Source organism: Lepisosteus platostomus, chromosome 2, assembly GCF_059453375.1.
Source record: "Lepisosteus platostomus isolate fLepPlt1 chromosome 2, fLepPlt1.hap1, whole genome shotgun sequence".
In the NCBI taxonomy this organism is placed as follows: domain Eukaryota; kingdom Metazoa; phylum Chordata; class Actinopteri; order Semionotiformes; family Lepisosteidae; genus Lepisosteus; species Lepisosteus platostomus.
The window spans coordinates 79,401,034-79,504,755 of NC_142612.1; the positions used below are offsets into that span (position 1 = coordinate 79,401,034).

The following is a 103,722-nucleotide window of genomic DNA, read 5'->3' on the forward strand; positions in this document are numbered from 1 at the left end:
CTTTCCGCCTGGCACTCTGGCAGCTGTCCAGGAGCCGGAGGAAAAATATCCTGTGTCTGGAACACGGACCTGAGCATCTGAGAAAAAGACACTGCGGGTTCTGTCTTTAGCCCTTCGATTTATTCAATATGATTAATAGCAATTGTTACTAGAACTGCAAGGTGTGTAAAATGAAAATAAATTCCATAAATGTCAGCAACATCCGAAACAATGTGAAAGTGCTACCCCCTCTTAATAAATTAATTGGCCTCATTATGGGGTTTAATTGGTCACAAGCACAGTTCAGTTCCTGCGCGTCTGAGCGATGCAGGGTGGCAGCCCTGCAGGAACAGGCTGGCTTGGCCACTGGGACTCGGCTGTCGGCTCTCAAGAGCTGGGCCAGTGCTGCATCTCTGACCCGCTGACTTTGCACAGAGCTGCGGAGGTCTACATAAACGCTTGATGGAAGAGGGATCTGCTAACATCGCACATGCTTATAGGGTTAAATCTGCTTTTAACTTCATTTATGACTCTTCTTCATAAACCGCAGTGTTGAGCTTTTGGTTCGAGTAACCTTACACTCTCAGACACGGCTTCCTATGCAACAGAACACGATACACCTGCGGATTGTGCTCACACAGCGGCTTGTTGTGGTCCAGCGGTATGGCCTCACACACTATAGGATACAGGACGAGGCTGAGATGCAGAGAAGGATGCAGGACGGGAGACCACAGCACGTCTGCCACCGCAGGACACAAATAACAAAACCCAAACCACAGCAACAGGAACTACAGCTGGCCGGCCTTCCTCAGAGGTCCTTCCCTGCGTCCGAGCAGCAGGAGGCGGCTCTCCAGCTCAAGACATGACGCCCCTCACTGCAAACGATGTGTTTCATCCCAGGGCCGGCTCTCACTCTTTCTTTCCTGCCTCAGGGGCGACGCGGCTCAGAGGCTGCTGGGGCTGCAAGCCCTGCGGAGACTTACACAGACATGGCGACACTCATCTGGGCTTTTCGAAATGTGGCCGCAGGTGTTTCTGCTCGAAAACGGCAAGTGCTGTACGCTGGGAGTGCAGAGCCGGTGTCTGGTGTGTTGGCCTCGCTGCGCCATTGTGCTTCGTGTTAACGACTTGCTGTCGGTACAGAAACGTTGATTCTGCTTTTGTGGTTGTGTAAACCGAGCTACATAGATCTATTCATTTGATCATTTCTTTTAAGATTTCTCTTCGAAATTCCCATGCTTTTTCACCAACAGACCAACAGAAAGTGATTGAATGTATTGATTTCCACTGTCTTTGTATGGACTCGTTACAATGCCTTTCAATGCCCCTTCAGGTTATTGAGAAAGCTATTTACCAGGGTGTGCAAAAACATTTCTCCTGGTTCCAGTCCCTTTTTATTTGACAAATGTTTGGTCAGACCAGCTGCTAGCCTGCAGCAGGTAAACATGTCAACAGAGATAAAATTGGATGTGGCGTCAACAACGCTGAGAAGTCTCCACATCCGCAAGCTATACACCACGATAGTTAGCTCACGTTTTCTGGGAATCACTGTAGGTTTCTGTGAAGATGCCAGTGTAGTTACAGAATTCCCAGTAAGAGAGAAAGGAAATGCGTTCCAGTTAAGGGTGAACAGAAAAGCAGTGAACTGCAAGGTGTCAGGGAATACACATGTAGCTTCTTTACCCCGCATTCTGCTCGAAAAGAAAGCTTTGCAGAAGCAAAGCTATTTATTGTGCAGCCTGTGGAGTCAGCTGGTTTCGGAGGCAGTGGATGCATCACATCCGTTTGAAAACAAGAATCCCTTTGACTTGTTCCTCCTGCTCTCCTGGAAGCCTGATTCTCATGTCAAGAGCTGAGGGAAAGTCGGGCAGTGGAGCTGCTGAAGGGGTCCTGTTGATACATCTGAAAACTCCTGGAGTCCTGTGCTCGGAGAAAGAAGGGAGCCAACTTGGCTTCATGTGGATGTCCTCCACACTGGCATAACAACATAGTGCCAGCAGCCATATCACCCTGGACGGGAGACTCCTATGAAAGCGCCCCCAACTGGCCTCACTAATACCTCTTCCAGCAGCAACCTTAGCTTTCCCAGGTGGTCTCCCATCCAGGTACTGACCAGGCTCACACTGCTGAGCTGCAGTGGGCTGCCAGTTTTGAACAGCAGAGTGATAGAGCTGATCTGATACCTTTCCTCTACTGTCCCATAAATGTGCTAATTGGCAATCAAAACAAGTCATTGCTGAGAGCTGCAAAGTTTATTCAGCAAATTTGACTAACACTGAGTTAAAACAAGGGAATTAACACAATGAGTGTGTGATAAGGAATTCAATAATTCAGAAAGAGCTACTCTCTGTAGCCTCTATTTCAGTTTCGTCTTTGGGCTCGTAAAGGGCATGGAAGACAAACGCATTGTCTGGGAAGAGCTGGATTAACAATGTGATGTGAAGGACAGAGATGGCCTCACAGCTAGGACCCACACCACACAACAGAGAAAGCCAATCGCTCCACAGATTCAGACAGCACTTTTTTCTCTTTCTCAGGAAAAAGCTTGAGCTGAGTGTTCGGAGGACATTTCTAAAGAGCACAGAAGCAGCAGATGTTCTCCCGCGGCCCGGTCCCTGACTCTACGTCCCGCTGGGAAACTGGGAGCGGTTTCCTGTGTGTGTTGGAGCGGGACTGGGAAAGGCTCAGGGCAGCAGAGCACCCCTTGAGCAGGGAGGCGCTGGCTCCAGCTCCAGCTTACTGACCTTCCCGTTGGTTAACAGGGAATTTACCGGGATGCCTCCGACAGTGGCGGATTCCCCGGGGGCCAAGTTCCTTGAGATGTGACCGGCTACGCTCGGCCTCGACCGGCACGGGAATCCAAACGCCCCGCGGATCTGTGAGAACAGGCGCGAGCGCCGGTGTCTCCTACCAGGATGAGCGACAGCAGCACAGCTTCACTGAGCTGCAAACGCAGCAGTCACGGCATCCCCTCTCTGTGCATCGAATAGCAGGCAAGGCTGGGGGAAGGTGCTCATCACCCCGGGGTTGTCTGTTGAGGGTTCGGAGTGAGCCAGTGTCTGTGCCGGGGTTCTCACTAGAAACTCCTGTGCTGCAAGATGATGGGAGATGTTGTTTCCAGGCAGTAAGCTGGTCAAATGCAGGCCCTGTCCGACAGGCACAGTATGGAATTTAAAAGCCAGTATCCCGGCCAGTGCCAGCCAGCTTCACCTCTATAGATTGGTCTGGTACCAGGTAGCTCGCTGTGATTACATGAGCTCAGTCACGGCTCTCGGCCGCCGGCCAACATTTTTTGTAAGTCTTTTTAAATCATCCACGGCTTAGGATTTAAGACTGTGTGTCATTAAGATAATATGTTGTTGAAAACTAAAGTATTGCCTTATTCCAACTGTCCAAACATGAATAAACACAGGCACTTATTACAAGGCAGGCAGCGAGCTTCGTGAAGCAATGGAACACTGTAATTATATGGAATTTCCTTTCTCTCTTTTGGCCTCCCGAACTGAGCTGTGGTATTTTACAAAATGTCACATATGTTGGCTCAGCTTATATCCTTTCTAAACGATCTGGGGTTAGTTTTATGGTCTCAGCTTACTGGCACGAGGAGTGTTGGGCAAAGCTTTGACATTACAGCTGATGGTTCAGATTTCGATTAGCGAGCTGTGATAGGAGAGACCTCTGCATCACTGCCTCGATGTCATGGTTATCAAGTGAAGGTGCATTTAGTGTGAATGTACATGACATAATGAGCCCTCTCTGGCCTTCTACAGCCACACAGACTTAACAGTGTAGATCTCTCGGTGTTCTAGACTGCAGAAAGCAGAAAGCTGCTCCACTCCAGGGTTTCTGTGGCAGGAGGCTGTAATTTTCCTTGAACACCCCATTGCTTCTGTCATTTTGATTAGTTCTGCAGATGAAGTCAGACCGTTTTAAATTAAAATAACAGAAAACTGTCAAAACAGACAAATTATCAAGTGTTTAATTTCATTGATGGCTTTAATGTGCCACACATGCTGTTCGTTAAATAAAAAAGAAAGAGGGAGAGAGCACAAGCCTAGACAGTCAACTTTCTCTAGGCTGGGTGCTGTTCATCTTCACACAATAAGTGCAAGAGCAGAATGTAAGAAGTCTTGCAATATCTGAGTTCATCACGCTGTTCCCCCTGAGAGGAAGCTGAGCTGGCAGAATCTCATATTCTGCAATGAAATGAACACTGAACAATTTCTCAGAAATACACACTGTGCTTTTTGCTTCGATTGATTTAATTGAAGGCACGTTTGCACAAATAATAGGCTGTTATAATCATTTGTTTGGTGCATGTCGAGCTCCACGTGTGCCCCACGTATACCTTTCTCCATCTCAATACTTCTGAATAATAGATCCTCTGAGATAAAGATGCAGTATACAATCCTAAGTCAACTTCATTCAACTTCTAAGCCATCTTGTGCCAAAGGAAAAAGAACTGGTGTGTTTTGTTGGCGGAGGTTTCAATTCAAAGGAATACACAGTCAACTGAGCAAGCAATCTCTTTCCTTCCACAAGCACATGGCTGAGCTCCGGTCTGCCAGAATCCGGGACAGCCGTGCAGCTCTGACACACTGAAGAGCCCCACTGCTGCCGAAACACCTCTCATCTGGAAACAGGTACGGAAAGAAGGGTGAACTTTCCAGGAAAAAAGGCAGCCGGTGCTTTTGAATTAATGGTAAACTAATGCTGGATTTGCCTTCTCCTCAAATAATCATAAAGGCTGAGGCTGTAGGTGGCTAAAGGTATGCAGAAGCACAACAAGGGCAGTGTGGACAAGGGAGTATAGAATTATGCAGTATGATATGAATACTATATATAATACAAGCTGTGCTATTTCAGGCACTTTGTCCCACATAATAAAGTAACTATTTGGACAAAGGAGCTCAAAGTTTCACACACTTGTGTAATAAACTTTTCAACATTAAATGTGGTCTCTTAGGGTTAAAAAATGGTGCCTCTTTCTGCAGAATATTATTTCATCATCTGCCTAGACTTAAAACAACACGAGCTATGGACTCTATACTGTATATGACACTGGAGCATGAAAACAACTCACCTGTCGTCACGACATGGCAAAAATGTCAAAAATGAAGGTGCACAACAAGACATTCTTTTCACTGTGCCAGGATCCTCCTGACCTCAGGAATTTGTCTTCACTTTCAACAGAACCTGAGAGGGATCTTTAAATATGAAGCTTTGCAAAGCTATCATTTTCTCCTGGCACTGTGGGTACATCTGTAATGACATTCGACAGCGGAGTACGTCTGCCAATAAAGGCTCTAAATGCAGCCAATCACTCCACAGCAATCATGTGTAATTAAAAGCAAATATTTGCTGGGGAACAGCTTACTCTATTAGACAACTAATTACAGAATGGAGGCAAACATACCAGTATGGGGTACAGAGCAGTTTGCATTTGGAAAATTGGAAAGCCCAGAAATAATTGTAGTCTTATCATTCCTTTTATTCCTCTTGTGTCTTTAATTCAGTCCAAGTTATCTGTTTTGAGGTGGATCATGACAAAGCAGAAATCCTTGCCTGTGTTTTTGAGCTGCAGAGTGGACATCTTCTGCTGTCCCTGGCATGTGTGCGTCTCTCCTGACTCTGCTAGCTTTGCTGTGGTTTACCAAGGGAACGAGCTGACAGTGGACAAGCAGACAGCTGTGGGCTAGAGCATGGTGTCCGCTGTGGGATATGCCTGCTACAAACACAGTAAAACCGTGAGAGAGCTGCAAAGACACCATTTGCTTTTACTATTGTAATACTGTATGTCCACAAGGGCTAGCCCTGTCACTCCGTCACTGACCTTAACAAGCCTCTTGTTCCTCTTGAGTGGAAACAGTGCCGGTCTGACATCTTCTGGACTCTTTGCTGATTTTATCCTTATATATATATTATTGTTGTTGTTTAAACACATGTATCATTGGTATTTTGGCTTTTCTCCACGTATGGATGAAACCCACTCAGCACTGCTCCAGCCCATTAGGAAACAGAGCTGCCCAATCCATGTCTAACATTTTGAATGCAACGGTGGCAGTCCTCCGCAGGTGCTTATGTATGGCAATACACAGAGATGCCCTTCCACAGCCCTGCACAGAACCCCACCACCACAGAAGGGCTTTGCTGCAGAAACGCAGAAGCACACATGGATCTTTTCTTCCAGCTTCACTCGGGGCAGAGCACACGTGAATCTCGCTGAGTTTGTCTTCTAGTGCTGCCAGAGCAGTTGCACTGACCTCTGTGCCCTTTACTTTAGTTATTTAAGATCTGATTTATTGACGCTGAGAGGCTTAGTTGAAGCTACTCCGCAACGTTGTGAAACAGGGCCTGCAGCTTTCCAGTCAAAGGCGGACATAAAACACCATGAGAAGACAGCATGTCATGAGCTCTTTGTCCACACCTCCCTCCCCATGTAATTTCATCAATACACACCCGAATATGGCTGCATTAGAATGATATATAAGGGCTGGGCACCGGCAGTGAGCTGTCAGTTTGAATGGGAGCTGCTCACTTACAGAACATCCTGCTCCCCTCCGTCTCCAGCAGCCAGAGGCAGTAACTGGTTCAGTCTCCCCGCTGTAGCTGCTCTGCTCCTGTCCCCTGGATGCTACATCCTGGCTCTGACAGTCCTTTCCAGCATATCCGATTCATTCCAGTGGGGTATACTTTGCATTTACAACTGTGGGAATATCTGTTTTTTTTTTACAGAAATGCTGGTTGTTCTGTCCAACAGAAAAGACAACAATGACCAGTAACTAATTATAATGGACCCAGCGCAGATCTGAGCTTTGCCACTGTGAAGAATACAATATTCCTGACCCTTTGCAAGCACTGAACCCATAACATGATGTCCAAGTCCTCCTTTTGAATCCTGAGCAGATTGGACCCTGCAGAGAAAATGCTCAGGCACATGAACACCTTTCTTTCTCTTTATCCTCCTGTTTGCTGCCGTGAGTTTTGATTTGGTCACAGGCCTAATAAAGAGAATGAAACTGAGCAGCAGGAGTCTGCTCGGGCTCTGTGAGCACACTTCGCCCTGGATCCAGAGACACTCCTCTAATATAAACATGAAGCAAAGAAAAGGTCTTGTTTTCCTTATTTAATCACCATCATCGGGCCACAGGAAGCTTGGCAGGCCTGTGTCAGTTACACCCATTCTTTTTGCTGGATTAAAATATCTCGCGGTCGTTACAAACCCACATTCTTCATCCGCCACGGAAGGGAAACCACACTCTGCATTGCAGGCACCCTCATTTTCACACTGCGAAAAACTGCCTTTTTCTTCCCTTTACGTGAGCAGCAGCACTGCTGGGGCTGACCTCAGAAGTGCCTTTTCTAAAATACATGAACAGCGCAGGGGATCCTCCACACAGCACTCACCCCACCATCCCTCGGGGCTGGCGGTCACTCCTGTGGCGTCAGTGGGCCGCGGTCACTCCTGTGGCGTCAGTGGGCCGCGGTCACTCCTGTGGCGTCAGTGGGCCGAGTTCACGGCTGGAACCCTCCACCTGCGGCACAAGCGCCACTGCGGTCCTGGGGCCGAGTACAGGAACACACGCCTGTAGTTACCGTCGCCGGGGCAGGACTTCCTGTCTTGCTTGACGGCTGCGGTCCGCAGCGGGACAAGGGCGATTTTCGAGATGGGTGATTCAATTTTGGTGGCGCTGTGTTCTTGGGGTTCTGTGACCCCCCCCACGGGGGCAGTGGGGATCAGCGCTGAATTCCACATCCTGGTTCAGAACTTGGGGTCACCGGCCCACGTCCACGCCGCAGTCCCCCCTTCCTCGTGCAGTACTGACCCCACGGCTGGGCAGGCCCTGTCTGCGCCTGGCCAGGGGACGACGCATCTCTTTCACTCCCGGAGGTAATAGCAGTATATCTCCATGTGCCTCGGCGGTCTGTGGACATACTGTATACACAGAAGGAACCAAGTGGCTAACCTTGTTATGCTCTAGGTTGGAGATATAGGTGTTCGATGAGATCACAATTTCAAGGCAGGTGCGGCTTTGGGTCACCCAGTAACACCGGCGAAAATGGGGAACTTGACCGCACTGTCGACACAAGGGACACCCCACCTTTGCAGTGCGCCCCGTCACGTTCGTACAGCCGGCTCCGGAGCCATCAGACTGATCCTGCCAATTTCCAGCTCAATAATGTAGGGGCCTGCTGGAGAAAATATCTGTGTTGGAGCAGATTAGATAGGGCGGATGTCTGGGCAGTCCTGCTTGATTGTTTTTTTGTTTTGCGTAATGTTAGTTGAATAATCAATACTTACACACACTTAATTTAAAAGGTGCGCACTTGTATTTAATTTTCTTTTTCCCTGCTGTTTTCCACAGAAGAAGAAAGCAATAAACAAAGATAATTTTTTTACGTAAGAATTTCATAACCAGTGTGCCTAATCCCCAGATGCCTCTCTGTCCTTTTACACAGAATCACTCTGGCTGCTGCTCTTGAAGAGAAGCCTGCCCACTCTCATCAGGGGATTGCGTATCTTCAGAAGGTCTGTGCTTCAATTACTGTATCCCACTGGTACAGTACCATCTGAGGCTTCAATAAAAATCTACAGAAAAGAGATAGCTGCACAGGTCCACACGGAGTCTTTTCATGTGGTTTCACTGATCACACAATAAGAAAACCCTTAGAAGAAATGACCCATTCCTAAAACAAAACACCTATATGAAGCTGAAGATAAATTGTGCAACCCCAAAAAAGGATACAGTGTGTATTTTTATATTGTCTATATGTGGTTCTTGAAGGAAACATCTGTCAAGACCAATTCATATCTTCATTTCTGCTTTCCAAAAAGAAATGAAACAGAGAGAATTATTAGTACAGCTACATTGTGAAACGCAGTGAAGTGTGGGACTTTACCCTAAAGTAATATTTTCTTCTGGTGTATTTTACTAGCAACAACAACAAAAAAAAACAAATTGAGACCATATTGTCTTCTGGTTTCCATTAAGGGCAAAAAAAAATGGTTGAAGTTCTTAAGATTCTTCAGTTTTCCCCTCCACTTGATCACAAAGGGCAGAAACACACACATGTGCCCAAACCAACAAACATGCCCACATGCATATAAAAGAAAAACAGCATAATGTTCAATATTTCATGTGGTTGCTCAGTATAATTAGCTGCAAAGGGAGTGGACTCAACACACACCAGAGGAAAAATCTGCTTGCAGGGCTTAAAGTGTGTTAATGTCAGGTCTACTGAGATCAGAGAGGATCTCCAGATACGCAGCGGCTCTCAAGCTCAACTCTGGAACAAAAACCTTTCTTGCCCACTGAAATACAAAGACGGGGATAACACGCCAGCAGCAAGAATTTGCTAAAAAGGATGTTTTAATTTGTGTTAAGCATTTTTTAAATTTGATCTGCTAGACGTTTTAAGTCACAAATTCCTATCGGGCAAATTATTTATTCAATCAAGCTCTCAATTAAGCGGCCGAGAGCAAAAAGCAGAAGACACTGGGACCCAGAGGACCCGGAGGGCCCAGGGGTGCAATTTTAAAGGGCTGGGGTTCCATTTGGAAACAAGAAATGGCTTATTGATTGGCACGAACCCGGACACAGCCGTTATTGATCTTTGCCTGTGGGCTCCGAGAGGCGTCACGTGAGCCTGCAGGAGCCTCTGTGAGCAGCAGTGATTGGTTCAACCACATCCATGTGTTGGGGCTGCTGTCTGTGACCCACAGGTGTTCTGGCTTTGGCGCAACACAAGAATGTTATTATTCCCCATGTATCCCCCGCCTTACTCCCGACAAATTGAAAACGAAATCGGAACAGGGTGCCCTGGGCCGGGAGACAAGCTGCGGTGGAAACGCTTGAGGAAGACTGGCGTGCCTCCCGTCCCCACCGGTCAGGTCTGCCTCTTTCAGACTCCCAGGGACGTTTTTAAAGGCTGAAGCACACAGGGCAGCTTGCACCCCTCCTGCTGCGGTTGCCTCTTCTGCTCTGTGGCTTGCTTGCTGCTCTTTTGCCGCCAGCCAGCCAGTGCCCTTTAAAAGCGCTCTGTTGCTGTGATCAGCGGAGGCAGTGCCGTGCGCACGAGTCCCTAATTACTCTGCTGCTTTGTGTGCAGACAAACACAACACTCACACAGCCCTGCTGCTTCGACTGGGGAGCCTCAGTCAGTACCCAACAAGCAGCACAACGTCTGAACCTGTCTCCGACCTCCCTGGCGCCGCTGGACCCCTGGCGCGAGCCGGGGTGTGTCTGTCGTGTGCGGCTGAGGCCGAGCCCGAGCTGAAGCCCGTCACTCCTCTCCGCCAGCTGCGGCCCGCTGGCAGGATGAGCGATCTCCGCGCAGGTTCGCCCCCAGGCTGTGGCCCTGCAGGTCCTCGCTGGGCTTTCCCAGCAACAGCGGTCGCCAAGAAGCCGCAGCGATGTGGTGCTCCGGTGCAGCTGGAACGGCCTGGCTGAGCCACCTCTGAGCACGTGGAGTTCCTGGTGCCCCTGTGATGTACCTGCAGAATTTCCTGCTGTGCACAAGTGTACAATTAGACTTCGTAGCACAACACCTCGGGCATTGAAGCATGTCCATTTTCGAGTCCATGGTTCAGGTAATGGACAGCCTGTTTTTGGCCACTTTTATTTTAAGCAGCCGAACTAAGAAACAAAGAACTACAAGGAAAACCAGAGAGAAGATTTAAAATTCAGCCTGGCTGATAAACAGTATCTTTGCGTTCTTCACGGCCAGCACCATTCTGTTCAGCTGTGTACTTCCTTTTATCAGCTCTTTCCAATAAAAAATAGCTTGATCCTTCGAAAATCATACAAGCAGAAGATAAACAATTTTAAAATCAGATCAAGATCATTAATGAGTGGGATGGGGATATGATATCAATTTAATTTGCAAACATTGGAGCACATTGAGTTTGCATCAAAGTCTTGTCTAATTTTAGATCAAATATAGACATTGTTCTCATTCAGCGCATTTTAAACAAAAAGAAAGCTACTTCACTTTTTCTCTTTAATAAAGGATTTTGCATCAGGGTTTGTAATTGTAAGGCCACATGGGAGTTTAAATGCTTTCAGCTCATGCTAAAGTAGGTCAATGCAGTACTGCCATCTGGATAAACTTAGTAAGTAGATATACACAATCACAGATGTGTTTTTTTCATTTTGAAGAGCTAAATACAAAAAATATGGACTTATTTCACCTTGAGCCCTTTAGATGGCAGATTATTTTAATCAACATTGCAGACACAGTAAAGTGACAGTCACCCACACCTGCATAGGCTGCAATATGCAGCATCTAAAAGATTTCTTAATAATTAAGAATAATTGCAATTATACTTTTATAACACACAAATTATCCAAGCACATACTATAAGTACTGCACATGAAGATTGATAGAAATGGGGATTTGTCCTTGAACAGTGCATACAGATTCCTTAGTGAGAAACCCGTGTTAGTTTGCTTTCCTGTGTTTTTTTTTACTGCACCTTCAAACAGCTTGTCTGTTTTTCTGTCGGGTGCTTAGCTTACTGTGGAGCTACACATTGCAATATAGCAGCTTGTCTGAATCAGTCAGGCTTGACATGGCTTTGATCCCAGTTCTGGATTCCGGACTGCGAGAAAGACGATCACGTGGGCATGGTGGGCCACATGGCCTCCTGTCATCTGAGGCCTTTCTGATGCTCGAATTTGTAAAACAAACAGCTGTGGAAACTACTGGAACTGCATTACCTGCCAGCAATGAGCAATGACAGAGCTGCATAACACTGTCTTGACAATAGATCATAAGAAAGCACAGAACATTTGACACTATAGTTTGACAATAAATATTTGCTGTAGTGTTGCTTAAGTGCTACAGTACACATATTTAATACAGCAGACATGTGTTTTAGGATTAATACCTCAGTGGTTATATTACAATTACATTAGGTTTTAAAAGCACTTTCTTTCTGGGGCGACGTCATTATATTTAAAAGGAATTTGTAAATTGCAAAGTGACCGGAGCAGAATTACTCATCCAAACAGTGGAGGTGGCAGGTGGAGGGACTCTGGGTGTTGATATTATTTAGAGGCCACTGGCGGGTTTCGCAGTGCCTTTTTAAGAACACATGTCTCTGAAACAAAGGTTCTCTTTTTCAGCTGTATTCTGCATTGTGCCAAATTACTCTAGAAGGATATAGTTGTGTTTTCTGGCTACCTAATTTTGCCCTGGTTAACCTCAGGCACATAATGACTTCCTTATCCCTCAGGATGTGACTCAAAAACGATTATATCCCTGAATAAAATCAGCGAGAGCCACACCCAGGTGCTTATCAGTGTTTAAGGAACCCCTAACCCACCCCAAGCTCCCTGGACACGGTCACAAAGGACAGGTCATGCCAAAGCTTCCTGTGCATGAAGAGCAGTTCAGGAAGAAGAATATTAATTTACACACAGCACACACATTCGCTCAGATACAGCCTGTAGTCAGACATGAACGGATCTTCTGTTCTGTGTAAAATAAGCAAAGTAAGGAACGTACAGAGCACTAAAAGCCAAATTCACATTCTACGATGATATTAAAAGACGCAATAAACTGAACAACAAAAATAATTTAGTTGCATTTCCATGTGTTCCCTTACTCCAGATTAATTCATGGCATGTGGCACGAACAGTGTGCTCCTCTCTGTCCGTCCCTGTAGGTGGGGGAAACGGTCACAGCGTGACATACAGACACAGAGTGAATGACATATTGCGTGATGCCTGGTTTGAGTAGCTCTCATTGCTGGTGAGCTGGTAAAGCCCCAGCCTCTCTCTCCATGACGGCGGTGTCTGGCCAGAGGGTCAGGAGTTCTGTTCCTGCAGGGCAGTCTGGGACGGCAGCTGTCCCTCTCTGCCTGTGCCTTCCTGCCCTTATGGACCACTGTCCAGGTCGCCAGTGGGGGGCCGGCCAGGCTGCCAGCCAGCTCAGAGGAGCGCTGACCTCCTGACCCCTGTGTGCGGAGGCTTTACAAAACCAACTGGTCCCGCTAACACCACTTCCACCAGCAGCCTTAGCTTTCCCAGGAGTCTCCCGTCCAGGTACTGCCCAGGCTCACCCTGCTGAGCTCCAGTGGGCTGCCAGCTGTGAATTACAGGGTGCTGTAGCTGCTGGCTCACACTGGGGTCAGAAAGGGCTCTTAAACATGCAGGGAGGAGACTGTATTCGTTCCTCTTACAGCAGAAGTTCTTAAACCCCTTCTTAGTTCTTAAATCACAATACTTTGGATCAAACTGCTGGCAAGGTACACCCAATCCTCGATTTCAGAAAACACCTGGTTAACAGATTTTCACTCTAACAAAGTTTCTGTTTTCATACCTGTTTTTCGCATTTAGGAAGAGATTTTCGCCAGGATGAAGACAAGTCGTTCAGCCAAAAAAGAATGCCCCCTCCTCATAGCATGACCTCCCAGTACACAGCCTCCCACAACACAGGCCCCCAGCTGTCTGCGCTCCAAGACCTTTTACGTTTTATTTATCTTGTCTATTTATCATTTCAACTACTTTACTATGATAAATATTCACTATCATAAACAAGCAATAGTATCCTTACTTTGGCAGTCAGATGTTCTGTTAGGGCGAAAATAAGTACTGCTGGGTGATTTTCCACACTTTGGGTAAGGAGCGGGGGTATTTACACTAAGTCATGGCAATTTGCTTTCCGATTTACAGTTTTCAAGGAATGAATTACATCTGTAAATCGAGGGATGGGTGTATTACCTGAGAAGGGCTGTAAACGAGAGGCCCACTGTGGCCCATGAAGTTAGTAATGAATCGATCAGAGGATCTTACCCAGCCCCTTCTTGGAAGAAGCCCAGATGGGACCTCTATGGCTGGGCTGCTTGTTCCAGACTCCCGCCACCCTTCATGTAAGGAAGTGCCTCCGGTTCTGTTTTAAACACACCTTCCTGTAGTTTTTTCTATACTTCGATTTGGCCTTTGCTGTGGATTCTGTAGATGTCCACAGGGCTGACTTAATCAATAAACCTTAGGGACATAAGTAATTGGATTAGCTGCCTTTGCAGTCTCCACTGTTTAAGGCTAAAAAGGTTTGTCCTTTAACCCGTGAGTCTAAAATAATGTTTCTGGCAGTTCTACCACGGACTGAGTAGCAATACATTTTTGTAATGTGGTAACCAAAATTGTTTATGATATTCTCAAAAAGATCTAAGGATTTTTTTTAATGTAATATCCTATGAAAACTGTATGCTTTTAACGATGCAATATATTGTACATTGTTTTTGCCTTTTCATTGCTTAGCATTACTTATCCAAATAATAATATCTAAAATATTACGTACATTTATAATATGTGTTTTCACAACCAACACATGATATAAGTTGTCTACATTAAATGTCTTCAGTCAAATGTTTGGCCACATGATCTTGAATGTTTCTTTTGAATTTGTCTAATTCATTCTGTAAAGCGCTTTGAGAAGCCACCTTTAAAGGCGCTATATAAAATAAAGTTTATTATTATTATTGTCTAATTATTGTCTTTCTGATTTTCCTCCAAAGATTTAGACAAAACCAAAAAAAAATGCACTACTGTCACTGTAAAGTCGATTGTTTTGAAGCATACTTTATTCTTGCAAAAAAAGGCAGTACTGTGACTTACTTTTCCATGCTTGTAGAAAATCATATATAATGTAAGCAACATAAACAACGCTGTCAAAAAAACGAATTAGATTGTAAAAAAAACATTGATTAGATTGTTTTTTGATAAGGTGTTTCGTTTTCCTGAAACTGAATGTGCAAAATCGAACCAGTTGCACAGCCAGCTTACTGTAGCAGATTACAGGTTGCCGTTAGCTCGTTTTTACATCTTTTACTGCACTTTCATAAAAAATAGCTCTACGCTTGTGAAGAAAGCGCTCTGATACCCGGGCAACGTAAGAAGAGGCAAGACTGTATTATTTACACTTCCTGTAAGAGTGTAAACCACAGGCCTGGAGCTTTAAAATAACTTCACTTGCTTACAAAAACAAACAATATCCTGGATTTGAGCGATTTTTCTTCCTCTTAGTGCCCTGCGCTTGCAGATTCACATCTGTGGTTAGTGTCTGAAACAAAAGGTGTTATTTGTGAGGAGGTTTTCACAGGCGCCTGCTACCGAAGGCCCAGGATCGAGTGACTGGCCCCTGTGGGACTGCACTCCCGAGAGTGTGAAGACTCACAGGGTGGCGTTGCCATGGCGCAAACAGTCAACCTCTTGTTTTCAAACAGCGGCTGCGTTCAGATTCAGAAAGCCCCCGATTTTCCTTTCCACACAAAAGACACACACGCGCGCACGCCCTCACTCACACACACACACAGACACTCACACAATCACACACAGACACACTCACACAAACACAGACACACACACTCAGACACAGACACTCACACACACAGACACACACTCACACAGACACAGACACACACACAGACACACTCACACACTCTCACACAGATACACACACAGACACACTCACACACACTCAGACACAGACACTCACTCACACAGACACAGACACACACACAGACACACTCACACACACTCTCACACAGATACACACACAGACACACTCACACACACTCTCACACAGACACACACACACTCAGACACACTCACACACACTCTCACACACTCACACACACTCACACTCACACACCCACACGCACACACGCCCACACACTCACACACACACACTCACACACCCACAGACACAGACACTCACACCCACACACACGCACGCACACGCTCTCACACACAGAGACACACACACACACTCACACACACCCACACACACGGGTGCAGAGCACATGTCGGAGGTGGCGAACAGCTGGGCGTCGCTATGGCTGGGGAGCCAGCGCGGTCCGGACTGCTCCCTAGGGCGTCTGACTCGGCGCGGCCCGAGAGGCCCGGGTGGCGCAGGAAGCCTCTGGCCGGCTCGGCGCGGTGCAGGAGGCCGCAGCCCTGCTCCTCCAGGCCACGGAGAGGACCCTCCTGCTGGGCCTGCGGGGATCTGCGTCCCTGCTCCGATTCCTGAGACGGAGGGCGCGAGTGGTACACGGGGGGTGGGGGCTGACATTACCCAGCAGCCTTGGGGTTTTCAGGGAGACCCACAGCCAACAGGACGAAAAGGTACCTGGCGGAAAAAAACTTGCATAGCAAATTAATAATAATAACACGGTTTTATTTATAAATCACCTTTATGAACTCAAGGCCACTGTGCATAGTAATTAAGAAAAGAGGAAAACACAGCCCATCAAAGCAAAGCACTCTGTCCGGTCCCGCGTGTGGTGATGACCACGATGACCAGAGAATGACCCCGGAGCGGCCCAGAGAGAGACCCCTGTGTGGCGTCCGCGGAGCACGGGGTCCCGTGAAGGTCTGCACGGGCGCGCTGAAGAATGAGATGGCTACGAAGGCTCCCTTTTCCCCACTGCTGTCCCAGTGCCCTCTATGCCAGCACGCACCCCCAGTCCAGCCACACCGGGACCACGCTGCAGATTTGGGGGGGGCAGGGCTGTCAATCAGATGAGCTCTTAAGCTTTTGTTCTGAAAACATATTGTTGATTGTTTGATCAGCTTCAGGGGTGTAAATAATCTCTGCTCTGATTTCAGCACACCTGTACAGAGGGGTGTGGGGTCTCTGATGTCACCGATGTGGCGACTGCGGCTCGATCCCGGGCTCCCAGCACACACAGTGCCCCCCGGCCAGGGCACAGCCTCTGCTCAGCAGGCTCTCACGCCGTCTGGATTTCAGAGGGGGCGACGCCAGCCCTGTAGCTGTAGCTGGCGCAGTGCACTGAGCCCTGATCCTCACAGTCCGGCCCCAAGCGCAGAGCCGCCTGGTACAGCCCAGGGCCCGGGGGTCACCGCCACCTCCTGCTCGGTTAGATATCGCCACCTCCCCCAGGAACTAAAACTCTCGCGAAGCTTCGCCTCACCCAGTCCGGAGATCAATTACACGGCCCTCTGTGGATATAGAAAGCAGTCTGGACATTTAAGAACAAAGAAGTAATAAGAAAGATGAGAATGAATTAATAATTGAATGAATAAAAATAATTGCTTACACGTATATAGCACTTTTCTGGACACTCTACTCAATGCTCTTTACAGGTCATGGAGATCCCCTCCACCACCACCAGTGTGCAGCCCCACCTGGATGATGCACCAGTCTGCTCCCCACACACCAGCTCTCAGTGGGGAGGAGAGCAGAGTGATGAAGCCAGTTCAGAGAGGGGGATTATTAGGAGAATGAAAACCTTGCAAAAGTATTCACCCCCTTCTGCTTTTGTTGTGTGACGTGTACGCATTATTTCCAGGCGAACATTTCAATCGAAAACCAACGTGTTTAAAAAAAAACACCCGAAGAAGGCTCCACAGCCGAAACGTTGTTTCCTTTCTTCTCTTTTCAGCAGGGAATAAACCTTTTAACTCGTTTTAACAGGGCGACCACACAATGGCACAGCACTGGGATGGGTGTCAACACTTTCGCCCGGCACCGTATGAGCCTTTGCTTCGCAATTTCAATAAACCACATTCTCGGTGCAGTGCAATTCGGGAAGAGAGAGCAGTTCTTTCCCATAGTCACTGGTGCCCTCGCAATACCTAAAGTCACGGCTGGGGCTGTTCAAAGGCTTGCCCTGCCGTGTTTTTTTTACTGTGCGCGTTGAGACCTCCCTGCCCCCCGATTCTCAAAGGACGGTGCTCCTCTCTTAGGAGACCGTGGGTAGCCTGGAAGGAGCAGTGTAATACACAAACCCCTGATGATGTCAGCTTGTTATTGACTTTCCGAGTCTGAATGACTGAGCAAAGGATTGGGGGTGGAATCTATCTGTCAGGAGCCGGTGCCCAGCCAGGCGAAAAAAAACTCCGCCGGCCGGCCGTGGGGGAAGGGCGATGCGCAGACACCATCCCCTTTCAGAGCTGCGCAGCTTCACGGTATTTTACAGCCTCCTGGGCGCACGATCGGCGAGAGCCGGGTTCGACTTGCAGTGTAACCATTTTTCAAGAGAGGAAATAATGGCGGAACAGATAGGGGTGACGCATACCCCTCCCCCCCCCCACCTCCACCTCCACATACACCATCAGCGCCATCATGCAAACTGTTCAGCCACCCCTCGGTATGAACCAGAAAACGCGTCTCAAGATCACCGATTACATAACGCGTCCACCAGGAAAGGCTTCTCTCTCTCGCCTTGTGCCAAAGCCCCATCCCCCCGACGCGCAGTGGAGGGAAGAGAGATGGTATCCGAAGTTTCTTCACAGGCTGCACAGACAAGTACAAAACCCCCCAACCCCAGAGATAACTCCCCGTTTCCAGTAACTTTCCTCCGCCCTGTCATCCTCATCTTCAGTGGTAGCGTGAACCCCCTGGAGATACGCCTGACTAAGCCCGTCTTTGGCAGCTACAGTGGATTTAAGGAGCCCGATACCCCCTTCGTCACTGTGCTCCGGACACCCTGAGGGTTAGGCGGTGGTTTCAGCCCACAAGGCATCATACTGTATGTCCAGATCTAATGAAACGACGCCACGGTGAAGGCAAACCTAGAAACTTGTGGCAAACTCTTTTGCAATACCGCTTCACCTGATGAGCAGTCAGAATAAAGGGCTCGTATACGTTAATGTTGAGCAGTAATGTATGTAAATTGTTTGTCTCAGTACTGTACACGTCTGGCTTCCAGGTCAGAAGCAGATACGCTCCTAAACTGGAAAAGCTGGAGAGTCACTCAGGGCCTCTGTCTTCTTGCTCACACCAGGAGCAGGAGGGGCAGGATTGCTACCTGCTGTGGGAATCGTTTGTCAGATGTCAGGATTTTGCTCAGGAATTTGTGGATGTGCATATGGGATGACTGCGTGTGCCGAGATGTGATTTTCTAAACATTTTCTTGAGATAAACCTGTTAAAACGTGTACACCGATTTTTAACAACACTAACTGCATCCTAGTCCTAAGCAAGCTGCCCTGCTGTTCCACGAGACTTCTCTCAGGAAGGAAGTTAATTGTTAAAACTAAGAGCTCCCATTATAATGTAAACGAATATGAGGCTCAGTTGATTGAAAAATGAATCTGTGACAATTCTGCATAGATTGTCTGAAACAAGTCACCCACGGGCTCAGAAAACGGGCACAGCTCAGTGCTGAATAATTCAGACGACCTTCTCTGGCAGTGTCCTTAATCTGAATGATCTAGGTTACATTTCTACAGGACCCAAGGCATCTTATCGGTGCGGTCTTCGCAGCCCTGTGAGAGTTCACTGCCCTGCCCATTAAACAGCCAGTAATAAGATTAAGAGTGGTGCTGGTCCAGCCCCTGGTGTAGACACGGCGGCTCAGGACAGCAAATATTTTGGTTGCATTCCCGACAGCTATTCCTACTCCCACAGATTTAGGACTGGAGTATTTTAAAGGCAGGGTTTCCGAAATGTGAACCACAATTTTCAAGGGTCACAAAGAGAAGGAAATGACCGCAGTGAGTGAAAACCCATTGAGCTGCGAGTCCGCCGTGAGGGCCCGGTGTGGTGCAGCTGCCCGCTGGACTCTGTCACTCGCCCTGCTCCTGGGTTCTGGGAGCGTGCTGCTCTCCCGCACTCTTACTGATCAGGGTTTGTACGACAGCGTTACAACAACAGCAACACTAATAATGCCATCAGCTGCTGGCTGGCAGGCAGGACACCAGTGTGCAGGCCTGAGGGACGTGAATGTCCCCCGTGATGCTACAGAAGTCTCTCGGATGTTGCAGGAGGCTGCCTGTGGACGGGGGGGGCTGTCAGGGCATCTTTCCGGCTCTTTCCTCCTGTCTCCGAGGACACGGCGGGGGATGGGCGTGACGGGGGAGAGTCTCCCTGCCCCCACAGACACGCGAGCAGTGGGACATGGCAGCCACCCCAGCTCCAAGCGGAGATTGTTTCTTAAAGGGGGAACCGAGATTACAAAGGCTGCTGATCACCATTAACAGTTGCGGTTTCGTAGTCTGTCCCCCAGTGCTGGTGTATTTTTGAGTTGTTGTTTTTCTAATTACGCACTTGACATAAAAAAAAACCTTCTACCTTTCTAATCTGTTGGGTTTTTAACGAAAGACCCAGATTTTTTGGGGAGGAATTGGCAACAGCTAGTCTAACCCACTCAGTGGCATGCGACAGTGTCAGGCAGCTCTGCTCCCAGACGAGAGCCCTGCTCGGCGTCTCCCAGTTCTGCCCGTCCTAGGTGCAGCGGTGGACATCCAGCAGTGCACGTCTCTGTCTCAGGTGTCCAGGTACCAGATGTGTTCCCTGAGGGACCCGTGGCCTGGATTGTGCAGAGAAACGACATCGTGTGTTACTTAAACCCGTCTCCAGCGGGGAGGACATGAAAGGCTCTCGATGCAATGAAAAAAATAAGCACGCAAGAGTTTTTTTTTCTCTCTAGAAAGGGTTTCCCGCTTCTAAGCTCGAGAGTAGATAAGTGTGTGAGTTTTAGCAAAACACGCCTCTTCAGCATTCAACCCCCATAGTTTATAATACCATAGACCGTGTTAGACACACAAGTGCAGCACGGGTGTTACGCTCTCTGCTCGAGGTGAGTTCTGTGTGTGTTCTTGCATAATCGAACGTGTGGTCTCGGAGCAGGCCAGGATAAAATTGTCAGCTGGGTTGTCAATCCCAAATCCCTCCTCCTGCTGGGGCTGTTCGCCGAGCTGGGCGCGAGAGGTCTCTTGCAGACAAACAGTGACACGCAGAGAACAGGTAATCCAGTCGTACCTACAGGAGACTAGATACGTAATCATTTCGAAGTGGAGTCTGCTGGCATGTGACACCAGCTCTGCTCACTGGGGGTGAACACAAAGACAATCTGCCCTCCGCTTGAAGTCTGGGTCTCAGCGAAATCTCAGCAGGGAGGAGGCTGTGGAGGCCCTGTGGATCCAGTAGGATCGGTCTGGGAGCTGTAGGTCCAGTGGGACCAGGTGGGAGGCTTTAGGTCCAGAAGGACCAACGGAGGTTCTGTGGGTCCAGCGAGCCCAGTGCTGTCAGGCCAGTTAATGTTCCCATTTTCAGAGGTGCCACCAGTGAATCACTGTTGTGTTTCTGCACTGAAACTCACTTTACCCAGTACCCTGGCCAGGGGACACAGTGAAACTGATACCCAGCGCTAGTGATCCAGTACTGCGGGACACGGCAAGACTGACACTGAGACAACTCAGACTAAACAAATCCAGGCTAATCCGGGGAAGCCTGTGGGCTGGGAACACAGTTGATTGACTGATGGAGGCTGTCAGGCCCGGACGTTAACTGCGGCAGTGCAGCAGGGCCCAGTGCTGGTGTGAAGCCGTTCCAGTAGGGCGCTGCGTCAGCATGCACAGGCTGCAGAGGAACAAATATATTCCCTGCTGAAAAGAGAAGAAAAGAAACATTTCAGCTGTGGAGCCTTTTTCGGGTTAACACTCGTTGACACTCACACCTGAAACATCGTTTCTTTTCTCTTTTCCAGCATGGAGCAAACCTTCAGTTCTTCTCCTGTTAGTGTGAAGCCTCCTTTGTTTGGCTGCATGTTGGATGCAGACATTTCTTCAGAGTTTCAGACAAAGTGCACCGAAAACAGACTGGTAGACGATAAGAGTGCCACACGGAGGAATGGTAGAACTGGTCAGGGAGACGCGGGGATAGGGATTTAGTAGCAACTGGGTAGTCAAGACTTGACCCTCCACCACCAGACGCACGCAGACACAAACACACAACCAGCAGGCCTCGACTCATTTCAGACCTGCACTGAACGGGGTGCTGGCAGCGTGCTAGATGCCAGAAACCAGAAACCGCCCCGCTCACCCACCAGGCGCTGCCCGAATCTAATTCATCACGGAAATCTCACGATGGAAATGAAAAGAAATGAATAGTTTTCCTATTTCTTCTCCCCCCCCTCCTTCATTTTAGGACTTGACAGCGGGGCTCTCTCTCTGGCGCTCGTGTTTTGTTTCGATGCGGTGTGTGGGGGGTGGGGGTGAACTAATACGTTTCCAGGACGGAGTGTAAAGCGACCCCCGCCCCCTCCGTGGCGGAGCCGGCAGACTGGCTCACGCTAGCTCGGTGCGTCTGCACGGCGCGGCCCCAGCGTGCCTAGGCCTGCCCCATTTCTGCCTGGAAGGTCACCCTCCTCTTGCGCTGGAGTGTCTGAAGCCGTTGGCTGCTCCTGAACCGTTTGGCTTTTTCTCTAGTAACAGCCCCTTACCATGTTCCTCAATTTCTCCTCCATCTCTATTTCTTAAAGGTTTTTTTTTAAATGAGATAAAAAAAAAAAATCCAAGAGCCGAGGTAACGCAAAACGGCAAGCGCCACGCCGCGCCTCTCTGGGAATTTAAGTGCCGCCGCCGCCGCCTCCTCCTTCGCTTTCGCCTGGGTTTATAACGCGATATTACGGCCGTATTTTTTGAAAGAAAGGAAGGGGAAAAAAAAACAAAACCACACACACATACACACTCCGGAGAGGAAATTCCACACGGCAGCCCAGGCTCCCCCTGCGTGATCTGGATATTACAGTAAGTGGGCTTCGCCCGGTCGCGGGTGGGACGGGACGGGAGCGGCGGGTCCGAGGGGCGAGTTTCTCGGGGGGGCGACGGCGGCTCCCCGCGCCGGGAGCCGGGCGGGCGGCGTGGGGGGATGGGCGAGTGTGGGTGCCGTGTGTTTCCGCGGCCGTGTCCGCAGGTCCGACTGGTGGACGGCTGTGGGCCGTGGTGGAGGGGCGAGTGCGTGACCTCTGCCCGCCGGTACCGTGTCGTTGTCGTTATCACCGCTTATAAAGACCCCCCCACAACACACAACACACACACACACACTACCCGCCGCCTCCATGTGTAAGAACCCCCCCCCCCCCACACACACACACAAAACGTGTTGAAACGGGCAGCCCGTCAAAAGAGAGCGGTGTATTTCTGTTTCAAATTGAATTTTGTGTTATTTGACGGTGCGTTTTCGACGCGTGGTTTCTGCTCGGTGTGCGGAGACGGCGCGAGCGGCGAGGCCCCGAGGCCGGGGACGGGAAGGGCACGAGGGGAGCCGCGAGGGGTCCTATCACTCACACACACTGTACATAAATACACACTGTATTTACACACACTGTACACTGTATATGTACAAACTGTACACACACTGTACTTATACACACAGTATATATACACACACTGTATTTACACACACTGTACACTGTATAAGGATATACAGGCGGCTGGGGGTCCTATCACTCACACAGTGTATATATACACACACTGTACATAAATACACACTGTATTTACACACACTGTACACTGTATAAGGATATACAGGCGGCTGGGGGTCCTATCACTCACACACAGTGTATATATACACACACTGTACATAAATACACACTGTATTTACACACACTGTACACTGTATAAGGATATACAGGCGGCTGGGGGTCCTATCACTCACACACAGTGTATATATACACACACTGTACATAAATACACACTGTATTTACACACACTGTACACTGTATAAGGATATACAGGCGGCTGGGGGTCCTATCACTCACACACAGTGTATATATACACACACTGTACATAAATACACACTGTATTTACACACACTGTACACTGTATAAGGATATACAGGCGGCTGGGGGTCCTATCACTCACACACAGTGTATATATACACACACTGTACATAAATACACACTGTATTTACACACACTGTACACTGTATAAGGATATACAGGCGGCTGGGGGTCCTATCACTCACACACAGTGTATATATACACACACTGTACATAAATACACACTGTATTTACACACACTGTACACTGTATAAGGATATACAGGCGGCTGGGGGTCCTATCACTCACACACAGTGTATATATACACACACTGTACATAAATACACACTGTATTTACACACACTGTACACTGTATAAGGATATACAGGCGGCTGGGGGTCCTATCACTCACACACAGTGTATATATACACACACTGTACATAAATACACACTGTATTTACACACACTGTACACTGTATAAGGATATACAGGCGGCTGGGGGTCCTATCACTCACACACAGTGTATATATACACACACTGTACATAAATACACACTGTATTTACACACACTGTACACTGTATAAGGATATACAGGCGGCTGGGGGTCTTATCACTCACACACAGTGTATATATACACACACTGTACATAAATACACACTGTATTTACACACACTGTACACTGTATAAGGATATACAGGCGGCTGGGGGTCTTATCACTCACACACAGTGTATATATACACACACTGTACATAAATACACACTGTATTTACACACACTGTACACTGTATAAGGATATACAGGCAGCTGGGGGTCCTATCACTCACACACACTGTACACACACTGTACATAAATACACACTGTATTTACACACACTGTACACTGTATAAGGATATACAGGCGGCTGGGGGTCCTATCACTCACACACAGTGTATATATACACACACTGTACATAAATACACACTGTATTTACACACACTGTACACTGTATAAGGATATACAGGCGGCTGGGGGTCCTATCACTCACACACAGTGTATATATACACACACTGTACATAAATACACACTGTATTTACACACACTGTACACTGTATAAGGATATACAGGCGGCTGGGGGTCCTATCACTCACACACAGTGTATATATACACACACTGTACATAAATACACACTGTATTTACACACACTGTACACTGTATAAGGATATACAGGCGGCTGGGGGTCCTATCACTCACACACAGTGTATATATACACACACTGTACATAAATACACACTGTATTTACACACACTGTACACTGTATAAGGATATACAGGCGGCTGGGGGTCCTATCACTCACACACAGTGTATATATACACACACTGTACATAAATACACACTGTATTTACACACACTGTACACTGTATAAGGATATACAGGCGGCTGGGGGTCCTATCACTCACACACAGTGTATATATACACACACTGTACATAAATACACACTGTATTTACACACACTGTACACTGTATAAGGATATACAGGCGGCTGGGGGTCCTATCACTCACACACAGTGTATATATACACACACTGTACATAAATACACACTGTATTTACACACACTGTACACTGTATAAGGATATACAGGCGGCTGGGGGTCTTATCACTCACACACAGTGTATATATACACACACTGTACATAAATACACACTGTATTTACACACACTGTACACTGTATAAGGATATACAGGCGGCTGGGGGTCCTATCACTCACACACAGTGTATATATACACACACTGTACATAAATACACACTGTATTTACACACACTGTACACTGTATAAGGATATACAGGCGGCTGGGGGTCCTATCACTCACACAGTGTATATATACACACACTGTACATAAATACACACTGTATTTACACACACTGTACACTGTATAAGGATATACAGGCGGCTGGGGGTCCTATCACTCACACACAGTGTATATATACACACACTGTACATAAATACACACTGTATTTACACACACTGTACACTGTATAAGGATATACAGGCGGCTGGGGGTCCTATCACTCACACACAGTGTATATATACACACACTGTACATAAATACACACTGTATTTACACACACTGTACACTGTATAAGGATATACAGGCGGCTGGGGGTCTTATCACTCACACACAGTGTATATATACACACACTGTACATAAATACACACTGTATTTACACACACTGTACACTGTATAAGGATATACAGGCGGCTGGGGGTCCTATCACTCACACAGTGTATATATACACACACTGTACATAAATACACACTGTATTTACACACACTGTACACTGTATAAGGATATACAGGCGGCTGGGGGTCCTATCACTCACACACAGTGTATATATACACACACTGTACATAAATACACACTGTATTTACACACACTGTACACTGTATAAGGATATACAGGCGGCTGGGGGTCTTATCACTCACACACAGTGTATATATACACACACTGTACATAAATACACACTGTATTTACACACACTGTACACTGTATAAGGATATACAGGCAGCTGGGGGTCCTATCACTCACACAGTGTATATATACACACACTGTACATAAATACACACTGTATTTACACACACTGTACACTGTATAAGGATATACAGGCGGCTGGGGGTCCTATCACTCACACACAGTGTATATATACACACACTGTACATAAATACACACTGTATTTACACACACTGTACACTGTATAAGGATATACAGGCGGCTGGGGGTCCTATCACTCACACAGTGTATATATACACACACTGTACATAAATACACACTGTATTTACACACACTGTACACTGTATAAGGATATACAGGCGGCTGGGGGTCTTATCACTCACACACAGTGTATATATACACACACTGTACATAAATACACACTGTATTTACACACACTGTACACTGTATAAGGATATACAGGCGGCTGGGGGTCCTATCACTCACACAGTGTATATATACACACACTGTACATAAATACACACTGTATTTACACACACTGTACACTGTATAAGGATATACAGGCGGCTGGGGGTCCTATCACTCACACAGTGTATATATACACACACTGTACATAAATACACACTGTATTTACACACACTGTACACTGTATAAGGATATACAGGCGGCTGGGGGTCCTATCACTCACACACTGTACATAAATACACACTGTATTTACACACACTGTACACTGTATAAGGATATACAGGCGGCTGGGGGTCCTATCACTCACACACAGTGTATATATACACACACTGTACATAAATACACACTGTATTTACACACACTGTACACTGTATAAGGATATACAGGCGGCTGGGGGTCCTATCACTCACACACTGTACATAAATACACACTGTATTTACACACACTGTACACTGTATAAGGATATACAGGCGGCTGGGGGTCCTATCACTCACACAGTGTATATATACACACACTGTACATAAATACACACTGTATTTACACACACTGTACACTGTATAAGGATATACAGGCGGCTGGGGGTCCTATCACTCACACAGTGTATATATACACACACTGTACATAAATACACACTGTATTTACACACACTGTACACTGTATATGTACAAACTGTACACACACTGTACTTATACACACAGTATATATACACACACTGTACACACACTGTACACTGTATAACGATATACAGGCGGCTGGGGGGTCCTATCACACACAGTATTTATATACACACACTGTATATATACACACACTGTTCACACACTGTATTTATACAGACATTGTACACACTGTATAAGGATATACAGGCGGCGGCGTCCTATCACTCGCACTGTATACAAACACAGTGCACACACCGTATATACCCACTGCACACACCGTATATACCCACTGCACACACTGTATGTTCATACAGGCTGCGGGGGGTCCTGTCACACACACACACAGTATATATACACTGTACACACTGTATATACATGCTGTGTTTATATACACACTGTCAATGTATATATTGGCGGTGGAGCGGGGTCCTATGATACACACTGTATATAGACACTGTATATACACACACACACACATACTACACACAATATAAACACAGTATTTATGTACACACTCTAAACTATATGTATATATAGGTGGTGGAGGGGGGTCCTATCACACACACTATACACACACATACTACACACACTGTATATACACACTGTATACACAAACTGCACACTATATACACACACATTGTACACATATACACTGTATACACACAGTCCACATACATACTGTACAATACACATTATACACACACTGAATGCACACTACATACACACTCCACACACATGGTACACACACACTGTATATACACAGTGTACACACTGCACACACATGCTGTACATAAAAACACTACACACACTTTTATACACTTCACACACTGTATACACACACACTGCACACGCACATTGTATATTCACACTGTGTCCATACTGTATACACACTGCACACCATGCACAGTGCGCACACACACACACACTTTGTGCACATTACATACACTGTACACACACTTTTATACAGTACACACACTTTTATATAGTACACACACACATTACATAACACTGTACACACCCTTTTATACAGTACACACACTGTATGTACACACACTTTTATATAGTACACACACTGCACACCATGCACACTGCACACACACACACACACACATTACATACACACTGTACAGACACTGCACACTGGCTGACATGCCGGGCCAGGCCAGGCCTGGGGCGAATGTAACCGTCTGGTTTGTGCGCTTTCTCACACAGGACTGGGCGACTTTCATAGGACCCCCTCCAGTTAGAGGTTCTGCAGCTCCCTTCTCTTTTCTCCAAATAAGGAGTATTGCAAATACGGCATACGTAATGGCACTGGTGTGTGCTGACAGTTACAGTGAGGCTTTGTTCTGTTCCTGCAGGACAACAACAACAGGACAACCTGTGCCTGCCGGAGATGCAGTTGCATAGTGACACAATTGTCAGGTGTCATTTTTATCGACAGGTTCATTTTGGCCTTTGTGAGGATGCGGTGCAAACGTGGGATGTAGGTGTTAACCCTTTCGTAGGTGTTTTTGCTGAAAAACGGGTGACTTGTGAAATGGAAAAAAGAACAATGTTCTGTTTCTCCTTCGGGTGGGAAAACGTTGTTTGATTTGACTGTGGGTTGGCTGCTGACAGAGCGCCCCTCGCTGACGCTGAACAAAGTTGTCACTGAGCTCTGTGGGGGAGGGGAGACTCCGGGCCTCACGGCTGGGTACCGTCTCCAGCAGACCAGCACACGTCTCCTCCTGCTTGTTCCTGGTGCCACAGTTATTCCCTGTGAGGATTTTGTTCAGCCAGGTGTTTGAGGTCAAGCCGATGCTCCTACGGTGTCAATGAAAAGTGATGACGTCCTCCGAGAAGGTACATTCTCAGTGCACATCGGCCGCAGGGCTCGTATTCTCATCCCACTCTTTCCTTCTTGCGTTTGACCCCGGAGAACTGAGAAATATTTATTTGCTCAGCCGATGGCCTTGTCCTCATTTACCCTCTGTGTTTATTTTCTGTAAATAACATCTTTACCCTAATGCCTTTCGCTCTATACCTGACCTGCGTGGGTCCGGGGTGGGGTTTCTCACGGAGGCCCGGCTGCTTCACGGGTTCTGCTCACGGGTCCGTTCGGGCTCGGCCAGCCCGCGGGGGCCAGGCGTCCCCTGATCCGCTTTCCTGCTGCCGGCCGTGCGGCGCCGGACAGCGAGGGGTCGGTCTGTCGGGGGCTTTAGCGAGGAGCCGGGCGGCCGGTCCGGTGTCTTCCTGCGAGAGGGGCGGGCGTGGGCGGGCAGGCCCGGTCCGGGCGGCTGGCCCCGGGGCCGCGCGCGCTCGGGTTACAGCAGGCGCGGTTATGTAATTCTGCTGCTAGGCTGCGCGCCGGGGCAGGCGTGGGGGAGGGGCGCAGCTGCAGGCTGGATGGAGAAACGTCTTGTGAAATGGAGTTCAGAGAGAGCGTCTGCGCGGGGGGGACCCCAGACTCATGCCAGGGGTGTCACTGACCTCAGAGCACCCCCCCAGCCCACTTTGCCTGGGTGGGGGTCCTGTTAGCCGGGGAGTCGCCCCCCCCCCAGCCCAGGGGGGTCCCAAGAGAGCCGACACCCCCCTGGCCAGCTGTGTCAGTGCTCCACGTGCTGGGGAGCTGCCCCTCCCTGGCGTGTGAATTGAGCTTTATTCCTGCATTCATTTCCGCGCCTGTGGAGTAATGGCGGGGCCTGGAAACACTGTTTTATCTTCAGCCGAAGATACAGGGGGTGGGGTTTCTGAAGCTGCTCTTGCTGCAGTGCCGCTATGGGGGCTTCTGGTGTGGGTCTTGCCTGTAGAGCTGTGAAGGAAGGGGAAGTGTTTGGGTGGCTGCTGTTCTCATTTAGGGCGCTGGAAGCGATAGGGGTTCACAGCGCAGTAATGGGTGCAGACCGCATATGACATCATATTTTAGATATTTAGATCAGGGGGATTTTGATAAACCTCCTTATAATAGACTTATTTTTAAATTGTAGGCTGTAGGCATTCAGAGAGATGTATTTAATGGACAGAAGCGAGCTCAGTTAAGGGGTGAATGCTCAGACTGGGGTGATGTAATTAGTGGAGTACCGCAGAGATCTGTCCCAGGACCACTGTTCTTCCTCACTCATGTGAATGATTTAAATTCTGATGCAGTTAACAGACTAGTCGCATTCACAAACAACACCAAATAAGAGGGATTAACTGACTGTGGAATCTGGCCAAATATCTGATAACATTTAACATAGACAAGTGCAGAGCATTACGTCAATGTAGTTTTGTTACAAAAAAAGATGGAATCTGTTCAGAGAAGGGAGTGTGGATGTTTATATTTCAAGTTCTTTGATGAATATTTTTTGCAGTTTGAGATTGAAGTGATGGTGGACTCAGCTGGGTTATCCTGATGCTGGACGCCTATTGTTACTGAGTAGGTAGGGTAGTTAAGCCAAGTAGTTAAGTTGGCAGTGTAGTGAAAAGTTTATTTTAGCATTAGACCTAATCGTCTTATCCTAATGAGGGATATTAATTGTGAGCAGAGAGTTCTATCTGGCTGGTATAGCATATGATTTTAACTTCTTGATATAAAATAGTGGCAGTCAAATATCTTAATCTACTTAATTGTACGAAAGCTATTTGTCATGTACGAGCAACACTGTAGTATCTGAGTCTCCACTTTAGCAGGAAATGGTAGAGGAGTCTTGCCTTTTGAGCGTAGCTTAACTGGAGAAGAAGATACCCGAGGTTCCTCTTCTTTAACACTTACCTGCGAAATAGCTTTCTGTACTAAGGTGCTGTAGTTCTTCAGATGTCTGGAGGGGCACTGGGAGTCACTGGGGGTCAGAGTCTGTGTTCATGGCTCCCGGTCTGCTGTCATTATCAGGTGTTGGGCAGCTCGTTGCTGTGGAGATCCTCTTACGTGCATTTATATGCCACTGATGAACAGAAATGAGTGACATTTGCAATGTCTAGGTTGTGTATTTTCTATATGGAAAGTGTATTGTAGTGATGTACTTCCTGTTTTCTGGTTATTCAGACTTTGTATCAGGTGCACCAATCTAACGGAAAACAGGTGCAGAGGTGGTGGCTCATGAATGTGATCTGACTTGCATTGTTTTCAGTTTCAGAAGGGCGCAGCGAATGTGTATTTTTCCTCTTAGCCAGATCTTCTGCTGGACTGATGAATAGTAATGTGTGAGTGGATGACATGCACGCTGCTTTATGTGCACATGAATGAACACAGTCAATCTGGAGGAGACCATGAAGTCCAGGTGGTTCATTGTGGCGAGCTCCTGAGCAAATCGCACTGTTCTGAAGGATGTTGGTGGCTTTGCTTTGTATAAAGTGAAATCAGTTCAGGTGGTCACGTTTTCAGAATGCGATGTCGTGTATGAACCCCAGTTCAGGCAGGACTGTTTCTGTCGGGGGTTCATATTACAGGGCTGTGCCCAAGAAAATAGCACTGTTTTTTTTTAAATGTATTTGCACCACCTTTGCTCTGCCCTGCCTGAAAATTAGAGCCAAGCTTGTTATCTTTGCCCGCGCTGCTGCCTTTGGCAGTGTGTAGCTTCAGGTGCATCTTGCCGCGCGCGACCGCAGAATAGCCGGGCTGGGCTTCACGGGTCCTCTGCCTCAGTCCCAGGCCTGGAGCGAGTCCAGGGGTGAGCCGGCCGCCTGTTCCCGACCTGGCAGAGGCCCTCTGTCCACCCTGGCTGGGGGCAAGGCTGATGTTCGGTTGAACCCCCGCGCCCGTGGCTGCGTCTAGGAGGTCGTGGTTGGAATCTGGATCAGTAGATACGTCCTGGGACCTGACATTCTGTTAGTGCTCTTGTGGCATAAGGTGGAGTGTAGCAAATTCACAAGGATTCCTTAAGTGGGCTGCCGGGCCTGAGATTCACCGAATGTGTGGATAAGACTGCGAAGGAATCTTGAAATCATTGCGGCGAATAAAGTCTGGTAGTATTAGGAGCGTAAGAAAGGTTACAAGCAAGAGGAGACCTTGTAGCCTACAAGTCTCTTGTTTTCTACAAGAGCTGCACATCCAGGTATCATTGGCATTAGGTGCTCGAAGATGTCCCAGTAGTATTTGTCCTTCGTAACTTGCATAAGGTACAATATTTCACACGTTGAATCAAGGCAGGGTGAACTCATATAAATTTCCATTATTCAGGTATAATGTACATCATTAGGTTTTTTTCTCTCCCAGGAAAAGTGAATTACGGCTGATCTGTTATGTAACTGAAGCAGTATTCTTCAATGTATTTTCTATCTTCTGTGTGGGTGGAACAAGCCTAGCCCCCCTGTGGTGTAGGTGAGTAATCCGAGGAAGAGGCAAGATGGAAAATGAGCAGAGTTGCACAAAAAATGCAGCAGAACGAACTCCAGAGTAATCCAGAAGTGTTTATGATAAACAGGGGCTTAATAATAATTGATCAGAAAATCTGGTACCCCCAGAAGCCATGTGCAGAGTACATTCAATATGCATGATGTACTCTGCAGGTGAAGAAACAAAATTCTTGTTCTGGGTAGGTTTAATGGAAGCACAGGCTTGTTTAAAGAAAGTGTTTAGTGCCTGAACTTCGTCTGGATTTCCTCTCAAAACCCACCGTGTGCTCGCAAATTCCCAAATCCAAAGAGTGCTTGAGGATGCCAGCTTGGTGGTCAGCGGATTATGTGTTCGACCCGAGAGAGAACCAGCCAGCAAGCATCGGGACTGGAGTTTCCAGATGGCAAATTAATCAAAGTGTTGATTACGGGGACCTTGGGTCTTTTTGTAAGTGTGGGGATGTTTTTACATGACCCCATTGGCGAGTGTTTAGCAAGAACAGATAGATGTCGAGGCATGATAAGAATGTAAACTCAGGAAGTAATTTTTTGTCCAGTAAAATTGTTGTGGTCTTTTACTGATTGATTGCATTTCCACAGCAGACAACCTCTAGGAAGATGAGTGGCAGGTAGCATCTTTTCTGTAGCCCTGGGCTCCATAGCTGTGTGTTACAGGCCTCGAGAGATCTGTGAGAGAAGAGGATTTTGGGGAAACTCCACAGCGCCTATAACAGCGTTTTGCAGTATAAAGGTTGATTTACACTTAGAAGTGTGGTGGGAGGCATATGGGAAAAGCAACATAAGTACAAGGATGGGCATAAGGCTTCTTTCAGCATTGCGGTTGTCTGAGCCAGTTCACATTTCAGAAGCTGAGGGCTCTCGTTTCCAGGCACCGTGAGGTCCTTGGTATTTCATGCTTTAACCTAGTTTGAGAAGACTGGAACAGGCAAGACACCGACGAGTTTAAATCCAATAATATTTCCTTTCTGCTTCTTGAGTACAGTTTGTACAAGACTGCATTTTGTTGCCTGTGATGCTGTCCTTTTTTTTAGCGTTTGTTCACCATTAAGACCTTCCTTGACCTCATAACTGAATTCTGAATTGATAACACCTTCATAAATTAACAGCCGCATGTGGTTCTAACTTGATTACACCTGGCCTACTTTTCTAAGGGTGTAATCGCCATGCCTGGGGCAAGCTGAAGGAATTTGGAAAAACAGGTTTCACTGTGTGGGACTGATTCAGGTTAATCTAGACACTGCAGCAGATGTACTCCCCTGACCTTAGGAGGCTTGGGAGGTTCAGCCGGCAGTGTGGTGTAGACGAAACTTAAGGAGTCTCATCAATTAGTGAGGCATGTGCTTTCTGTTTGTTTTTGGTGGTCTTGGACAGCGATCAGGAAAGCGTTTTCTCTCCACGTTCACCGGGGTTGCAACTTTTCATTGTCGCTGTGCTTTGTTCTTGAATTTCATAGTTAAATGCCGACCTGACAATGAGTGGAAGCTGCCAGTCAGTCTGGCTGTGCCCTGGCCTTGACTGGGGAAATACCCTTCTGGCTTTCAGCTGCGCAGGATCTGTCTGCGGAGCCACGTGTGCCGACCTGTTTCTGAAAGAAACCCTGCCCTTTGGCCCGGGAGAGTTTCCGAGCTCTTGTTTGAAATTCAGTGAAGAGCCGAAGTGCCATGTCTCTCTTTTGTTTCCACAAGATGGTATGTGATTGATAAAAATCACACAAGAGGCCTTATTCAGCTTCAGGAAGTGTTGTGTGTGGGTATTATAGTTCGTTTTATTTGTTCCAGTTTTACAGTCTCCAATAATTTAATAATTATTTCTAATAATAATTTTTATATATAAAACTATTCCAAAATAATTTGTCAAAAAGGTGAATTACTTTTATGTTACATTTTACAAGCTTTCCACGTTTCTGTGGTTAAAAGGTTATAGTGGACCAGGAGGATTACTAAATAAAATCTGAAGTCTAATAATGCAGATAAGGAACAGTTTAACTGCCCAGACATTTGAAGAATGATCTCTTTAAGAAAAAAACAAAGCAGCAGAGTGGAATGTGTTGCGGTCGCTTTAAATAGAGCCGTGCGGTGGGGGAAGGGAGCGTGGTGGAGATGTAAATGAGCGCAGGCTGAGCATTCGGCACCGGGGCCCTGGCTGGAGAGCTGGTGGGCGGAGGGGCCCGGCTTCCACGTGCATAGGAGCCGTCTGTCCGGACCGGAGACGCCCGGGGCTGCTGGAGTAACGCTGGCCGTCAGTCGGTTGAACCCGCTTTGCTCCTGCCTCTTTGAATGCTCCTGCTTTAACTTTGTAATTGTCCGGTTTTCACTGGAGTATCCACATCTTCAATTCTTTTAGACTGTTTTTTTTCCAGAGGAGATCATATGTGTGAATCAGTTGAGTTTTGAAAGAGCAGCCTGCAGAACACTAATGTTTTTACACCGGTCCCTACAGTATTGGTCAAATGTTAGTTGTCCTCTCCTGGTCTGAATATTTGCTGCTGTGTGGCACGGGGGTAGGTCCAGTCTTTTTGTTGTGGTGAATGTTATTATGTTTGTGTTGTCTTTCCCTTGGCCATCCTGCCCTGATGTGAATCGCTCACTTGTCCTGAAGCACGGAGATTCTGCTGGCGTTTATCATCAGGCGGCTGGATTATGTCGTTTTTAGTCCAGGGTAGTCTATGGAGTATGACTCTTCAGCTGTGCTCTTGCTTTTTCAAAGGAAGGTTCAGAATATTGACTTTCCTGTGACTTGCAGTGTTTTGTTAACTGGTACCAGTGGACTGGGAAAGGGGGTAGTTTTTACAGCTGTTAAGACCAGTTTTTGGCTTGTGTAATGTTGATGACCCACTTCTTAATAGCAGTGTTCACAATTGTGGCACACCAGCAGCCAGGCAACATCACCCCTTACATTACATCACGGTCCTTTGTTCCAGCTAATTCTTAATTATTTAATCGTTGCTCTGCAGCAGGGTCAATCATGCAATTAAGGGCCAATTAAGGAAATGAAGTAGTTTAGATCAAAGTTTTGCAGTATAAGAGTTAAAGTTCTCAAATTTTCTGCTTTAAATATATGTTATAAATACAAATGAAAAGTTGAAAACTATATCAAAGTAGAATAGTTATGATTTTTTTATGTAAAAGATTTGCTTTGGTCTCTTGACTGTGTTGCGATTAAGATTTTAGATTAAGTTATTAAAAAAGATTAGGCAGTATTTTTCTCAGGCTGTGTTTTAAACTAATTACTGTCACCACGAGAATACTTTCTACAAACAGTTGAAATTTAAAAATATTCACCCAAAGCTCAATCCTTGTATCAGAATATCTTGTAGAGAGGCTGGAGTTGGAGCAGTACAGTTTCTTTCAAAGTGGTAAACAGCTACCCGAACGGACATAATTAAGAACTGTGTTTGTTGTTGGTGTTGCCTCTGTGCATGTTTTTGTGTTGCTTCCCCAGAGGTTGTACATTGGTGATGACTCAGTTTTCTTTGCCAGTTTCGGATCAGGGACCAAGGGGTTGAGTGGTGAAGGTATTAGGGATTGTTAGAAGCATGTCCCAAGTGATGGGCGATATGGCATCTTTTCTGCTTGTAGGTGAAATCCAGGTGATTAGTCTGTGAAGTGGCTTCCCACTATTAATGCCACAGCACTTAAATGATCTGGCTTCTTACATAATCATGCTGTACAGTAGTTGTCACTTCGGGTTGTAATGTCTGTTTCAAGAAAATACTGCTGATCAGTTCTAGAGAGGAGCTAAGCAGATACATTCATGGGCTCACTGGAGTGTTTTATTCCCGCAAGATAAAAGAAATGAAACTTTTTAGTCTTGAACATTAAAGGAGATAAGATTGAAGTTGTCAAAGTCCTCAAGTGCATTTTCAACACAGTGGACTTCTTTAGAAGGAACAGTGAAGCACGAACCCCCATCTGTAGGGAAGCGCTTTTAAAACTCAGAACATGAGGAGCTTTTGGGGGGTTTTGGGGGTCTGAAATAAACTTCCTGTTGTTAAAGCTGATATCCTGGCTTATTTGAACAGCTGGACACGTTACCTACTGCTAACAACCAAATGACCCAGTTGGGCTGTATGGAGTGCTCTTGTTTGCAACCTTTCTAATGTTTCTCTCCAAATTTGTGGCCTGTTCTACAGCATCTTCTGTTAGTCGCTGACCTCCTCCAGGTTTTGGTTGGGTAGGGTTTCCTTCCAGGGCAGGGTGACAATGACACAACACTGGTTTCCTGTACTCCTTCTTGCAAGTTAACTCAAGCAGCCTTAGTCTGGCTGCTGTTTTCTTTCTCTTCTTAAAATGTTATGTGTTGAATTTGGTAGTACATTTCCTCTACTGGCATCATGAGAAATTCTGCCCTGGTGTTGCAGTGTGATCTTTGACCTTTACACTTTGGTGCTCGATGTGTGATCTGATGGTGCTTTCTGTTTGATGATTTTGGTCTTTGCCTGACCGTAAGGATGTGCTGAGTCAGTTCAATTGGGATGATTTCACACTTATAACTGGAGTGATCCAAATCTGGAATTCACGGTCATGTTCATCAGATCTTAAATCACACTGAAATGTTTTTACAGTGCTCAGTTTCAAGACCATAAAAACATCTGCTGTACTATACATATTCAGCAATGTGCGATTTCGTTTCACACTGATGTCAGCGAATGCATGTTGGAGCCAAGTGATAACAAATCTGAATTACTGAACATTACAGGAAGTGTGGCAATTTTGGGTGAGTTTAACTGTAGCTGTAAAGGTGTTAAATATTCAACTGGTTTCCAGAAGGCTCTGTGGTTACATGATATTTCTAGAACCTGTCCACAGCAGAAAAACTGATATAAAGTGTCCTTAATTGTGCAGCACAGCCCAGCTGCTTATTTAGAGGGTGTCTCTTCCCTCCAGAAAGGCGCAGGGTGGGTGGTGGTGAGTGAGGCTCTAGGTCAGCTGTCACCACACGTTTCCAGGCAGTATGTGCCCTGCAGACAATACTTTCCCACATCTTAATGGTGAACTTCATACGTAGTGGTTAAACGGTCAGAGGTTTAGCATTCGTTAAAAAGATGGGCTTTTTGCTCTACTTTCACAGATCATTTATCTAATTAAGTGGTGTGTACAGTGAGTGAACAGGACACAAAAATTGGACTGGGTTTTTTTCTGTGAGGTGCTGGGATGCACTTAATACAGCGCAGTTCTGCCCGAATAAACGTTTACGAAACTGCACTGGTTTGGATGAAACAAAGCCAAGGTGGAGGAGTACTGTTCAATTTTCTGGTTTTGCTGTCTAACGTAGTTGGGTTTTTGAAGTTTTGCATCCCCATCAGTATATGTGTATAATGTAATCCTTGCATGCCTTCGAGAAAATAGAGGCCACTACCCTTTTGTTCGGAACAGTTGCGCAGGAGTGACAGTCATGCTTCACTACACAAACAATTGCAATAAACGTTTTTTATATGGGATGCAGTCATTCTCACCTGTTTTTTAGTAAATGAGCAGATTTCGCTCATATAATCTGGGCTGTCACAAAGCACTATCAAGATGTTTTTTTCTATGAACAATAAGTTCTTGCGCACAGAATATTAATATGGGTTATTGTCCTGGCTGACAAGTGGAAAGGACAGAAAGTTGTCCAGTAAAGCTGCCGTGCATGTTTGTGTCTGAGTGTCGCCCTGCCGCTGTGCTCACTCCTACTTCATTGCCTGTCTGAATTCTGTGGCATTTGTGTCAGTCCTTTAAAAATATGTGTGCTCTCATGTTATATAAATTAATTGCTGCTTGTTTATAAGAATGAGTGCCATATAAAGTACAGGAATGAACATTGAATGCATACAAGTTGTTACATGCTTGTCCAGCCAAGTGAGCCATGTAGCTTGTTACCATTACAGCACTTTGAATGAGATTAAGACTGTACTTGGGAAGATGCAAACAATGCTAACTGTATAGAGATGGGAATTGTCTGGGCATGTACAGTGGTAGAGGATTGTGAGAATCATACATATTTTCAGCTGTTCTACCAGATTTATCTTATGGTATATGAGAAGAAGATCATTGTAAAAATACTTTGCACTTATCCACTTGTAAAAAAAAATGCAAATCACCACCATAATTGACGGACAACTCCAGTTGTCAGTGGTCAGTGGTACTGTGAGTTTCAGCAGCTGCTCCAGCAGTGGTGCGGTTATAGCCCCTCTCTCTGGTGTCACAGTTCCAGCAGTGGTGCAGTTATAGCCCCTCTCTCTGGTGTCACAGTTCCAGCAGTGGTGCAGTTATAGCCCCTCACTCTGGTGTCACAGTTCCAGCAGTGGTGCAGTTATAGCCCCTCACTCTGGTGTCACAGTTCCAGCAGTGGTGCAGTTATAGCCCCTCACTCTGGTGTCACAGTTCCAGCAGTGGTGCAGTTATAGCCCCTCTCTCTGGTGTCACAGTTCCAGCAGTGGTGCAGTTATAGCCCCTCTCTCTGGTGTCACAGTTCCAGCAGTGGTGCAGTTATAGCCCCTCTCTCTGGTGTCACAGTTCCAGCAGTGGTGCAGTTATAGCCCCTCTCTCTGGTGTCACAGTTCCAGCAGTGGTGCAGTGAGTTATAACTGGGCACTGTTGTCACAGTTACAGTTCGGAATCTTTGTTACACTGTAAGACAGCTGTCAGACATTGAGGAGAAACTCTGTGGTACTTTTTGGAAAGTTAAATTTTTGTAATCTAGATAAACCCATGAAACTTTGAATTGTGGGAAGGATTTTAGCTGATTTTTCTTCAGTTTTATTCTCTGCCTCCCAAACGATTGGAGTCCCCTGATATACTGTGGGTGAGTGTGGGGAAAAACCCATTGAAACAACCTTCGAGCCCTGATGCTCACATGCTAATAACTATAATGAAGAAAACTGAACTTCAGTTCAGAGATAATTTGGAAGATAATGAAGTAGAAGACCCATCTGTAGGGATTGAAGTGTATTGTTTCAGGAACCAGAGATGGGACATGAAGGTCAGAAAGGGTAAGGGACAGATAATTACTAATAAATACTAATAATTGTAACCAATTCTAGGTATGCTCCAACTAATTGATAAGTTCTCTGTTGTTAAGAAATCTGAAAGGTTTTTAATATATTTCACGTACCCCCTTCAATATTTGAAAGTGTAGTTTTACATCACTTGGAAATGCATCTTTTTCATAACATGGCTTAACAGTTTCATAACCTCAGCTACCTTTTCTAGAGCAGATGACATGGCATTGCAGAAGTAGTTCAGAGTTAAATAAAATAACATTTTTCCTTTTCCAATTTACACATCATTTCAACCATTGCACGCACACACCTGCTGCCTGCCAGTGCTCTTTCTCTGGAAGGCTTCTTTTCTGTAAATGTTCTGGTAACGTCATTAATGAGTTAGATCACCTTGCCCCTTCCACATCTGGAATTCCTGACTTTCCTCCTGGGACACTGAACAGGATTCAGGATGACCTATCTGAAGCACTAGCATTCTACTACAACTGCAAGAGACAATTCTACTTGATGTTCTAAATTTGATTTGGTTAGTATTTGCAAAATATTTCATGGTTTTTCTTTTGTGTGCAATAAAAGAAAGTCTTTTATAATAATAACAATAATAATTGCTTACATTTATATAGTGCTTTACTGGACACTCTACTCAAAGTGCTTTACAGGAGTATGTGTACTCCCAAGTCCTCCTGTGGCTCTGGAAGAGAATATTCAATGGAATACATAAACTGTTGAACAATATTCTGTATGGGGGTATTTTTACTATTTTATCAAATTTGTTTTTACCTGATAATTGAGCCACTCTTTGAGTATTTTGCTGCTTTACAGAGCTCTTCAGCTTGGTGTGCTTTTGATTTTGAATGGCGTTGAGGAAGAGAAAGTCTCGGGAGTGACACCAGTGTGCGATTGAAAATTCCTTCTGAACTTAATGTTGTATAAACAGCACCTTCCACTTCCGCTGTTTCCCAGTGCTGGGGCTCCCAGTCGAAGGAGTGGCCGCGGATGGCTCTGATGAGTGGTGTTCTTGCAGGAGGGGCGAGGTAATGGGGTTGTGTCGGCGCGGGCCGGCTGGTTGGCAGTGAGTTAGTGTGTGTTGTGAGTTGTAGATCAGATGTACCGCTGCGGCAGTGGCCAGCACAGGCCAGCAGTGCTGACAGGAGGCTTACAGGCGGCGTCTTCCGCAGGTTTTGAACGTCTCCACAGGCACTGGGACACGTGGCTCAGACGTGTGCCGCTGCCTCCCAGGGGTGCTGGTTTCTTGTCACCCTGCAGCCCCGGGGCTCCAGTATTCCAGACATTTTATCAAGCTGGTATTATTTAATATATATAGACATCAATTATATAAATAGAATTTGTGTTGTTGTTATAGTATCAACAACAAATGAGGCTAAAACCAGCATTATATATTTTTCACCATCTTAGCATTTTAAATGTATAACCATCGGGAAACCTAATTACCACTGAAAAGAGGCCATTCGGCTCATCTGATCCCTTTGGAATAGAGTAGCGGTCTGGCCCAAGGATCTTTATCCAGCCCTTTTAATTCTTGGGAAGAGCCAGGGCATCGGCTTCAGCAGCATGGCTGGGGAGCTTGTTCCACACTCCCACGGGATGGAAGTGGACTGATAGAGAGTCTTGTTGGTTTCTTAGCCTTTAAGATATAAACTCAATTTAACATTAATCATGGCCATTAAATGGGTTATAAAGTTCAAGGAATCACATCCCTTCAGTGTGGGGCTGATTTCTGTGTGTGCACCCCTTGTCTGTTCCCTTGTCGTTTGTCAGATTCCTTCATCTGAGGAAGACCAGTCTCCTCTCCTCTCTTTTTCTTCCCATCTCTGTCCCAGCACTTTCTTCTGCTTGGAAGTGTTTTAGATCTGGTGCAGCTCAGCTCTGTCAGGTGAGCCATCTGCAGGTCTGAAAGAGTACCCTGTTTCCTCTTGTGCTTCAGTCACTTTTTGCTTGCTTTATCACGTTGAAGCCTCATTCGCGCTCGGCGGTGTCGTCGGGGTCAGAACCTGCGCGCCTCAGGAGTGTGTGTGGCCCAGACGGTTTAGACACTCCCCAGCCTTTCCCACAGTCCCTGTCAGCCCCAGCCGGAGAGCGTCTGACACCACCGGCAGGACTGGGGGGCCCTTTCTTTCAGGTTGCAGTACAAAGCATAGACACGCTTGCTTTTTGTTCCTTAATGTGCTTTTTTCTATTCATCAGCTGTGTAGAGAGAATGAAACAATTCCACAATAATTAAGATATGGATATTGTCACACTGACTGTAATGTGACAGAAATGCCCTTGATGGCCCGTGCTGTTTCCGAGTGTTTCTGTTGTCAGCTCTTCTGTTTTTCTTGAGTTCATGGACTTTTCCTTTCTCCCTTAGAGGCTCAGTGTTGTCCTCTTTTATTTTCTTATGCCTTCAGAATGTCTTAGTGTGTTATGTATTCAAAACCGATCTCTGGATTGTCAAGTATTCCGTGTGTAAACAGGGAAAATCCAATTCAGGCCAAGCAGAAAAATAGTACAGGTACTCCTCGACTTGCATCAATCAGATTTTATTTAAAAAGTTGCCTTCTGCCTCAATCGTGTTCTGCATGTGTTGTGTATCTTCTCTTGTTTGTGCATTGTTCAGAATAATGTCCTGTATGTTTTTGAAGTAGTACTCTTAGTCGGGACTGGAACGTGTTCTAGTGAAAACCAAGCCTGCACTGGCTGTTATGTTCTGTGTTCCAGTGCTTGAATTTCAGTATTATTATTATTATTATTATTATTGTTATTATTAAAGTGCTGGAGCGGTCGTTCCTAATTTCCTCAGAGAGGGGCCTGTGGATGGAGAAGTTCGAGCAGCAGCAGGACTGCAGGTTCACAGGGGTTTCTAGCCCTTAGTAATTAGCAGGGCGAGGGCTTTGAGAGAGGTATCAGCTACTGACACTCCATGTGATAAAAGACAGCGGCCAGTTAAGGAGAGCAGAAGGGTTTGTCTATTTTGCTGGACTGTAGGACTTTGAACAGACGTTCTACAATGTGCTGTGTCTGAGAACTGCAGAACCCGTGGAAAATTCTGTATTGGGATTAAATAAACATTTTGTTCTTGGTACGGTTGAATCTGACTTGCCTGGTGTAAGCATATTCCCTCCTGAATTACATTTCCTAAGAAAAGAAGAGCATGTTTAATGGAGTGAAATTAAAGTGGTGACATTTTATGGTGGCTTTAAATGTGTAATTATCTCCTCCATGTCAGTGGGTCAGTCAAGATGAGGATTTTGTTTCTATTAGACTATTTCAAAACTGCTCAGGTTAGACTGTGCATTTCTGTTTTTCCAGGAGATATCATTTTGATGATTAAAACAGTGATACGGGTGCACAGACAGCATTTAGATGCAGCTTTTATTTAAAACACAAGTTGCTGTCAATTTTTCTGTCTGTTCTAAAATTCAGATTGTAATGAAAAACATGAAACCTTAGTCCTGTGAAAGCGTGAAGATCATAAATTGAATTATTTTTAAAGTAGTAGATACCCAGGAAGTGCTGAGGAAATCTTGAGTTGCAAGCATTGTTTTTTTTTGTCCTGCTCAGATGATTTATATCCTCATTGCTGTTGCAAATCCATTTAGGTAAAAGTAATGACTAATGTAAAAACTAAATCAAAATGTTATGAAAATAAATTTCCTCTTTCAATACTGCACTTAAAATGTGTTTAAGTACACCGTTAAGGAAGAGACATTTCATGACTCGGCAGTTTTCCTCTGTTCTGTTCAAAGCCCACACAGTCTCATTTCTGCAGCCCAGCATGCCATGTGTTGTCTCTAGGGACGCTGGTGTTCAAGTATTTCCATCAGGAGGATTCCCTGGTTTCTTCTGGCCAGCAGTCCCCCGTTGGTTTGGGAGGTTGGAGGGCTCTGTGGTCTAAAGCTTTCTTTGTTGTTGGCCAGTGGTACGGTGATCTAGGGCCATTTGGGGGAACATCAGGCAGTTTCAGTGCGCTGCGTTTCTGTGGGCCTAGCGAGGACTGCAGTCGCGTTCTGGTCTAGAGTCATAGTTGTGTGTTTATCAGTTACAACAGTAATGTGATATCCACTGTGCTGTACGGCCCAGAGCGCTGGCGTGTCATTAAGTCTGACACGAGAATGCCTCCATCCTTCCACTGCGGTGCTGCATCTTCAGGCAAAACAGAATCTCCCAATAGCGAGCTTTCTAGAGAGACCAGAAGCCAGGATATCGTGCCGGATATCAGCGCCTGTCAATTTTGTTGGCTTGGCCATGTTCTGAGAATGAACCCCGATCAGATAGACACCACAAGGCGAAAGAACCTGGAAGGCCTGGAGGTCGATGAGCTGGCCGAGTTCAGTCTCTCTTGGATCGAGCCACAACGTGTTGCCGAGGACGGAGGAAGGAGGAAGGAGCTCTCCGTGGGCCTGTGTGCCACACGAACCGGGTCTGTAGTAGAAATTCAGCGGTCAGCTTTGTTCAGCTTTGTTTCCAGATGCCTGCTGTCCGTTTGTTCCCTTAAACCGATTTGCAAGTTAATAGTTGTAACTAGTAAATAACGCTGAAGCCGCAAGCGCAGGGAACTGCAGGCTGCCTGTGGGATGGTGTTGTGTCACCAGGGGTCCTCTCACCGCCACAGAGCTGTAGCAGGAACGCTCCACGTAGATGAAAACGACGTTCACAGGGGCTTACTGCTGCCAGGGGTGATCTTAGGAGATTAGCAAAAATACAGCAGACTAGACATGGCTGTGTCGTTATCGTTATTAATACTCTGAATTTGAACTCTAGGTAGAACGCTCATTCAAGCCCTGATGTTATCTCTCCCAGAGAAGTGAAACTCTTGAGACCTTCTTTTCACTGGGCATCACCTTCTAGAGTTCCTGAGGGTGGGTGCGTTTTCACTCAGTTTTACAGACGGACTTGTAGCGATCCTCTCAGTGTATAGAGACGAGACGTTTTTGCCATGGATGTGGTACTTTTCAAATTACTGGCATGCAAAAACAAAATCTCAGTTTTTATCATACTTTTCCAAGTCTATACGCAATTGCCAGATGAATGTGTTTCTTGAAAAGATCAACTCAAAATTAGTCAGTCTGCAGTCTTTCAGGGCTAAACTCAATCATGAAGACCTTAAATGGCAATGTTCAAAAATACAGCTTAGTTTTGTTTTAGGGATGACTCTGTATTTTGAGTAATTGGAACTTTCAGTACTAAGCATGTGAAAATGACTGCAGTCACATCTCTCCTGTATTTCAGAATGCTGTAAAAGTGTGAGATGGAATGCCTCAGCATGGTGCTGTTTTTAAGCTTGTAGATTAAATGGAGGGAGAAGAGATCAGTAGATGAATGTGTGATCTGAGGAGGCCCAGTAAGATGGCTGTATACAAGCTGTTCGTAAAGACATCTTGAGCTGGCAGCTTGTTTGTTTAGTATTTGGAGATTTTTATTCTTCTGCGCCGACAGAAAGGTGAATTTAATTGTCCATGGGCTAGTGTGAGCATTTGGAAACGGACTTGGTTCACAGGCTGGTTGTGTTGAAAGCGTAGTGCTGTCTGAGGTATATTAAACACATTTGTTCTGAGCCGAGAAGTTCTTCTGGGACGGGCTCTGGGGGTCAGTCAGTGACAATGTACCTTCTAATACCTGAAGAAGGTAAGTGCTCTCAGCTGACGTCCAGAGGACCTCTGGCTGTTGCATAGGTATGAGTTCAGTGCAGTGTTGAAACGGGCACAAATACATGAGTCTTGCGGTGAAATTCTGATGGAATGTAACTGTCCAAATATGCACTGTGGTTTTACCATTCTGCAGGATTGTGTAGTGCAAATTTATTGCTATTTTTTTCTTCATGGTTATTTAAAGAAACTGTTAAACATTGTTTTTATGATCTTGCAGGATTCTTTTTTTAATCGGTGAGGGAGAAAATAGCTGAGTGTTTCTGGTGGCTTTTTAATGATTCTATGGTGTGTTCTGTGACTCAGTGTTAGCATTCAGTAGTTCTGCATCTGTAATGTCTGCATTCATTTCTGTAGCTACAGACTGGTAGGGTCTGTTTTTTATACTGTGTACCATTTTTAGTGGACTTTCATGCCTGATAAAAACACAAAGGAAAACATACTTCATTTCAGTGTGTTGGTGACTTATAATTTTTAATAACATGGATTGTTTGTGATGCATACATATTAGATGCTAGTTGTATTAACCTATAATTTAATTTACATAAATTCTACATAAGGAGGAATGTGCTAAGAATGTGTGTACTTGGATATCAGTGTGTTAAGACGGGTGATGCCATCGAAGGGGAAGCATTAAGCAGCGCTTAAAACTGAGCACCTCCTGCACGGCTGCCCTTTGGCCTGACAGTGTTGTTCGGGAAAGCTTGACAGGAGTGTATCTGGTGAATATGCTCTCTAAGAATGAAAATCCAGAAATCACAGACTGCTTTTTGGTGGGAGCCTCTCTGAAGCCAGAAGGTGTGAAGCCAGTGAAACACGAGTCCCAACCGGTTATGATCTATTAGGGGCTCCCATATCCTGTCTGTGATTGACAAACAATAGAGTCGACTCGAGTTCTAAACCAGCCGGCATGTACAAAACACGAGTTAGTTACTCCGGCATCTCGGTTTGACTGGGGCTAGAAGCATCAGTTGCCCTTTCATACCACAGTCAACTGCCAGCACGGTCACTTGGGGTAAAAATGTTTGCTGATCTCCAGTTTTATAAATGTTATGGTAAATTATGAGATGCAACAACAGGAATGTTTGCATTACAGCTGTTAACATATTAGTACCTAATTTTGTGGAAAAAAATATATGTAAATTGCAGTTTTCTATCTTTTCATGGTTTTTACTCTCATAAAAGAAAACCTGTGGCGAAGGTGCTTTTTGGTCTGGAAAAGCCTTAGAATTGTCGCTTATTATATCAGTAAAATGTGGGTTTGTGTGTTTGAAATTGAATCTTGTGAAAACCAGAAGTAAAACTGTGTAAACCTGGAATTTAAGTTGAACTTTTTTATATTATTTTACTGCAGTCTCAGTTTCTCAGACCAGTTATTAGATCTCGGTTACCAAAAAAATACGTTGACACTATAGAAAAATTTTACAAATTTCAAACTGAGCACAAATTCTTCCTGCTCACTAGTCACTGTAATGGTGGATGTAATGTGATGGTCTAGTGAATCAGTACAGGTTGTGCAGCAGAAATGCTCCAATGTGATCTACATGTAGAGTTAACAGGTAAGTAGAATTTGTATTTGGCAAAGCTGTCTCAAAGTCGAGAGCAATATTTCTGTTGGATTAAAAGAGATGTGTTCACAAGCCTGCTTGTTTACAGTGTAGTAGGGCCTTTTCACATCACCAGATGTTTTGTTGTCTCATTCTGAATCGCAGAACATGGTGCATACCTGGAAATGTAATGTAAATTAGAGGATTTAGAAGGATCTCTGATTTCTGAGTTAGAAGGATTTACTGAGAAGTTACTGTACATTTTATTTTAATCTTAGTGTGGTTTGAAATGCATTTATCATCGCTGATTCTTTCTAACCCTGAAATATATATATATATGAAAAAAACATTACAGTTCCCCTTTAACTAGATGGAAAACAGACACCGGAGCTCACTGTGAGTAAAAGGAGTGAAACTGAAACACAACAGTTCCATTGTGTGAAGTAGTGGAAGTAGTGCAGAAAAAAACTGGTGGTGATTCAGCCAGTGTGCACGTCGCTGGCTGAACCACCCAGGCACTGCAGAACCCACACGGGCAGGAGCAGCTCAGGGAGCTTTTCTTAGATAATGAAAAGGAGGACTTCTTGGCTGCTGATGACTGACTACAGTATAAGGTCATTGAAAAAAACAGGATGCTGGATTAGAAGACTGAAATTTAAACTTCCCCCTGCTAAGATTTGTGCGCTGTGCTGTAGTTAATTGTGACAAATTGCAAGCCGCAGGTTGCTGCTCCTCTCTCCTGCTCCTGTGTTCACGCCTCTCCAGGGCTCCTCGGGAGGAATCCTGTCTTTCCGAGAGCTGTTTACTGGTGCCGGCGCTGGCCCTCCCCTCGCAGTGTGTGGCCCCCTGGGAGAGCGTCCACGCTGAGGATGCCTTTCAGAGCACGTTGGTATCTGGCAAACTGCAGTGTGAGGAGACTGCATAAGGAGCTGCTCTCGCTGGTTTACTCACGCGGTTGTTTATAGAAACGTACCTTGATCTGACCGCAGATGGGAATTCATTTGAGGAATGCGATATCGGTGAATGACAGCATGTAGCCGGGTCATTCCTTGTTGATTCAACAAGCCATCGCAGTATATACATACATCAGAGGTGGGGGCGAAAATTGCTCCATTACCAAAAGCAGTCTTTGTATGTTCTGCTTTCTATCATTGTGAAATTCTCAGAACTAATTGTTTTATTACTTTCAAATATATGTACTTTTGCCTGTAAGCGACAGGAAAGTGCATTTCACATGGTCTTTCTAAATCCTGTATTGCATTACACCCAGGTGTTGAGAAAGGGGTGTTTTTCAGTTCATGTATTTCCTGTGGTGGTTTCTTTCAATTAATCGTTCTGTAGTTTCTCATTATTTTCCTTCTATACCCATCTACAGTAGGAATGCCCCATATGACTAGGCTGATCAGGCTTTGTCCTGGAGAGCCCCCATCCAGCAGGTGTTACTACAAATGATCAGTTCCCAGCGTATGAAATAGCTGCAGCAATGTGCAGCTGGGCATGTAGGAGTAATTGCAGAGCAGCGTGAGTACAGCGATGTACTGGTGAAGGAGCCTCATGTCTGCTGCTGTGCCCAGCTCCGCTGAAGGCACATCTATGGGCCGGCGGTAATCAGGCCAGTACTTTCAGCTGGCCTGCCACTGGAGTGCGTTTGGGCCTGTACTGTGTGTAAATAGGTTCACATGTGGTGCATTAGTGATAAATTGGTAAAGGTCCGAGCCACATTCTCACATGGGTTTGATTTAGAGTAGGTTTGGCTGGTATATAAATGGATTCACAGGGACGGTTTGTGTTGGGGCTGTTTAAGCAGAATTTCTCCTTGCACAGTGTTGCTTTTTCCAAGTGTTCAGGCCTCACGAACCACCTCAGAGAGGTATGTTGCTTTCCTTTTCCTTGCAAAGCTGAACCTGAGCTGTAGAAACCAGAGAAAGCAGACATAGAAGGTGATGGGGAAATCTTTAAATATTGCAGGTTAAACCTCTGTTCTTGTGAAATAGTGTATCAAGGCTTTTTCCCCTTTGATACGGGCACGTGTGGGAGGTTTGCCTGTTTTGCCTTGGTTTAGTTGTAAATGGAATTGTTGGCTACTGCATACAGATGTCAGCCAACAGGAAGAGTGCAGTTGGTATGAAGTAAGTGTGGTGAAATTAAACACTGGGTAGATGAATTCAAAATTCTAAGCCAGACACTGGAAAGTGAACCTTGACCCCAGACAAACTCGTAATGGCCCACCATCCACAAACAGCCCGGTATCGAGGGAGCAGCATATAGAACTGTTGAACTCTTGCACTGTGAGGAGCCTTCTAAAACACAACCCAATTATACAATGTCATCTAATTTACAAACATGATCAGAGTATTGCTTTGCTAGCGTAATTGGAATAGACGGCCTTGGTACTGTAATATTGTCTGTGAAAAACTTTTTTCCCCCCACATAACTGGTTATATCTCTACCCCAGCATGAAATTGAATCCAGGGTTAGGTGTTCTGACAGTCAGGAGTAAACTGCTGCTGCATGCTTTCTTTTAAGCCTCCCATACAAACTTGTCTGCCACATCCTGTTGCCTATCTGACACTGTTGGATCCACTGAACCGCTGTCTAGTAAAGCGAAGCATATTTACAGTTGTATGAGTATATGATACGTGTGCATTTTAGTGGCTGTGGATATATTTGATTCACATTTTAACACCTTGGTGTTGTTAGTGGTAGCAGTTTATCTGAAGTGACTTCAGCAAGTAATGGAGTTTCATTATACACAACAGAAAAACTGTTAACGTATCGCGAACTGTAAAAGTATTAAAATGCCTGTTGTATTATCTTTCCACAGCCAGTAGAGCTGATTGTTGTTCAGTCACATCCAGGGTGCAGGGAGCAGCACAGAGGCATTGCACTGGATCATCCTTGCCTTTTGCCATTTAAAGTGAAAATAATTTTATTAGAGTTCTTTTCCACTAAATGATTTTAGCAAAAGAGTCTTGCGTGCTGGTTTCTGTTTCTAGGTAAGGGTGTTTGCTGTGACTGTGTTAAGTGGGGAGATGTATGTGCACAGGCGGAGTTCTGTATCTATACAGGTTTATCATACTGCTGGCCCTGGCTATGTGTTCGCACTGGCAGTGCGCGATTGATCATGACAGATTAATTAGCTGCTTCTTCAGTACTGTATTAACCATATTGATGGCGTCTTCAGGCACTATTGTTTGCAGTTGGCTTAAGCAAGAGCTGTGTTTTGATTGATCATTTTAGGTTCCTGAAACAATTGTTTTCCGCTGAAGTAAATAGTCAAATGCACTGAGAGATTTGTCATTGCCAAGTTGAGTGTTGCTTTAATCCTTAAATATAATCACTGCCGTTGGCTATCAAAGAAGGTTGATCGTCACTGGAGACCTGCTACTTTAAAAACAATTCTGGATCAAAAGGACAAAAACAGTATTGTTCCCCACACCTCAAACAATATGTAGTGGAAGACATATTTGCGTGAACAAAATGCAGCGGAAATCTGAGCGCTGCATTCCTCAACAGGAGAGTATTGCAGAGATGGGTTCTTTTTATCCTTTCCTCGCCAATGACCAGAGCCGTGTTCTTTTTGTTCCTGTCTTATTGCGTCTTTTCAATTAGCCCCCGGGACAGAAAATCTAGTCCATATACGAGAGTCTTTGATCGCAGTTAGAAGTATTCCCAGTGTCACACTTGGTTGTTCTCCTGATCTGTATGCCAGATTTTAATTCCAGTAGGTTGGAACTGAGCACCCAGTTTAAGGAATTTCAGTGGAAATACCGGAGGGCCCCCAGTTGTGTATTATTGTGGTAGCATATTTTGATGGGTGAAAACAAGAAAAGCAGGAGAGCTAGAAAGTTGTAGTGCTTCTAGTGTTCTGCAAATTGGCATATGGAATATCTTGCCATAAATAAGATGTGCACTGAAACAAGACATCTGCATGCTGTTTTTTCATAGGGTGATTAGAGATAGGTTTTGTTGGTGGTAATGCCACATCTTGATGCTTCATTAAAACGCATTGTTGTGAGGCTTTTTCACTGAGCCATGTGTTTACTACACAACTTCACACTAATGTTCGTACAGAACAGTCTTTGTTAGCCTCCTGATAGAAAATTTGATTGCTTTGCTTTCCTTTAATCACGCAGAAGCTACTGCAACACACATTTTTTATGAGGATGAGTCAGTGCCAAGGACACTACAGAGATCATGATTACAAAGTGAATTGCAACTTTCAAATTGATCTTACTGCCTTGGCTTCGCTGATTTTAGGTCACGGATGTCACAAAGAAATAAAATACTCTTGTCAATTTCTGCATTGGTTACAGTGAGAAATGTCTTTTTCAAGAAAACGTTTTTTTAACCTGATTGTGGCTTGATGCAGCTACATTATGAATATACTGCCCCAGAAGGAGTATGTGGAAACATTTTTCAAGGAATATAATTTATTTTCATTTCTTAATTTTAGTATGAATTTAAAAAAAACATTACTATTGATTTTCACATTTTTATTTAAATGGATATTTGAAGATCCGTTTATTTAAATTTCAGTATGTTAAGGTGGGAGTGACTCGCTCTTTGCTGAGTAAAAGTCATTTAAATGTTTGTGCGGAGTGTTTAGTTATTTTAAAGGACATTACATTGCAGGAACAGAATGGGTCAAATCTTTTCGTTATCGGGGCAGATGAAAGGATCTGTTCTGCAGATTTCTTTGAATGTCAATGACTGCGCCCTTATAAGTTCCTGTTCAGTTTATTTTAAAGGAGGTGTTCCAGGAAAGCTACTTAACAACCCAGATTCATTTTCTCTAAGCATTTCAAGGCTTACTCTCCTTCAAGGAGACTTATTTTAACGAAGGTTATGTGAAGGTGAAAAGGATGTTTTGTGTATTTTTCAAGCATTGTTCTTCTGGAATGTGCAATTATTGTGTATCCTGAGATCTCTGTGCATCTAAATTTTAACTGTTTAAATGTAGCAACTATATAGACACTTATTGTGTCTGCAAAACCACTCAAAACTCTACCTTTGCAGTTTCTGTGTTCCAGAAAGAAGTCGGGTCTCCTTGGTTAAGGCCTGGTAGGAATGGATCAGTTTCTCTTTTCAAATGATAGTCGGTCAGCTTTCCTTCTGACTGGTTTCTGCAGCATAACCGAGGAGCTTTTGGTGCTTAAGAGATTTTCTTAAGATATAATCAGCTAATTTTGATCAACTCGTGTGTTTAATACGGTTAATTATATGAGCTTGTGCGGGGAACTACAGTAGCTCAAACCATTAACGTCACAGTAGGCTCAGCAGGATTCACCCACTGCAGTTTTACTGCTCCTGTTTCTCGAGCTGTAGTCAAGGCACTGAGGTAATCATTATATGCCCAAGTACATTTAAACTGTAAAGCCTGCAGTGTGTGTGACTAGGCAGGTGTGTATCTATGTTGTTTCTGCTCAGAAGAGCGTGAGAAGATCCCAACAGAGGCCAGTCAGCCCTCTGGCTCATTTTGTTGAGAGCAGAATGTCACCCAGGCCTGAGACAAGGTCTCACCCACACTGTCCGTTACTATACTTTGCTTTGGTACATCGGCCATGTCCATCATTTCGGTTTTGCAGTTGTTCTAAATACACAAACTGCTCTTTCTTTCCCCAAGGGGCCTCCTAGCTGTGGCTCACGTATTTCAGCATGACCCTGCCATGCTGCTCCTGCGTTTTGCTAGTCATCAAGAGCGCTGCTCGCGATATTGTCGGAAGTCTCCCGCTCTTCCCGGGACACGTGTGGCTGGGGACCGTGCGCAGGGCAGCACTGTGCACACCAGACATGGGTGTCAAGCTGACTTTCCACACGCGCCCGGCAGCGCATAACGCACGCATGAAGGAGCAGGTGAAAGACGACGCACGGGTGGTGAAGGAGCTCCCGATACTCGACATGAGAGCGGAGCAGTCCAACCAAACTGTCGAAGCCATTGCCCCTGCTGAAAGATTGGCTTCATAGGCTGGTCATAAGTAAGCTTCCCTGTGTCAGGATTATAGCAGTAACAGTGGAAGCTCTGTTGGCTATATACAGATGAAATATGTGGGACCTTGATTTCATCTTGAAGAAATCATCAGTTTGACTGAAGGAGAGAATAAATATGTATTTCCAGCATGTCCTTTTGGGATAGTAGAGGTATATTCCATGCTGAACAGAGAGGAAAAGAAATACAAAATTTCGGCAGTGGAGCCTTCTTCCACACCCGAAGAAGGCTCCACAGCCGAAACTTTGTATTTCTTTTCCTCTCTTTTCAGCAGGAATAAACCTTTGCTTGTTCCTTTGCAGCTTACGCATGCTGACGCAGCTCCCTGCTGGAACTACATTGTCGGGAAGGTGGCCATTGTATGAGGATGTCTCTTCTGGCTCCTGTTTGGATGATTCTCTGTGCATAGCTGGAGAAAAGTGGAAAAGAACAGCTACTGTAGTGTGTAAGGGCGCACGCAGAAGTCCGCTTCATGAAGCTGACAACTGAACCTCGTGGTTTCCTGCCTGGGTGTGTGTCTCTGCTAACCGTCAAAGTTGTACTGTAGGTAACGTCTATTGCACTTTCACCTGCATATCTAAGATAGTTTGTGGTTTGTAACAGTAAATTTTAAATTTCAACTGCAACACCCCTGTCTTTAAGTTACTGTCAGGAGCTCATTGTCTAGCATTGCCAGCGGATCGATAATGACAGCACAGCAGTTTTCTTCTCCACGTGCCCATTGAAGACCACCGCTTACCCTTCAGCACAGCTCCGCCCTGTGCAGTCTCTCGACAGGGCTGCCCTGATCATTGCCACCGCGTAGCTTGATACACATTTTGAAATATTTGACCATAAAAAAGGATGTTGACAGAAAAAGACAGATGGGTAAGTGCTGGAGTATTTCTAGAGGAAGGATCAAATGCCCTCAGCGTTGCGTGTGAGGGGAGCCCGAGAGCTGAGTGCTGCCACCGTGAGAATCAAAACATGTATGTCCCAGATTTTGTCAAAGTAAAAAGCAAGTCAACACCATACAGCGGTCTAGCTCGTTATCAATAGTAAATTCACCATTTAGTCACTTCATTTGTGTTTTCATAACGTGACACAAACCGTGTTGTTTTGCTGGTGAAATGTGACTACAGTCTCGCGCGAATGAAATGGCAGTGAAAATAAGATTGTGAGAAAAGGTTTTCTTCAATTTTTATTTGAATGGCTGAATTTGAATTCACTGAAATTTGCTTCAGTCATGTTGCAGCAGCCTGTACCAGTGTCATAGCATATATATGTTTGTTTACAGGTCATAGGCACAGACATGCATGTCACAGATCATTGTTAAATCTGAAGCACTGAGATCTCAGAGAATTGATGGTGTATGCTCCTATCTGAAAAAGGCAGCTATTTATTTTGGTGATGAGAAAGTAGAATTAATCAGAATCAACTGCAGTTAAGCGGGCTACACATTGTCTCCTATTCCTTTCCTGTAGGCTGTTTGTGATGAATATTTCCTGCTGCTAAATCCTTTTTCTTATGTCCTGTCTGGCTGTTGCCACAATTACAATTTATTTTAGTTCTCTCAAAATATTGATATGTTTGAAAAGAGGTTCAGTATTTTACATATTTATAGTTGCTTCATACAGACTAGGAAGAAACATGAACTGTTGTGTATATAAATGTGCTGTAAAACAGAATGAGAAGTTGTGCTGTTCATCATTGTGATGAAATTATGTTGTACTGAAATAAGCCTAAACAGGTTTGCACAGAGCCGAGGTCTGATTAGTTCTGCAAGAGAAGGTGTCAGCAGTCAGAAGTGGGACATCATATTGTCTAATTAATAGGCTTCATGTGTTAGGACTGTTACAGATGGGGAAACCAAATTTAGCATCTGAGGTAGAGAGACCGTCTTAGCTGTTAATTTAGTGAGAAGGCTAGAGAAATAGTGTAGCATAACATCTTCAGTTACAAGTCACAGTTTAAGAGAGGTTTTGTGATGCTTGGTAAAAGTGGCCTTAACCCAAAAACAAGAGCATACCAAAAATATATACCGTAGGTGGCCAGCCATAGTCCTGAAAAGCCATATTTCAGTGGGTAACATAGGTCACCTTGAAATCATCAGTTTTTAAAGACTTGGAGCACAAGTCAGTATTTAAAAAACCAAACAATCTGTTGCAGCTCGATCAATACCGAGAGACTCTTGAGAGCGATGGAGGGACCAGAGCAGCTCCAGCACAGCAGTTGTCGCCAGGGTTAAATGGGGCCAGCTCCACCCAAACCACATTCTTAGATCATTTTCTGAATTTTACCATCTGATTTGGGCAGATTTGTTGATTTGGTTACCTGATTTTATAAGAGCTATACCTGCAAAAGTAGTAAAGGCATACATGTTTTTACTGCTCTGCTTGAAACTTGCCAGAGGCTACTTTAAAGCTGTACGATGAACACTCTTATACCCTGAACAGGCTAGTTTTGGCAGATGAAGACCCGGGTGGCTCATGTCTGGTAGTCTGAACTGTTCCTGATGCCCAGCCAGTCTGAGAGCGTTCTCTGGTGCCGAGAGGGTACACATTTAAAATTATAAGAGGATTGTACAGTGGAATCTGGCTTTCATACTTTTCAATACGAGTAATATGAGAGCTTTTCTGATATCGCACAAGCTATTATGAACTGTTTGACTGCAAGTTTGTGCAGGTTGTCTAATCTTTGTGTGACATGGTTTTATTGTACAGTGTATCCAAGGTGTCTCCTGGTTTTACTCGCTGATTGATATATTGATTGTGATTGAAGTAGATATACTGTACAAACAGTACAGTCTCCTGTCTCTTCTGCCTGATTATTACTGTAATTTAGTGGCCTTTTGGTATCACAGCACTGTGTTGTTTGTAGTGTTATTTTTAAACGATTTGATTATTTTGTGCATCTATATTGAAAGACCTTTGAATCAGTTATTCTAAATGAACAGAAGGCACTCTCACTCATTACAATATGCAGTTCCTAAGAAGGTGCCCAGAAGTAGTCCAATTTGATGTTTCTATTCTTTTATGTCTTTCAAGCGATACATGACAAACAAGAGAGCCCAGTGCTAAGCATCGACTTTAGTTTAATAAAAGGTTGTAAACCATTCATCCAATCCAACTGAATAAAAACCCTGCCCATTCGTGACTTATGCATGTTTGCAAGTCGTTCTCTTAAGTGATGTTAAGGGTTAATGTATGAGTGCACAGGAGCCAAAGCACGCATCTCTTGCGATCATCAGCCTCCGATGAAGTACTGAGTCTTGACTGTTGTGGCTCTTATGTGCATAGATGTGTTTGGGCTTCTCTTTGATTATGTCCATTTCCTCTCGGAAACCTGGTGAACTTTGCTTCATAGTTCTGCTGTGAATTAATTACCACTATAGATTTGGCAGGGATAGCTAAATTACAAGAGCTTGAAATGGGTAGAAGAAACGGTTTAGTATTGCAGAAAAGTTTGGGATGTTATACCCTAATGTAATGTCTTCTTCTCCCCCAGGTAGGAGAGAGGTACTCCTCAGTACCTTGGGGTTGTTGGTGAACATCTGAAGGACACCTGGTCACATGGTAAGGAAAGCCCTTTTACATCTCCAGATAAGGCCTCGAGTGTTTTATGTGTGTTCTAATCTGAACAGATGGTGAGTCACCAGTGTTATGGTCACAGGCCCTGGAGCTCTCACGTTTCCTTCAATAAACAGGTTTGGCTGATGACAAGAATAAGCTCATGTAAGATCTGAGTTGGTTTCACCTTGCAGCATTCCCCCCCCCTTTTCACATGTATCCAATCTAGATGCATTTCACTCCAGATGGGTGTTTTTTTTGCTGTAAAAACACCAAAACTACCATGAAAAGGAAAAGCGACTGTCTAACTTCCTGCCATTATGAGCTCAGCGCCGTTCGAATGTGCGTGTTCTTTGCTGCTCGGTTGCCATGCTTTGAAGCCTTGCTCCTCACTTGTCTGAAAGAACTGCATGGTAACGCTCCCTCCCGCCATGTCCAGCAGCAGCGTGTCGCAGAGAAGCCCCGAGTCTCGGCTCGGAGCAGCTGTTGCAGCTCGCTGGTGTGCGCTCTGGGGCCGGGCCAGTCCGAGCCGCTAGCTCTTAGAGGTGGATTACAATAACGGCATTGTTATTCGATCTCTCTCCTGCAGTCCGCTTGCCTACCTGTGCGCAACAGGGTGGCGTGACTGTGGAGCTCCAGGACATGGGCTCTCAGTGATTCACCAAGGTGGCAGTTTGAATGACACTGACTCGAGGAGATGAATGTTTAAAATTGAAGCGCAGCAGTGCATCTCGGTAGTGATAAATCAGTACTTTTGTGGGGAGAAATGAAAGAAGCTGATTACACCTGGTGAGAGGAGAAAGTGAAATATAGCCGTGTTTTTACATTTTATTTGTTGGTCTGCACCAAGTGAAAGATGAAAAAATATTTTTTGCGTCATTGCATTGGTTTGGCAGTTAGCTAAACTACTGCCTCACAGCTCTTGGAAATGAGTTTGGTTCCAGGCTGGGGAACCTTCTGTGCAGACAGTTACCACTCACTTCCCAAAGATCAGGTTAGGTGTGATTGGCAGCTCTAAACAGTCGCATTTTAGTTGGCCAGTGCCAGTGGCTTTTGAATATTTTGGATCCCATGTTGTAACAACCAGATGACTAATAAAACAGTACAAATAGTCCACCAGTTACTAATCAGCTCCTCATAAACGCATCTAAATAATCAAATCATAGTTACATGAAGCTAATTTTGACTTGCACCGTTGATCTCTGGATTGTTGTATAATCTGCAAGGATTTCTGAGGACATTGGAGTGACAATAGAGATGCTCAAAACATGTAGTGCTGGGCCTATTACAGATCGGTATATATGTCTCGTTACAAAATCGGTGAAGGAAAAAGAAGGATTTTAATTTACTGCCATGACAAAAGGCATTACAAAGGATTTGAAATCTTATTTCTGTGTTACTGTGTGATGCCAAGACAAACATTTTTTTCTCCATATTTTTGTCCTTAAAATACTTCCTAAGGAAGGCATTCAGTTGTGTGTGTTAGGTTACCCAGCCTTTAACCCAAGAGAAACGAAACTTTCCTTTCAAGATCCAAAAGGAAACACAGATCAGATGTCAAGTTAGTGTTTCCCTTGCAACTCCACCCTATCCTTGGGAAAGCAAAAGATGGGATTTTTGAAATACTAATACCCTGGTCTTTTTTGCCATTTCTTCTGATCTTAAGAAAGAATGGTGGTGGATGGTAATGCGGTCTGTGCAGAAATGACAGCTTCTGATTTAAGCCATTGTTCAAATTCAGGCTAAAGTAGCTTAATAAGGTTTCGTATTTTACTGGACTTAATTTTCAAAATTAAATTGCGATTTTTTAAAGGGATGTTTGTCATTATCATCTGCAGTTCTGCTGCAGAAGGAGTCATAATTGCCCCACTGAGAAGAATAGTCTATTAAAGAAGAGCTGAGAGTGCCTGCAGAGCAGTAGCTATTTTGTCTGTTGAAATTGCCACATGCCACATGAATGACCAAAATATAGATAGACGATCATGTAAATAGACAGAAAATGTTTATTGATGATATCTGCTGCATAGTCATCAGGCTTCATTTAAAAAGAAAATCTAGTCAATTTTACACATGGCTATCATTTCTGCATGTATTTTTATGGATTAGATTCCCTTAATGATTTTTGTGCATTAATTATGATGAAACCCGGCTGTGAATATCCATTGTTGGACACAAAAAGCATGTATGTATTACAGTGCTTTTAACATTTTGTGTGAATTAGAAACTGTTGTAGCACATATTTTAAGAAATGATAAACGGGCATTTAGGAAATGCATTCTTGAGTTTTATTGCCCACGTATCCAGTAGTTCCTGAGCCTCCCTTTCACCCTGTTAACCAGGAATAAAATCTATTAATGCCAGACTAAAAATGGCATCCATTTCTTAACCTTATAAATAAGTAAATTGATCTGTACAGTAATATCTGGCTTAAAAATGATCTAATTAGGTGATCGATTAGTAATACAAAAAATGTACAGAAAGGCAATTATACTTGTGGTATTGCAGTAACGGGCATTTTGTAAGCTTGTGCAGAAAACTTTTACAGCTGATTTGTAAAAATTTAGATTAGCCTGTAGTAGTTTTTTTCAAAGAAACTAACAAAAAGAAGAGACTGTTTTTATGTCACTGTCTTTTGGGAACTTAGGTAACGACCTCAGAGCGTTACGTGCTTAGGCTGCAATCCAGTCACGTTTCTAGTGTCGCATTTTCTTCCTGTTCCTTATCAGTTTTTTTGTCAGATTATCTGTGTGAGGTGAACCCTGGGGGTTCCCAGCTATTGTTTTTTGACTTGTTCACTATGGTTACTCAACTGTTTTGTTTTACGAGAATATCAACATTCAGCTGCAGTTTCTGTTGGTGTTTACAGTCTTTCAGGCACTGTACTGGTTTGCTGCAAGAGGACCCGTTTTCCTTTGTCGTAACGCTTTGACATTACATGCTGTGCAGAAAAGAGATTATTTGTTTGATTTGACAAGAAAAGGTCAAGTTTTCTGTAGACAAGTAATTTGTTACAGTTTATCCAGTCAGTTACAAAAAAAGGCAAGTTCTAAAAATCAAAATTTGTTTTGTGCACACATTCTGTGATGTGCACCTTATTGAGGTCTTAATACAGGTGTGGCTCTGTGAATGAGGCTTACTGGCATCAATCGGGTTCACCCATGTCTGCTCATATTTGCATACTGTGAAAAAACTGTTGGCATAGCTTCAGATTGTCTGTGATATCAGAATGTCTGTGAGAGACCTAGATCTGACATGCTGAAATTCAATCCAATGTAGTATTACCTGCAAAGAGAAAAATACACCAAGTCTAATATTGGAGAATATGTGACAAGAACCTAAATCCTAGGGCTTTTCACATATTACCAGACAGGATGGAGAAAGCATTGAATTAGTTTCGTGAAAGAGAAATAGAAAATTGTATACCATTATGATCAAGGATAATACAAGTCTTTCAAGTCTAAATTATCTGATTTGGATTCTGGGTATTTGCCCCCCTGGATTTGTATGTATTTTCTTGTGCTCAGAGACTTCATTCAGGGCTGTTTCTACGTGGTGTTCAGTTTACAGGAATATGGCAACCCTGTCATCTGGGAGAGATGACTGTATGTTAATATAGTCAAGGTGATACCAGGTTAAAGGCCATATGCTAAAGGAGAGAGTTTATTTTTATCTTACAGTGAACACATTTCTGGGTTATGGTGCCTTTTAAGAGCAAGCTGTCACTATGAGTTATCTATATGTATATGTGGAGAGAGTCATTATTGCTATAGTATATGTCAGAATTTAATGTGCTAGTATTTTTTTAAAACAAAAGCTGGACCATTCTCTTCTTAGACTCTCCATTTGGAGTGAGCAAAACAGTTTTGCCATCCTACATAACAGATTTATAACCTTTGAGCTGCTTTTTTCCACCTTCCAAGTATTTTGTTTAATGTGGGTGAAAGGTATAGACCGAAGCTAAAAATCCATTATAGCCCTGGGCTTCAATGAGTTTTTCACTGTGACTAATCTCATAGGGAATATACTTCTGATACAGTACTAGCAGTGTCAATAGTAATCATCCTTAAACTTTGGAATTCCACAGAGAATCTGAAAACTGACCTTGTATTACATAGTTCAGGTGGGGAGCTGCGTCAGCATGTGTAGGCTGCAAAGGAACAAGTAGTAGGTTTATTCCAAGCTGAAAGGAGAAGAAAACGCATTTCGAGCCCTCGTCAGGTGTCAGCGTATGTTGTCCATATGCTGCCTCCATAATGATTGCCTTACCTATGTTTCTGTAGATGCACAATTTCAAAAACAAAAGCAAAAAGGGAGTTTAATTGATTTTAAAGTTCATTTGTATGAGGTAGATAAGCCTACCTCCTGAAAGAACACAGGACATTTTTAGAACGAGAGGAGCCCTTTTGGCCTATCTGGTATTTTTTAACAGATATTTCAGGTTTTGTGGCAGAGGACGTCAGTGTCAGGACAGGCAACCAAAAAATTAAAAAAATTGTTTTGTAGAGTTCCAGGACGCATTTTTCAATAACAAATGTGCCGATTTTTCAGAGCTGATCTGATATTTTGAATTTAATGATGTCAGAAGCTGAACATGTTTCAGGCACTGAAGAGGCCCTTTCTCTTGTGTGGAGTCATGTGTACAGTACAGTCTGTCCTGAGCTCTTCTGCAGGCTGCAAGGCCGGTCAGGTTTGTGTTTTAAACTGAGAGTCTGGATTGGTTCCCATTAATAAAATAAAGTGCAGTCTTTCAGCCTTCGACCCGAGTCGAGCAGCTGTTTGTCCCTGGATTAGGATGGATGGGGAACAGCTAACGGGTTGTGACCTGGGCACTGGTTGCACGTGTTGCCAAGAGGGTAGCAGTGCAATATGATCATCTGTTTACATGGCAGGCTGTGTGCTGTACCTTTGGCGTTGAAGCATGCTAGCTGTTAGCAAATCCGTCTGACTTCTCTTTGACATTTCTACAGTATGTTGCCTTTAATCTTAACCACTGTCCACGTCAGCAACATTTTTGATTTAATGCCATCTGTTTTCCCTGTTGCCTTGACTCGCCAACAGCTAAAAATATTGTTTAAGAATCTATTTATTTTGTGTAGTTTTGCATTACTCCTGGAGATTTGAGATCCTAGAATGTTCTGACTAAAAGGTAAAGTAGGTGACGGCATTATTAGATTTACGCCTTCTACAGATTCTCATCTTAGTAGTGAAAGAGCTGGACGGTTTCCATTGCACATTTTAGTCAGTTTCTATGGCCGGGTGGGTGACATTCACATTATTTGTATAGAACACAGTTAGGAATGAAGTTCCAGGTTCAGTATATCCGGGCCAGAAACTGCTTGGCCAGGGTCAAGTTAGCACTTAAGAATAGACACCTGCCTTATTTGTGTTGCAAATCACGAGAATGAAAGCTCAACTTGATTTAGTTTCGTTTCAAAGGGCTGCTGTTAAGGATATCCATTTAGCAGGTGCAGCTTTACAAAGAAATCTTAGATCTGCAGAAGATTGTGTTGTAGGATGGCCCAGATTTAAAGGAAGTGGCAGATATCCCAGGCCACCATGTCCACCAGAAAGACATGTTTGTAAGCCTAACTTTGCAGAGTAAAAGGGGCCACTGAAACGTGCAATTACCCCGAAACGGATGTCCTTACTTGGTCATCTTTTATCAGTTTAACTGTCTGCTTCCAAAATAATGAATCTCGCAGTAGTGCTGTGTTCAGTGCTGCCAGGAAAATGAGCTCCTTCAGGTGCTCCGAGTGTGATAAGGCTGCCATGTGCAGATGACTTAATGATGCATTGTAACTGGAATGGGAACAGCGGTGGTGAAGCTCAGTCTGTAGGCTGGCATTCATAAGAAGAATCTTTTATTAAGCCTTCACAGGGTAAAGGGTTAGTCTCTAATACTGTGCCAAAACTGGGAACACAGTTAAAAATGTAAGAGTAATTTATTAAGTTTATAATTTGTGTCTTGTCTGATGCAGGACACTGTCAATTAGAATAACAAATTAGTCACAAGATCAAAACTTATGCTTTAACTATGCTACATTTTGAGTAAAATGTGGATATAAATGTTTATTTTTCAGATTTATTTCAGAATTGTGTGCCACTTCACAAGATCTTTTTGTAGACCTTTATGAAACTTTTTATGTATTCAGAAAAGACATTAGTGTTAATATATGAAAATATATAGGCCACATAATGTACCTTGAATAAATGTAAATAGAGTTTTTACAAAAATACTGGTAATCCTTGAGTTACACAGCTCTTGTCTTCCTAACAAATGGTGTGTAAAATAAAAATGAATTTCCCTTAAGAATGCCTGTATATTGGGTGGGTGTGTGTGTGTTCTGAGTCCTCTCTCTGACAGATGGCTGAACCCCCTAATAAGTTACACACTTATTCACGAGTGATGTTTATATAGTTGTCCTGCAGGTCCCTTTCAGACTGGTGTTGATGTGACACCTGAAGGGAGGAGTGTTGTCAGCAGTGGAAAATGCGGCCGTCATGCGTCGCCAACGGGCGCCCTTCCTTTGCACCAGTGGCATAGCAGTGGCAGTAATGCTTGTCAAACGAGTGTAACAATCACACGTTTTTATGGTTTGCTGAAAATTGCGTCATCCTAATGAGTACTCCTAATTTAAACCCTACTTTTAGAAAGAAACCAGAGTATCAGCATGGCTGGGTAGCGTTCCCCATATTTGCACAGCTTTTTTGTGAAGAAGTACCTGCTGTTTTCAGTTCGGTTGGTTCCGAAGAATGCCACTGGGTTGACTTTCTCTCTGCCTTTGGTTTTAAATGAGTTCTCCACATTGCCCAGAAGACTTAGTCTTTTTCGTAAGTGTGTTTCCAAGGTCATTGCTTCCCATTTTATATTCCTGGTTTGGTTTTCCTGCCTGCATGTCACACTGATGCCGATGTTTCTCTCTTCCGTGCTTTTAGCAGGAGTTGAAAAGAGTGCTCCGCGTGCAGGGGATTGAAAGTCAGTAAAAAACCACCTTGATTAAAAACTGAACGTTCCGTTAGAAAACTGGGGAAAAAGTGTGAAGCCCACATGAACACTGCACAGTTGGAAATGGGGGCTGACTGCAAATTGCAGTCAATGTTTTTCACTTTGAAATTGAAAAGAAAGCTGGATGTGCCAAAATATTACCATTCTGTTTAAAAAAGAAGATGTGAGAAATTCACTCCAGTTTTTCATCCTCACATTAGAAAGGGTGAATGCTAGGTGTGGCACTTTTATTAATTATTGATGCTCTTGGTGTGTTATTTTTCACAGTCGTTACAATATCGCAATACTTTAAAACTGTTTACTGATGTTTTTGTGAATGTGACCATGGACGTGATGGCAGAGAGTTTAAACTCATTGATACAAGAAGCAGCCTCTGTTTTACTAGTGAAAAGGCACGAAACGTTTTTAGGTGCGAATCTCAGATGGAATGGACTGTAAAGGAATCTTATTGTGCCGTCTTATACCTACTCAATGCAAAATTGATGTGTAGCAGAGATATGAGGATTACTTGAGTTCCTGAAGGTTTCTTTAATATTCCAGTTTTTTATGATTAGTAAGATGTAGCTGCCATTTAATGTTTTGCTTATTCTCACTGGATGCTGCATTAGGTTTACTTTATCTTTTGTCTTTACAGGTGCTCAGACTTTTGGACAGTACCCTTGTTAAACCTTTGTGTTGTGGAAACCTCAGAGCTAATACTGTGGTAAGATTTAAACTGAATATTTTCCATTAGAACTGGTAAAATTATAAAAATCTTTTGGCAGTAAAGAATGTCTCACTGTAAAGTGTCTGCTCCCCTGTTTATTGTTACTCCCTGTTTAGCTCTGGTGTAAATGAATATAATAAGAACTGTCTAAATAGGTTTGGCATTGATTGGAAATAAAAGCTGAAATAAGAGTATGACTAGTTGTTTAGAGAAACAGAGTAATGAAGGCTTTATTTTTGTTACAGAAATGAAGTCATGTTCTGTTCTTGTGCTCATGTATATGGGGTGAATGCACAGGCCTGTTCTTCAAGTGCCTCATGAAAGCAGACTTTCCCCAGCCATTTCAGATAACAATCTCTTTATTTATATAACCTGTGCGTTACCCTGCATATACCTTACTGATCAGCCGAGGAAAAGAGTATGCACCTTTTTAATTTTCCCATTTTCTTATATATTCAGTAATTTAGATGTTTTGTTTTGGTTACTAAAAATCAGTCTTCAAACAGCAGGCAGATTTCTCTTTGAGCTCCTGACTTTGTGAAGGATTAAAGCAAATTTATTATTGATTGTTCTGTCAGTTTGGCAGCCAGGAAATCCTTGTTAAACCCCTTTCCAGCCACCATCCTGTTGGCCACAAGGAGTTTTTAATCTCCCTCTAGCAGCTTAAATACTAAAATTTGTAATGGCTAATCTATGGTGACATCAAATCTATAGGTTTTCCCTGGTCCGTTGACTCCTAACAGAGCTGTCTCCAAAGCACAAACTCACCAGCAGTGTTCATAGGCATATGCAGTTCAAATAAATATTAGTGTTGTTGAAGCATATTTGATGTACAAAACCAATTTTTGCCTCTTCAAAATACATTTATAGCATTTTTGTCCACATTGAGCAGTTGAGGATAAGGTTTCATGCAGCTTTTAACAATCCATCTGAGCACTTAAATGTGTGAGTGATGACCAAACATAATATTGTGGGTAGTTGCTATGTCTAGTGGGATTAATGTTTCAGGGAATAAAAGCACTTTTCTCCCCTAGCCATATAAGAAATATTTTAATACATTGGAAAACTAGATAGAGATGTCTGGTAGTAATAGGAAATGTTCTGTGACATTCTGTAGAATTTGAAGAATACGGCTGCCTTTTTTGCCTCTGACATTTTGTTTCTGTTTTATGGGCTGTTTAGTTGAATGTGTGGATGAAAGCCTTAAGCAGGCAAATGTTTTAGTTCGAGCTGTTTAAGGGATGTTTACAGATTATAACAACAATAATGGAAAGGTCAGTGTTCTTAAGAAATAGAGACATGCCTTTGCTCATTTATTAATTGGAACAATTTCCCACAACTCTCAGAGGACAAAGACTATCGAGGGTGTGCAGTGACCAAGAGCACAGCAGCCTGCTGTGTGTTCCAGGTTCAGCGAGAGAGCTCTGCTCTCGCACTGTGAACGACTCCACTCTCCTGTCCTTGCCTTACTGTCTGTGCTGAACTAGAACGCCAGCTTGCTCCTTTTGCTTCACAATAGGTGTGACACTGCCCTTCTTCTGCTGAAGAAATAGCTAAATGGCTCTCGCTGTCTACTGTGGTGGAGTATAGGTGACCTTGCCCTCTGCGTTTACAGACCTCTTTGGTCTCCTAGAAATGTGGGTTCTCTTGATCTTTGGGTTGAAATGGGTTGACCTTGTTAGGCCAGTCTGCTCTTTTCTGATGTGCTGGCAAAGCTGGCATTTGTTGCAAAGCATGTGTTTTTGAAAGGGGCATCTTTTTCTTCTGAGCACTACAAGATGAAATGTATCACTAAGCAAACAATGCATTACACAGAGATGAAGCCCTGGTAGTTTGTTGTGACATAACCATTGCACATTGAACTTCAATTAACATAATTCACTGGGTCTCTGAGCCCTATTAACCAATTATCTGACTGAGTCCTGAACTGAGCTTCATGATGAAGTCTGTTGTTGTTTCAGCTGTGTTACTGTGCTCTTTGTTTCAGCTCTGTAGTACTCCAGGAGTTATATAACAGGCTCATTTTGGAAGCAAATAATTGCCAGAACTGTACATGATTCCACGGTTAATAAATGTTGGCGTATGCGGGATTTGTCTGCATTCGGAGGCCTGTGACTTAAGACATCCTTGTTAAACAGGAAAGTGAGTGTTCAACTGCATGCATCAAAATGTGTGGTACAGGTCTATCTGTAAAGAGAGGTGAGAAAAAGCAGTGAGTAGGGCTACAGCACAGACTGGGAATTATAGCATTTCAGTGTAATGTGCAAGGCTACTGTGTGAAGTAGGATGACAACTGAGGCTTTAGAATCTTTGCTTTTAGTTCTTACATCTTGGTAGTTTGAAGCATAAAAATATGCTTAAAATATGAGCTGTAGTTGATTAAACTTAATTTCTCACACATTGGAATGTACAGAATTATGTATGGATTTGTTTTCCTGTCAGATATATTCCTTTTATCAGATGTTATTTTCATGATCAGATGGTATGTATTGCGGTTAGATTAAAACCCAGCATTTCGGTCTGTAAATGTTTGCATCTGTTTTTAAGCTTACAATTTGAGCTTCTGTTTTTTTTTACATCTTGCTTAAGTGACATGCCTGAATTCTGACACGGGCAATCCAAAGAACCACACATTCTGCATTAATTAACCCTTCTATGAACTTCTCTTCCTTCTTTTCAGCTCAGCTTCAAAATATTTCTTTTCATCTGTGTAGAGGAGATGGTGGTTCAGATTTTGTGAATTGAATGGCTGCCTGGTAAAGTAGTTGTTTTACATTTTTTTCTGACCTTAAGCGAAAACCACAAAATAGGTAAATGGCAGGAAAAAGCTGTTACATTTCTGTGACCCTGAAAGGTTTTCAAAAAATATTTTTTTTAATGTGAATTAAAATGTAATTACCAGCTTAATATAGCCTTTTCACATCAACACAACAGCCCATACCAGTCTTCTGTTTTTTTATTAAACATGCAATTACTCATTAATTTTATGATGAAAGATTTCCTGTTGTTTTCACCCGATCCTATATTTATCTATGCAAAGATAAACAGTATTGGTAGTTCTCTTTATTTTCCTATGACTTAGTCTTTTGTGCTGTAGAGATGGATCCTACAGCAGCTCTTCTTGCAGTGCTTGAGAAAGGATGCTCTGCCCTCTGCTGGTCAGTGACAAGGTTGCTTTTGATGGAGGGATAAAGACATAAAGTGGAGGGGCAGAGAGAAACTTAACATTTGTCTATGTTATAAAAGTTTGGCATTTTGTGTTTAGTTCAGGTCTAGAGAACAGACACAAAGCTGAGCCACTGTACATCTGTCGTTTTTAGGTTTTATCAATCACCCTTTGTGATCAGCTGTTTTATTGCATCTCCAGCAGTGATGCGTGGGTTGACTCACACCCGCGGGTCGGGCGGGCTCGGGTTCGTTTCTCACAACCACGGGCGGGTTGCGGGTCATAAAACAGCCGCCCCGCACATCCCTAATGTCCAGGCTCCTGTTGAAATTGCTGTGAGCTTCATCAGTGAGGTTCTTCTGCCGCTCTGGAGTTGCACCACTTGTTTCTGTAAAAGCCAAAACAATCTGAACGTCTCCAAGTGATACAAAACTGGAAGAGATTATAACTCCGGCAGGGCTTTCAAATTTATATACTGGAAGATTTTTTGATGAATTGCAACTTTTGTAAAAAGAAAAGGGTCAATTTTTTACTTAGGCTAATTATTTCAATCCTTAAAATCTGAAAGCGTTGGTTCCAGCTGGTTCAGTGCTGCCTCTCTCCTGGACGAGTGTGAGAAAGATGAAGGCTACAGACTGGTGCTCTGTTCGATATAAGAAAGCTGCTTGTTCCTTCCCAGGGCGTAACTGGAAGGCGTGAGGGGACGGAAGCCCCCACTGAAAGCTCAGTGTGAATGGGGTTGAACATGCCAGCTCCACAGTGGGCACCTCGGCATGGAGTCAAACTGGGGACCCAAGAGCTGTGAGGTGGCAGTGCTAGCTGTGCCCCTGTGCCGCCCCACTCAGATCCTCTGAAAGACTAAAGATGTGAAAGCTTTACTTTCGCTTACACACCCCCGAGTGCGAACAGTATGGCTACTGTGTGTGAGCAAGGGCTGATTTCTGTCCCGCTGGAAACATCATGCCAGTTACTAACGGCAGCGTTCAGGTGGTGTTAAAACCAGTCGTTTTTGCTATGGACGCTACCTGCTCTTGCATTAACCCAGCATAAAGTGCAGTGGTGTCTGTACCATACCCACTGGGCAGGGGGAGAGAGTACAGTTTAACAAGACATGCGTATGTATGCTCGGTACATTTCTGCCATTTACTGGTACTGTGTTGTATTGCTCTACTGGCAGCTGAACTGGTTGAGCTGATGGAGGGTTGTTTTTCCATGTCAAAATTGTAAACGACAGGCTAGGAGGTGCCAGACTGTAATAGCTATGATGCTGCTGGGGTTGATGATGGTGTGTCTTAATCATTTTATTCTTGGGCAGTTAAAAAGCAATTTTACATGTTGGCACTCTGCCATTGATGCTGCTGTTGAGTAAACCAATGTGAACTATTATCCCAATCAATTATTAGGATGAGCTTTATTTTGAAAAGCATATCGAGGTACAATGGAAATATTTTGTTTTGCTGTTATTTAAATTACTACTCTGTCTTCTGAACTATATCCATTACCTACACCTCGAATTGCCATGACCTTATACTGTGCAGTCGCATTGCAGCTGCAATTGAAGAGCAGAATGACTGGTGGAATCACCAGTGGAACCAGTACAGGCCGGTGATGTGGGGGTGCGATATTGTGTTTCCTGTCGGTAAACTTGGGCTTTCCCTTTAAACTGCTCTGACACTAGAAATACAAGAGCCCCAGGGTTGCCTTGTGATCAGGGTCAAGTCAAAAAACCAAACTGTCCAAGTGCTGCCTTATTAATGGTATCTGCACAGATGACACAAGTGCTCTAAAGTGACACGCCTGAATTCTGACACAGGCAATGCAAAGATGCAGGTTTTTTTTTAAATAAAGACCAAGACTTCACATGATGGTACTGTTTGAGATCTTTAATTGGTGAGCAGTGCATTTAATGAAAGTGACGGGTTGGAAGGGCGGAGCGGTGGCTCTGTGGCTCAGGATCTGTGCCTGTGACTGGAAGGTTGCCGGTTCAAATCCCGCGGCCGGCAGAGGAATCCTACTCCGTTGGGCCCCTGAGCAAGGCCCTGAACCCCAACTGCTCCAGGGGCGCCGTACAATGGCAGACCCTGCGCTCTGACCCCAAGCTTCTCTCCCTGTCTCTGTGTCTGTGTCTCCCTGTAGAAAAGCTGGGGTATGCGAAAAGACGCATTCCTAATGCAAGAAATTGTATAGGGCTAATAAAGAAACATTAATTAATTAATTAATTAAGTACAGTGAGAGCTGTGCGATTGGTTTGATGTCAGACTGAGCTTGGGGAGCTCGCTCAGGGTGACGGTGAGTCAGAGGTGGAGCAGGGCTTTAATGTCTGCTTACCACTGGCCTCCTGCTCTCCCCTGGGTACCCTCCGAGCAGGATGGCTGCGCTGCCGGGCAGCAGCGGTGCAGGTGTTGGCTCCAGCTGGAGGGCCGTTATGATGTCATGTCCATTAGTGCCCTTCATGCTCCGTTTTGTCATGGTTACCTCCAGAACCTCATGGAAAATGACTTGATGGAGAGTTTGCTCAGCAAGAGCTTTCGCTTAGTAGGTCACTGAAGATGTCCAGATGGGTAAATGGAAGCACTCTGAAGAATAAACAAACCTGGAAGAGGCGGGTAGGAGTTAGGCTTTATCTGCAGGGGCAAGTTGATCCAGACCTTTATGACTTGCAGATTTTCCGTTCGTTTAGTCTGCTTTAATTTGAGGAGAAGCAGGAGTCTTCACATCCTGTTAATTCACCTCCACCCCTCTTCTTGCACATTAAAGACGTGCGTAGTAAAATAACGGGCTGTCAGCTGCACTCTGACATGCAAACACTGCTTTGGATTTTGTAAACAGAAGTTCAGGACACAAATTAAAAGCTCCTGCTACTTAATTCTCTCTCCTTAAAGGATGACATTTTTAATCAAATTGTACTGCAAATGAGAGTTGAGTATGGTTTAGCTGCTGTGCTGTTCAGCTCTCGTACCACGGTTTGTCTTCTTTAGTTGGTTGATCAGGATTCATGTGTGGTTTTGCAGGCTGGTGGTTTGCACATGCTGAATATTGTTTTAAAATGTAGAGGTTAAACAGCACAATACCTGTTGTAGAATATATAGAGTATTTGGTTTAAAAAGTAGATTTTATGTTGAACTTTTATGTACTCACAGTACTTAAATTGTTATTATAACTAATGTTAACTCTGTTTTACGCCCTGACTAAATGTGTTTTAAACAGTCACTTGTAACACACTTTGTCATGACATGATAGCAGTATCACCAGACCTGAGTGTGCCTGATTCTGGTCTTGGGTTTAAATTGCATTGTGTGTGTGTAATTATGTAGTGTAGATCTGTCGCCTGAAAGATGAATATGTGAATATAAGACTGGACACAGACAATAATGCAGTGAAGTAGTTTTAAGGAAAAACATCCAGTGATTTTTTGAGTTTCTTCTGTTGTCGGTTTGTATTGAAAACGAAATGCTAAGGACATGTTTCATAGTGTGGAAAAAGTTTTCTGAATTGGTTGCAGGTACATATGAAACAGCAGTGCAGTGATTTCACTAACTGTCGTTCGATGCAGCTATGAGCATGGCGGGCTGGTGAGGCTCGTGGGGGTTGAGGAGGAGTCGATCGCCCCTGCCTTCCCCAGGCCGGTTCGAGGGGGAGCTCTTGGGGGCATGGTCACGGCCCGAGCCTCGCTCCCCAGCACTGACCTGCAAGAGCAAACAAAGATGGCAGATTAGAATTGAGCCCGTGGACCTTCATATGATTCAGCTCACTCACTGTTGATTTTTTTTCTAAGCGTACTACACAGACTACAGGTCAGCGTGAGTGAAATACTGTGTAATGGTTATTTCAGAAGCTTAAAAATAAACATCTCCAAGAGACTACATAGCTTTTGGAAGTACAATAATATGTCGCTGTCACTGTTCTAGTCGCTGTATTTGGACTTAAATTAAATTTCAACAGTTTGGGTGGAAAGTTGGTTAACCTTGGATACATCAGGTTTTATTTACTGGGTGGAAGAAAAATGCCCTCCAGTTGTTTGTCGGCCTTGATCACTGCTCTGTCTCCTAGAAGAAACTGTAATTATTTCCAGTTGTTTTCGATGGAAAGTATTGACCTACCGGCCTGTCCAGGAGGTTGGTGGAGAGGGTGTAGTTTGGAAATGTAATCAAAATGAAACCTTGTGGGGAGGCGGCTTTTTTTTGCTGTGCCACGAGGTGCTCTTTCAGTGACCTCAGTATAGCGCCTTGTCAGGAGTCCTGCTGCGTTCACCTGTGAGCAGTTTACAAAACCCTGCCCTGTCGTATTTAACGGCAATAGTACATGCCTTCTGCCGTGATGAGTTTATTTTTTAGTCCCCCCCACCCCCCCGTTTATCGTTTGGTAGTTACGTACATTGCTATTACTTCTGAATGGAGTTCCTATTGAAAGTTAGGACATTTTTTTTGGAATGAAGACTGAAACTCGAACCCGGGGGTACTAGAGAAAACTACTTGGAAGTGCATTTAAAACCAAGAGCAGATGGACCTTCTTCAGCCAGAGTCTTGGGAGTCTGAAACAAGTTGCCCAGCAGTGCAATTCAAGCTGATAACCTGGTTTCTTTCAAGAAACGGCTGCATGAGATCCTTGGATCAGTTAACTGCTGGCTACCAAAACAGGCTGGACGAGCAGAATGACCTCCTCTGGGGCGGAGCGGTGGCTCTGGGGCTCAGGATCTGCGCCTGTGGCTGGAAGGTTGCTGGTTCAAATCCTGCGGCCGGCAGAGGAATCCTACTCTGTTGGGCCCCTGAGCAAGGCCCTTAACCCCAACTGTTCCAGGGGTGCTGTATAAATGACTGACCCTGCGCTCTGACCCCCAGCTTCTCTCCCTGTCTGTGTGTCTCATGGAGAGCAAGCTGGGGTCTGTGAAAAGACAAATTCCAAATGCAAGAAATTGTATATGGCCAATAAAGTGATCTTATCTCTTGGTGAGCAAGGCAAGCTGTCTGAACAGTTCCCCTGCTGTCTGGCTCTGGAGTCCACACATGGGCCTCTAGAGCTGTGTGTGGGTGTTGATCACACAGACATTCCCCCTTCATCCCGAGTTTCTTTGGGAAAGGGCCCTGTGGCCCTTGTCCATATGTCCAGATATCAGTAAGGACTGTTCTTGCAACCTCGTTGCTGGGGGTTGTCTGTTTCGTCTGCACCCTAATCATATCCCTAAATTCTTGGTGTATCACCGTAACACCAGTTCTAGTGTTCAACTTTGTATTTCACATTAATCATAAAGGCACTTGCCTTATTTTGTTTCCTAGTTATCTTTTAACTTTTTTTTTGTTTTAAGTGTTTGTTATGATAAGATTTGTTTTGCAAGTGTTCTGTTGTCTGTGAAGCCAGTTTAAATTAAATTAAAAGGGTTAAATGGCAAAATTCTACAAATGGAATAGATTACTAGCACATATATCTGATGAATATCACAGGTACAGGTAGTACTGGATTGACTTTGGAGATGCATTCGTCAAAAATGCTACGTCACAAGTTTCATTTTTAATTTGTGCGTTTTTGAATGAAGTGCTGTTAAAGGCAGCTAAAAACCATGTATAATTACGAAATTAATTTGGTCTCTTCCTGTTGCTAATCTTCCTTCCCCTTCTAATCCTGTAGAAGATGTCTGTTCTGCTCGATGCTTTCCTTGTCTTTTCTGATCGTTCAGATAAGGTTAGTGGGCTTATCAGTACGTTTATATACAATATACATGATGTATAACTGAATAATGGTCCCAAATCAAGTTAATCTGCCGGGAATGTTTGCTGTTGACAGTTGGGCTCTGTGGATGCCATTGCATCATCTTCTATAGGGCTGTTCGTAAACAGATTAATTGCACTCTCTCCAGCCAGAAGCTTAGAGCTCTAACATAGCTGCTCTCTTAACAATGTCTTTTTCAGCTCATGTCCTGTGGGATGTTTTGCCAGACGTGAATTAAAAACCAGTCATTTCTTAATGCACTACGACATTAACTAAAAGGGCAGTTCCTGAGCAAACAAATAAAAAGTGGCCACATGGCTACTGTTAGGCAAGGTAGTCTTTGATTCTGTAATATACTATAAATTAGACAGTAGGCGCATCATTGTAAAGCCACAACATTGCAGTGCTTGAAGGCTTATAAGCACATATATCAGCAGATATAGAAAGTAATTTCCCCTTTTGAACGGAACAGCACTCTTAACTGAGGAATGTGGTCAGTAGGATAAGGATAAACACCACGCTGAAGGGGACTTTGCAAGTGTACGTGGAGGTAAAATGCACTGATTCAGGTACCCGAGTTGATTCTGAAATGTGGGGCTCTTAATACGGTTTTGTTTTGACAGAAGTATGTTAATGAGCGCATTTTTAAAATCATTTATCTAGAATGTTTATTTTTTAGGATCAAATGACCTTTTGGTTAATATTTTTAGTTGTTACTGGACCACCTGGTAGAGACAAAAAAATCCTTTCTGTCTTTGGCAGAACTGTTTGGTGATTCAGATTCTTCTGTGGTGTATGGGATCTGTGTCTGTGCGCTTCTGAAAAATAACATGAATGGGTGATGTCTGATACAAGCAGACAGTCCTTTTATAATCAGTGTCATATTTTGCACATCATGCGTCATTTTCCGGAAGTGTATTTTGCTGAGTGATTCTGTTGCTCAGGTACTAAAAGTTACCTGTGAATATCCTGTGACAACTACAAGTCACGCTCATTATAAGCCTGGCAGGAAGACGTTTGCGTCGGCTACAGCACCACATCCGTCATTTAATGCACAATCTGTCTGTCGAGCAGTGGTTCTAATGGCAGAGATGTCTTCGGAATATAATAGAGTATTAAAAAGTCAAATTATTTATAGGAAGCTTAATGTCTAATTATAGATAGCACTTAATCTCATCACTGTAACATTTAGAATTCCCTTGAGCTTTTTTTTTTTATTTTATCAGCTGTGTATTTTTTGCAGAAAAAGGGAAACAAGTTTGGGTTTCTGCTAATTTCCAGCAGCACTTTTTCCACTGATGTAACCGTTTGTAGTGATTCTGAGGCCCATTGTCTTGTTCCAGTTTTTAAAAGCCTTTTGCTGCCCAAGCGCCTGAAGGGCTGTGCAGGCAGTGCCATTAGCAGGGAGAAGTCCGTGCCTCTGGAGCTGCATCAGCCTCATAGGACAACAGTCGGCCCTTGTTTAGAAACCACCTGACAAACATGAGAGAGACGCACAGCGTGCTCCCGGGAGCTACAGAACAGTGCTTCCGGTTTGTAATAGGAGGTTTACTGAAATATCTCGATGAAACACCTGTAGGAGCTTGACTGCTTTCTTCTTTATAGTTGTGTAATATCATGCTGATCTCTGTTTCCTGATGTGCCGTTTGTCTGAAATTGGATTAACCATGATTTTACTACTAAAACGGACAATGCGGGGTATAAATACAGGACAGGCTTCTTTACACACAGTGTTGTACATGTCTTGAACAGAGTTCCTGGTCAAGTGGCAGAGGACCAAACTCTGCGTTCATTCCAGAAATAGCTGGACAAAGTTTAACACTCCACTACTAAGCCGCCACATGAGCAAAATGGGATGTATACCCTGTTTTTATCTGCAATCTTTGTTATGCTCATATATCTTTTTTCTATTTCTGTCTTAGAAAAGTGAACTTAAAACTGCTGTTTTTTGCTTTTTCTCAGAACAAGTGGATTAATCTTAATGGTGGTCTGCTTGCTATCTTGCTGTAAGCATTTGAAAGCATGAAGTGTGACAGCTTGAAATAATGTGATACAACATGACGCTTAACTTCTACCTGATCTCATGCAAGAACTGGTAATTGGCTCAAATGCTTGTTCGGAAAGGCATTTGTGCATAGATAAGTACGGTCATCACAATGGCTAAAACACCTGCTGTTGTTTTATGTGTTTTAGGGTTTGTTTGTGGCACTAAGTCAGGTCAAGTACACCCACCCATCCTTCAATTTCTGAACACCAGTGCATTTTCATCCCTGTTTCTTGTTCTTGTGAAGAGATTATCGCTACAGTGAAGGTGTGTCCATAGCAGCTGAAGGGAAACTCCATCCTTGTGGCACGAACTCCCCCAGCACAGGTCCTCTGTGCGTTGTTGCACGTTTTTAGCTTGCTTACTGTACTAGGGATAATCACCGTTTTTAGAATTGACCACAAGCATCAGTGTTCATACTTTGAAGATTAAGGGGTAAAAACAATTAATGCTGGATGAATTTCTTATCCACAGAAACAACTTGATAATACTTAATACATGGATTTTTAACTGATATTCTGCCACGACGTTCTAGTGGCAGTGGGTGCTGCAGTTTTGCTTTTGAAGAGTTGTTACTTGGTTGTCCACTTCTGACAGTGGCTTTGTGTACTCTGAAAAGTAACTTAAGCAGGAAGTATTTAATGTGTCTGCCACCTTTGTACATTTGTGAAAATTAATGTTTGCAAGCTACAAAATGAAAACGTAATATAGAAGGTTTTTTTTACATTGCAACACAATTTACAAAACAGGAGGGACTCAAGTACTTTTTTTAATTAGTAAGAAATTGTATAATTAATTTTTGAATAATGTTTTGTACATCATATCTAGAACCTGCCGCTGTCCATTCATGGGATGTATCTGATACAGTGGTTTCTCTGCCTGCAGGCCAGGGACCTGTGTGCTGACCTCATGGTTTAACCAGGAGTAAAGATGAGCATAAGCAGTGATGAGGTCAATTTCTTGGTGTACAGATACCTACAGGAGTCAGGTAGGCCCACCACGACTGGGTTTCATTTTCTAGAGAAACACTGAAAATCTGCGCAGGGAAATGATGGACTTTATTAGATTCCATGTTTGCTAACGCTGACAGTTATTTTAGAGTGCTCATGACTTTTTATCAGACTTTATATGCATGCCATTTCTTTCAATTAGAATTTCTAACCATAATGAACTGGCTACAATATTGAAGGTGACTTGTGAGCTGTCCCTTGTCTTTTACTGTCTGATGAAGCAGCTCATTGTCTGCTGATGTTGACATCCGCACCCAGGAAGCAGAAAACCCTTTTTGGTTCTGTACTGTTGGCTGGGGGCTACGAAAAGTTAAGATATCAACACAAAAATAGTTCAATTCCATCGCAGATTTCGTCATGACCTTTTGTTCTATCATGAGGGACACAGATTTTCATTTTCGTTTTAACCAAATACTTGTGTGCAACCAAAGCTACATTCGAGCAGAAATAAAGATGGCCAAGAGCTCTATTTGTCTGTGAACAGGTAACTGTGATTCAACACTAATTATGTTCTGGTGCCTCTGGCAGGGTTTTCTCATTCAGCATTCACCTTTGGCATAGAGAGCCACATCAGCCAGTCCAACATTAACGGCGCCCTGGTGCCCCCTGCTGCTCTTATTTCGATCATTCAGAAAGGCCTGCAGTATGTGGAAGCAGAAGTCAGCATCAACGAGGTGAGGCTCCTGTCCTCCAGCCGGGTCAGCTTGACCTCGGCTCGCGTGTTCGTGTCCTGCCATGCAGATCGGAAAACGCACAGACACTTAGGGTCTAGGCTGAGGGACATTTTTATCATCTTCATCTGGAAAGACGAGGTGGAGTTTGCTCGTGCTCACGTTCCTTTTGTTCTGCTTGACCTCAGAAGTATTTAAAAGTCTTAAAAGCAGGGAGATCAGGTTGAGGTGTCCCTCCGGCGCTGCAGCCGAGTGGCTTCTGGGAACTGCGGAAGGGGGAGGGCTGACGGCCTGCGGTTTGTTCCCCAGGACGGCACTCTCTTCGATGGCCGGCCGATCGAGTCGCTGTCTCTGATAGACGCCGTCATGCCCGACGTGGTGCAGACCCGGCAGCAGGCTTACAGGGACAAGCTTGCCCAGCAGCAGGCCGCCGCCGCCGCCGCCGCCGCCGCGGCCGCCGCCTCGGCGACAGCCAACCAGCAGGGGGTGGCGAAGAATGGCGAAAACACCGCCAACGGGGAAGAGAACGGAGCCCACGCCTTGCCCAGTGAGTACGCCAGCTGTGTGGAGCTCTGAAGGGCCAGCACGCCAAGGCCCATCTGCAGCTGGTTGGCTTGGCCTGTTGGCACACCAGTAGCCACATGGGATTCTTACAAGCATTTCAAACATGGCAACAGGTGCTTGCTGTATGTTGCAGCTGAAGTAGTTCTGCGGCTTCATAAGGCTTCACACAATGCCATCCCGATTTCCTCAGGGAGCTCACTGTTCTTACTGCGGTTTTCCAGACAACCATGCCGATATGATGGAGGTGGATGGTGATGTGGAAATTCCCCAGAACAAGGCCATGGTTTTGCGAGGCCATGAGTCAGAGGTTTTCATCTGTGCCTGGAACCCAGTCAGCGACCTCCTGGCTTCTGGGTAGGTTTTCCAGGCTGAACGTACTTGAGCCCGCAGTGATTTTGGCATTCTTTGATTTTTCTCTCCCAGGTTTGCAACTACAGTCCTGAAAAAAAAAAAGTGTGTAGCATCTGTAATCGGCTTCAAGTGAGACCGCGCTAGTGTGCTAATATGTGGTGCAACACTGCCACCATCAGGGTGAGCTTCAGTATTGCAGTTACAGCACCATGATGTGAAATCAAAGACAAAATAATCTTTTTGGATATGAAAACAACTCGGAATAAAGTGATCATGGGGGGGTGGGGGGGATCACTTAGCCAAGCTCCATCTCGGATGGGGGCGCATCATGGCTTTGGTCCAGCCAGCTGCGTGCTGCAGGCCCGCTGACGTGTGTCGACGCGCGCGCGTCCCCAGGTCCGGCGACTCGACGGCGCGCATCTGGAACCTGAGCGAGAACAGCACCGGCAGCTCCACCCAGCTCGTCCTGCGCCACTGCATACGCGAGGGGGGGCAGGACGTGCCCAGCAACAAGGACGTCACGTCGCTAGACTGGAATGTGAGTGCCGTGCCAGCGCGCAGCCCTTTCCCATCACTGGTGCCGTTTCGGTTAAGGTATTAATATGTGAAGCCAGTTCTCTCGTGAATCAGCGTACAGGGGTGTGGCTTGATAAACGTCGCTTTTTTTAAGCGTACCCATTTAGGTCTCTGGTGCTTTCAACGTAAGTGCTGAGGGAACTGTCGTTTAGACTCCAGAATCCCAGATTAATCTGGGAGATTCCTGCGCTGGGATGCTCCGTGTGCACGTCGCATGCCGAAGTGCGTTTCTCATTGTCCTTTTTTTGTCTGTTGGAGTGCCACCTCACTGACCTATCTTCTTCTGACCACAGAGTGAAGGTACACTGCTGGCAACGGGCTCTTATGATGGATTTGCCAGAATATGGACAAAAGATGGTGTGTTCCCCCTTACATTTTGTAAAGTAATACGAAACAAATGTTTTCTGCACGAACACCAGCTGAAATTATTTTGAATTTCCAGGTAATCTTGCCAGTACCCTGGGTCAGCACAAAGGTCCTATTTTTGCTTTAAAATGGAATAAAAAAGGAAACTTCATCCTAAGCGCCGGCGTTGATAAGGTAAGATAATTTATTATATTTATTTTTACTGACAGAATTTAAAATACTTCTACACTAAAATGCACAGAAGTGATCGTCTGCAACACTGCCAACACTTAGTCTGTCGTGGCCCTTGGTCCTTGAAACACACGTGGTTTCTGCTGGGGACTGGGCACTTGCTACAAGCCTAGTGCTTTGGCAGAGAAGTGCTAGATTTGTTCCATTCTGTGTGCTTTGGGTGTTACGCAGCTCATGTCCCTATTGTGTGGGCATGTTTTCCAGTATGTTTATACTGGTACTTTCCCCAGAGCAGAGGTCTGACTCCTACTGGTCAGGGGCATCACTACGCGGACGAGGGATGTTGAGAAAGATTCAATCAGCTGCACTTCTTGCTTTTTCTCCCCTCACAGACTACAATCATCTGGGATGCGCACACAGGAGAGGCAAAACAGCAGTTTCCCTTTCATTCAGGTGAGCTGCAGGACTCCTGGCTGCGAAGTGTAAAACTGCACTTCAGTGTAATTGTGCATTTTTAAAGGGGTCTATATAAATATTTCTATGTGTATATGCTGTAAATGCATGAAATAAATGATATTCTTTTGCTTACCTGTTAAATGCGGGATGTTATAAAGTTTCAGTCGGAGTGCCCACAGTAACAGTTCCGTCCTCCATGCTGGATAACCTGAAGACTTACTGCTTGTTTGCCTTACAGCTCCTGCACTAGATGTGGACTGGCAGAGCAACAACACCTTTGCGTCATGCAGTACAGATATGTGCATCCATGTCTGCAAGCTTGGACAAGACAGACCCATCAAGACATTCCAAGGGCACACAGTGAGCATCCTGTCATTTCCTTTTGTGTGCTCTGCAGTGGGAGCTGTCAAGGACAGGCTTCAGTGTTCATTTCTTTCATTTCCAGAATGAAGTAAATGCAATCAAGTGGGATCCTACTGGCAATTTACTGGCATCCTGTTCTGATGACATGACTTTGAAGGTAAACTGAAGGAGTTTTTCCTCCTATCGCTTTTGTTTAGAAGTTGGTCATGCCTTATGCGTGTTATGTTGTACATGATGGAGATCTTGCTTTTTCTATTTTCTTTTAAGATATGGAGTATGAAGCAGGATGCTTGTGTCCATGATTTGCAAGCGCACAACAAAGAAATATACACTATCAAATGGAGCCCGACTGGACCTGGAACCAACAACCCAAACGCCAGCCTTATGTTAGCCAGGTCTGTGTGACTGAGCTTGTCTGCTTCATGCTGCACTGTTCTTTTTCCCCCAGACGGGGCTCATGTAACACCGACCGTCTGCAGAGTGTCGAAGGGCAGATGGTTGACAGAGCCTGTGTGTCCTGTTAGTGGAAGACTACTTGTTTCTCAGCGTAACGTTTGCTCGTGTGTGTTTTTTTTCCCCCCACAGCGCATCGTTTGACTCTACTGTTCGGTTATGGGATGTAGACAGAGGCATCTGCATCCACACGCTGACCAAACACCAGGAGCCTGTGTACAGTGTAGCCTTCAGCCCAGACGGCAGGTACCTGGCCAGCGGCTCCTTCGACAAATGTGTCCACATCTGGAACACACAGGTAGGCTCCTGCTCTGCCGCCGCGTAGACTCTCTCTGGAAAACCTGTGCCAGTTGTGTTATTCGCAGCATTTTAATACATCCTTTACATTTATCATTACGAAAGATCCGCGCTGTGGCAGAGGTGTTTAATTTTTAGAGGTGCTCAAAGTGTTGATACTTCGCGGGCCTCTGTGGGGACAGGTGTTTCTGAAGTTGCACATTCTGGTTGAGCACTGTGGCGCACCGTGTGAAGAGCCATTTCAGTCTGCCGCACCAGGTGGCAGGATTCCAGTAATTTTCTGTTGTACCTGTTTTCCAGACGGGTGCTTTAGTCCATAGCTACAGGGGGACGGGTGGCATCTTTGAAGTTTGCTGGAATGCAGCAGGAGACAAAGTGGGAGCAAGCGCATCAGACGGATCTGTAAGTTGTCAACATTTACAGAGGGTCACCTGCTGCCTGTCTGTTAGCACAGGTGCTGGCAAAGTGCCCTGCTTTTCACTCATGTCGGTAGCATGGTACTCAGTGTAGGAAGTGTGATATGGAATGATTGTGGATCCAGACAGACACTGTTGCTAGCTTGCGTATCTAGGCACAGTCATATTTCTTTAGAAATAAAATCGTTTTTTATTTATTAAAATGAAGGCACACGAGGAGCGTGACCTCACACATGCAATACTTGTTGTTTTCGCAGGTTTGTGTGTTAGATTTGCGGAAATAACGCTGCTAAGTTGGAAGCCATGGACCGACTATGAATGTGTACATAGCCAAAATGACTGTCCCTGCCCCCTGTACTGCTACAGTCCCACCTGAACCATGGCCAGCCACTACAGCCCAGCAACCACGGCCCGGAGCGGAGCGCCCTCGGGATCGGCTCTCCGGGAGCTGGAAGGGTTTCCTCACACACGGAATTACAAGGAAAGGGACGTTTCCAATTGAAGACCGTCAAAGTACCAAAATCTGAAAGATCTTTTTATTTTCCTTCTCAGACCAGTCAGCGAGATTTAAAAAAAAATCTCCTGGGTAGAGCAGTTTGTGTGTGCAGACATATCGGCTTCCCTTAATCCAGCGGCCCTTGAACTCTTTTTTTTTTTTTCCCTTTAGAAACGTTTAACAGTTTGTTTTTATGTTACAGCTGCATGAAGTAGAGGAATGATTTGGATTCCTCTGTTTCTTTTCTCCTTGGACAGAAGACGTTAAATGAAAAAACAGAAATGTCTTTGGTACTTTGTTTTATGGTTCTTAACATTGCGGGGGACTCCAAGGTTTTAAAATGATCAGTTTCACTTTTACTTATTCTTCAACGGTAGTTTTGATGCTATGGTTTTACTGGTGACATCTAAATGCAGTAGTTTTTTTTTTAAAGGGGACATTTATTCAGCCAGATTTAAAGGATTACAAAAATAAAATGGGCACAAAAAATTAGAGAAGATGCAATCTGCATCATTTTGCTTTAAAACCATAATTATGGTTGGATTGTGCACTATTGATAGAGCGACATTATTAAAAAAAATGTTCATCGATCTTTCTGGACAAAGGTTGACTGCTGTAGCTGTTACTAGAATGCACCATTCATTAGTAAACTGCAGATGACTAGTCAGTGAGTAACTAGACTCCAGTATTAATGACTGATAATATTGGTAACTTTTAAAGAGATGTCCACAAGAATAGGTGACTTCCACAGTTTGTGGTCCCTCTCAGTACATCGTGAAGAAAAGGGAAGACTTGCTCTAAGTTTCTTTTTTTATGACCGACAGTATTTTATGCAGTTTGGGCTGGTGTTGGGGTCTTGCATTTTTTTATACTCTAGCTTTTATTTTCAGTAAATTTTCATGATCCAAACGTTTTGCTTAATTATGATAAATAACTTGTAGCATTCTTTTCTTGTGCTTAAAATGTTTTGTCTTTTGTTTTAACAACCTTATTTTAACTTAGCCAGCACTGTACCTTCTTGATCAGCTCTAAAACATTATGCTCAGTAAGAACTGGAATCCAATTTTATTTTAATCAGACCCTGCATCTTTAGTGTTGTGGAAACAAAGCTTTACTCAGTAATGTTGACTTTTGAAGAATAAAAAATGACACTTAAAGCAAGTCTGGGTGTTGGGCAGGGAAAATGTGTGTAATTGGTAATTGTGACATGGAACAACAATGTAATTATATATGTCCGAGTTATCACAGGATATGCTTTTATATACTACTCATATGTAAGGGTAGTTTTTAAATTAAACCCTGTATTGTTACCTTTTAATGAACACACTTTACTGTGTGCTATATGCATTATGTGGACATGAAGTCTTTACCATGCGATTGCAAGCTTATCTGAGGATCGCCTTTATAAAATACCATTAGACAGTCATAGCAAAACAACAGCCTTTTATTGAATGTGAACAAAGTCCTAAAAATCCTGGTTTATCTTTTATGATTCCCCCCCCCTTCTTACTATAGAGCCACCCATAGTGAATTAATACTGCTTGAATTAAATGTCCCAGTGTTGGGTTTAGCCTTGGTGTTTTAATTATATTTGCCTGAAGAAAAAGCACTTCAATTGTCTGTCAGGCTGAGTCACCATACTCATTTATGGCCCCTGTATTTTCTGTTGAAATAATTATGTATACTTTCAAGTCTGAGGTCTTACTAGATAGGTTTTTCCTTTAAGATGTGGGACGGAATGCACTTCTTCTACATAGCAGCATTCCATGTTACTGTAATGAGCACACAACTACTGCGACATTTGTTTTTGTATGCCTTATGATGTGTTCTGTTAGAATATCATTTAATTTTACAGTCTTTTAAATTTTATACAAATAGTATTTTGAAATGTGCTTTAATTTTGTCTACTTCAACGTGGATAGTATCATCTGGACACTTCTGTTTGCAGTCTATGGCAGTGGAATGGTATTTTATAATTTTGTTTTTTAAATGAACATGCTTTCTACACTGGAGTTCAGTGTCTGCCTCCCCTGTTCTCTCCCCTACGTTTATGAGGTGTGCAACCAGGCCCAGGACAGTTTTGTACTCTGAAAACTTTTATAATTATGATTTCTTTGTAGCTGTTGAAGCAAAAGAGAAAATATTAGGTGTACCGTACTATCTTGAATCATGTAAATATCACACAAGATTAAAGATTTTGGGTTCCACGTTGCATAATAGTTGCCCACGCCCACCCTTTGTTTTCTCTTAAAAGAAATCACTTTTTGTTGCAGATTCCCTTTGCATTGTATTGATCTGACAGTTGTAATTTGATTCAGATCTGAAAAGAAGTCCAGAATAAAATATATTTTGATATTATCTCAGTGCTTTCTTTTTTAACATCAGCGTGTCATCACTGAAGCTTCTTCCAGTCTCCTTTCATGTTGTGCTCCAGGGACGTTACTGCACTTCGTGGCCGGACTGGTGCCTGGCAGCTGTGGGACAGGAGGACTGACAGTGGAGGAAAGGGCTCCTGTTCCAGCTGTCTCCGCTCAGGGGTCGCCTGGCTGCGCAGTGTTGCAGTGCAGCAGATAATTCAGTGTATCTGCTTCACAAAGGCCAGCATGTGGGGCAGCTGAGGTCTTGGCGCAGCACTGTGGAACAGTGAGCAAGTGCCTGTGTCCTGCACTGTGTTCTACATCCATCTAGCGCAAATCCAGTGAGTGGTTGGTAAACAGAAGTGCACATGCATATATTCACAAAGGGCCACAACGCTGTTTACTAAAGTTGCTAGAACATGCATAGCAAATATTCTGTGCATTAAAAAATTACAAGTACAATAGAGCAGAGTAGATCTTCGTAGAAAACCACCGGTGGAATCTTGTTCATCACATGGCTTGCTTTCTGAAGTGTAGTGTAAAGCCATTATTGCAATAACTTGCCTTTATGCGCTGAAATGGGCTTTGTTAAAATGTGCAGCAGAGCTGTACAGCACTTCAAGGATGATTTAAACAGGGATGGAAGTGTCAGATAATGAGGGCTGTTCTCAGATGTGACTCTTGTACAAGGATGCTTTTAAAAAAGGCTTAGCCCAGGAAAATACATCACCTTTTATTGCACAAGATCCACAGTAACAGTCCAGTATTTCCAGCTGCCGATGGAGACTGCGTGACCTCGTGCGCCCCATGGAGATGTTGGGCAGGCAGGACCGCGTCTGTCCAGCCAGAAGAGCCAAGAGAAAGCCAACAGGCCAGAGACAACGCAGACAGAGTGACCGATCGGCGCCAGGCGCCGCCACGGGCAGGTGTCTGCATCAAGAGCAGGAAGCAGGGATTTTCGTCTCCAGGCAGAACTGAAAAACAACCCCGTCAAAACCTTTTTTTATTTCGTGCACTTCAGACGGCTGGAGCGGGAGGGAGACCTGAAAGCGCGCACGCAGACTGAGAGAGACTTCTGTCCTGAAGGATAATGAACTGGAAATGATATATTTCCTCCTCTCAGCCACAGGTCGCTGGCTGGGTCAGCCCTTTAATGTCAAGAACTGCTTAGCCTTTTCACGGTCCCGGCCCTTTCCAGCGGCCCTTGGCGGTTAGTTTGATAGCCTTTTAAGGGTAAGGCCTGCAAGTAACCGTTGGACATGGAGTGGAAGTGGAAACCGTCTCCAGACAACCCCCTGCTCAGTGCAGATCAACAGGAGTGACAATGCCCAGGATGCTTCCATTCAGTACTGGGGGCAAAAAGTCACAAACTTCCACTTTTATCCATTGCAATAAGATATGTTTTATTACCGTTTCTAAATCATTTAACCTTCCCACTAAATACATTTGACATACAGCTGAAATAAAACACTTGCATACCTAGAACATGAATAACACATGTATACTGAGTGTGCACCACGCCGACCATGAGCTCCAATAAGTCCCATTGCACCCTAAACAGATGATAATACACGACTATAGGAGCCCATCCTGAAAATGGGTTAGAAGTTTCACAATAAGACCGAGGTACTAAACCACCAACCTGCTGACCACATAAAACCAGACTGGATTGGTCTTTTCAGTAAGATGATGATGATGATGATGTTTAAAGCAGGTCAGTCAGGGAATCGCATGTTGTTAGTAAAAACAAACTACAGTATCGACTCGTTTTATGCAAAATATTTTTACGCGAATATTTCACAATGCAACTTGATTCCCGAGTGCGGAGTTCAAAGTACGTACCTAAACAATGCCCCTTACAGCAAAACGACTAATAAAGAGGAACTAACCTAACCAAGAAGCTCATCTCCTGCAACGGCTCTGCTTCCGTTTGCGCTTGTGTTCAAGGCGCCTTTCGCGCAGAATAATAGTTATCCTACAAATGCAGGGACTGGCTGTTCCTCACGCCAGCAGTGAACATGTTAAACTGGGTGAGTCCAGTGTTTTCTAGTTTTTCATTACTAACAGATCCCTGTATTCAACAATTAATTACATTACTTACACCTTTTATTCTTTTAAGCATTTGTTTGAGATGCTCACAACCACATAAATATTCTCTTATCTTACAGATCATCTATAATATTATACATCTATCTTTATGCATACCTTTATATATCTATATCTTTTTTACTATTCTAACAAATGTACTCTAGTTAACATTTAGAGTTTGTAAGTAAATACAATATGAAACAAACTTTTAAGAAGCTTTATAGGATGACAAATGCCTCATTAAGCAAATAATTGGTTCAATGAAGAGTTTTAATTAAGTAAATGAGGGCTCAGCTGGAGTGAAAGGCAGTCAACACTGGTTACTAGAGTGCGTTCTACTTAGGAAAAAGTAAAGGTTTACTGCATGCTGAATGGAGAAGAAAAATACCATGTTTCAGCTGTGGAGCCTTCTTCGGGTGTGAGTGTTAACGAGCCAAAGAAGGCTCCACAGCTGAAACATTGTCTTTCTTTTCAGCAGGAATAAACCTTTACTTGTTCCTTTGCAGCCTACGCATGCTGACGCAGCTCCCTACTCGAGCTACTTCAGTCCTATTTATTCATACAACATGACTGAAAGTCATGGAAGTCTTCAGGTTTTGGTGCACCAAAATACACCTGGGTTTTCATGCAAAATCCTCTTGTAGTTACAGCTCAATATACGCATATGCCTAATTTGGAGGTTCCTTCGTGTATGTATATATACAGTACATCTTAAACGAGACGTTTCAGGGATATGGTGATGTAAGAGGAAACTTACATCTGGAAAATAAAATTGATGATGAATATTAACTAGAAAGGGAGAAACTCTTGTCCATGCCCTGTGAATGGACAAATGACCTCATCTGTAAACTTCCTTAATATTGATTCTCATTATTCATAGCAACTGCTGTGACCCCATAACCCTGAAAGAAGCTCCTTGTCAGATACTTGTATAGGCCACTTTCACTGGTCAAAGTTAGCTATGCTCTGCTGATGAGCGCCAGTGGTTTACTGCATGTAAAAGGTGCAATTAGAATTCTGCTCAGACAATCCTGCCTCCCAGCATTGTGAAACTCAATGGGATCAGACATCTAACCTACGTGGAGTCCAGCCTCCAGAATGAATGATGACAAAAGGCCAGAGCTAATTATATTCATGCAATTAACATATAATGGGCAGAGCCCATTAGTATTCTTTCTCTTAACACATATACATTTTAGAGCTGTTGTTCGTAACCTTTTCTGTGAGTGCGACCCCCTCACTCAACGAGATAGCTGCACTTGCCTAGAGGCAGAGAGGACGACTATGCTGGGGATTTGTTGGGCTGAGTCAAAGACACAGCTCACCTCCGACCCTGAAAGGATCTCTGTATTTGTTCTTCATGCGCTTTGGCGCTGGATAGCCTGACTCACAAAGAGAGGCTGAAGCGAACGGGGGGCTTTGTTTTCAAGGTCTTGTTACTCAGGCCTTGGCGTTCTCCTCGCACTGAGATCCAAACAAGCAGCCAGACTCCGCGAACATCTGCTTCAGAGCCAAATCCCTTGTGAGACCAACCAATGATTCTTCACATTCAGGCGGTAATCCTGTGCTAGCTCTCTCCGAACATGGATTTCTGATCCATCCGTCTGTGGTGGAGACCACCATGTTTTCGGGAAAATGCTCGCAAAACTGTCTTTTCAGTGCATCCAAATGTGCCCCGCTAGCGGTCTTTAAATCAGCTTTTGGCACACATTCTCACGTGTATTTCCCAGGCGTGTTTGCCGTAATGCATGTTGTCTGACCCACCACTGAACTTTGTCGGAAAGATTGAAGAGTGTGAAGAGATTGAAGTTTTTTTCCCCATGAAAGTGCTGCATTCAGGTTATTTGCAAACCGAAAATGTCTGCTGAGTAGGTTAAAAGGGCAAACCATTTTGCATCTGAATAGTTATTAGCTAAGCGCCGTCAGTGCCGATACCCACACATTTCTGTCAATCAATAAAATGGTTTCGTACAAACGAGTCCAGCACAAGCAGATGCTTTTCAGCGGTAGCGCATCTGGGAACAGGACAGCAAAACTGGTTCGAAAAACGAAAACTGTGGTGCTGTTTTTCACAAGTACTCTTCATTGCACTTATCTCAAAATGTATTGTAGTATTACACTGATTCATTTATTCAAAGACACAATTCACATGACCCCCTAAGATCATGATGCGACCCCTCTGGGCTCCACGGTCCAAGATTAACAACCGCTGTTTTGGAGCAGGCTGAATTTAGCACATTGTTTTTTTTGTACCCTTCAATTAAATATGCCGAGAAACAAAAGGATGCTTCTGTGTTACACACAAGGTTTAAATGGACAGAATGTTACAGAGAAAGGACAGCTGAGCCCTGCCTTCGCAGCTGCAGAAGGAGTTTCCCCAAGTGGTCTACAACCTCCAACACGAGAGCTTGAGCCAATCTGCCAACGGGCACACGGCGCACCGAACACACTGCAGAGCTGCTAGGAACCTACCCAGAATTACCGTACCTGGGGCTCTCCACTACATAGGGAGCTCTTGGCTTAGAGTTTTTAGCAATCATTAAATTTCAGTTTTGTAATCATGGATGACAGAATGTTTTGCCACTGACACAGCTTGTGATCCAGCAAGAAAACTCTCCCAGTCTCAGCCAATCTCAAACTGAGACGGAAAAGATGAAACAGTTTTAAAGAGGCAGGAAAAACCGCTCCCAGCAATTTACAGTTTTAATGTTGGAGATTACAAAGAAAAGAGGTAACAGGTTCTCACCTTTTTTTGTGTAACACCTCACACACTGTGCATTGTGTTCACCAAAACATCAGCTACAACAGAAGAGTAAAAGGGAAAAACAAATTATGTACAGCAAAGCAAATTAAAAAATGCTGATGTATTCCATTAAAGGTGTCAGATCTTGTTTCTACAGTCTTTATACTCTTTTTCTCAAACAATTTAAAGGATTAGATTACTGTTGCCTTTCTTTAATAATGATGTGATAAAATCTTCAGATGAGGAATTAATGGTATTCTCCTCCTACTGTTAAATCTTTATTAAAAATGATTGCTATAATGCAACAAATAAGGTCACGGAATGGGCTGTGATACACTGCATGATTTGTTTTCAGATGCTTATTAATTTTTTTTACTGCAGATTCTTTGAGACAATTCTGTAACCAGGCTACTACACTGGTTCAAACTTCAAAATAAATTATTCAGCCAGAGGCAACTGAACAGTAACACTCACAAAGAGCTCTGCAGCATTTTGCACTAATGAGTTCATTTAGCGAATCATTCTGGATACCAGGGACTACCTTGAGTGGAGTACAGTGACAAAAAAACGCCATAAAACTATTCTTTATAATTAAAATTCCTCTGAAATTTTCTGAAATTTCAATGAAAATTTCAGTTTTTTAAAAATGTAATGGGTATTTAATGACAGCTCCATTCTTGATTACAGAATGTGTTTTACGTGTAACAATTGTATTTGCCAATACTTCAAATGTTTCAGTGTCAAAATGTAAAGATATATAGGCATTTTTTAGCACTAAGGTGCTGATCTGTGTTGCTAAACCCATTTTACCTGTGGACAGTGATGATAGATAGATGCACAGGCGGAGATGATAACACTTTAGGTAAGGCGGTGTGCACCACACTCAGATACAGTGTGTGTTCAGATCCATAAGCAACGAGCTCAGTCAAAACACGCTCCAAACAGCCGTACATGAAATCAACCCTGCTTGCTCTCAGAGCTTTCAGAAAGACAGAGGGGTCAGATTTAATGGCAGTGCTGCTGTAATGTGCTCAATGACAAGTTTTTGACGCCACCTAAGATCCCATTTTTAACAACGCACTCCCAAACTTGGTCCCTTCTAGCAGCAGAGCCCAGTCACCCGAACCGATGGCACAGTGTGCAGGTTCTGAGTGAGGTTCAGGTTCTGAGTGTGCGTCCCAGCCAGAGAGGTTGAAACCCAGCGTCCACAGACCACAGAGCCACGGGTATATTCATGCAGAGTTTTCTTATAGTTCAGATACAAAATTGTACAGATCGACGTGAGCTGGTTGCTGTGAAGCACGAGCCTGCTGCTCCACTGGCAATCAGCTACAACACTCCCTGGTCACGATTCAAAGTCATGATTAAAGATAAGAAAGGGGTCAGAGACAAACAGGCAAAGTCTGGAGCTAATTTCTTTCCTGGACTTGCAAATCTTAATTTTGCAAATGTAAGTATTTGAACTCCAGGCTAACAGCTTTAATAACCATTATTATTTAAAACATGTAATGATTCAATAAAAAAGACAAACCAATTTCTATCCAACCAAATTTGTATTATAAAATTCAATTCAATATAATGTTTCAATTGTCTTTATCCTTCTGTCAGTATCAGCCGACATGCATGCAGTACTAATGTAGTTTAATTAAAGCCTCCTGCAAACAGCACTGATCTTTCATTCACTTTGAAGGTTCTCTCCCAGATCTTCTCCTGTACTATGTCCACACCATGACTTCTGACTAATTGTTCTGTTGTCTTGACTTACTGCAGTATTAATTGTACTGGCTTCAAGTCCAATGTACTTAACCTCTTTCCAAAATGCATGTGCTACTGCAGAACCCTTCACCAGCAATAAAACTGTCACAAAAATTATATCAATAAAGATCTCAGTTCACCCTGCCAGTCAGAACGAGTACTGATACTGCTGCATAATTTTCTGCAAAACCTGCGACTTTACCCATTGCACATTTAGAAGAGCACAGAGAGAACAAGCAACAGTTTTTAAAACTAACAAGTGATCACAGTGATCTAAAAACTTCTGCACAGATGCACAGACATTCAGCAGGGAGTGTGCCGACGTCATTCCTGACCATTAACTCTCCACTCCCACTATCACTTCCTGCCAAAAGGTCATCGGAAAGCATTCCCAAGTGCTGCTCAGCATTCCAGACAAATTATATCCACAGCTGCTGAGGATTTGGACTTGGATTATAGAAAAGCATAAATATTAACCCACTTTGACAGTTGGCATGTGGTCAAAAAATTACTGGGCAGCGAAATATTTTTAATTACCACTGGATTGGCATAATTCCGGTTCTCTTGTTTACTTGCTATTGTTTTTTAAAGCTTTTTTCAAGTCAGATGAAATAGGCTGTGAGATATTGCCTTTAGCCTAGTGCTGGCTGCTGCTTACAGGTGGAAGGCGGACTTGTCTGTAAAACACTCCTGAGAGGAGGAGAGAACCCTGGATTAACTGTGCAGGTGGGTCCCTCTGGAAGGCGAATCGGAGAATTCACCCAGAGCCGGGGTCCTACAATGTCACTGTCATTCTTGAATTGTGTACTGCCGAAAAATGATTTGAAGGGAGCTAACAGCGGTTCGGTATAAGATCGGGCCCTCTCGCGGGATGAAGCCTCTGCAGCAACAGCACAGCTGGCCAGAGGGGGCTGCAATGCCAGAGGCAGGAGGGTCTCTGTCACGTGGCTGATCGGCGATTCTAGTGGCCACGGAGCCCATCCACAGAGCACAGCGGTGTTCAAGAAATGGGCAGGAAACACATGAAGCAGCTCTGGGTCACCAGAATGTCTGATGTGAAGAAACCTGGCACAACATACCACTGATTCCGGATCGGCGGTCTGTCAAAGAAATGGTTAACTTATAATTCACACCTTACTTCATCCTCTTCATGTGTTTTCGTGATATAATTGGAATTTATCCTCTCTTTCTTCCTTTCCCACAGAGTTCTGAGCGCACTTCTGACCTAAAGTGCGACTTTATCAAAATCAAAACAACAGGGGGCTAAAGTGTTGCCAGGAAACACCTTAAAACTGCACAATCAACGTGAGATAACATTTGGTGAGGTAGCCTCTTAGACAAACGTAGACTGCCCTCTATCTATGCCTGGAAAGGTGTGAGATTTAGATTGGAGAGGTTTTGTATAACTCACATCCACCCAAGGAGTACAGATATATTAATAGAATTTAAGTGCTCTGCTTGATTTGCTGTGTTTTTGTAAAAACTGAAGAGATAAAAAGAACAGTGGCTTCTTATTATTACACGCACTGTTGTGGTGAGGATTGTTTTTCTAAATATGTTCACTGGAGCTCCCATGATGGCATTGTACAAGGCAGCTGCAGCATGTCTGGGGAACACCCCAACTTCGGAGAGGTATAAGCAAGAAAAAAGTGTCAGAAAGTGCTGGTCTATCAAGCCTCGTCTACAGTTCCTTCCTTGTTAGAACATTTTTATTGTCTGGGTAGACTGAGACTGCTCACTGACATGGAACTTGGAAGTCAGAAATGCTTGTACATATTTGTTTTTTCCTCCCTCTAAAGGAAAATAGAATGACACTTATGTTGCTTTCGCTGTCCTGAGTTGTGGGATAGCATTTGAAGTGCCTGTTGGATTTTGGCACCATTCTGCCAGCTTTCTTTCCTCTGATTAAGACAAACAAAGCTTGAGAAGGAAGGCTGCCTGAATGAGTAAAACCACTGCCTGCTCCACAGATTGTTTGGGAATTGTGCATCACATTGGTGCTACGTAGAATTGGGATTCTTAGGCCTGTCCTACCACAGAGTAATTTACATGATAACAATAGCCTTTATTTTCTAAATGCCCACTCTCCCCTGTTGTTTATTTGTTTGTTTCTTTTCTTCCTTTCTCTCAGCTTAGAATTCACCTTCAGTTAGTCCTAGGCCAGGTTGAGTCCTGTGTTTTTCACCCTTTTAGAGAGCCATTTTAAACTTTGATTCTCTGAAAAACACCAGAGAACAAGCGGAGCTTGATCTGCTATTTGTCAGTCCACATTTGTGGCTCTGTGACCTACAATTCTGTTTGGTTTTTTTAGAACTGCTTCTTTATGTTGTGCAGACTACACTGAACATGGACTCCAATCCTTCTGTTCTCAAGCAATTCCAGTATCTGTTAGTTAACTATCCTTGTCCCTGTAAACCACAGCTTCAGTGCGATAAATAATAAAGAAACACCTGGCGGCATACTCCAGCTTTCATTGTCACTGTTCAGTACATTCAGGTGGTTTATTCCCCCACCTTTCGTCTTCAAAGTTTCAAAAATAAAGAAACCGCTGTTCTTGCTATGTGGAGATTTGCGGTCCAGTTCCCTAATTCAAGGCAAATGTCCCATTAGAGTGCCAGTGTTCGTTACATGTATGAATATTTAATCCGCTTCCACAAAAGACACTGGGAAATCGTCTGAAAAGAGGGCCTGCACAGATGCAATCTTTATCTCCAGAGGATTTCTTTCCATCACAGTGATGCGAAGGTGGATTTGTAAATAGCAGCAAGCAGCCGCACTGCTCATTAAATTGGGAGGGACTCACTCAGCTGTGTCCCGAACCGATCCTTCTCCTCACCGGCACAGCATGCGAGAACTGGGCTGACCTGCTACCTCGCTGCGCAGTAATTCACCGCTGGCAGCCCACTGGAGCTCAGCAGCGGTGAGCCGGGCCAGTACCTGGATGAGAGACTCCTGGGAAAGCTGAGGCTGCTGCTGGAAGAGGTGTTAGTGGGACCAGTAGGAGGCGCTCTGTGTGGGTCCTAATGGCCCAGTATAGGCAGGGACAGGGACTCTAGACTGGAAAAAGGCGCCGTCCTCTGGATGAGATGTAAAACCGAGGTCCTGACTCTCTGTGGTCATTAAAAATCCTGCGGTGATTCTCCAAAAAAGTAGGGGTGTTACCCTGGTGTCCTGGCCTTCACCAGCCATGGCCTCCTAATAATCCCCATCTCTGAACTGGCTTCGTCACTCTGCTCTCCTCCACACTGAGAGCTGGTGTGTGGGGAGCGGACTGGAGCATCATTCAGGTGGGACTGCACACTGGTGGGGGTGGAGGGGATCCCCATTACCTGTAAATCACTTTGAGTGGAGTGTCCAGAAAAGTGCTGTATAAGTGTAGGGAATTATTATTATTATTATTATTATTACCATGGCGGTCAGACACGTGGCACATTTTCATCTCCACACACACTCCTCCTCATGTTGAAATCTGTGGCTTTAAAACACTTTGGGCACAAACATCGCCATTAGCTGTGTTTTAAGAAAAACACTTTGCTTCTTTTGCAGCACTGGCAGTTGTGTCAGAAAGGATTCCTGCCTCTTGCTACAGTTTCTGTTAGACTCCCCGTGTCCTGAACTGGGTCCGCAAGGGCCGGGCGAGCCATGAGCCCACAAACGCCCTCGCTTTGGACGGAGGAGAAGGTGTTCGGGCTGTCAGGCTCAGGGCTGTGCAGGGTTCCTCGTAGGCGAGTGGCTTTTCCTCGGGAATTTGTTGATCGTTTCCAGGCGTGAAAGATTCTGGGGCCAGTGGTTGGAATATCCCAACACAAAAGACAAAACAAGCAAGAAGTGATCTCTTAGGAATGCAGCAAGAGTTCCACTGGGGGGCACTGTAGGCCTTCGGCCCCACAGTCATCTGCGATACCAACACTTCTAGTCCCAGCACAGGCCGTGAGTCACAGACAGAGGCCTTGATTCGAATGAGCTAAAAACAAAAAATCAAAAAGCCAAATATATATATATAATGTTAACTTAGCTCCTTAGTGTCATTTGCATCTCACCAGACATATAATGATGATGGCAAAGTCCTCTGAATACTGCTGACATATGTAAACGCACAACAGCCTGCAGATTCTGAAGCAGTTCTCTATGTACCCTTACGAGCAATTACTCTCAAACTACAAAGGCTCATTTACAAGCTGCGGGTAAAAAGACTCGTAAAACATCACCTGGCCTGAAATTACGGAGAGCGAGCTCCAATAACGCCACTTGTTGCAAACAAATCTACAACCTATTGTAACAGCACACAAAGTCTGGTGTGTGTTGCCATGTGTGATACTGCACACCTGGCAAGACAGCCAACCCCCCTTTCAGCCAGCAAGAAAACAAGAGAGCATCTGCTGAAATCGACAGCCTCGTTTCCACGAGTGGCTGTGGTCGTGTGCCCGTGTGCCCCTGTGCTCCAGGGCGCTGTGCAGTCAGGGGCTCTGAAAGTCGACCCCTCGAAGACTCACTGCTCATTCCCGTTCGCCCCTGGTTCGCTGAATGCAGCCCGTAGGCAACGCTCATCCTCTGGGCTCCAGAAACTCAAAGGTGAAGTTTTAAAGGCCAAGCCTGACTTGGGGGATAGATTGTTATGACATTTCAGCATAAAACAAAATGATGTACTTGAGCTCCGAAGAGGAGGGCTGATCTTTAAAGAGGACCCCCGGCACTGGCCAGAGCAAGTTCAAAACTGTGTTCCTGGGGTTACAATATCGTCAGGGCACTGGCCCTCTCCTCCAATGGCAGTTAAAGGCACGGGTTTGTTATGCACGATGTTCATGTCCCTGGGATTATTACTGTGGCTTTACTAAGGAGCTGTGCCCATTCGACAGTCCTCCACATGTAAATCATAAATCACAGGAGTTTATGTTATATCTGCTCTGCTGTACTCTGCACTTTCAGTTAAGCACATAATATAAATTACTGTACCCATAAATTGAATGTTGGATGCAATATCTGATTGTGAATGTGAATTATTCATTAAGTGTATTGCGCTGGCTACTGAAAACAGCACAACAGTGAATGTCAACTGTCAATTTGAGGCTCAGAAAGGACAATTTAAACCTCCAGGCAAAGATAAAAAATTATGACAAGATTCTCAATGATAGCACGCTATCTGCTGAATCTTACTATTTAGGGATATTTACTGCAGCAGGGGGAAGTAAAGGCGCACATTTAGGCTCAGATATTATAAAAAAAGAATACCAGAGTATGTATTGATGCACCAAGCTGATTGTTTTATTGCCAGATCCATATAACATCATATCTGGTGAATCGGAAACTGGGACAGGCTGCAGAGTTTTGAAATAAAATAAATAAACGTTTCCCGTGCGGAATGTTTGTTTCTACATGACCTCAATCCTGGTTACTGTCCAGTTTAAAATTCAGCTCCAGGCAATGACGGTATGGGCATTACACCATGCTTCCACGGTCTGGACCTCAGTGTGTGAACAGCAATCTCCAGAAGAGAAGTCTTCAGCCTTCATGAGAAGGTGGTAGAAATATGGGGGAACTGAAAAGCAAGAGACCTCACAAAGCTTTTTCTTAGAGGGAGTGCATTTTCAAATTTATGTATATGAAAAAGCTGGGCTGAGTTTTTTCAGTGCACCAAATATACATCTGGTAGTATTTCTCCCACATTTCCTGACTGTACACATGCACAAAGCAGACGTGTTATGATCCACAAGCGCAGGCGGAGGCTGGCAGCCACTCATGGCAATGGTAATTGACTCGCACAAAGACCTGGTTTACTCTGCCACACAAAAACATCTCCAAATGCTGACCTTTTTTCTCAGAATCACAAAGCTCCCGCGCAGCACATATTGCACAAGTGGCGAACCTCTTTTCTGTGCTGTACAGAGGGAAGGGAACTCGGCGCTTCCGGCCCACAGAGAGAAGGCTGAACGCCTCACTGCCCCTAAATTAGATCACAAATTTCCCGGCTGATGGCACTGTCTCAGTCACAGCCCCACAGGCAGAGCTCCGTGCAAATTACAATCTAAAACCCTGGATGAGCTCTGTTGGGTCCACGCTGAGACATCTCAGAACCAGGAGCTGAAATGCAGATTAAAATATGAACTAAATCAATAAAATGATCTCAGACTTGGGGTGCTGAAACGGATTGATATGCAATAAAATGCCGAACGAGGGCTACAAAACGGGAAATATTCAAAACAATGTTTCTGATGATCCGCTAGATGTGTTATGTGCAGACATTTTTTGGGGGAGCGATTCACTGTATTGTTTTACGGTTTGTGGCTTTTTATTTACCACAAATGCAAGAACACAGAGGACTAGTAAACAGTAAATCTACATAATGACTTCCCTAGTTCTGCTCTCCACAGCACTGCATGTTTAACATAAAGAAATGCAAATTACACACTGTTCAGAGAGTGGTCATTAAGAAGACTGGAAATCAAGAAAGACCCTGACTCTAAAGAGCTTCTAGCACAATGGCCTTTACATTATATACACAGCACAGTCTCTAATGCACAGAAACTACATTAATAACAATCCAGTGTTGAAACTACAATCAGCAAATTCCACACTATGCAAACTACCACACTCGCCTTTAATGTAAAAAATAAAGACTCACTTGACTCAACAGCCACTTTTTCAAGGTGAACTTAAGAGTATATTAAAAGCAGCTGAAATTCAAATACTGTATAGCATAGTTCAGTGATGTTTCCACTGTTCAGTCTATATCTTAACTGAAACTACATATCTCTGTGAACAAAACACACAGTACAGTACAGATGTAATTACAGGAGAACCACAGGGATCTGCATTAGGTCTTCTCATCTTCCTATTTGATATCAGTGTTCTAGATTCTGTTAGTAAGCAGTAAATAGAAGGCCACCATTTTTAATTGTAAGGAAACTCATCAGCTATTAGCGGGGAGGAGAACAGAGTGATGAAGCCAGTTCAGAGATGGATATTATTAGGAGGCCATGATTGATAAAGGCCCGGGGAAAATTTGGCCAGGACACCGGGGTAACACCCCTACTCTTTTCAAGAAACTCCCTTTAATGACCACAGAGAGTCAGGACCTCAGTTTTATGTTTCATTTAAAGGACGGCACCTTTTTGCAGTATAGTGTCCCTGTCGCTATACTGGAGTATTAGGACCCACATGGACCGCAGGGTGAGCGCCCCCTGCTGGCCCCACTAACACCTCTTCCAGCAGGGGCCTTTATCAGCCTTTAACACAATTCAGCCACATTTGTTAGTGGAGAGATTACTCTCACATTTTGATCTAGACTCTCGTATTGTAACCAACAGATCACAGGGAGTGAGGGCAAATGGTCTTACATTAGAGCAGCTTTGTTCTTCAACTGGGTCTCCTCAGGGCTGTGTGCTGTCCTTCATCCTAGACTCTCTGTATACAGATGGCTGTAGAAGCCCCCTTGAGGACGTCACTGTAAAGCTGTATTGTGACCGTTACAGTAAAGATAGTGCTACTATGGGATCAGTCAAGGGAAAAGCAGGCACAGTGGCTGCAGTCACTTGCTCAATTGAACGTCCTACACTGGCAGCCAAACAGCTGAATCTTTTTAGTTGTGGACATGAAAGACTGAAAGGGAATACTGATTCAGGTATTCGAGTTCTCAAAGTCTTTCCCAAGGTTTCTTCAGAATCAACCCAAAGGAAGCGATAGGGAAGTGTGGTTAGACAGGAGAACAGGAAGAACTTCTTTACACATACAGTAGAGTTGCGAGAGTATGGAACAAACCGCCCAGCCACGATGTCGAAGCCACAATGTCGAAGCCCAGTTTTTTATGAGAAGGTATGGACAATGGTAAAGTTTATAGCAATGCAGAATTCTCTTAGTTGACCCAGGCACTGGGACCTTGCTGTCCACCAGATACCTCCAATCCCTCATGATGAAAAATAAAGTCCCACCTCATCCCAGAGAAGAACCAAAAGAAATCAACAGGAACCATGCACCTGCCAGATCCCGTCATTTCAGCATCATTTCAACCCACCTGTTGATCATTATGCATTGATCACAAATGAAGTTTTATGTTTCTGATTTTGTTTCAGGGGCTTGCAGGCTCTACTTTTAGATCTTCATCTCAGAATTACAATAATTTCTGCATCTCACAATCACCAGGCATTGTAAGTTGAGTTATTATATTTTATATGATTTAAATGTCCCTCACTGTATTGAAGCTTCTAAGGAAACACATATCAGCTAAATAAGAAATAAATAGAAGGCCACCATTTTAAGATAGTTTAAAGGCAATTTATGTATTTCTGCAAAGCATTCACACACAGACAGTTGTGATATTTCTAGAAATTAACATTCAAAACCACCTCATCCAGCCCCCTGAGAAACAAGTGAAATGATATTTGAATCTGAGACACACCAGTTTCAAAATGTCAGGTTAATATTCATTTTCTTTCCCTCATGCCACACGATGCACAAGCCTGGATCTAAATATAAACTAGCAACAGATAAATATCCTCAATGAAGAAAGCAGGGAAAGGAAAACTCTTTCATTTCAATTGCTGTACTGTTCAGTCTCAGTCATACAAAAGGACCAGGAATTTATTCTAAAACACTTTTGACACATGCAGATTTGAACAATACATCCTACTAAAATAAAAACAGAAATGTCTGGCAAATGAGAAACTTGGCAAACAGATTTATTCTTTTCTTTAAAAATAATGCTCTACTGTACGTCACACAATTGTACAAGAGCATACTTTGATATCATTTGAAGGTTAAAGGTTTTCTGGAGCAAATACATCCATCTGACTACAGAGAGCATGAATCTCTTTGACTGTGGGTACTAGCAGTTTAATAACAGTTTTTAAGTCAGTCTGTTATACAACTATTCATTATCAGTGCTGAGGGTCTGGCTTTGAATGTTGTGTTGATTCTTGTCATCCACAAACCTTTATAAAACACCCCATCTCAGTTTCAGCACACCACAACACCTGACATTTATTCACAAAAATGGTCCAACTAATGAACACACATTTCTACAGGAAAATCACTGAAATAAAATACTTGACCCATTTATTCCAGTCTTGTAGGCATACCGGACTAAAATAAAGGACACGATATGATGACGTGGGCCTCCCTTTCCTTTTCCGGGAACAGCAGAGACGAGCACATTCCAATTCCAGAACCACAGGCAGGGATGGCTCGTTTAATATCTCTAATCCCAGAGAAGCCAAAGGCCCAGGGAGCCGGAGATCGAGAGCTGCGCAGAGTCTATGACAAATGGGGACAAGGTGAAAAGGAGGGGTCTGACTCCATAAATCTTTCACAGCCCACACCAGCTCCCCTCAGTCCCCCGCATCAGCTCGAGACACAGACCTGTCAGCTTGGTTCTGAGTGACATGAGGGTTTTCCTTTGTCTAGTGCTCATCAAACACACTCCACAGGCCTCAGAGTTTTCCTTGTGTCACAGAGATAACCTCTGTAGCTCTGAGATTCAGAGCACATTCTGAACCCAGAATGACTGACAACTGTCAGCGGTTCTTCATTAAAGTATATCTACAGTTCCTCTGTGTTGTTTCCTGGGTTTTTTGTTTTCTCTTTCAAGGAATAGTCTAAGCCTTATATATTATACCAAAACAAGCTTTGTACCTGTAAAGTTCTTAAGCTAATGACACAACGGTATCTTCTATAAAAAACATATGAAAGTCCATAAAAACAGTTTTACTTCCTGTTGTTTATTTTACTAACTTTCTCCTCTTCCAGTCGTTGGCAAAGCTCTTTAGCTCAACCCAAACCTCTCAGACACGGCATTGCTGTTGCAGGAGAGCACTGTATATATGTATTATACTTTATATACAGTACTATATGTACTATACAGGCCTGCAGAAAAGAAAGATGACGTCCTGAGCACACAGTCTTGGCCCTTTTTATTGATACAAGACGATTCTAGGTGTTAACTGGCAAAAGTGCCAGGAGGCAGCTCATGTTTTCTCAGGCTCAAACCGATACAATATCATATTGTAACACCCTTATATTCATCTTTTATCTTCATGGATTTTTATTTTTCAAGATCTATTGCATGTGCTGTTGAAGCTGTGAAACTATTAAAGCAATGGAGGAAGACCTGGAATATGCACAAAGTGCAGACACCTCTCTCAGTGCAGTGTGCGCACTGAGAATCTTCTCATTTTCTGCTGCAAGACAGCGCTAACCTGTGCTGACAGAGGAGCGATTAAATTCCTTTTGATTTATTTCTACAGCAGGTGAAAACCAGAAGAAAGAAAAAAAAAACATTGCAAATGGCTTTCAGTTTTATCCCTCGAGGCTGATAGAACAGAGAGATAAGCCAACAGCAGACATCAGAAATATTTAGGCGTCCAGTGCGACACGAACAGTGAGCTGCACAGATCCAATTCCATCTACCACAAGGGTTTTGGCTAATCTCTAGTTTTATCGCCTTGGCAGGACAAGAAAAGAAAAGACTTTGGTTCAAGTCACTTTTGCAGCTTCCAAGTCTTTTGCATTCTGTGGTGTCCAAATCTTTTTTCTACTTTTCAGACAATTTCAAGATGTTACAGGAAAAAAAAAAAGTTGATGAAGTGCAGTGAAAGAGGGGTATTAGTAATCACACATCAGGAACATCAGGAATATGGCCGAAGAAAAGAGACAACAAGAGATACAAGAGATGCTTCTACACACAGACTTGAAAAGTACTTTATGATTTCCTAGTCCGGAGCTGATTGTATCTGGGATACAGGAGGATCTAGCAGAGGCTGGAGCAGCTCTGTAGACTTGCAGGTGTTTGTCATCAGCCCGCATGTGAAGCACAAGGCCAGATTTTTTACTTAAGGGCTCCAGATGCCACCCGGTTAAGTTTCAGGTATAAAATGTACATGAAATCACACCCACCATGTGATCACGGCTCCCTCATGGTTCTCCTACCCCTGATTTATTCTCTATGTTGATGTTAAGACTAAATTAATACAAGCATGCCCATCCCCCCTGTAGGTGTGCTGATTCAGAATAAGGAAGTAATCATTAGCTCTGCCTACCATCTCAGCTGAGGAACTGACATGCCTGTTGGATTTTCCCCAATCCACACGAGCAAACTGAAAATCTCCCATGATAACTGCTTCCTTTACACATCCTGCAATCCACTTTACAAGACTGCATTATAACTGATGTTATAATGGACTGCAGCATTCTCCTAACACTTGTTTAAAGATTGATTCTTCTAGGTTATGATCTTGTTCCCTGGCTGGTCTTTCAGAAGTACAGTGATACACCTGAAACACCTTAATGCTCTTTCACAAGGACACTGATGACCCTTTAACCTCTCTGTCCTCCCTGTCCTTCCCTCTCTCTTCGGAGTGCCGTGCCAATACTGTTGGATTCAACGTCACCACTTTGTGAGTCACTTGTCAGTGAGTCCTTTTCCATTGTAATCACCTGCTAGTGCTTCTACTGTATTGTGTCCTTAATACTCCTGGCTTTTAGGTACAGCCATGTAATTACCTGTGTCTTTGGCAGATATTCTTCAGATCGCTACCCCTCCTTCTGTTCCAGTTTGACTGTTTTTGCAGTTCTCTGTGTCTCCTTGCCCCAAGCCAGCTGGTCTCCATCTCACTGTGGTGTAATCCATCATGTCTGCGCGGCTGGCCTGTGCCACGATGAAGCATCCACACTGCAGTTCCGGGGCCAAGTGTTGCATTTACAGATTAACACTTGCAGTGGTTCAGCTTTGTGTGGTGTGGGCAGCACCCCTGGGGAAACCACTAATCTGGTCATGCTCTTCAGTTTGTTTCCAAGAGCTTGGGTTTTGTTTCTAACAAGAGAGTGTGCAGCTTATGCCAATTGTTGTCTGTTCAACGTGGACAATAACAGCTGGGTCTCTACTGGGAGAGTCTGCTCTTTGGACAATATCTGCCATCTTGGCTCCTGCCCGTTTTCTCATAAAGTCCACGATACACTTGACACTTCTGAATGCACATGGTGCTCCTGAGAACAGTGTCTCCAGCCACCCAACCTCAGCGTCGCCGATTCTGACTGCAGTCGCGGTGCTGGGGACTTGCAGGTGTTCATTGGAGGCCTGCTGTCTTTATGAACTGACTGGTGCCAGAGCCTCAGCTCCTGCACTGGCTGGATCCTGGGCTCCTCTGGGGCAGCGAAGGTGCTGGACTGATGTCAAGGTGTGGGGGAGGGACGTGCATCAACCCGCCTCCTCCCTCTCATGGTGCTCTCCAGCTTCCAGGAGCTCCAGCACTCTATCCAGGGGGAGCAGGACTGTGTGGGGGCTCTCATGGATATAGTCTGGTTGGTGACATCCCCGCACCCACACAACATGTTAGACAAACTGCAAATCAGGGGCTTAAAGACCATATTTAAATAGAGAAAAAGATTTCTGTGTATAAAAATATATAATGTCTGATCCAGAGAAGTCAGCTCTTTTATCTCTGAGCATGAAACCAGTTTATTGTTTGGGAAATGAAAACTGGAGCGGCTCTTTCTCTGCAGCAGCTTAAATGCGATCAACTGCATTGTGGACACCTATCAGCTCTGCCTGCGGTACTGTAGCCTCCAAATGAGCCTCTAAGGGTCATCGAACTGTCTCGCTTACACGCAAGAGACTGCAGCACTGGTATTAAAAACATGCAACTCATTGTTGCCAGTAAATCATCGACAGTAAAAACATTAAATACAGCCAGCGACACCTTGGCTATATGGCTGAACATTTCTTAGCCCAGAAGTGCCTGACATTTAGTTCCTACAATAGTTGTAATTTATTTTTAATTCCTATTCATTTTTTTTCAAAAGATGATTTATATTGACATAGCGTCTCCAGATCTTCTTTCTGTCACCTGAAAAACAGACATTTGCAGAAAGAGGAAGAGTATCAGACAGCTACAGCTTTGTAAAGCACTTCTTTAACGTTATTTACCATCCTATCAAAAGAACCTTTGTGAGGCTTGACGAACTGCAGGTGTTACACATGACAGAGCTCTGTGTGTCAAACACGGCTGTGATACTTCTTCAGCAAAAACAAAAGGTCCCAGGGGTACCAATTATCAACATATACGAATGACAAAATTAGAAACCAAAACTTCAGGTGAGTGAGGTATTAGGAGCCGGTTAAACAGAGGAGAAAACACCACTTTATTTGATGGAATCTTATTTTTTAAGAGTTGTATTGACAAAGCATCATGCGATATTACACTACTGATGTACTGATGTTTCAATATTGAAGCAGTGTCTATAGTATGTTTTAGAAAGCTTAAGAACAGGAAACAAAATGGAAAGATTTCTTGTAGCTGTTGATTACAGTCAGTATATATATATAATCCTTTCAAAAATAAACGTACTACTTTGCTGAAAATACTGTATGAAGGCACGTGCTTGTATTACTTAGCTCCCAGATCTAACCTAGTTTCCATGGAAACTAGCTTTGGCCCACCAAGAGACGAACAGAACAATAAAGGGCTACAAGGACAGGCAGGCCCGCTGACTCCTGCTCAGCTGCCTTTAATGCCTTCCGAGTCCGACTATAACAGCACCACGTTCAAAAGCATACCGAGGCAAGAGGCGAACCTAACGGCACCAGGACAACGCGGCTAAGAAGAGGAGAGTCACAAATCCGCAGGCAGTCAGCGCTCCACAGTCTTCATGGACCAGATCCAGGAGTAACTTCTCATACTTTCTCCTCTCCTCTATTTTAAGCCAAGAATGAATTGGCACACACTTAATAAACATATTAATTCACACCTCCATAATTAAGGACTTTGAATTAGCTACAGAATAGATGAGCTGCCAGCTTTGGTGCCTTTAAAAAATAAGACTAGCCTTGAAGAATATTTTGGGAAC

At 44.0% G+C, this 103,722-nt stretch overlaps 1 protein-coding gene and 2 long non-coding RNA genes across 7 annotated transcripts; 2 read left to right on the plus strand and 1 right to left on the minus strand.

Moving 5' to 3' along the window:
• Window positions 1-3,956: 3,956 nt before the first annotated feature.
• LOC148677380 (uncharacterized) lies at window positions 3,957-7,239 on the minus strand. The gene is made up of 2 exons (XR_015930756.1): window positions 5,063-7,239; window positions 3,957-4,612 (listed from the first exon to the last, which is right to left on the minus strand). It is a non-coding gene; the product is annotated as an uncharacterized LOC148677380 (long non-coding RNA).
• A 66-nt stretch (window positions 7,240-7,305) lies between these two features.
• Window positions 7,306-8,923, plus strand: LOC148677381 (uncharacterized). Its single transcript, XR_015930757.1, has 3 exons — window positions 7,306-7,437; window positions 7,494-7,870; window positions 8,440-8,923. It is a non-coding gene; the product is annotated as an uncharacterized LOC148677381 (long non-coding RNA).
• A 13,171-nt stretch (window positions 8,924-22,094) lies between these two features.
• On the plus strand, window positions 22,095-83,304 carry tbl1xr1a (TBL1X/Y related 1a). 5 transcript variants are annotated; one of them, XM_088621656.1, is made up of 17 exons: window positions 22,095-22,483; window positions 56,070-56,137; window positions 63,772-63,840; window positions 75,642-75,744; window positions 76,295-76,440; window positions 76,747-76,984; window positions 77,223-77,355; window positions 77,749-77,890; window positions 78,222-78,285; window positions 78,371-78,468; window positions 78,858-78,918; window positions 79,160-79,281; window positions 79,367-79,441; window positions 79,552-79,679; window positions 79,870-80,035; window positions 80,335-80,436; window positions 80,708-83,304. In XM_088621656.1, exons 4-17 carry the CDS (start codon window positions 75,687-75,689, stop codon window positions 80,732-80,734), a joined length of 1,560 nt encoding a protein of 519 aa, XP_088477782.1. In that variant the 5' UTR covers window positions 22,095-22,483; window positions 56,070-56,137; window positions 63,772-63,840; window positions 75,642-75,686; the 3' UTR covers window positions 80,735-83,304. The 5 variants fall into 5 exon arrangements, with proteins under 5 accessions (XP_088477782.1, XP_088477784.1, XP_088477785.1 ...); XM_088621658.1 differs by having other exon boundaries at window positions 22,096-22,259; XM_088621659.1 differs by lacking the exon at window positions 22,095-22,483 and adding an exon at window positions 28,782-28,949.
• The last annotated feature ends 20,418 nt before the right edge of the window (window positions 83,305-103,722 follow it).

What these genes read in the sequence shown, in the direction of transcription:
- tbl1xr1a (XM_088621656.1), top strand. Translation starts at nt 75,687, where the DNA reads ATGAGCATAAGCAGTGATGAGGTCAATTTCTTGGTGTACAGATACCTA. An exon ending in CTGATGACATGACTTTGAAG is followed by an intron (nt 79,442 to 79,551) that starts GTAAACTGAAGG and finishes TTTTCTTTTAAG; the next exon opens with ATATGGAGTATGAAGCAGGA. An exon ending in GCCAGCCTTATGTTAGCCAG is followed by an intron (nt 79,680 to 79,869) that starts GTCTGTGTGACT and finishes TTCCCCCCACAG; the next exon opens with CGCATCGTTTGACTCTACTG.